This window comes from Gallinula chloropus (assembly GCF_964237585.1).
Source record: "Gallinula chloropus genome assembly, chromosome: 11".
Classification (NCBI taxonomy): domain Eukaryota; kingdom Metazoa; phylum Chordata; class Aves; order Gruiformes; family Rallidae; genus Gallinula; species Gallinula chloropus.
The window spans coordinates 22,485,157-22,627,992 of NC_140096.1; the positions used below are offsets into that span (position 1 = coordinate 22,485,157).

The window sequence follows — 142,836 nt, forward strand, 5'->3', positions numbered from 1 at the left end:
CTCTTGAACCTGCTGCCCACCTTACTCTCAAAGGAGAGAATGTCTAGGGAATATTAAGGTCCTGCAAATTTTGTGAGAACTGGTAATGAGGGTGAGAAAAGAGACAGGTACAGAGTGGATTAATCCCTGGGAAAGCCTTCGTGGGAGCCCGTGCTTTATTACACACCAGGAAATCCACTCTTTAGCTAAGGTTTTTCTCTCATGTGGATTTGCAGGCATTTAATGATTCATGAACTCCTATTAATGCTTTTTCCTGTGGTTAGGACATTTGAGATGTGTGGCTTCTCTGATGTCTTATAAGCTACAGAGTTGTGCTGCAGCCTTGGTGAGCTTGGTCTGTCAGATCCCAGGCACAAACCCTCAGAAAGTTATTTGCTACTTTATTTATTAGCTCTGTGGCACATGGAGCTGCTTCTCAGGTCCAGCACTTTCCTATAAATCCAGACAAAGGACAAGAGGGAAAGTCAGGCTGCCTACAGTGGGGGCATCCCATCCCACCCGACCCCATCCCACCCTGTCCCGTCCCGTCCTGTGCCATCCCACAGCACCCATATGGCATCAGCTTGGGCTCCCTGCACACCGTGACCAGCCCCTTGTCTGTCTCTGGGTGTTCTCATGTACCTCCATGAACCCCCCAGTTTGGGTTAAACTCCTCCTGTTTCCGGTATCTTGACAGGGTTCATTTTAGCCTGTACAAAGAAATGAGCATTGGATAAAAATTCCCTCTCCTGGATGACTTTGAATCCAACGTGTTTCTACGGTGTTGATTTAGTGCTTGTTCCAGCAGCAGCCACAGGGAATTCAAAGAAGCATTTTGGTTCCAAAACATTTGTAAGTCCTTACAGTTTGCATCCACTTCCATTTCTCCTCTCAGGCTCAGCTCTTCGGAGGTCTGTGAGCACCTGGTAACATGTCTAGGTCTTTTATTTCTTTTTTTTTCTTTTTCTTTGGGAGTCTAGATAAAAGCTATGTGCTGGTTTGTCCTTCTCTTCTGATTCACTGACACACTCGGGGAATTTTATATGTTTTGAGAAGGAAGATTTCCCCTTCCAGACTTCCACAAATCTATTAATTCATGCTTAGCCAAATGCCTCCTGTTTATTGTCACTTTTTGTTCCCATTTATTTAGTTAGTATGAAACTAATGCCCACTGGGCTGTAATTTCCAGGACTGCTTAAGCCAATTTTAATATGAAATAGTTTTTTGTTGGCAATGTTATCAGGTTTTGGAGGCTGTGGTGCTGGCTCCTTCCCCCACTGTCTCAGTGTAGCCCCACAGACCCCACCCCAAATCCTTCTTCCAAAAACCAGGTATGCTCCTCTTCCCTGGTGGGGACGGAAACATTGCAGGTTCTCTGTGGTCCACCATTTGTGTAACACCATAAGGCTGAAGCTTTTAGCTTTCTTACTTCTCCAGGGTGGTTGTGTCTGTGGTTAAAATGATCCATGTTGGAGCAGGGAATGGCGCTCCTGCTCAAGGAGCTTCGAGCTTCAAATCCGACCTCTGCACACAGCCAGAAGGCACTCAGACAGACAAAATGCTGACATTGCTGGCCAAAATAAAAAGCTTCCATCTACAGATTGCTTCAAAGCACAGGTTGTGGTTTTGCCCCTTTCTCCCCTGCTCTGAGGGATGACATGCATTGCCCTGCTCTGAAACCCAGACTTTTCCAAACCGGCAGCGCCCAGCTCACTGCAGGCAGCAGCGGCTCAGAGCCCCCCCATCCCCCCTAGATAAATGAGACTCATCCCACGACAGTCCCTGAGCCAAACCAGAGCTTTGCCTGTGCCCTAAACCAAGACCAAGCTTCCAAGCCTAAATTTCAGATCCTGAATTTGCATGAGATTCCTTGGTCAGCTTCTGCTTTTCCCAACCCTTCTTAAACTCGTATAGGAAACCAGAACATGTTGAAGGAATTGTATTGTACTAATTACATCATGTTGCAGTATTTATTTTCTTTTCCCCTTAAAAATATACTGAATTGTAACGTCAGGTGGCGAAGTCAAAGAAAAGGGACCCCTGTTCATGGATCCTGGTTAAATGCACAGCAGTACGAATCAGAGCAGCTTCTTTACCAAACAGGAACTCTTTCACAGGGGAGGTCTTCAGATGTAATACAGAAATATTCTCAAATATGTCCCTATTGACAGCTATACACTACGATGAGTCCAGGGGCAGGGACAGCAGCCAGCTGCTCGCCCCGGGAGCTGCGGGGCTCCTGCCTTTCTGCCCACCAGCACTTCTGCAACTGTAGCAGAACTCCAGTTTGTTTTTTCCTTCCCCTTCTTTCTTTTCCTCTTTCTTTTCTCCCTTCTCTATACAAAGTCAGCAACTTAAAAGTGCAGACCTCACCGGCAGCTTGAGAGGCAGAAGTTGGAGATGGCTGGCGGGGGGAGCAGAGGGCTCCCAGCACCCAGCCCTGCCCCAGCTCGTGGCTCCTCATCCCTGGCTGGAAAGGAGGAATGGTGGAGGAAGCATTGCTTACCCCTCTGTCACAGGAGATCAGAAAACCAGTGTGTGCCTTTCACTGGGCATACACTGGAGTGTCAAACACAGGAATCTCTAAGTATTGTGTCTGCAGGTCACTGGAAAAGAGGTTTCTGAGCCCTAGGGATCATGTCTGGTTTTGCATGGCCTGTGGGCTCCTGAACCAGCCCTGAAGCAAACCTGATTGCAACTCAGGGTCTCTCAATCATCCTGGAGGAAAGGGCTTTATCTGGGATCAATACAGGATGAGCCTAGCAGGGCTCGTGGCATTCCCAGGCCCTGGCACAGCACCCCTGCACAGAGCCGAACCTCCCCCCTGGAGCTGGGGCCGTTCCTGGGTGTGGGAGTGGGCTGGGACGGCACAGATGACCCCTCCAGCCATGCTGAGCTGTTCAACAGAGGCAAATTTTAGCTTTCTGAGCAGTGGCCTGGTTTCTGAAAGCAGAAAACCCCCCTCTTTTATTCCTGCAACTGTACCAGATATTAGACTACACAGAGAAAAATAAGAAAGTGCCGCCAAAGTTGGTTAAATACTTTTACTGCAGCTTTTTTTGTTTCTTGCTTGTTCTTCATAGTGCAGAGTATCACTCATAAAACCTGTTGGAAAGCCACATGGCACGTTTTGCATCTCAAGCACAGAAGACGGGCAGGGGCTGCAGGGGCAGTTTTCCTCCGACCCATTTGATTTCTCACTCTCTGCATTTCAGAAACTTTACTGATGTTGATGAAACATAAAGGTTTCAGTTTCCTGTTCCAGATTCACACAAGAAATAAGCAAGCTCCATTTGAAAGAAGAGATTCTTCAGGCTTTACTCTCCCAGCAAACCTTTCTTGCTGTCCCATCTCTTTCATGGTTCCTCTCTGTACATCACTCCTGTCCTTCCACACAGAATATGAGCTGTGAACTCCTCTCCTCAGCACTTGTCTTCCTTTGCATCTTCACTTCTTTTCCTCCTCTCATTATTTTTACACCATTTTTCCTCTACTTTATTCTCTTAAGGAGCTTCTTATCCAGGCCTGGGATCCTCTCAGATCCTGCACTAAAACCCCAACTCAGACATAACACTGAGTCTGAGTTTCAGCCTGGCAGTCTCCAACGCCAGACTCAGGATCTGATCATTCCATCTTTTGCAGTTATCTAAGATTTAGATGAATTTAGCTGGAGAGAGTCCCAGTTCTGGAGTGATATTTCTTATCCACACTTCACAGTTCAGACAACGCAGAGGAACCAAGATCTTCACAAGAGCCTGGCTGAACATGGTACCGTGAATCCAAGATGCACCACGGTGTGGGGGTTTTTTCTGTCTCGTGTTTCTGCTGAGCTGAGAATTAGTCCTACCTCTGCTCAGGTAGGAATTAGCACCAAAACTCATCCAGTTTTAGGCTCTGTAGATGATGCTCACATCTCCTTCCTCTCCCAAAAACTTTCACAGCCAGTAGCCAATTTCAAGGTTGTCTCACAGCAGTAAAGGTCCCCAGGACACTCTGCTTGGGAAAAAGTGATGGAGAACGGGGAGCTGAGCAGAAAGGGCTCTCCGTGCCCCTGCAAGGAGAAAGGCTGGGGTGGGGGTTCACCTCTTGTTGGGGACTAGAACGCTGGGACAGGAAAACAGCCTTGAGCCCCCGTCGCAGCACCCAGGAAGCCTGGCTCTGCCACAGCCACTCGTGGAGTTGCATTTCCTTCCCGAGCAGGCAGCTGTGGAAGTGAGGTGTTTCTCAGGCACTTCAGAGTCCAAATTCGTGAGAAGCAGCTTTGCTTGCAGCTCAGCCCTCTGGAGATGCCTGAGTGTCAACCAGGAGAAAAAAGCAAATGGCAACAGTTGAATTCTCCTGGGTTTAAACTGGGATAGAACAAGTCTGAATAAATTTAGAGTTTTATCATTTTTAGATAAAAATAACAGTATTTAAAAAAATTAATATATATATACACACACACTTAGCAGTGATTCTTACCTCACCTCTCTCTAGCAAGACAACAGCCACCGGTAAGGTATGTTCTGCAGTATTTTGGATTGAGGGCTGTGGAGCAGATGGTATTTATTGACAAACCTGCTGCTAAACTGTTTGCGTTCCCGGGGCTGTCAGTGCAGCCAGCCTGCTCACTACTCATTACTAAAATACTCATTTCCCTGGAAAACCATCTGTGTCATTCAGTCATGGCAGAAGCCCAGAAACGTCCCTCCACCACCACCTCCCCAGCACTATTTATACATGCCCACACCTGGGATATGTTTCCCGTCTCCTTCTGAAGCCCTCATGACCCACCCTACAGTAAATACAGGGCAGCAAGACAAACGAGACATAAATTGTATGTATCCTGTCCAGTTTCCCACCTTTTCAAATACAAGCTAAAGTCAGATGCAGGAGAGTGGCTCACAGCAAGACTTGCTAACAGAGTGACCTAAACTACACTGTACAATGTGCTGCTTTCACGTGAGAGGGATGAACAGCACGGTTTCTCACCACATGAAGCCAATGCTCATCAAGGCATAGCAGCCTTCCAGTACCTGAAGGCGCCTAGGAGAAAGCTGGGGAGGGACTCTTTAGAAGGGCATGTAGTGACAGGACGAGGGGGAATGGTTTTAAATTGGAAGGAGGTAGATTTAGGTTGGATGTTAGAAAGAAAGTCTTCACTACGAGGGTGGTGAGGCACTGGAACAGGTGGCCAAGGAGGTGGTGGATACTCATTCCCTGAAGGTGCTCAAAATCACATTGGATAGGGCCTTGAGCAGCTGGCCTAGTGAGAGGTGTCTGTCCCTGCCCAAGGCAGGGGTGTTGGAACTTGATGATCTTTAAGGTCTGACCATTCTGTGATTCAATGATTGTATGAAAAGGGCAGGAGCATCACAAAGAGACACCATTGTGGTATCACAGAATCACAGAATTGTAGGGGTTGGAAGGGACCTCGAGAGATCATCGAGTCCAACCCCCAAATGAAGACAAGAACTGCCAGCTACCTGATGTAAAAGGTGCTGCCATTCTGTCCACAGTCTGCCAGCACTGCAGAGGCAGCAACCAGCAGCCATGCTCACAGAGGTCCTGCAGAAACACGCCGAACCTCGGCTTGCTCTGCCATGCTGCCAGGGCGGGGAGAGGCAGCAGCCCCAGCCCTAAACACATTGAACCTCCTTGTCAACTTGGGACAGACTGGGGAGCTCAGGGAAGTGGGCACAGTATCGTTCCATCATTCCCTAGCAGCTATTTACATACCTCTGAATTAAATTTCTATGCAACAGTTTGCATAGCTAATTGAGCATCTTTCATGGTGTGATGGCACAACTCTCTGTAAATACATCTTTAATTTAGGAAGATGGATGCACCTTGCTGCTCCACGCCCGGGGGTGGAAGCTTCTACTTCTTTGTCCTTATCTGGGTCAAAAGGTGCAGAATTTCATCCAGACACACTCTCTTGCTACAAACATGAAGTTCTGTACTGCATCAGAAATGTAGATGTGTCTCTTAAAGTGGGCAGATGGCGGCCCAGCTTTAAGTCCTCTCCATACTGACACCAGTTCCTTTTCCTTCACTAACAGGTTCACAGGACACCAGATGTATCAGTAGTCTCCTATCTGCCTAAGTCTTGAAAAATGTGATCAACACCAAACTGACAATGGATATGAACACAGAGGTTGGGGAATCTCCTTCCTTGGTGCTGTTCTGGATGGGGACCTGAGTGACTGGACCCACAGCTGGGGCTAAGCCCTGCCTTGAGGTCCAGCTGTGGCACATGGCCTCCGGCGGCCCTTCCCAAGAAACATCTTCCTGTGCTTCTGTGACTGTGGCAAATGCACCTACTGTACGCTTTATGATTTGGAATAATTCTTCTGAGCATCCCACCCCAGCATAATTTGTTGTCTGGGACAGGAATTACACAGGCACCCTACTTAACGACTTAAACAGACAGAAGGCACATCTCCAGAGCACTCCACTGAGATGGCCTGAACGCTCAGAAAAACCCGACTTGCATTTCCTACCCGTTGGCTTACAGGTGATACCGACTGTGCTCAGTCTGCTGCCTTAGCCTGGACGGCCCCAGGTGCTGAAGGACACCGTGTGCAGCCATCCCCACCACGTGCAGCCATCCCCACCACGTGCAGCCATCCCCACCGTGTGCAGCCATCCCCACCACGTGCAGCCATCCCCACCATGTGCAGCCATCCCCACCACGTGCAGCCATCCCCACCACGGGCAGGAGGATGGACCCCGGAGCAAGCTGATCGCTGACTGGAGGGGGATGTTGGAACTTGTAGTTGGGCCTGAGTAGTGCACTGAGTAAGGGCGGGGCTGCATCAGTGGGAAACACGCAACTTGGGGACTTTTACGAGAAATTTAGGCTTCCTGAAGCAGAATGAAATAGAGTCCCTGCTGGGGGAAGAGGTAGGAGGGAATGGCTGCTGTGCTTCAGCTCACACCCATACTTATTGCGAAACAGCTTCCCTGTTTAGACAAGCCCTGAGAGATGTAGACACTTATAATGTGTATTTAATCTTTCCATCGCGTCTTTTTTTACTGTTTTGATGTTTCCTCAGGCTTTGAAAATCCAAGATCTATTTTTTTCCTAAAAACTATAAGACCTAAGGCAAAAACAAGGCAGCTAAGAGATTGCCAGCTGCCAGTCCAGGCTGCAGAGTTCGCAACTTTCTCCAGCACAGGAAATGTGCAATATTCTAACAACAGTGACCATGTTTGAATGCATTTATGCCCTTCAGGGTACAGAAATCCATCATTCACAACACTACCCACCTGGATCATAGGTGCCATCATGCTTCTCAATGCTATCAGAAGGTAGATGGCTCCACTTGGGACATGTCCCTGCTCAGATTTGTTGTTGTTTAGACCTGTGTCAGGCAAATTTGGTGGCTACATGATACCCCTAAAGGAACTGAATCAGACGACAGGAGTCATTTCTGAAATAACATGGTAAACTCTGGGGCTAAGAAACACGGCATGGAATGAGTGTATCACATCCCCTACCACCCACAGGCCTCTGGAAAAACTGAGAGAACAGACTGTTAAAGACTACATGGAGAGCACTGGGCAATGGGGCGTGGAAGCACTGGGATACACATTTAGCAGAAGCCACTTGGATGATTAACACTCAGGGATATGCTAACTGTCCTGGTCTGGCCCAGACAAAGTGCCTGTGTACTGCGGGAGGAGATAAGGTCCCCATGGCGTGGATTGCTCCTGCCATGGGAAAAGACAAACCCATTCCTGGGATTATCTTTGCTCAAGGACCTGGTGGGTAATCCAGATGGATGGGGAGACCTGGTGTGTGCCTGAAGGAGATGTAACGTCAGGGGAAAGATAACCTGGGATAAGAGTTGTGTGCTGTGGGAAGTGATGTAGCGGGAACAACCTGAACTGATGGAGTGAGTGTCAGGGTGAACCAGTTGAGTGCAACGGTGACCCAAACCAAACCAGTATTGGTGCCCAACAGTCCAACATGCTGCTTTTCCTGTCCCGAGCGCTCATCTTGACGGGTGTCATGGCTTGTTCTTGTGAACATTTGGAGGAGTGGAAGAAAACCCAAGGCATGGGAGCATAATACCTACCTGTCAAAGGTCGGGATAGTAGTTAATGAGAACGTATAAATCTGTAGCTTGGGTGTAAGTATGGTTTAAGTGTGTAGTATAAGTTGGGTTGGTAAGAAGACGTGTCAGTGGCTTGTGTTCCCTGTGGTCACCTGGTTGCCTGTTAGGAACATGCTGAAGCACTAAACAAATCCCCCCTGTGTTGTGCGGCCGCTGTGAAAAGGCAGGAAATTGTTATGTATTAGGGAAATACGCAGTACTGTGGATGCAAATGTTTCCTGCTGTATTGCTTTAAATCTGTGTAGTGCAGCAACAGACGGCTGGGTGTTTCGCAGTCTAGCACACGTATTTATGGAGCATCTCACTTTAGGGATAATGTGAGCAATAAAGCTTTAATCAGCACCCGGGAGTACGAGTCAGAAGCGGATGGATCTTTGTTTATAACACCCATTTTCAACCATCTCCTTATTACTCTCCTTACTTTTTGTGCTTTTACTTCACATTACAACCTGAAATAACTATTGCTGTGTCCGCAGAACTTTTCTTTCCATGAGCATTCACACTTGCACTGGTGTCCTACAGATGCAGAAGTGAAACAAACACCCTTCTGTGAAATGACATGGGAAAACAGAGCGTCCTGGTTGAGTAGTAGTGATGATGCGTTTCTCCCCTGGCTGTGTGGGGCTGGCAGGGCTGGAGTTCGTGTTCCACACAGCAGCCTCACAGTGCTGTGCTGTGCTGTGCGTGGCAGCCAGCAATGTGATGACAACACACGGGCGTTCTGGCAATTCCTGAGCACAGTGACAAATGCAATTCCTGCCACAGCAGCCCCAGCACTGAGGCAGTCTGCCCAGCATCCCCCTCAGCCCCAAGGGCCAGCAAGGGTGGGCAGGATCTGGGGAGGGGACACAGCCACGACAGCTGACCCCAGCGGGGTCATTCCACACCATACAGCGTCTGCTCAGCTAGAAAACCTGAAGAGGGTGGCGGTGGGACATTTGTTATTGCAATGTTCATCTTCTGGAGGATGTACTGAAGCCCTGCACCCTGGGAAGTGGCTGAACGTCACCTGCTGCTGGGAAGCAGAGAACAAATCTGTGGGTCTCCTTCGCTCCCACATGCAGCCTTTGCTGTTGCTCCATTAAACTGCCTTTATCTCCCCCTATGTGTTTCTCCCACCTTATTTTCTTCCCGCACATCCTCCTGAGGCTGGTGAGAGGCTTTGGTGAGCACCTGCTGTCCAGCCAGGGTCAACCCACCCCGCCTGTGTGGGGCCATTAACGGGTGATTGATGGCTGCTCAAAGCTTTTCCCCAGGAATGGTCCAGCTGCATCAGGCCAGGGTCGGTCCCACAGGAACCACTGTCCCACCTGGCCAAAGCTGCACCCTCCCGTTTGCTCTGGGGAAAACGGCCAACCGGTGATGACACACGCAGGGACGCCCCATCACTGCTGCCCCCCCCCCCAATTTTCAGATGGACCCACCACCCTGCTCCTGTCCAGGCAGCAGAGCAGACACGCAACCTGTGCCCCAGGTGCAGCCCAAGCCGCGTTCAGTGTCCTAAGCAGGAGACACGATGGTCTCAGCCAAGAGGGCCGGGCTCTTCCTCCTCACGGACGCTGCTCCTGCAAACGAAGCCTGCGAGAGAAGGGTCTTCCCGGAGCTCGTAGGGTGGCTCCGAACCCTTCGAGAAGGGGTTTCCCTACAGCGCGCCGCCGGACCGCCAGCGCTGATGTCACCGCCCAGCCGCACTCGTCCCACCACAGACCGCCGATCACAAGCCCTCTGGGGCCATCCCGCCCGCCCCGCCGGCGCTGCTCCTGCCGCGGGGCGCGCAGCGGCGCCCGGCCAGCGCTCGTGCGTTTGAAACCCGCGGCGGGACGCGGGGCTGGGGGCGGTTCGCGCCGTGTGACGGGGAGTGCCCGGCGCGGCCGGGGCTGGAGGGGGTCCCCGCCGCTCCCCACCCGCCACACGCTCGCTGACGTCGCCTGTGACGGAGGAGCCCCCCCGGGGCACGCGGCCGCACACAGCGCGAGCTCCCGCCGCCGGCCGCGCGCCCCCGCTCGGGCGCGTTCGGGGGGGGGGCTGGGGGGCGCGTGGCGGGGGTGACCGCGCGCGTCGCCCGACCCCTCCGGAGCGCGGGGCGGGCGCGGGGGGCGGGCGCGAGGCGCGCGGTCACCTGACGCCGCGGCCGCCGCGGCCGCCGCCATTTTGTCTGGAGGCTCAAATGTGAAAGGGAAAGCCCGAGCGCAGCCCGCGGAGGGAGGCAGAGCGCAGCGCAGCGGGGCCGGGCGCGGCCAGCCGGGCCGGGGGGCGAGGGGGTGGCCGCCGCAGAGCAGCGGAGGGAGCCTTCGTTGTCGCGGCGGCGAGCGAGAGGAGCCGGTGAGGCGGAGCCCGGCCAGGGCTCCCCGCTCGCCTCATCGGAAGGAGCTGCCGGCGCGCTTCCCCCGGGGGGGGCTGCGCCCGCCCGCCCGCCCGCCTCCCTCCCCGGCCGCGGGGGAGCTCCCAGCCCCGGCCTTGTCGCCCGCCGCGGCGGGTCCGCGGGGAGGGGGGGGAGCCGCCGGCAGGGCCGCGCCGACGATGTCGGGGCAGTCGATCACCGACCGCATCGCGGCGGCGCAGCACAGTGTCACCGGCTCGGCCGTCGCCAAAGCCGTCTGCAAGGCGACGACCCACGAGGTGATGGGCCCCAAGAAGAAGCACCTGGACTGTGAGTAGGACTCCGCGGTGGCCGCCTGCGGCCTGCGCCCCGGGGCGGGGGGGTGGCCGGGGCCGGGCCGGGCCGGTCGGGCAGCGGCTCCGAGCCGCGGGGCAGCCGGCGCGGCCTCTTTCCCCGTCTCGCTGCCGGTGGTGGGCGGCGGAGGAGAGGTGAGGACCGAGCGCGGCCGCTCGCACCTGGCGGGGTGGGGGTGTCTCGAAAAGCCGGGTGAACCTGACTGGTTTGCTCTTCCAAACTTATTTTACACACGGAGGGAGAGGGCTTTGTACCGCCCTGTCGCGGCCGGGAAAGGAACGCGTTCCAGCCTCGCGAGCTCTTCCCGGTGAGAGCTGCTTAGCTGGCGTGCCCTGGGCACGGCAGTGCTTGTTAATCCGGCACCTGGGGAAAAGGTGGTTTTAACTGTGGTGAGAAGTCAAATTTTTAAGCCCCCTTCCGTCTCTGCGCCTGGTGGAGCGCAGCCCAAGCCTTTCCCAGCATTTCTTAGCGTTCTGTCTTGCAGCTCTCGAAAGGAGGTAAAAAGATTTGAAGTGAGGTAAAGGGAAGGGTGAAGGTGGACCAGAACATCTCCCTAGAGTGTTGCCACTGTTATATTTAAACTTAATATGCTACAGCTTCTTTCTGTATCCCAACAGCTGCAGAAAGCTACCCTTGATATCCACAGAAGTATTAGTGGTGTTGCTTTGCTTTATGTTTTGGTAACTGGGTAGCAATTGAAGCCACCGTTTGACTGCTCAGAAGTGCACTGAATGCTTCAGACACTATGCACTGTGCAGTGTACCTGTTCACCACTTGTTAAAAGTGAAGTAAGAGTGTGTGTTTCCATGAGGGAATGAAGACGTGAAGCTTTATGCTCGTTTATTCAGAGTCAGTGCTGGTAGTTCTGTGAGACTCAGTCGAGTTGCTGGTGTGAGAGCAGCTGTTTAAGAAGCGTACGCGGTTTGTTTGGGGATAGTTTGGTGCTCCCAGTGCTATGGCACTCCTATGCTAATAGCAGACTTCTTGCGTGAGAGCTTTTGATGTGGATTAAGTAGTTAGAAAACACAAGTATGTGTGTTGTTTGCTATTGATCAGTGAGTGGACTCCAGCTGTAGCAGCGAATGTTGCAGCTGCTGTGTTGAAATTAAAAGCCTTAAAATTGGGTGACTGACACTTGATTATTTTTTACAGATAACGTTTAAAGTTATCTTCTTTTGTCTTGTCTTGTGTTCTGCCTGTGGTAGAACAACTTAATGAAGTAACACTTGATTCCAGAAATGGCAACATAACAGGAAGCCAGAAAGTGGTGACAGCTTGCTCAATAGTTTGAAAGTTTCTGAAGCTTAAAAGATGTAGCGTATTGTTTGAAAACATCCTTAAAATCATGTCATCTACTGTGTTACCCTGACAAAATAAGAAAAGGGAAATCTGGAAAAACTCTTGAGAATAGCATAAAATGCCAAATTCCTTTGAGTATCTTTTGATACAAACCTGTTGAGAGCTGTGTAATCTCCTGAAGGTCCCCTTCTGTATTGGTTTTATTCATGTTCTCGAACTGTGGATGAAGATAGTTTGATGGGGTGGGGAAGAAAAAGATGTGAAATATGGTATCACAAATAACCATACCCCTGTGAACGTTCTCCAGTCTTCGTTGAGTATAGGCAGGTGCTGCTTTTCAAACATCTGTAAGCCTTTGGGTAGTGCTGCTTATTTTTTTCAGTTGTATAGAAAACTTACTTGTATTAAATGCAAGCAGTTAAGGTACTGCTTTGAATACTGTAGTTTCTGGGGACACATGCTCACAAGTCACAATTTGTTTTCCAAGATGCAGTGCAAATGCTTTCCAGTTTAAGTAAATTGTGAACAAAAGCATAGTTTAGATTTAATGCAAGGCACTACGAGTTGCACCTTGGTTACTACGTGCATGTGTCATTCGGAATGCTGAGCCATCTGGTATTACTTGTAATCGCTGCCCAAGAAGCTTCACCAAGAACGTGTTTTTTGAGAGTTGCTGTAGTTGTATCAAGGATCGTGGAGCAGTGTCAGTTTGTGCACTCTTGAGATTAATTCTTAAAATCCCTTTATTGCCAAGTTTCATCAGCAAGAAAAAATAAATATTACAAATGGGTATTTACAGGAAGATGTTACACAGGCAATATGTGGACTAGTATTTATGGGTATTGGGTTTTGTCTGGCTACTGACTGCTGAGTAGTATAGTTGTATTTTTCTTGAAGAGAGGAAAAAACCCCACAAACCCCCCAAATTAAGCAATGTCAATGGGAATACTTGGATTTTTTTCCTTTTAAAGTAGGACATGCTGTCCTAAATAAGTCAGTAGATCTATTTCTGTAGTATTTTGTAATATTTCAGGATAATATAACACATTATACAGAGACTGATCTTTTCTCTTAGTGGAGCACCTGAAGGTCTTATCTATTCTTCCCCAGCGTGGTTTCCCCTCAGCCCCTTCAGTTTGGCTTGCAATAGAGTAGACATAGATTATGCTTTTGGTGACTTAGGTTGTCTTTGCTAACCTGAAAAGCTGTGATTAAACCAAGAATACATTAAAGCTATGGCAAAGCTGGTAAACTGGCAGAGTAGACTTGTGTGTAGACCAAAACTAAGATAACATGCAAACCCTTAAATTAATTGCACCTTCAACTTTCAAATGAATGCAGTAATAAAGGAAAAGCAACTCCTGGTGAACTTCTATAGAGCCCACTTAAGTACTTTCCCCTCTCCTGTGCTGCTTAATGTTACTCATCAAAATGTGAAGCCCCTATACATACACAAGCTTTGGAAATGGTATAAGAAGTGACAGGTACTGTAAGCTTTTATTACGAGACAGAATTAGTCTCTTAAGCCTTTTGCTTTAGGAGCGAGTTCAGGTCTCCACCAAGTCATCACAAACTTTACCAAAAATGCCACATTGTGACTATCACAGTTTGGAGTGTGTTTGTATCTGCCCTTTCGAACTTTGGTCAGCGAGAGCTGGTGACTGTGGGGTGAAAGCTGATGCACTGTGGCTCTTACAGAGGTCTGCAAGTTGTGATACTCTTGAACTCTCCCACAGGCAGTGAGGTGGCTGTCTAATTTGAAGCTCTTTAGAAAGAAAGCTTTTCAATACAGTTATTGAGGAAACTTGAACAAAAAAAAAGTTTTTGTAATTTATAATTGTAGGTCTTAGCTAGAAATTGCATAAAGCTTTTTAAAAAAACTTTACAGGCCTTCATGTATCCTGCTTTAGTGGAGCAGTGGGACAGAATAGCTGGATTGCTTTGCTTCTGATAAAGTAACTCTGAGTTCAGATTTAGCTATTATGTAAGTGAAACTTACAGATTGCTGTCAAATATCTGTCTTAGAGCAGCTTCAGTCCTGTGATAAAATGGAAGAAATACAAGAAAATTAAACTGTTGTGGTTGTCTTATGTAGTAACAGATCTCTTGAGGGAAATATTCCTGAATTGAGAAAATGATGACTTTCTTGTTACTTGAAAGTTGAAGAATGTCAGGTTTTCTCAGTGCCTGGCTAAGGTTTTTCCAAAAGCCAATACATTTTTTTTTATCATCTGGATTTATATGTGCTGCGCTCTGAAGAGCTGTGTGGTTTCATAGATGATGTACCAGTATTTCAGATGAGCTGTGGAAAAGAAATCCACGGTACTCTTCTAGGCAGTAAGATTTCCACAGCTTTTCCAGGCTGCCTGAAAACTCCTCTGGTATTCTTCTGGTTTAAAGCTGTTCGATCTTTTTTATATTCCACAGTGATGTTAACATGTCTCTAAATTCCATTCTAGGAATAGCACCACAGTTTCACTTGAAATTGAAATGATTCCTCTGGGTAATTGGCAAAAAGCTTTGAGTTGTCAAGTGTTATATAAGTAGTGCAATAAGAAAATGAGCATCACTTGCCCTACACATTTTATTCCAGGTTTTGCTGCCAACGTACATAGTACAGTTGCCTATGTGTCAGTCTCTCAGGTGCATGTGTTCCTTTGTATTTCCAGGTGTATGGTGCTAATAGCCTTTTCCTCATTAGCTGCCAGCTGTAACAGATCCATACAGTTGTTCCTGTGTAGCTGTTCCTGATGTAGACTTTGAGTCCATATGCAAGAAATGATGCTAGCGTTTTTATGCATGTATGTGTTTTCAACTGTGATACTAGCTTTATTATTACTAGTAGGAAAATAGTAATTTTAAAATTGCCCTAGATAACCTTGTTAAAGAGTTTTTAAACTTGCATTTTTGCAGTACAGTCTTGGGAAAGTCCAGATTTTTTTCTACTGTTCATTCTTAGTTTAGTATTTTGTAGGTGCTTTGGTTGCCTAAGCACATGTTCTTTGGTATTGGCAACTGTTGGTTATGTATTAGTGCATTCAAGGAGATCTGGAAACCAATGAACAGAGTTGTGCTAACTGCCCTCAGTAAGAACTTGTCTGCAGGAGAGCCAGTATCTGTCATTTTAAGCATGTGTCTGTGCATGGGCCGTAGCGCTCACTCAGGTCTGCTAACCGCAACCACAGCTTGAATTAGAGTCTGAGCAGCCCTACATGTGTGAACCATTTCCTTTTCGTTGTCTTTTAAGATGGTCGGACTCACACCTTAGAGCAGCAAATAGCACACGCTGGAAAACCCTACTAGCACTGACAGAACTGCTGGAACTGCACTTCGCAGTCCCATGGAACTGTGCTTGTGGAGTGGAACACTAACATAGGAACTCCTCAAATTTACCAGAGGTCTGTCAGCTTCCACTCAGTTACTGTCACTTGACAGCAGACAGTGTTCTGTCCCAAAGCAGAATACAGTTGCTCCTTTCTGAAGGTAGGCGTCTAGATGACTCTTTGTGGCACTAAACCTTTATGGTGGCATGAGAAGCCAAAGGTGGGGTTTTTCTGAATGTGTGGCTTAAGGAGAGGTGATCACCTGCAGCATTTGATACAGCTGCTAAGGGTAGGGTGTCTGCCACATTATGCGTGAGCAGCACTGTAAGAACACATTCGATATCAGTCTCAGGCATAAGTAGATGCAAAGGCTCCCCCACATGTTCATAATCATCTCAGGGTCTACTGGAACATCTGTTTCTGGACCTCAGCGTGAGAGAAAGTGACAGGATAGAAATCTCTGTGGAGAATGGTGGCAACATTTGAAGGAAAAGTTTGTCTAATTTGACTTGAGTGCTGCAAGTTTTTTTGTTTTTAACTTGAAAGTTCCCTCCTAGTTTCATCTATTATATAATAAGCACTCTTTAATATTGAAAATATTCAGTGAAAAACCTTTATTTGCTTAGTAGTCATGTGAAGGAAAGTGACTTAGTGCAGAAATAATATTTTTGATAGGCTGTGTGGTCTTTGAGCATATTGGTGAAATTTCTTTAGTTGTTACCTTATTGCTGTGTATAAAGTTTGTGGGGCTTTTGTGGGTTGCTTTGTTTGGGTTTTATAACCTGAGAATAGGACTTGTAACAGTTCTGTAAAACTTCTGTTTACAGACACTTCAGTTAGATTTTGCTTAGTATTTTTTCATGTAACTATGGTGCCTTTATAGTGCTTGCTTACAAACTGGTTGGATTTATGAAGGCTTGTTTGCCTTCATGTGTTTTGAGAGAATTATTTAGAAGTGTCATAGCAAAAATTCTCATTCTATTGTTGAGATGTGGAACTACACATCTCATCAATAGATGTGGAATTAAAAGTAAGGTTTTCACTATGGATAAATTCTGGAATTGGTACTTCATTACGTAGGGCAATAATTGTCCATGGGCTCTTTGGACATAGAGAAATTTGAAAGTACTTAATTTGATACAGCATCTGACAATGATACAGCTGTGAGTGGTGAGCAGTAGCTGTCAAATGATTTGTCTTTTGAGAATCTTCACCTATCTAAATATTGATGTATCTTAATACTATTCAATAATAGTTTTTGATGTGTAGCTTGCTTTGCTTAAAACTTTTCAGAGCTGCTCTTTTTGTGCAGCTATTCCAGTGGTTTTGTGTGTTACTAAAAAGGGTGAAAACTGTCATCCTGGCTTCCATGTTTTGTATATGTTTGGAAGCCTTTGACATCAGAATGAAATTAGTAACTTACTAGAACTTATATTTTGTAGCTTTCTACCTTGGCATCATACTGTCCTAAACTCTGTTAAAATTACGCTTGTTATTAAGTTATTCTAAACAGTGATCCTTAATCAAAAGAATTTATGTTCTTAATAAATAGATCTTTAATTGAGATATATTTGTAACATATTCTGTGCACTAAAACAGATAATTCTAAGTGTAGTATTTCTATTAAGTATTTTGCCCTAACCTATCAATGATAACATAGGCTGTCCTCTACATACTGCTAACAAGACAAATAAGTTGGCCATTTCAGTGATGCCAACACCTCTGTATTTGGTTATTGCCCAACTTCCCAAGCACCTACCCTTCTTCAAGTTTCATGCACAGACAACCACATGAACAGCAATGCTGCTCTCCAGTCAACAGGCTGCTCACAGACTTGGCTGAAGTAAGATGCCACAAAGGAAGCTTTTCAGACTGGATGTTTGTTTTACTGGCCGTGCCCAGTCCTTAAGGTGTACTTTGATCACACCTGAGCCAAAAGCTCAGAGAGAGTAAATGTCTAATGTGCATGTCTTGGGGGTTTAGAATAGTCCTGGATTCAGTTCTTCACTCTCTTCTCAGCAAGTGCCTTCACTAGTCTCAGGCAGGCTTTTCTCCCATATACCTGCTGGATCCTGTTCTGGTTTTATACCAGTACTCAGACAAAGACTTGAAATTCTTTGTCTCTGACTTCCCAAGTTAATGTTCTGTTACTAAGTTTGTAATCAGTCTTGGACACACAAAGCTTCTATTTTTTAAAATATAAATATATCTACACAAAAGCCTGAGACCTGCCATGATCCACCACAAAATACTCAGCAGGTTGGTGATTAGGTTATTTTAGCTAAGTGGAGAGGTGTGGGGATGCAAATTCTTGCTCTTAATTCTTACAGAAAAGAGGCTTATTAGAAGTTTGTAGCGTCTCATTTGCTGTTTTATGTGTTGGAGGTTGCAGCTGCAGTGTACTTGCTGCCTGTTGATGGCATGATATAAAGGTGTCTCAGCTTTTCCTTGCTTCTCCGATTTTCAGTTTTTGCTTCGGTTGAGTCCCTTCAGGCACTGAGGATCTGGACGGTCTACGCTGACTTTGGGGCAGTAATTTGAGTATAGAGTTTTTACTGGAGCAGGTCATTTATTGATGAGATACTGGGACTCCATGAAATTATTTAAATGTCTTTGAAGTTCATACTTTTGAGTCTTTCAGTAAAATGCAATGAATTTGATGAAGGAATGTGAAATAGCTCAATTTATTTCTTAAAAAACTGAAGGTGTGAATTATCGGTGTAAACCCACACAATAACGTGATGATCCTCTTCGAGCACGTAATTAATTCTAATGCTTTGATTTTGTTTTTCTTGAATTTAGATCTAATACAGTGCACAAATGAAATGAATGTGAATATTCCACAGTTGGCAGACACACTCTTTGAGAGAACTGCAAACAGTAGCTGGGTTGTAGTGTTCAAAGCTCTAATTACAACACACCACCTCATGATGTATGGCAACGAGGTAAGACATGGTTAGTTCTGTTAAAGCGTCCTTCACAGTGTTCTAGATATTTGCCTCAATCTGTGAAGCATTAGATGTGTACTTCAGTCTTTCAAAGGTATTTGAAAATATTCCTTCGTTATTTCAATACTAAAATGTATCAGTGATTGACCTGCAGGTATCTGGGTTGGACTGTGAGGGTGTGATGAGTGACTTTTCTAGAACAAGACTTGGGAAACTACTAATGAGCTTTACTCCATTGGGCTAGTGCTTATGCTTATCGGTAAGAGTGCAGCAGAAGTGTCTCATTAGCACTCCATAAATGTGCAGCCAGCCAATTAACAGATAAGAATACTTACTGAAGGGGGGAGGAATATAGTGAGTAGAATATTTGGTCTTGCAAATCGCCATCTAATGGGATAAATCTTAATATGTTGTTGCCATTAACATTCCTCTGAAACAGGTTTCTATTGTATTTAGTTCACTGAAATTATTTCACCACTATTTATGAAAAGCTTGGAATGTAGCCTCTGTTACAGAGTGCTTCCATTAAAAACTGAGCTTTGTCTTGGTCAGGTGACAGTTTAGTCTTGAATTTGTGTGTTGTCGTTCTCTTAGTAAATGACTGTTGACTTGTACAGCAGCAGTAGAGCTATGCAAACCTTGTGAGCTTTGGTAATGTGAATGGTGTTTTTGTTCTGTGTTTTCCAGCTTGTCCGTTCTAAACTATAAAGTTAACCCAACCAACTTCCTCTAGGTTTATTATTATTCACAGGCAGTGATGTCCCTTTATTTAGTTTAAATATATATTTATGCCAAATAGTGTTGGATATGAGAGGCTTTGCTAGTGGGTAGTTTCAAGCTTTCTTTTAAATTTTTCTCTTCTAACTTATGTTGTTAGAGGTCACTAGAAACAGTTAAAGGTAAGTGTAGTTTTCTTGTAATATGCTTAAATGTTTTGACTCCAGCAAGGATGATATTCTCAACTTCTTTTTCTTCACCAACAGCGCTTTATCCAGTATCTTGCATCCCGAAACACCTTGTTCAATTTGAATAACTACCTGGACAAAAGTGCCATGCAGGGTAAGGATCTGTCACTGAAGGAAATTACTGCTTTTTTGCTCTGTCTGTGTCTGCTTTAGGAGATGTTTAAATGAAAGGTTATTGTGATTTATATTGCACGAGGCACCAAACAACTAAACATGTAGACATAAGGTAAGTGAGATTGAGTTTTCCAGATGAGTGCTGGAAACTTAGTTCTAATTCATGTGTCATATGGATACACAGCTGTAAATTTTAATAAGTGAACACTTAACACTGACTAGAATAAACCTGATGAGCATTAGCACAATGATCTATTTTTGCTTTTGTGTTTTTCTCAGGGGTAAATGTTTACTGTTATGGTGTGTGGAATAGTAACTAGGATGTATTATATAAACAGTGAGAACCCTTTCAAATCTCTAAGAAGTCTTTTTACTTACTTGCCAATGGTAGAAGCTATTTTTGTGTCTTGCATGGGTTTTTTTTAAGGTGTTTCAGACAAGTTACCAAAGTCTTCAGCATTTTACTAGGAATTCATTTCATAGTCTTGATTTGAAGAACATCTTAAGAGCTGCTTGGTTCTTGCTTAATATTTTAATGTGATTAGATGTTTATTCTCATAATTACAATGAATACTTTCCTGATCTTAGCAGGTTGGGAAGAAACTGTAACATTACATCTCAAGGTGAAAAATAGTAAATCTCAAGACTCTGGAAAGTGTCTTTGAAGGGCCTTTTATGCAAGTTGATGTAAAATGGGCTAGCAGGAGAACAGTTCTTGAAAAGAACTTGAAAGAAACTGTAGCCCTTCACAATTACTAACTTAAATGCTTAACTTTTAAACTTTTAGGCTATGATATGTCTACCTTCATTAGGAGATATAGCAGATACTTGAATGAAAAAGCACTTTCATATAGACTTGTAGCAGTTGACTTCACCAAAATGAAGAGAGGGTAAGACTGTTACTGCTTCTTTTGTTTGGTCTTTCATATTGGTGGGGTGGAGGAGAAAATACCAGTTGTTCTTGCTGATCATAGATCAGTGTTCCTTTTAGCCCTTTGAAGCAATACAGTGCTGTTGAAACAGCACAGCATGCTGAGATCTCTTGTTAACTTGTAACTGTGCATCTTCTACTGTGTAGGATAGATGGAGTGATGAGAACTATGAATGCTGAAAAGCTTCTGAAAACCCTTCCAATCATACAGAACCAGCTTGATGCACTCCTTGATTTTGATGTAAGTACTTTAAACTTGGTGTTAGGTAATGCTCTTTTACCTTGAAGAGAGAGTTTGATTATTTTATTAAATACTAATTTTCTTTTTTGTTGCTTTCTACACAGGCAAATCCAAATGAACTAACAAATGGTGTTATAAATGCTGCCTTTATGCTTCTCTTTAAAGATTCCATTAGACTTTTTGCAGCATACAATGAAGGGATTATTAATCTTTTAGGTATGTGAGAATTTTTTTTCAAGCTTTTGAACTTGTGTGTAAGATACTGAGAGATCTAAAGAATATAGACAATTTCTGATTATAATTCTCTAATGAATTGTCTCCGATCTTTTCCATTAAATTAAGTCTGACTTAATTTCTGTGTCAAGAAACATCGCAAATCAAGATGAGAGGGTGATGGGTGAGAAAACAAAAGATAACATAAATATTTCGCCTTCGCAGTTGGGCAGGAAAATCATTTCTATAGTCACAGTATGACTACTGGTTTCCCATACTTTCTTCATAGCTTGACTATTCACCTTTACCTGCTACCTGAGTCAGTACGAGTCTAGTAGATGATGTGTAGGGGTTTTTGTGCAAGAGTGATTAGCCTTACAATGACTATTCCAGCAAATTTCAGTATGAAAACATCTGATCGGTTTGTTCTGTTAATCCATTAGTTTTTTCTCAGTGAAATACCTCTAAGTACATAGGGCAAAACCAAAACATCTGAAGGATACGGGGTTGATATTCCTTTTGGTAGGTCAGGTTCCATATATGTACCAGTTCAGTAGCCATTCTGATGTCTTTTGGATATTGAACCCATTTACAAATGTCAAAATATTGATATGGGGTCTGAAAATATAAATATACCAGAGGAATATTTTCAAATGATGATTTGCTTTGTTGCCAGATAAGCTGACTTCTTGAAAATACTCCCTTGAATGCATAATTTAACAATTGCACTGATTCACCTCTATGCTTAATAAAGCTTTGCATTGTATGCTAATGTACTGAATTAAGAAAATAAATGGTTTTTTCTGTTGACTGACTTATTACAAAAAATGTCAGGTATTCATGTAAACTTAAATTTGAATAGGTTTGAGTTGCTTCTGTCCGTTCTCTCCCTGAAGCTTGTCTTGAATTAACTTTTATAATACTACGTCAGATTTTTGCTGGGGAGGCTATTATCTTACAAGAGTTTTATTATCATCCTCAGAAAGATACTTTGATATGAAGAAGAACCAGTGCAAAGAAGGCTTGGATATTTACAAAAAATTTCTAGCCAGAATGACCAAATTGTCAGAATTCCTCAAAGTAGCAGAGGTAAATGAATCTACATTTATAGAAAGGATATAACTTAGCTGTCTCTGCTGTAGCCTGTATTTATAGTAACAACTTCACAGATTGTTTGCTTAACTTTTCTGTACAAGGAAGTGTTCTAGAGATTGGATATTAGCATGACATGAGGTTCTTGGGTATCCTTTTTATTAGCCAGACAACACAGTAAACTTTCTGAAGTGGTGGTGTAAATTTTATGAATTGTCCAAAGTGAATGAACTGAATGTTGCAGCCTATTCACAGTGCTCTATTTTACTCCAGCTGCTCAAAATGGAGAGTTCTTCTAGTAAGCAGTGCAGGTGTTTCTGATGCTCTCCATGAGCTGTTATGCGGGAAAGAGGCTAGATAAAAAGTTTGTTTTGAGGTGCAGTTGAATGTGCTTGTGGTTTCTAAGGTGTGTTCCTGGTGAAACTTGTGCCAGTTCAGAAAGTTACAAATAGCCCTTTTCAATACCTTTGGATGTAACATTCAGACATCACTGTTTTATTTTCATTGCCACTGCATGTAGTAATGTACTTCTTTTCCTTTCTTTTTTTTTTGTTTGTTTGTTTTTGTAAACCCAGCAAGTTGGAATTGATCAGGGTGACATTCCAGATCTTACTCAGGTCAGTCTATATATCATAATGGTTAAGCCAGTTCTTCTGTTCTTTGCATTTTTAAAACTTAGTATGTATTGTAGTAATCACTCATGTCAAGAATGTAGACTGTATTCTCTTACATGTATTTCTATGTGTTTATCTTGGATTAAATGTACTTTGTACTCACACTTTGCAGCTCTTAAGTTGCTTTGTTGTTGTTGTTTAAAGCAGTAAAAACTGACAAAATTTTTCAAGAACTTCTGGATTCACTGGCGTGTAAGCCACAAGCATCTTCCCATGCCTTAAGGAAAACCTTCCAGTTTGCTTTAACTTGCTGTCTTCAAACACACTTAAAGATTGCAGTTCGGTTGAGAGGGGTTTTTTTCTTGAAGTCTGAATAGGCTTGGTATTTCTATATCAGCACTGAGCATTGGCTTTAATGTTACTGAGTAGTGTGAGGGATGATATGCACAGCAGAGGAGGTGTGCTGGACCATTTAGTCTGAAAAATAGAATGCAAGGGAACACCTATTGAGGGAGCAGCAAGGAGGTGAGACGTGGTTTGAGCTGTTGAACAGGAAGCACTAATGATCCACAGAAGTGTACAAGGCTACTTTTTTAAGTTCATTCAGTTCATAGGTATGTGGTGTATCTAACCTAGAGCCCAGCCAATGGGACAGAAGTTTTGGTAGCCCTTTTGGTACAAATCTCTAATACTTGCTCCTAGGAATTAATACTCACCCCTTTAAGAACGTCTAGCCCTTTGTGATAGGAAAGAAATATGTCTGTAACCAGCAGGTAATGAATGAAAACAGCAGTTTGTTTTCAGTTGGTGTTTGATCTTAGCATCATCTTACTCCATCTTTTGGTTAGTACTGCAGTATCCAGCTGGTCTGTCTTAATGCTAATCAAATTCTAGTCAAGCCTGAAGTTATACTTTGCTGGGTTTGTGTGCACTTGTCCAGTTAATTAGGTGATTATAAGCCTAGGTTAATTAGGTGATTAAAGCAAGGTTTCTGTTTTAGTTACTGAGAACAGAGAATTTAACTTCATTTTGCTGCATTATGTATCTGAAACTCTCAAGTGAACAAAACCTTTTTTTATTTACTGTCCTTGTATTTTTTCTAATAGCTCAGCTATTTTTGTCTGAAGTGTACTTAGATGTGAAAGGCAACTCTGAACTGTGTAGATAGCAGCATCCTGTGTATTTTGGCACTGTCAGTGCCACTGTTAAGCATTCCACTCCCATAGTAAATTTCATGGAAGGAGTTGAATAATTTTATATCACTTTAGTGTCACATTAAAAGAATTTGCTAAAACTTCTTAATACTAGGCTTTCCCAGAAATTTAATTTTCGGTGAACTGGTGTTTCTGAAATAAGCTCTGGCAGGGTCATGTCTTTTGTTTCTATTCTGGTCCACCTTATTTATTTATTTTCCAAATACTACATTTACATTTCTGGTTGAGTTTCATCTCTAGAGGTTTTTTTGTTACTGGGGGGTTTTGTCCTTGATGCTGATGTTGAAACTGCTGCCCCTTTTAGCAGTTCCTATGAAGTTCTCTTCAGGTGCCCTGTTTCACAATTATGTTGCTTGCTTTCTGTTTATAGCTGTTACTGTGTTTCATGAATGTAACTGGGTCATTTTCCTCTGTATGGATCTTACCCTGTCAGATGTCTTTAGGTGGGGGAGGGAGTCTGAGTTATAAAATACACCCTTTCTTAAGTTGCTGTGTCTGTATTAGCCCAGGCATCTTTTCTAGCATAAAACTACTAAGATCTGTTCACTCAAAACTTCATCTCTGATGTCTTGTTACATGTCTGTAGTAATGGGAAAGTTCTGAGAAATTGCTGGTTTGTTGGTTTCAGGTTTTTATGGTTGAGAGGATATTCTGAGTTTTAGAAACTAAGTATGGAATATGCTTTCTCCACACAGAGAAATTTTAGAGTGGCTTTGGGGCAAAAAACCAAAAAGGCTAGAAAAAACTCTGGAGTTACAGTATATTCTCCTGTTGTTAAAGTTATCTATCTAGCTGTGTCATGCAGTGCCTTTTGCAAACCTGTTCCTCCTGAAAGGTAGAAGTATGGAGCTTTTTGTTTGGGTGTGGGGTTTTGATGTTGAGGGTTTTCTGATGCTTTCTGTATTTAAAAATTGGAGTTTAGCTGTCTAGTTCGAATGCCATATTGTTTCATGACCAGTTGTTGAGGTAACTGCACTGTCTTAACTTAGCTAGCTCTATTTATAGAAAGAAATATCAACTTGGGCTTTAACTTTAAGCCAGGGAGTTTTATAGGATTATTCTAATTGCTTTTCTTTGCACCTCTTGTAGCTTGAATTGGCATTCATTGAATATGAGTATCTAGAATTGTGCTTAGTATTTCATATGGGAACTTGCCAAAGCCTTGTGTGATTAATATTTTTCCTCTTTCCAGGAAATGCTTTGGTCTAGCTTTTGGTACAGAAGGGCTAGCAAGGGCAAGCTTGTTTTTCTTCCAAACAGTGCCTATCATATCTGTTCTACCTATGGAAAGTTGGCAAGTGGTAAGAGAGGCTTAATGTCTCTGAAACCCTGCTAGATGAGGACGACTGAGCTGGCAAGTAGATTAAAACTTTAGAGGGCTGTTCCCTTCATCTGAATCTGCAGTAGGTTTTATTTCACTTGTTTCATGGAGTATGGGCTATGTAATTAAAAGCCCAGAGAGCAATGTGCCTAGAATAGCAAGGCAGAGACCTCCTCCACAAGTGCCAGCCTAGTCATTTTCCTTGCTGGGGGTTGTTTTTGTAGGGTGATTTAAAGAACCCTTACTTCCTACTTAGACTGTGTAATCACAACTTTATTTTGAGCCATGAAGCCATTTCCTTTGGCATGAAAGTAGTATTTCTGTAGTGGATACAGGTGTATGACAAAAAGAAGGCAGGTTATGATTGACACTTTTTCTTGTTTTCTTTAGGAATCAAAGCAGTTCTGGCATGCCTTTAAACTTGCTCTTTTCTGTTACCTATCAGTTAAAGTCCTTGTCTTGAGTACTGAATAGTCATGGCTATGCTCTCAAATGTCTTGGTAATCAGGATTATTGATCACTTATTCATTTAGTGTCTCAAGTCTTACCTGATATGTCTAGTGCCTGGCTTCCTGCTGGATTTAAGTGGCAAGAAGCCTGGGGTTTTTTGAGTCTTCTTCATTGCTTTAAAAAACAGCTTAATGTTTAAAAATTTCTCATAGGTAACACTTCTCCTGGGGAGGAGGATCCATCAAAATCCAGCTATATTTGAAGTGATGTTGCTAGTTTGTAGTATTTTAGGCTACCAAAGGCTTTGGAGTAATGGAGGGGGAGGGTGTTGTGGTTTGTTTTGGTTTTGTTCCTGCTGAATGTGTTAAACAGCTACTCAGCTAACAATAGCGTTGTTGGGATCAGGTTGAATTTGTGTGCTTGTTTTATCAAACTGTGCTGTGGTTCTGCTGTGGTCAGGTGTTTATGATGCAGGCCTCTGACTGTAAATGTTTGAGGGGAAAATGATTGGCTTTTTTGTTGTTATGGTGGAAAGGGGATCAAAACCGTAAAGGCTTTGTTTTGGTACTTCTGAGAGTGGAAGAGAGTACTACTTTAAGAATCTGCTGTGGTTACTGGATTAATCTTACCATAGCAAATACTGTTGCCAAAACCAAGAATGCAACCTGGGTACACAGAGACAGACTTACTCTAGGGGAATCCTTACCTCCTCTCTCTGGTGCCACTCCTTTTAAAAAACCACAGCTGGGTGGAGAGAATTCAAGTGTGCAGGATGGCAGCAAAACTCAAAGACACGATTATTTACTGGTGGCGTTTGTGTGTGTGATTTGGTTTTAGTGGATGAAAAGTTTAATCTATCTACTAAACAATGTTGTCTTGTCTAGAAGTGTTTTATTACTGTATTTTATAAAACACTTCTATATTTATATACTTCAGGCACCCAGCAGTTTGCTTGAAGCACTGGAACAGCATTTGGCTTCTGTGGAGGGAAAGAAAACAAAAGAAGTGTCTGCTGCCAGCAGGTGAGCGCCCGATGAGCTGCAGTGTTGCATGCACTTAGGATTTCAATTTTCAGGGTTCGGTTATTTGGTGTTCTTGAATTGAATTCACTTCCAAGTATATCTTCCTAGAAGGATACATGAAGCATCTAGTGAGTAGTAGTCTGATAGCTTAGTCACATTTGGAATGTAGGTATATCTCCCTGTGTCTTTGACAGACTTCTTTATTATGTTGCAATAAATCACAGAGCTGAGACCGTGTATGTTATTCTCTGAAGCTTTTACTTAAGTCCTTTGGCTTATAAGAATTCTAAGGTATTTGGGTTTTGAGGCTTTCTTAACCCAAGCTAGGACAGTATTTATATTTATTGTCAATTACGCACCTCTCAGTGAATTTACCTTCACCTACTTATCAAAGTACTTCAGTCCCATCTCAGTACAGGGGACTGAAGTTGGATCCTTTGTGCTGACAGGAATTGTATTCTTTCTGTCAAGTGCAGTATCAATATGTATGAACAGTATTTCTGACTTAAGAGTGAAGAGATCTCTCTTGGCATAGGTGTTCTCCCACAGAAACTGGGTAGATACTGGTAAATGTGTCAGTGGAGGTTACATTCCTGAGTCGCTGTTTTTTCTCAGATTAATTTTTTTTTGCAAGTATCTGAGGAGTCACTATGACAGTGTTCTGCTGAAAAGTATGCTGTATAGGAATAACTTCTGTGTTTACTGTTGCACATATAATATATGCAAACAAGCTTTCTGTGCCTCTGCCACTTGAATGGAATGGATTTCCAATCCAGTCTATATGACCTTAAAGAAAAAAGACAACTGGTGTGTTCTACACTTTCAGGTTCCTGCCCACTGAAACTTGATGTGTACTCGTGTTGCTCTTTCACCCAACTCCCTCGTTATTTTGATGTCTGCTTGTTTTCTGTACTAGAAAGTAAGGGGAAGAAAAGACTGTAGTGGAGGCAGAATGACACTCGACTAGATGATTGAACTCTAAGTGATGTATATCTGACTTTTTTCTTAATAAAACTGCATTTAATAATGTTTTTAGAGCTAGTGCCCTATCCAGTGCTGTTTCCACGCTCGCCAATACAGGAATGTCATTTAGCAGAATGGATGAGAAAGAAAAGCAGCAGGCATTGGAGGAAGAACAAGCTAGACTGCAGGCACTTAAGGTACTATAGTTTTTTACAAGTTTTCTTTCTGAGATTTTTTTTTTTTCTTAAATGGATGCAGATGAAAACCAGGATTGGCTTAAAACAGTGTATGATGGGGGAGCTGTCCTTTTAGGAGAGGCCGAGGCATCATTCTGTAGGATGTTTGTGTGATGGCTGCCAGTATGGGGTGACCCTCCTACAGGGAGTATGATTTGAATAGCACACAGCTGATGTAAGGAAAAACACAAATAATTTATAAGATTGTTGTTTATTTTGAAGAAAATTACTATACAACCATTCTAAGTTACATCTCAGCAGCTGAACATAGTGTGTGGCTGTTTTCAGACTGGTTATTGGTAGGAGGGATGATGATACTGTGATGTATGGAATATAGTTTTAGTGTGATTCTTCAGTACTGTTGCTCATAATTAGAATACATGCTGTAGTTCTACCCATGTTTAATTGCTCTTATTTATAATTCTATAGTTTGAAAAACTTTGCAACCATATGTAGTTATGATTTATGGACTTTGAATAATAATACATTAAAAAAAAAAATCAGTGTATTCTCTCCTGGTTCCTTAATGTGTGTGTGTTTGGTGTGTGGGTTGGTTGTTTGCTTGGGTTTGGTTGTTTTTGTTGTTGGTTTTGTGGGTTTTTTTTCTCAGTGATACTTGTTGAGTATTCTTCTTAGTAACAGTCCTCCCAAGGCCTGAATCCTGGTCCTTCAGGTCCTTTCAAACCCCTTTATACCATTGTTTCTGAGAACATACACAGTATAAAATATCAAACAAGATGAGGTGCTTCTCTTGCTGAAAGCTGAATCTGTAGTTTTGCTGTGTCTCAGGCATGTGCAGGTGGGGTTGTTGAGAATTTTTCATGTGTTGCTTTAGACACACCTAAATGATGAAGCAACTCTGCTCAGGTCATCTGCAGGCCATGTTATGAGATCCTTAGAATTGTTTGCAGTATGAAAGTAAACTTTGATGGTAACAGAGTTGAATTTCATCTCTGGAGCTAGAGAGGTCTGTTGAAGAGTCTCCACTTTACTGACTTGGAGTAAGGTGTATTTTTCAAATCAGTGTGAAGCATGTTTCTGTGATTGGTCTACAGTTTTAGGCCTTGCTGCCTGCTGAACTGCTTGACTTGAATCTCAGAAAACGTTGTCGGGGTGGTGTTTGGTTTCTTGGTTGTGGTTAGGATTTTTGTTCTTTTGTGACCATCTTTCAATAACTGCATTACTTATTGAGACCATAATTTAAAATTTCTTCTTGGAAAAGGCCTTCAGGACTCTGAATGGTTAATAAATTAATGAAACTAAAATGCAAACTGTGTATCTCATCTTTCAGGAGCAGCGATTGCGAGAAATTTCTGTAGTACCAAATTCCACTTCCACATCAGCATCCCCAAGCACCTTATCAGGAAAAAGTGTGAATACCACTCTAGCTGTTGATCTTTTTGCAGTACCAGCACCCACAACAAATAGGTGAGAGATACTTTGCTTCCTGAAGCCAGCAGAAATTTACTGCAATAGCCTGTAACTCCAACTGCAGAGTACTAATCCTAGTTACTTCTCAAGTACTTTTCAAGAATAGCCTTTTGCTGATGCCTGCCTGGTGTATTCACAGGAATTGTGGTTCCAGTCAATAAGAGGTGTTTAATTACTACCTTTGTTTTGTATCATCATTTTTGACTGAGTATTAAAGAACAAGGAAAAGTGAGATTGATGTGAGTCCAGGTATAACACAAGAATACAGTGACTGATATTTCTCTCTCTTTTCTTACTCAGCATGCCCAACCTTTCTAGTGATCTTTTTGATCTTCAGCCTGCATTTGTTCCAACTGTGCAGAGTACTCCAGCTATATCAACGTCAGCAAGCAGTGCTTGGGGAGGTGAGCTGATAAGATGGTTTGACTGTCTAAAGCAGTGAATTCTTAGAATACGTGAATAAACCTTAAGTATAAATCTGTATTTTAAGATGCTGATTCAATTATTTATTTTGCATCCAGACCCTTATATCTTTGACAGAATAAAAATAAGTCTGAAAGCCCTTGCAAACTGTTACAGAAAAGCTACTTGTTTTGTTAACAACTGGTGCTAGTCTTAATGTGCAGTAGATAAATGAAAGAGCTATTTAATAAAGGAGACAGGTAGAAGAAATGTAACTAAAAAGAAAAGTTCTAAAATGCTGGGAAATATAAACTAAGACAATAAAACTGAAAAGATGCTGGCCTAGTATTTCCATCCCATTAAATGATATTTAATATACCTTTCGTTTGAAAGGTGGTGGTGACTTCAAAGTTCTTACTACAAAACTGGGCACAGCGTTTTCCGTACCCTCACCCATCCCTCTAAAGAATAATTGGGATGAATGTCAAAGAAATGTCTTAAGCCAGTGAAATAAGGCAATGTTAACACCGGTATATGTGTTTATATTTTAATAGGGAAAATTGATAGCCTTATGTGCTATTTCAAAGATAGATTCGTGAAGCCAAAAATACAGTATCTGTCATTCTCCTCTTCCTACCCAATGGCAATGCTGGAATTATTTTCCTGAAATGAAGAGAGCTGTTAGGATTTTTATCTGAAACTAAGAATTTGGATCTTTAACGGGCTGATCACTAGGTGGAATGTTTACAGTTTGACTTTGTCTAGAGATTCTCATATTCAGTCACTTCAGTCTGGTTTTCTTTTCCATTATTTGTACTCTGTATTCTTTCCTTCACTTCTGCATCTGAAAGGTCCTTTCTCGTCCTCAAATGGTTGTGTTGGTTCTCCACCTCATCTGGACATCTTTGACATGAAGCCAGTTGAAGAAGCTGTAAAATCTACCACCCCTTTCATCAATTCTACTTTTTCCTCCAAACAAACAGTGGAACTGTTTAGTGGTAAAAACCCAAACAACCCCCTTGTAATTCCTTTACAACTAGAACTTTACAACTTGAACTGGGCCATGTAATCTTATTGTGCTTTGGACCAGTCTTCTCTTGTTAACAAAAAGGGAAAATGATGCATTAATTCCAGATGTTTCCTTAAAGATGTGTTTCCTTAAGATTTTATTTCTACACTTGAAATAACTATTTTATTCAACTAGCCCAGCGGAGGCATCCTAAGGCTTGTGCTGTTGCTGGAATTTTTGCTGATTTCTTTCAAAGTGCAACCTCATTTCTCTTTTATAACGGGGAATGCAGGAGTTAATTGAACTTTTCAAACTTGTAAAATAAAAACATACTTTTTAGTACTAAAAATTCTTAAATTTAAACTGCAGGCTTAATTTTTGGGTCCACTCTTCCGCTTTCTCTCAAACTGATCTTATTTTCTTCTCTCTTTATGTGAAGATGACTTTAGTCGTCATAAACCTACATACGCTTCTGTGTATCATCCTCTGACTGTTGATGGTAATTTGATTTTTGTTGTTTTTACTTTCTGGTTTCACTGTAATTAGTGGCATTGCTCCATGGGTGTATTTGATTACTTTTTTTTTTGTAGGTTTTCCTCTTCATTCAGCTCCTCCAAGTACCACCTCTTCAACAATTAATGTGGACTTTGATGCTGTTTTTGGAGGAAAATCTACAGCACCAGAATACAGGACTACAAGTGGTAAAAATGAGTTTGACTAATTTACACCCTGTAGGCAACAGTTGATTACCAATTTAGCATGATTGCTATTGCAGTTGAAAATGTGTAACTTAATACCCTTGTAAGCTGAAGCTGATAAATCATTTCAGTTGTAGTTACTTCAAAATTAGCTTTGCCTAATCTCATATGTTGTGTAATAATGGTTTCCTCTCTCTTTTTGGGGGGAATGAACTTTGAACGTGGCCCACTGGATATCTCTTAATGGGTAAGCTTATGTTAATCTGTTTTTACTGTTTATGACTTTGGCCATTTTATCTTGATACATGATAATGAGCTCCCCTTAACTTCATTGGGAGGTGTTGTATTTAAACACAACTGCCTTTGTATTTTTTGAATGCGTTGCTGTTTTGTTGTATGTTCCAAGTCCTACGTACATGTAGCAAAGGGACCCTTGGGTGCATTCAGGTTACTAGCAGTATCATGAAATCATGGCTATGTTGTGTTAGAAGAACACTGAAAATACCTTTTAAGAACTTTCTGCTTCAGTTTTAGGGGAGATTATCTTAATTTTAAAATACCATCAGTTCCTGATGAAGTAAAATTAAAGATTTTTCTAGATCAGTAGCTGCAGTGTTCCATTCCATAAAAGAAATAAGAGGTTGAACTGCTTCTAAGCCTTAAACACTTTGAACATATAGGTTTAAAGTCCATATAGATACTCAAGCTACTTAGTGTTCCATAAAGAATACACTTCCCTGGCTTATGGATGTTGCTTATTAAATGCAGTATAATTGTTTAGTTAACAGTTTTTTTGTTGTTCTTTAGCTTTTTGCTTTCTAGATGATGTATTGCAACCCACAGTACCCCCACAAAGTCAAAGAGCCACTTTAGCCAACCAGCAAAGTGGAAAAATTTTGGCTAATGACCTCGATTCTTCACTTGCTAACCTAGTGGGAAGTAAGTGTGAAGCTTTTAAATTCAACTTTCCCATTTGTTACCGAAAATGAGAAAAAGATGGGTTTGTTTCCCCCTCAAATTTAAGAATACTTAAGGATTTTGTCTATTTCTCTTTTCCCCCAGATCTTGGCTTTGGAGGAACTCCATCAAAAAAGTAAGTGTGTGTATGTAGTTATTACATCCCCACATTACTGTTAGTCTCTGGCACTAACATGGCATGAGTCTCAGATCTTGAAAGTAATCCAGAACCAAAAACTGCACTGAAACCATGAGTTTGTGATCAGCCACCCTAACACAGCCAACCTTAACATGCGGGGTAATTCACTTCAGTTTTGCAATTGCTGTATTTTTCTGTAAGTGTTTTTATGAAGCACCATAAAATATCTTGCACTTACATAAAATTCCAGTTAATCATTATGCTGTGCAGTGCAGTAACACTAGTTTGCTTCAGCACAAAACAGAACCCTCAGACTTTATACTTACTGAAGCAGAACTACACAAGTAGTTACTGAGATCCTGAGTGTCCCTTCCACCTGTAGATTTCAGCTGTGCATGTGTATAGAGGCATGCTTTGGTTGTGATGATGGTGATACTCCAGCTGTTGACGTTCAGTGAAAACTAATGCCACAGTTTGCTTTTAGGTCAGATATGCAGTGGACGCAGCCTACAGAGAAAAAACTTACTGGTGGAACAAACTGGCAAGCAAAAACAAGCACATCAACCACATGGAACCCTACTCCCTTACCTGCTATTCCACATATGGTAACTTCTGTACTATTGGTATCATGCTTCATTCTAGCAAACGCTACTTCCTTGCTTGAATTCACTCAGAATAGCAAAGGCTGTCTGGGACAAGACTGGGGACAGGAGGATCACTTGTAGGACACTTCTCAGACAGAATGAGGCAGAGATTTTAAATACTTATTGCCCCTTGCTATAAAACTTGTCCATTAAAGACTTAAATATCAGCCTTTCACTTGAAACATATCTCGGTTTATAAGTTGTTTTTGAATTGACACAAGTGACCCTAAATCAGAAAATTCTGATGTGTGTGTTTGAGATGTTCAAACACAGCTGCCCTCTCTCTCTCTCATGCACAGCCCCAAACCCTCTTTAAGAATCCTAAGAATGTGTTTCAAGGGCAAAACTGCTGTTCCTTCCATTTTTCACTCCTCTTCAAGTTTTATCACATGAAACACTACCGCAGCCCCTGCAAGGTACCTTAATTATCAGGTTCAGGCAGCACTTTGGACTTTTGATAATGCTCAACAGCAGCTTCATTTTTTCAACACAGTGCCCAGTACCGAGTGCAAGTTCTACAGTTATTTAAATGAGGAATTTTCATTTCTTGGAGGAATATTTGTAGGCAACAGATTTTTCCTATGCTTTTAAAAGAGGTGTTTCAGGTATTTTGTATTAATATATATTATACAAATCACTTGTGAAACACGGGGGGAAGGAGAATGTTAATCTTGGTTATATTTACAGCTATGATAACGGCCACGCTTGCTGTGAGTTTTGGGCTGCTGTCTGACTATTTTCCAATAAAAATAGGGGTTTTTTGCCTAAAATGTCCATTTTCCTCATGCTCATTCAAAATTATGAAAGTTGAAGTGAATGTTAAATCCACTATTGGACTTAAAAATGAAACCCAGAAATGCAGATGAGCAGATGCCTCAGTTGTAGAGCACTTCTATGTGAAACTTCTGAGACCACACAGTCTTTTTATCCTCTCTTTGTGCCCTAGAACGTTAGAGTGCTGCTGCATTCTTATTTTTGAAAGATAGAGGGCACCTTAACACACCCTGATCATGCTGGATTTGGTGGGGTGTGTGTTTATTTCATGTATTCCTGTTTAATGCTTTCTTGTCTAAGCATTTGAGTGCACTGTGTTAGGTATGTGTTCACTCATTTGTTTGGAATTCCAACAATTAACAGTGCAAAGAACTAGCTCAGCTAGGAGCATCTTTACAATCAGTATTGGAAAGGTCTAACCCTGGCCTGGTCTGTGGTACTGGGAGTAGTGACCCTCTGATTTATGTATAGTCTGCATACTCTTCCATAGGGAAGCGCTTTGTCTAACACTCTGTTTTTAATATTAGCACTACCTAAAGCATGGCAATACAAAGTGCATGTATCAGTTTGCCTAAAACCTGATGTAAGTTATTACCAGCTTAAGATGTTCTTTTTTTTTTTTTTTAAATATTGTGCTATGTTGCAGATACCAGAAATGAGTGTGTGAACAACAGTTACCTGACCAAACAGCCATTGCTGTTTGTTTAAACTGAACGGCCTTTGGCTGTTTAATGACCTCCTCTCACATAATGGGAGGAAGAAGGAATATTGCATGCTATGGTCTCTAAAAGCTTCTGGCATGAATGTTTATGTAAGCAATAAGCTCAAGTTTGGCTAGTTTCAGTACATTTCTGGTTTTACTCTTAGTCCTTGTAGTGAGAGCTTTCTAGGCAGGGAGGCTGAACAAGTCAACTGGCACAGTTACTGGTGTTACCATCCTTGCACTGTTTTCCTCCCATTTTAACTGTTCTAATGAATGAGTTGAGCTTATAGTACTGGACTAGAATCCATCCCTTGGTTAGAATTTAAGAGGTATTTGAGCTGGAAATAATTTTCTGTCCTTACTCCTTTTGCTGTGCCAGAATGGAGTACACTATCCTGGATATGTAAGTCAATTTCTTGTAAATATGTTGGTTATGGTTACTTTGAGTATTGAAAAATACATATTTTTCAGAGGTTTTTTTATATGAATTACTGGTATGCATGAGCTTGTCTAAAATATGTAAACATTTTCTTGATTGAAGGTACCTGCTCCTATCGCATACCCAGTGACCACACCTCAAGTGCCTGTATATGGAATGGTAAGAACTGTGACTGTCTTGATTCCTGTAAAACTCACTTGTTTCCTCCAGTGGGCTTCACGGCAGGCATTACTATGTGCATGTCATCCTGCAGCTCATAGGTATTGTTTCATAAGGTCAGTAGCATGTAAAGTCTAAAGCTTTTTTCACACTCTGCATTGGGAGAGATTGCTATCAGCTTTACACAGCAAGTAACACACAAGTTTTGACTTGTGTGTCTATATGCTTATTTTCTACTATAGTTACAGGGCAGAAAGGTGTATCTTCTAGAATTTGGTCAAATTCTGTATACCTGTTTTGTGGGGGTTTTTGTTTTCTGAACAGGTACCTCCTCAGATTGGAGCTGCTCCTTTGATGGCACCCCAGTCAATGATGTATACACAGCCTGGTCTAAGGCCGACAAATCCTTTTGCACCAGTTTCTGAAACTCAGGTGAACCGTTTTCTTCCATCTTGAGATCACATTGAAACTTTAGTCTTGGTAAAATCAACCAAATCTTTCATGAAGGGCTACTTAAGTATTTTCACACTTAATAGCGAGGGGTTCCTCAGTCAAGAGCAACAGCTTTGGCTGGTAAGGAAGAAAATTCAGTTAGTGAGGCAGTGTAGATGTAAGAAGCGATGTAAATGTGAAGAAGAGAGATTTAGTGGCTGTTTCCTAATTGTGCCAATATTAAGAAAATGGGAGTGGTGAAGATAGGTAGAATTTAAACATCCTATGAGATGAGCTAGATGCTTGGTTTAGTCTCGCTGACCAGGACAGTGGTGAAAGCTTTCTGGAGGGATCAAGCTGTGTGGAAATAAGGCATGGACACAAGATCATTCAAGTTGAAGAAACGCTGTACTCCTGCACATATTGGTCTTAATGTTCTTTGGGGTTTTTAAAGTGCCAGAATCTATAATCTTAACTTGCAAGTAACAAGGCAATTCACTGGATGCATAGTTCTAAAACTCTGAGAAATCTCTTGTGATTTAAGTGCATTAATATGTAATCTCTACTTCACAGATACAGTTCATGTAGAGCCGCCAAAGCAGCAAGTTGTGAGAACAACCAAATACTGGTAAAAAAAAAAAAAAAAAAGACTGAAATTCAATCTTTCCATGATGGATTCCTCAACAGGGCAACTGTTTTTTCCCTGTATAATATAATATTATTTTGAATTGCAACGCTTTACAGATTCTTGTTTATAACAGTCACTGCGGTGTGAAATCATGTTTCTTCACTGATTTTAAAAACTGTATTTTATTGTGGTTGAATCAGAAGGTGCCAGCTGGATTATCATCTTCAAAACTGAGAAGAGGGGTTACATATGGCTCTGCAACCTTATTCATCAGTGGATTACCTTGGGAAGTTAACTGAAGATGTCAGAGCTATTTATTTTGTCCATTAATTCCGTGGCTGTTGTAACCAAGACACAACACAAATGAAGTTGAGCAATAAAATTCTTATGTGCTCTAATAAATACTCTGATAGAGCAATGCTTGCATTATCATAAGGCCAATATTGAGTGAAATCAGACAGCTTTTTCACATTAGAATAGCTTATAGTAATTTGCAAACTTTATAATGTGAGTTTGAAATGCTGTGAATCAACAAGATATACATATTACATATATATATATATAAAATGAAATTACTCCATTGGTATGTCAGTGTTATGTGGCAAGTTGAAAGAGCCAGGCTCTGATATGGGCTGGAAATTCTGTGATGGAGCAGGGGAAGCAAGTGTGTTATGGAAGAGCATGAGCCCCCAGCAGGTGGGAGTAGCTGCACTTCCGTCGAGTAGCTTCTCTGCAGATAGCATTTTCCATAGCTCAAGGAAGAAAGACTTGCTGTGGGAGCCAGTGAATGTCAGTATCCCCAGTGGCAGCAAATGGGAGCAATTTGAAAATCTCATTTGCTAAAGGCAGATGAGACAAAAGATCCAGTTTTGGTTTGTTTTATTTTTAAGTCCATCAGGTCAAAAGAAGCAACCCATGCAACAGTGCTGACACTTGTCAACTGGCAACTATGTTGAAATTATCCAGCTGTAGAGAATAGCTTATGCTGCTTTTCTGAAATAAGAACCTAGTTGTAAACCATATAAAAGTAATTATTTTTAAATGTGTAAATATGTGCAAACTTTTAGATAATCTTTTCTTTAATGCTGCAGTAATCTTTTCCTTCTGTAGTAATTTCAAGGTAAAAAAGCTGTGTTTAAAAAATCCAGACTCTTTTTAGAGGAGAATCTTTTAAGTCAATTAATTTATGAAGTATGCTATTCATGATGGGTCAGATGTGTACAGACTTCTGGCACATCTTTTGTATTTAACAGTTATCATCCAAAACTGAAATTGGCTATGAAAATGCCTTACTGTGTGTTTTTCAATGCCTGATAAAAAGCGATAGCATTAAAGAGAGTTGTTAGCAGGTAAATGGAATTGGAAGCAATCTTTCTTCCAGCAGTGTTGTGGCAGAATACAATGAAAATCTCTCCTGTAAAATGAATTCTACTAAGGATTAATATTAAAGCAGGGGTTGTTTTTTTTTTTTAAAAAAAGTTCTCTATTGTTAGGATAAATAGCCCTTCAGACTAGCATGTCTCGTGTCTTTGGGGGCATGTATAATTGCAGAAATGTCTCTGACTCACACTAGAACTCCAAATAGGCCTGAAAATCTTGTCATACTGTTGTGTAGAGAACTTCTAAAATGCAGCACTACCCTCACAGTGAGAAGAAGCTTTCTCTTTTTATAAAATGCTTAATTCTGTCCAAAGACTGCAAAAGTAGGCTTTCTTAACTCTGTGGAAACACTTTTGCCAAGTGAAAATACATAAAAGAAACAAAATTACACACACACACACAGAGTCCTTCGAATCTGTAGCCACTAACCTCCTGGGAAATGCAACCTTGCAGAAATTTAAAACTTGGGGGTTCTTAGTATGTACTGATTTTTAAGAATTCGGACTGGTCTATAGGAATTTATTGTTCAAGTTTGAATTACAAAGGGCTTCAAGCTTTAATCCACCTTTTATTGGGTTGAACAATTGTACAGTTTTAAGCCAATGAGTTCTTCAGTGCCTATAGTAACCCTCCATGTGGTGAGGGAATAGATGCCATTTAGAATGGGTCACTGTGGTGAGGGGACTGTTTATTTAAGAAAGTGAATTCCACTGATTTTTTTATTCAGTATTGAAAAGTCTTGAGTTCAGATTAGACCAGTACATGTAGTAATAAATGTCTGGGCATTAATGACCAAGCTGAGAGCGCTACAAGCAGGCAGTTTCTAGCACTGTAAGCTTTTTGGTCTCTTTCTTATACCTGAGTTGTATAAGTAACAATCAGTTATTTTAATAAAATATGCAAATAAATGCCTGGCAAACTGTATAGTTGTTATAACTTTATTACAGAGCATTCTGAATATCTGGAATGTACTTCTCTCAGACATTGATCTAGTACTAGGTATAGTTTGCACTACTTCTAGCTTGCTCTGGATTTTTTAATGGTTCTTTGGTATGCTTTCTTGTAGCAAAGCTGTCTGATACCAATCTGTTTAGTATTAAAAAAGGAGAAACAGCCACAAAGTACACCACCCTAGAATCTTTATAAGCTACCTTTTTTTTAGTGTCATTCAGAATGTTTGATACATTAAAACACAACTCTCAGATTTATTCTTATGACTGTGTTGCTTTGCACACTGTTCTCTGCACAGAAGCGCACAGGGCTGTTTCCTGCCAGCCTCCCCCTTGTGTGCATACAATGGCAGTGTGTTGTGTTTAAGTAACATAGTTTGCGTGTCAGAAGTGAAAAACAAGGACTCTAGGATGCTGGAAGGCTTTTATGGCTCAGAATTTGTTCTCCCTAAAAACCACTTCGAAGACAAAGGTTGCTCATGAGGGTATCCAATAGCCCCCAGGAGTTGCGGACAGTAGTTGTGATGAGTAAAACTCTGAGGAGAGATGTATATAAATGTGACTTGCCCTTTCATTTCCTTCCACGGTGTTTGATCAGAATTCTGTTGTGGATACTTCAGAAAGCAGGTAACTAAGATGTCACCCCACGTTTCTGTGAACAAGGAGGAAGACTCAAAGCGTGCCCTGTGCTTTGCGTTGTACTGCAGTTGGGTCATTGAGCTTGTCGGGACTCTGCGCTGCTCCAGGGAGCCAGTCTTCTGTGGCATGTGCCATAAGATACCTTCTGGAGGAACTTGGAAGGGTTGGTTGTGGTATGCTTGTTGGACTTGGAAGCGTACCTCTTTTTAAATAACTGGGGTTTTCTAATGTTCTTTAGATATAGTTTGATTTTTGCCTCCAAGAAGTTACTGTTTTGGGGTTTTTTTTTTTCCAATTTTGGACACGTACTAGAGAATTCTCAGTTCTGTGCACATAGTGGTGGAATACGTGTAGGGAAAAATAACAAACGGACTTTTGTGTAAAAAACCCCCCACACAAAAACCAACAACAAACAAAATCGTGATGAGGTTGAATACAGGGTCTATCCCCATCTGGGTTTTTTGATGTGTGGCAGGGAGGGTGGGGTTACAATTAGAGTAGTAAGCACTGTGGATCGGTGCTTAATTTGTACATAAAAAGGAAAACTTTGTTTTGGGTAGTTTGTATTGTAAGGACAACATCTAAAGGCGCTGTGTATCAGTCATTTATTTCCATGTAAAAGATTATATTTTTGAGCAATGGAAACTGTACATGGTATCGTTTATACATTGCTGGTAACTGGGAATAGAAAACCTGTCGCTATTGCTCTGATGATGTATCTGATTTGTCCTTGGTATCTACATCACTACGCCGATTCTCATGATCATTTTAAAGAGATTGTAGTAACTGGTACAGTTACAACAGGAATTGTAACATCAGATCTTTTGGTGTATCTCAGACATGTATCCTTGTGATTAAGTTTAATCCTTTACCAAATCTTTGGCTGGAATTTACTCTTGGAGCACTGACACAATAGGTGCTGGAACAGATTTCCCTCCCCCTACCCCCCACGTTGCATTATTTATTTAATAGGTCTTGTTTTGTATGTTCTGTTTCTCCCCGTAACAGGTTTGTGCCTTTTATCGGATATTTATTTAAAAGGAGCTACTGTCCTTTAGGCTGTTCAGGCTTTTCTTTCTTTTCCAGATGTCTTCTTGTACAGCTGTTCCTTCCTTTTATAAGAATAGGGGCTGTGTGGATAATGTACTAGCGGTGGCCTGGAGGAGCGTGGGAGGGTTTCTGCTCCGCGGCCTAATCCTGCCCTGAGCAGCCTGCGCCCCAGCCCGCCCGCGGCGCCCACCCGTGAACTGTGGGGCGCGACCCTCTGCTCGCACGCGAACTGCCTGTTTTATAAGAACTGCTTCTCCCCCTCCTTTGATGAAACGAGTTTTGGAAAAAAAAAAAAAAAAGAAAAGAAATAAACTTTGGCCGAGGCGCGGAGTGTGTGACGCGTGGTCAGCGGGGGCTGCGGGCGCGGCGGGGGCCGGGGGAGGCGGGCTCTGCCCGCCGCTGCGAGCGCTGCGGGGCCTCGCCTCACGCCTGCGCGCCAAACGGGCACCGGCCGGGCGGAGCGCGCGTTGCTCGCGTCCCGGGGACAGGCGCCCGGCCCCGCCTGGGGGCTGTGGGCCCGGCGCGGGAGCTGCCGCCGCTCGGCGGTGTTCCTGGGGGAGCGGCTGCTGCCCGCCCCCTGCCCAGCCCGCCCATGGGCTCGCCCGTAGTCCCGCCTACCGCGCTCGCCTGCGCCCTCGCGTCATGGCGTCACTCAAAGCCCGACAGCCAATAGGTGGTGCGGTGCTCGGCGCTGGCGTGATGACGTATGACTGCGGCGTCCTAGCGGAGGCCCGCGCACGCACCGTCGGTTCCCCAAGATGGCGGCGGCCACCAGCAGCGAGACGGGGTGCGGCGAGGCGGCGACGGGCGAGAAGCGCGGCCCCCTCGGCATCCCCGAGGCGGTCTTCGTGGTGAGCGGCGGCCCCGCCGCCTGCGCCGCTCGCGCCCCGGCGGGGGGCCGGGGAGGGGGGGAGGGGGCTGCGCTCGGGCGGCGGGGCCCGTCCCTCGTGAGGCGGCACCTGCGGCGCGGCCTGGCAGGCGGGCGGTGCCTGAGGGAGCGCGGGCGGCGGGGAGGGTGGCGGGGCCGCTCCCAGGGCCCGCCCCGCGGGGCCGTGGGGCTGAGCGACGGCTCCCGGCCCGGCCGAGGTGGGGCCGCTGCGGCGCCGGGCCCAGTGCCGCGGGTTTGTCCCGCGGGCCCGGCCCGGCCCCGCCCCGCCCGGCCTGCGGTCTGGGCCTGAGACAGCCCCGTGCCGGAGCGCTTCGCTTCCTCCGAACCGGCAGCGCCCCGGGGGTGCGGGGCTCCCTTGGCCTCAGGGCTTTGGCAGAGTTAGTTGTTTATTGGGATGCCGCCCCGGCCTTGTGAAGTGTTCGGAGCGCCCTCGGATCCCCGTGTGGCTTCCCTGGCCAGCTCGCGTGCCGGAGGGGAGCGCGTTGTGAACGAGCCCCCGTGATCCCTGCCGAGCCCTGGTGCTGCACTCCTCACCGCTTCCGTTCCGTCGCTGCTCACGCTGTAGCGCACACCCAGCACCCGTCCTCGCATCCCCCTCTCAGCATCTCGCTCCTGCCTGTAGAGCAGAATCACTGCAGAAGCGACTGTGGTGGCCTGGGAGGTTTCAGGGCTTCTCAAAAACCATCAAACGTGTCTTGTTGTTTATCTGACTTTAGAAAGTGATTTACCAAGCGGTTAGTAATTCTATTGACTGCTTGAAAAGAAGAATTCATCGCCCTAAGTAGTGGCATAACGTCAGGATTAGCTGTTGCTCACTTTCTGCTATCAGTAGCTCTTGGAGTGCTGTCTGGATTGCTGCTTTATTTCGTTCGATCGATAAGTATTGATCTGACTGGCTGTGCCTGCCTGCCTTGGTGTCATATCAGAACACTGGATGTCTTTGTTTATCATGCTGCTTTACTACCCAGATTTTCTTGGGCTTTGAGAATCTCTGTTTCTCAGACCTGTCTCGATATCTTTGCCAGAGCTCTTTGGACTGGCCAGGAATAGATGGTTATCTGTTTATTATAGAAATAAACAGTTTGACTTGCATTTTGGTACTTCTAGCTGTAGTGCTTGGATGTGTCTTGCTAGGGTGCTGAGCAGACGGGTACAGGCGCTTCCTTTCAGTGCATCCAGGTCCCACATTCCCTTCAGTGTTCTTTAACAGTTACAATCTGGTAAATCTTGCTGGGCTGTAAACCTGTTGCTGCCTGCAGCTGACTTCCTTCTATCCCTTTACGAGAGACTAATGCAGCCCCAAGAGAAAGGAAAGGGCCATGACTTCAGCTGCCCAGCAAGATCATCATGACAGGACTTGTGGTCTGTGAGACTCCAGAGAACTGGCAGGGAACAGGAGGTAACCAGCAAACACTTTGAGCCTATCTGTCATGTCCCTTGTTTTCATGCTGGTAGCTGTTGATACAGTTTATGTTTGGTTCCACGTTGCTCCTTTCTGATAGTGGTGTGGGAAGTATTTCAGGGGCTGTACCCTGCCACCTGCGAGAGCTCTGGGCCAATGGCATGAGGTTCAACAAGAGCAAATGCCGAGTCCTGCACTTTGGCCACAACAACCCCAGGCAGCGCTATAGGCTTGGGGTGGAGTGGCTGGAGGACTGTGTGGAGGAAATGGACCTGGGGGTACTGATTGATGCACGGCTGAACATGAGCCGACAGTGTGCGCGGGTGGCCAAGAGGGCCAACGGCATCCTGGCCTGCATCAAAAATAGTGTTACTAGTAGGAACAGGGAGGTGGTTGTCCCCCTGTACTCAGCACTTGTGAGGCCGCATCTCGAGTACTGTGTTCAGTTTTGGGCCCCTCACTACAGGAAAGACATTGAGGCCCTGGAACGCGTTCAGAGGAGGGCTACTAAGCTGGTGAGGGGTCTGGAACACAGGCCTTACGAGGAGCGTCTGAGGGAGCTGGGATTGTTCAGCCTGGAGAAGAGGAGGCTCAGAGGAGACCTTATGGCTCTCTATAGCTTCCTTAAGGGGGGTTGTAGTGAGCTAGGGGTCGGCCTCTTCTCCCGTGTAGACAGCGACAGAACTAGAGGGAATGGTATCAAGCTGCGGCAGGGGAGGTTCAGGCTGAACATTAGGAAGCACTACTGCTCTGAAAGGGTAGTCAGGCACTGGAATGCACTGCCCAGGGAGGTGGTGGAGTCACCGACCCTGGGGGTGTTCAAGGAAAGACTGGACGTTGTATTGAGGGACATGGTTTAGTGGGAGCTAGTAGTAATAGGTGAATGGTTGGACTGGATGATCTTTTAGGTCTTTTCCAACCTTGATAATTCTGTGATTCTGTGATTCTGTGATTCATTCTGTGCTTCAGTTCTTTGTAACATTGTGTCTGGGTCCAAAGCCTGTTGAAGTTTCCTAAATCTGTTTTGGGAGGTGCTCTAATCACATGCAGATGACTGCAGAAGAGATACTCAGCCATGATCTTGGAGGACTTGGATGGAGACATTAAGATAGAATGTAGAATGTCTCTTATTCAAAATAGGCATCTGCTAAGAAGTTTTAAATGGTATTCTGCTCCACACAGTGAAAATACTGGTGTCTCCAGGGTGGATTTTATTACAGTTTTTTTCTTCAGAAAATAAGTTTCTGTTTCAAAAAGAGTGTAGGCTGTCAAGATGATAAAGATTTGCTGATCACTTGCTTGACATTCCACCCACCACATGCTACACGGGCAGTCTGACTGTCTTCAGAGATGGTTCCTTTTAAGTGTCTTGATTCAGTAGAGGCTCTTCAATCAGTTTATGGAGGGTGCCAGTTCTTAGGCATTGCTCACCAGAATCTCCTGCCTTTCCAGATTTCAGGTGACATTAAGCAGTAACTCGAGGACTCGTTGGAGTTTAAAAAGCATCCCAAACAGAACTTTCAACTCTTGTTTTCTTCCGAGCTGTTGTCCAGATGTTTCCAAATAAAATGCCTCCCTTATTCTGCCTCCCTTATTCTGCCTCCCTTATTCTGCCTTCCTTAGCGTGCATGTGGGTGGGAAAACAAGGGATGCAGATCTGGCAACATGCCTCTCTTGTCAGGTTCTCTGTATATGCCCATGGGCAATGATAGCTCTCTGCAGAGAGAATGCCTGCAGCCCTTTATTTGGGCCATCACTCAGAAGATAAACATACAGTGTGCTCTCCCACTCTGTTTCAGGGCTTCTACAGAGTGCTCACATGGCTTGGCTTCCAAGTTTGCAAACACTGTGTTATATGGTATGCAACAATGGTGTTTTTCCAGTGAATTTCCTTCCTCAAAAGCTAGAGATGAGTTTTGGCAGGTCCTTGCAGAACCTGTGAGGTGGTTCTGCAGTTGAGATGCTGCACGACACGCCCTTGAAGCAGGAATTGTGAGAGCATCGACACCCAGCTCTGCTGCAGAGCTGTGCTGTAAAGCTCAAAGGGACTTTGGCTCAGCCTTGCAGTTGGGTGACATGGGCCAAACCACGGGGCTTGGAAGTTGCATCTGGAAAACCTGTGTGGTAAATCTGAGCCCGCCTTGGGCTGGGGCTTTATGCAGTGGGAGGAGATCACCAGTATGTGGGGGCCTGGATTCACTTCTCAGCATCTTTATTTCAGGACTGGGGTTCTGTTTTGTCTGTACAAGCAGACATTAGCTGAGGGCTCTCTGCAGGCTTCATCAGGAGGCAGGAATTAATTGCTTCTTGTTCTGGCACCAGCGAGGTAGCTCAAGGTGTTCCTCACATGCTTCAGGTCTCTCCAGTTCTGTTGCACTGTCTAGATCCTGCTGTCTCCTGAAGTCTGTTGTGGAGTTGGCATTTCTGTTGCAGATTCCCCTGAAGGTGAGGAAGGTGGGTGACCTCTTACCACGTTCAGGAATTTCATGGGAAGTTTCTTTAGCCAAGAGACTTGCAGGAGTCATAACGCACGGAACCAGCTCTGTGTCTGATTTACTTCAGTAGTGTATTAGCCTTTGTCTGCTGTGAAACTACTTGGAAAGGAAACAACCAGATAAAAAGGAGAAGCTGAAGAGGCAGTAGGTTCCATCAAATGTTACAGCTGTGTAGACAAGTAAGGACAGAGTTACTCTGTGGGTGAGCGTGGTCATCTTGAATTGTACGTAGGTAAATGTCAGGGTCAGAAACACGCGGTTGATCTCTGCTGTGAGAGGCTGAGCATGATGCCTGCAGGCACATGAGCCCCTTCCTGGGAGTCTGAAGGAGCCACTTGCACAGGTCAGTATCCTTGCCTGCTCAGGCCTGTCTTCTCTTGCTGCTTCTCCAGTCGATGGTGGGACGGGCTGGAATTGTTCTCTAGAGGTTTCCGTGGCTTCCTGCTCACTACAGAAGGATCTGCTGAAGACAAGCTGTGTAGTACCAGGGAGCCTGCCTGAGTGCATGCTACAGTTTTCCTGCCTTTGCCTCTTTCTCTGCCACAACATGTTCGACCAGGCCATGATTCTTTGCCTTCATCAGTCTTATCCTAAATAGTTCATAATCTCATTACCCATAGAGAAGCTTTATCCCTGCTTTACAGCCATGAAACCAAAGTTTAGCTGTGGTCTGAGGATACCCATCCCTGTTGGGTGTCATTTGACAGGAACTGGGACTAAATGCAGTGCTAATGAGGTACTAGCAGATCTGGGTATGAAATAATCCTTGCACCTATTCTGAAATTCCCCACCAAAAAAAAAATAAGGGGGGAGGGGGGAAGTGAAAAGTTGTCTAAGAAAGGAAACAAACTTATTTTGTACTTCAGAAAAAAGGAAGTATGTTTACATACAGAAACCCCACTAGATTTAGCTTCAATGTGATGATAGCATGACTGTATGTAGGCTTTCTGTGAAACTCTTCTAACACTCAGGGTTTCTTTCTCCCTTAAAGGAAGATGTAGATTCTTTTATGAAACAGCCTGGAAATGAGACAGCAGATGTAGTTCTTAAGAAGTTGGATGAACAGTATCAGAAGTATAAATTTTTGGAACTTAATCTTGCTCAAAAGAAAAGGAGGTAAGTCATAATTTTCAGAATTGAGAAATATTTAGCACAGTTCTATTTTTAAGAAAATAAGCCTATTTTTTTTTAAATATGCCAAGAAGTAAAAAAATTGATGTTAGGAGAGCTAGTATTTGCAGTACTTTGAGGAGAGCCCAGCTTTTTTGCTTTCTTCCTCCTGAGAATTACATTCAAAAGAACTTACACTGTTGCTGAATTGGTCCTTAACCTTTAAAGCCAAAAGGTACTGCTGTAGTCTCTCAATCTTGTCAGCCAACTGTAAATAGGAACAGGTTTTTGTTAAATGACTGCTGTGTCGAGCTTGTTGCTGTAGCTTTAGTGATGTCCTCTCTCTTGAGTAGCCTCAGTCTTGATCTGAAACTAGGCAAGAAGCAAATTTTTTAAGCTAAAGTCAAAGCTTCAAGTAGTATTTTATTTAGATTCAGCTTCTTTGATGGACAGACCCCCCTCAGAACTCCCAGCTGGAGACCTGCTGCCACAGTCACTGCTGTCCGAGCCGCTGGCTGCAGGGGAGGGCGGCATCTCTGCGGGGCCGCTGCGAGCGTGGGGAGCACCTGGAGCTCTAGAGAGAGCTTCCTTTCTGACAGGGCCCTGGAGCTCTAAGCTGTTTGTTGGAATGGTGTGTGGACCTCAGGAGAAACACCCGTTTTTGTTTTACCAACAGTGCTTTTGTTGTGTGTTTCTGCTGAGGTTTCCCTCTCCTCCGAGATGAGAAATACCCCACAGTGTGTAGCAAATAGGCACCTGTTCCTGGTGACGCGTGTTTGTTGCAGTTGGAAAGCTGTATGTACCTCTCAGCTTCAAGAAACTGGGGAGCCTCAGTGTGACAAGAGGCAGGCAAAGCTGCAGCAGTGTCAGTACATGCTGCATCCTTCAATCTGCATTTGTAAGCCTGGGAAGCATTAAGTTACAGGTTTTAAAATAGAGGTTGGGTTGTATAATAAAACGGATCAATTGTTTAGGAAACTTTGTGTGTCTGTGTAAAATAATGAATTTATGACTGTTGTTAATTCACAGGCTAAAAGGTCAGATTCCTGAAATTAAACAGACATTAGAAATTTTAAAACACATGCAGAAGAAAAAGGTAAATTATTTTGAATATCTAATGAGTAAGAGAAAAGCTAACTTCCTTTCCACCCTAACAGAACAGATTGCAAGAAATGTTTTGGAGAGCACACTTAATATGCCTTTATAAATAACAGAATTGTTTTTAAAGGTATGTAGTACTTTTTGAAAGCTAGTTCATAAAAAGTTAATGCTTGTAATGCAAACTTCACTTTTAATAGTGTATAGATTGCAGCTAAGCTTTGATTTGATCTCTGTTCTTTACAGAGATATCTGTTTTGTTTTTAAATGTGTCTTTTAAAAATGCTTTATACTTGGAGCTCTAGCTTTAATGTTGAAGTAAAATTATGTAGAGTTCCACTAAAGTTAATGCTGTATCAGGGGCAAAAAGCAGAAAAGTGTGCTCTTTACTGTAAGTTTTATGCCTTTGACATAAGTTTCCAGTGAAAATAGCAATTTTAAGTTTTATCATTTGTCTTAAGGATTCCACAAATCCAATGGAAACCAGATTTTTATTGGCAGATAATCTCTACTGCAAAGCTTCAGTTCCTCCTACAGATAAAGTTTGTTTGTGGTTGGGGGTAAGTAAAATGGAACTTTCTCTGCAATTGTTTAAGTAACTTACAAAAGGTGTGTGAAAGACACAGTCTCCTCTGTGCTGGTGGTGCCTGTGGGCATAATTCTCTGTGTGTGTGTGTGTGTGTCTGTGTCTGTGTCTGTCTGTGTGTCTGTGTGTCTCTGTGTGTGTGTCTGTCTGTGTGTGTGTGTTTGTGCACAGCAGCGCTGTGTCCTGTGGGCAGGGCAAACCCAACACACAATTTCAACCTCTTAGTGAAGGTTTCATGTTCAGTTCTAATTGGGGCCAGAACAGCAAGGCTGCAGAGGATTTGTGCTGAAGAGCTCAAAACACAGATTCCAAATTTTTTAAGCAGTATCATGTTGGGATATTTCGTATTCAGAGGGTTCCTTCTGCATGGAGATGACCTGCTGATCCTTATTTTGAGACTTCTAAATCCCAGAGGTTCCCAAATCGCTGTGTTGGCTGTCAGACAAGACCCGGTAGGACAGAAACATTGTCACGTGCAGCATCTGGACTGATTGAGCAGTTTACTCCCACCCTCTCCCACTTCTTTTCTGCCATAAAAGGAGAAGCTTTGTCTGATAGCTGTTGCTTTCAGGAGACTATCCTCAGAATTCACACAGACTGACTTCCAGGGAGCATCCCAGGTGTATTTTGTAACAGAATATCAGGAAAAGCACATCCTACTGATGGCTGGTACAGAAAAGCTGTAACGTGATGCCAGAGTGGTTTTACCACACTTGGGAGTTCTTGGCCCTTCTGCCTTTAGCCTCCTGGTTGTCTGCAGGCTGCATGCTGGGCTATATGTGTTGCCAGGGTTGGGGAAACCCTGTCTTCCCAAGGCTTTGAAGGAAGAATGGCTTGTCTCACTCTTGCAGCTTTGGCAGCATTCCCTCGGATCGTGTCTAGTTGGTACTTGGCTCTGCTCAGTGCACAGTTCTTGGGTGGTCAGAGCTCCCTGGTGCATCGTCCCTCTTTCATCTCTTCCTGTGGTAGCTCCTTATAAGTCAAGATTTATAACATACCATGGTACAGGACAGGACTTTGACACCTGCTGTATCTTTAAATACCTGTTCTTGTTAAGGCCCATTAGGCTGTTTCTGCACAGAGAGATCCTAAAGTTAATCATGAATGCAACAGAAGTTGTTTCTAGAGCTGCGTGGCACTTGAAAGGTGCCGCTAAGAAAGGTGGAATCTCTCTTCTCAGATACAGTGAAGAAGAGGGACTGGTACTGAAAAGCTGACTGCAGTTGCAGGGACAGAAATCCCTTGCTGCTTAGCTAGAGGAGATGTTTTAAAGTCACCAGATTATTACTCTGTTGCTGAAATGGAGGTGGCCTCAAGTGGATTCTGGCATTGCTGGACTTGAATCTTCCTTTCTTGCCTTGTCAGGACAACCTTTGGGTAATGGGAGAGGTCAGAAGTAATGGCCTGAAACAAGCCTGCTGTGGGAGTTAACACTTCTATCAATCTTTCTTTTTTTTTAGGCCAATGTGATGCTTGAATATGATATTGATGAAGCTCAGGCTCTGTTAGAGAAGAATTTGTCAACAGCCACAAGAAACCTCGATCTTCTAGAGGAAGACCTGGATTTTCTTAGAGATCAGTTCACCACTACAGAAGTCAGTATCCTTTTTATGTATTTGCAGGACAAGAGGTGCATGTCAAAGCTGATGTACAGGAAATCCTCAGTCTCCTGACACAGGTCTGTCTCAGACTGGCTGCCCTTAAATTTCCGCCACAGTGTTTCCAGCACTGAGGGTTGTGTGTCAGCTGTAACAGAGCTTGTGTTGGTGTTTGGGTCCCTGTGAAACCTCCTGCAGTGGTTGCAAACCTCGATTGGGAGCAGGTTGGGAGCCTAGATCGGTGCTGTGGCCTGATGGTCAGGTGGTCACTTCAAAGCAAAGCGACTCTTCCTTCCTCTTTGGAGCTTGGGAATATTGTTCTGCTGCCACTGTAGTGTTCTCCAAGCATCACGAGCCCTACTGCAGTGAGGCTGGCTTAGGCATTGCTTAGCCTGTCATTTATTTCTCTATGCCATCAGCAACCCCTGCAGGGGTGTGGGGTCATTGGGGCTTTTTTATCCTTTCTACTTAGAAGCTGGTGTAATGGTGAGGGTAGCCATGGACCGAAGCCTGTGGTTTGCTACGTGAGAGCACAGCTACTTGTTATTTTAAGAGGATGGGTGGGATCCCTTAGTGCTGCTGGTGTGAGGGTGCTGGCGGGGGGCAGATGCCGCTGCTATGGCTGGGCTGGCTCAGATGGGAGAGGAGCAGCTGGAAGTGACACTACAAGTGTGTTTCTCTGCGGTGTCTTTTTGGAGATTTCCAAGTGAATGGTGGACCCGCTGCAGTTTCTGAGCTGACAGTGTTCCTGGGCGTCAGGGCTTTGCACTGTCAGCCCTTCCATTGGATGGTTCCTGTGTTGCCTCTTACAACTAAGTGAAATGGGGTCAACTCCAGAAGCTGCTTTGCCCTTTTTTTCCTTTGTTCCTTTTTTCCTTAATCCCACCCCCTCAGATATGGCTAGAGTTTACAATTGGGACGTAAAGAGAAGAAACAAGCAGGACCCTTCCAAAAACAAAGCATAGTTTTGCCAATTTTAAATGTGGTTTCAGTTTCCAAATATTTTTTATTTAAACCCCCCCAAGATCATTCTCAAGGGACTGAGTTACTTTAAGCATTTCGGTAAATGGTAAAATATATAAAAAACTACTGGTGACACCATCTTATTTATTTGTAAACTCTAAATTGGGGTCCGTGCATGCTTCATGAAATGAATTCTTTGAAAAGGCACCACACAGTCCAGCAAAGGACACAGTATTTTGATCAGACCAGTCTGTCACAAATTTCTACCTGAAAGCTTGTCTGGAAGTTCTGGGGCAGGTATGACGCGGGGTCTGGCGCGCCAGGCGGTCGCGGCAGCGACACAGGGCTTTCCTCTCACCTCTGTGCACGGCTGGCGAGGTTCCAGCCGCGCTGGGCTGGGAGGACCTTGTGCAGCTCTCCTGTTCTAGGAGACAGGAGCACACACAGCGAGGGCTGGGGTGTTGTTTCAGTCTGTTACTTGGCAGCACCGACCCGGGGACGTTCCTGGAGAGCCACCTCGGAGGAACTTCTGGTAGCTGCGGGTTAGTTACCTGCCCCTTCCCGAGCCCTCAGCACTCCCGTGACTCGTCCTCAGAGGGAGCGGTGAAGGGAGCCGGGAGCACCAGCCGCGGGTCACCACACCCTGTTCTTTTTCCTACACCTGCAGACTTTGCTGTTGGGTTGGGGTTTTTTTTGCAAACACGTTGAACAAGGACACTGGTGGCCTGTGAAGGAGAAACCCCCATCGCCCACCCCTTAGCCCCTGTCTGGTGAAGATGTCTTAACGCCCTCAGCCTCTGGGGTGGTGAGACCTGGCTGAGATGAGATGAGGATGGTTTGCTGAAGTGTGACTTCTGGTGTTCAATTGGAGTAATTTTTGGTTCTGATGAAGCCTTGCAAGATTGTTGCCTTTTACCTCTGCAGTTTCTTTCTAAAATGAAATGCTCAGTGGTGATGTCAGTGGCTAATACTCACAGTCTGTGACCGAGAATACAGGTTTTGCTGCAGAAATAAATGCAAATGTTAACTGTTTGATCTTCATGTAAGAGACAATATACCTGTAAATTTTTTTGTACTTTTATTTCATGATATTAAAATAGTAAAACTAAACAGCTGTGGCAAACACCTGTTTTTGTGCATCTTTCTTTGTGCAGGACAGCATGGCGTGTGATTGTGTGTGATCTTTTGGAAGGTTTCCCTCCCTTAACTGGGGGCTGGGTGAAAAATGGGTTGAAGCAGCAGCCAGGAGCAGTGTGGCTGCTGAATGGGCAGGGAGTGAGTCAGCACGTCGGAATTTGCAAACAGAAGCAACTGCTGTGGCAGCACCCTGTCTGTGGGAGAGGGGGGGCTGCAGGCTGGGCCTGGAGCAGGCAGATCTTGACCACCCTCAGGGTAAGTACCTGGGGCCTGACGCTGATCACATCCTTCCAACTGGAGCACAGAAATGTTGCCATCTGATGTATTCCAGGGCGAGGTGAGGTGGGATGTGGGGCTGCTCCCAGCCCAGGCTGCTTCACACCTTCTTCCAAAGAGCATCAGCTTTGTTGGGAAAGGCAGCTGGAAACACCTCCCAAGTTCTCAGGCAATTCCTCCTTATTTGGGATTAAGGAGAGCCCAGCAGGTTCAGACACGCTCCCGTGCCTTCCCCTGCCCTCCAGCAGGTCTGAAGACAGCAACCAGCAACCACCTTTCTGCTGTGAAGCATTTCTGCACAAGCAGAACATGGAGTGTGCAACTGCCAGAGACCGGCTGCTGGGGATGGGGGATGGGGGCAGCATCAGAGTTAGAACTGCTCTGTAGGGGGAGCGGTGGGGGGTGGCTGTGGCCACTGTAACTCGTTTTGGGTGTTCAGTGATAAAAGAAATTTAAAAAACAAGTAGAACCGCTAGAGAAGCAGCAGGGCTGCCCCATGGCTGGTCCTGGTTGGGTACTGGTTGGGCAGCTGAGGTACCTGCTGCTGGGAAAGGCCTGGGAGCAGGGAACCACGGCTGATTCTGGCTCCTGCAGTGGGGAGCAGGGAGCAGGGGCTTGGTCTGGGGGGTTTCTTCTGGTTTAGGAGGGCCAGTGTTGCTGTAGCTGTGCTGTTTTCTCTGCACCAAGCAGCAGGCTGGTTCCTTTGAGAAACGCAGCAACACTGCAGCACCGAGTGCCCAGCTGCTGCTGGGCCGGTCACGTCAGACCTTCCCCTGTAGCTGGGGATTAGGAGCGGGACAGGTAGAGGGTGGCTGACTGGTAAAGGGGGGGTGGTGGGGGGAAGAAAAATAAACCACCAAAGTTTCTTTACAAGTTTTGAATTTCACATTATCACGTAGTAACCATTTTGCTAAATACAAGCATAGCTTCAGTCACGTACAGACAGCTAAATACAGCAGTATGTTCACATTTCGTTACAGTGCATAACAGAAAGCAAGGGAAGTGTATAGTATGCTTTTATTCCAGAGGGTCTGAGCAATTTCAATCTAACATGCAGATTGTTTTTAACATGTGGCAGAGACCACAGAAAGTTAGCTTTTGCTTTTTTTTTTCTTTTTTTGTCCTAGAGTAAAAGCTCCTGCCCTGTATCCCATGGAGAAGGTATCACCATCTGGTTTCCCTGCATCCCTCTCGCACCAGAGGTCAAAGCGTTAAAACTGGTTTGTTAGAAAAGAATTCTTAGCGTATCCTATAAGTTCTTCATCTTAGAAAAAACATTCCAAAGTTTGTACAGATGAATCTACACTTCCTATATTTCAGTAAGCTGTCTAGAAAATGCAAGGAATTAGAAAAAGATGTATATAATGGTTTCTCTATCCTTTAATAGAACCGTTCATCACCTCTAAGTAGTCAAGACTTCATACATTTTTTTCTGTACTGTTCCTCTTTAGAATTATGACACCTGTATTTTTGAATTGAAGATTTACTCTGAGGGCTTGAATTTCTGCCTGGGAGCAGTAAAGGTGAATGGCCAAAACCCATTACATAAAATCTTGGCTGTCTCATGAAAAGCAAGCTCCCCCCACCCCCACACTGGCTGGGTTCCTGCATGGAGAAATAGACTCTTACTATTGCTAAAAGCCGTTTGAGCCACCCTCTACCTGCCTTACTGTAGCACTCCAGCTTTGCCCTCAGGGAGCTCCTACCCTGAGCCAGGAAACCTAAGACACCTTGTGAACATCTGGACCCTGAAAGACCAAAGTGGTTGCTTGGTGGACTCTCCAGTCGAAGAGGGATGAGCCAAGCCCTCCTGCACTCGCTTGCCCTGCCTTCAGCAATGCGACTAACAGACCTTGCTACAAGCAAACCTTGCGCTCTCCACTGGCATCAGCCCCTGAGAGCCCCTGGCAGCCAAGCTCCTGTGGTGCTCTGCATCAATCTTCTCCAACCTAGAGTTTGTAAAGGGACGGATGGATTGACTTCTGATTGATTGATTTTTTTTGTTTTACTCTTCAGGGCACTCAACCACAACTGACTCCACCTGCCCTCCACTGGGCTTTAGCACAAGGGTTTGGATAGGTTTATAGCCTGGTGCAAGCAGGGTTAGCAGCCACACAGAGACAGGGAGGTGCTAGATCCCTCCCAGAAGGTGAGACACTGCTGGTCCCCCCCAGAGCCCTGGAACTCACGTAGTTCCCAGAACACTGAAAACCAAATGTTCTTTGGTCTCAGGGGTCTGGGTGTTGGGTTTGGGTTTAACAGGGAAACCACAGGCATTTCATTTCAGGTTTTTTTTTTCCTCAGACCTGCCCCTGTGCTGCAAACACTGAGTACAGCTTCGAGGGGAGAAACAGCGTGAACTCCAGGGCAGTCAGGCAGCCCCACACTTTATAGATGGGGTAGCCTTAAAAAGCTATAACAAGGATTTTTTATTCTTCTCTACTTAGAGGCCGAAAACCACTAGATGCTTCCTGTGGTTTTTACCTAATCCCTCCCTCCTGCGCTACCTGTTTGGTGTATAAAGCCTGCAAACTTGAGAGGTTTTGTTTAAAAAAGTGACTATATAGTTTTGTTTGCTTTTAATAGGCTGAACTTCCCTACCTCAGTGCAGCACAGCTACCCTGCTGCACTCCAAAAGCTTCAGTTCACACTTAGCAGAAGCAAAGCTTCCAGGTGGCGAATGGCTCTGCAGCAGGGCTGCCATCCCACGGTGCCCCACCCCAGACCCATCTGCTTTTGTCAAGTTAAAACATAGAAGAAAACAAATGTTACTCAAGCTTGTCCCGTAGCTTCCCCCTGCTCAGCCCTGGCTGAGGTGTGCTCCTCCTTCCCATCCTAGTGCTCATCTTCCACAGATGCCAAGAAAGAAGGAGACTGTAACAGCAGTGAGCACTGCTGGAAGCCTTTGCTTTCCATGCTTTAAACTAACCGCTTTAAAAGCAAATCTCACCTGTTAGGATGTCTGATGCACCTGAGTTAAGCTTTTCAAGGTATTTTTTTTATTTTTTTATTAATATTTTTTTATTTTGTTGGGTGTTATTTTCCCCATCCTTTCCAGTCCTCCTTGTCACCTGGCTGGTGAGACGCCTCAAAGGTCAGCACAGAAATGGTGGCATCCCACCTGGCTGCAGCATCCCAGCCATAAGATCTGAGATCTGAGGACATGGTTCTCTCTCTATGCTCTTGATCATTAATTCTACTGGGAAGCCCTGACCTCAGGGTGCTTTCACAGTACTCACCTAGGCAGTAAATGTGTAAAAATGCACTGAGTAGTTACTACCAGAGCAGGAGTTACCACTTAGAATCCCAGTTCAGCACAGCAAGAAAAGCACTACTGGAGAGGGGAAATAATTTAAACTGTAATTACCAATCAAATAACTACTGATTTCCTCTTTAAATCCCATGGAATATTCTTGGCTATCAAACTAGGCTCAGGAACATAAGAAAGAAAATTCAGAAGTGTGCACACCATGTCAGTAAAGTTTTCCTGTGGAGTTGGCCTTACAGGGAAACAGTACCTGTGCTGCCTTCACACCTCAAACAGCTGACACAAAGAAGGATGTCCTCTTTCTCCCTGTCTGATTGCCCATCAATCATACTACTAAAGTATCCACACCGTGGTGTTAGTACCCAGCACAGAGCTCTGTATTTACTCAAAAGAGGACATGTACAGTAGCCTGGCACATGCCCACCCGTTCAGCTCCCTGTATGCGCTCTCCTGCCTCGTGCAGCCCCTCAGTTCTGCCTCCTGTCTCCTTACAACATCTACATGCACCCTCACTCACTCTCCTTTAGGTTTGTAGCCCCCCAGTTCTGAAAGGTTATTTGGAACAGAACATTTCTTTCCAGGCTCTGTTCTGGTGTCCAAAACAACGTGGGAGGCTGTCCACAACAGGAGTGTTGCTCTCCCTTCTGTCACACCGAGTTCACTTAGTAAAAGTACGTTTGGTTAGTAGAGTTCATCACCACTTGCCTCACTAGAAGAGCTCAGCACAAGCATCGCCTATCTGATTTCACCACTTCTTCTGAGGAGTGCACTACGTTTGGGACAAACCCGCTCTTTACCCCTTCCCATCCCTCCTGGATTGAAATGTCCCCCCGTTTAACAAGCTCGTATATATCTCTGGTCAGGTCAGTGAAGGCCTTCTCCACGTTAATGGCATCGCGAGCCGAGGTCTCAATGTACTTCATACCGTAGGCAGCGGCCAGTTTCTCGGCCTCGTGCCTGGTGACCTGCCGCTGCGTGTCAAGGTCACACTTGTGACCTACCAAAACGAAGACGATCTGGTAGGGCTGGACGTGCACCTTGGTCTCTTCTAGCCACTCGTGGACGTTCTGGAAGGACCGGCGGTTTGTAATGTCAAAGAGGAGGAGTCCCCCAACTGAGTTCCTGTAGTAGGCTCTGGTGATGGACCTGCAAGGAATGAGCCACAACAAAAGTGTAAGTTACAGGTGTTTGGGAAAGGGGCCAGAGCAAGTTTCAGGGGGTTTTGTCCGTCTGTTCTCTCCACCCCCCACCCCCCCATTAAGCCAACTGTAGCCCTTCTGAACATACATGTTTAAGGAAGCAGCAATACCACTACCCTGTCTACCCTACAGAACACAGGGCAGAGGAGGCCACTCCAGCACTGTCTTACTGCTCAGAGCTTGTGCTCCATGGAGCTTGTCCTTCAGAGACAAATAATCTTTGCTTACAGACATCACCCTCAGGTAACTAACTAACTGCCCCACCAACTTACCACAGCTCTGCACAGAATCCCCTACCACCAATTTCGGACTCTATGTTCTGTGAGGGATTTCTGCCTGCCCATTGCTTTTAGCCTCAAGAGTCCCATCTCCTGCCATGTAACTTCTCTGAATACCCTGTCCAACCCACTGTAACAAGTCACAGGATTTATTTGAAACCAAACTCCCCCTCCCCGATAGACAGGTAAAAGGAGTGTACAGATTTGGGAGGCAGACCATGGGGCTGCAGGTCCCCGCCACACACCCAGGGCCTTGACACAGGGACATCCAGAGACCCCTATGCTTTCTCCCACCACACCACCAGTCAAAACCACGTCATGCACCACTACAGCCAACACACTAACAGGAGCAGCCAGTCTGATCTCACGAGTAACAGTGAAATGACAAAACAGCTCCCTAGTGGAATCCGCACTACTGCTGCCCTTGTTCCTGCCAAACACTGATGACTTTAGGCACTAACCAAACCTGAGTGAGAAATGGAGTGCAGCTTCACAGGTCCTCCAAGCAATAGCAGAGTTGAGCACAGCCAGAAGCAGCAGATGAACACGGCTATCACAGGGCTACGGAGCAAAGCTGCGACCACAAGGCTGAGCAGAGCTATAGGTCAATGACTCCTACGCGTGGAAAAGCCAAGAAGCTGTCAAACTGTGGTGTTTCTGCAAAGTCATGAATTTGTTCTAAATCCAGGAGCAGTGATCGATTTCAGTCCCCAGAGGAATTCCTACTTGGGCCTGAACTTTCCCTGCTGGGAATATATAAGCACTGCTGCATTTTTACCTTGGGACAAGTCCTTTTATGTCCATGCAAGACTGTTCCTCAGAGTTACGGGGTCCTGTGGTGCGTGTATCTAGTGATACTGCCCCAAGAAAGGATCAGCTGGAGGTTTCAAGGATTGCTTTATCAGCAGACATGCATTGATGGATGAAAATCCACAGCCAAATCTGAAGAAAGCCAGAAGAGGGAGCAGGGAAAGATAGCTGGAAGCATTTGGGTAATTTCTCCTCTCCCAGTTATCTGGCAACAGCACACCGGACAACAGTAGCTCTGCATTTGGCACTGAGGGACTCGGATCTGCTTTTTGCTATCTAGCCATCTGCAAAACGATATTGGCGCCTTGAATTCACCCCCCACACTGCCACAGGCCTTTCTGCTTCTCTTCTGTGTTCCACGCATCAGCCCTGGCTCCTCCTGCCAACACCAACGATGCTTCAGGTACTTCTGAAAGACATGACAGGATCTAAGCTGAACGGCGCTTTGAGGTAAAACTAGGTGAAGGTCTCAGTGCCTTTTCTTAAAGCCTGTTCCACAGAAGCTTTTCCTTCCTGACCTGCAAGATGCAAACCATGTCCTCATGCTGCACATTCCTCCCCGATTCCCTTCCCAGACTCCTGCCTTCCCTCCTTCCGACAGGCTGATACACACTCGTGTAGAGCAGTGGGAGGATTCACAATGATTCTGGCCACATTTTAACATGAAAGTCGTGCCTCTGCCTGGGAACTGTTCTGTACCCATGGGGGTGGGGGGGTGATTCTTGTACCAGGGGTCTGTGGCTGTTTGTCTGAATCTTTCCGTCAGCTGCCGGCTGGAAGGAACCAGCTCTTCCGTAGGTGGTGGATCATAGTTCAGGGAGCCAGGGCTGCACGCGTGTGTGCTTTTGCTGGCATTACTCAGTGTCATGTTTCAGACAAGGAAATCTCAGTATCTGAGCAACCAGCGATGGGCAAACCCTGATGGATCCAGGAAGAACTGGACCTTGCTCTTCTACAGCTCCAAAGCAGCCTCAGTGTTGCCCCAAGCAGGGTGTTTTGGGGCTTCAACTGGTGAACTAGAATAGCACATGCTTAACTGCAACCTAAGGCTTGACTGCAAGGAAATTACTTCTAATTTATGAAGAGTGAAAGAGCTCACAACAGGGGTCAGGAAGACCAGCACAGCTGCAGAGCAGAGGATGCCAACAAGGTGTTTTCAAAATGACTACGGTGGCTTCTGCCTTGCGGGGCAGCTGTTAAACTACACAATGCAGACTGGAGATGCTTGAGTTGGAGAAACCTGTGAAAAACCCCAGCTCATTCTTCCAAATTTCCTTAAGGAATTCCCTGTGCTATGACAAAGAAGTTCTGGAGACACCCGCACCGTCATGCCTCTTGTCTATGCCCACAGACCTGAGAGGCTTCGGCTTACTCCGGTAACAGCTGCCTCTTGCCCTTTGCCAGGAAAAACAGCTTGCAGGAGGAGCCCAGGAGCTGCTGGCTTTATGGGGCAGAATCTGTCACAGGGGTAACAGTGATCTGAAAAGGATGAACACAAACCAGACTTCATTACCTGATTTTTCCATACTTCAGAGCGCACCACAACCACACCTGGGTGTGCTCGCTTCCCTCTCGCCTTTCACACTGGAATGTACGTGTGCTCTTTGGCAAGGGCATTTCAAAGTTGCACAGCACTTTTTCTTACGTCCCTGGCTGTTCCTGCCCCTTAGACTCTTCCTGCCTCTGAGTGCTGCTGCCCATCGCAGCAGTGCTGCCTGCCCTTGCGCTGAAGGTCGCCTGCTCATCATGCTTACAACCCAGACGCTGGGCCAGGTCAGGCACCAGCACTAAGGGTAAGCAGCCTCCAGGGCCCCAAACTTCCTAATGGGTTAAAAAAAAAAAAAGGAAATTGAAGCCATCCGACAGCTTTTGTTCTTCGTAGCAAAGGAAGATGCAGGGGACAGCACCCAGGCGTGTCTTCTACAGGCCTCATCCCAAGACACAAAGCTGGAAGCTGATGCAATTGCAAGCTAAAGCACCTCCTCTCCCCGCTGAGTAACCAACGCACCAGCCCCTCACCCTGAAAGGCTGCAAGGTAGCAGAAGAAAAACCTGTCAGTGGGTAAGAATCGACTACTGCACATCCTGGGCCAGATGCCAGCACCACAGACACGAAGAAAGGCGGTGAGAGAGGCAGGGGTAGGTGAGGCTTCATCTATTGAGCGAAACCAAAACATTCCTCAGGCGAGTCATTGCAGCACAGAAGTAGAAGCCATGTGAAGCTGCACAGAGGTGCAGAGCAAGAACAGTGCTCCTGGAGGGAGCAGGGTGGAGGAGCGGATGAGGGTTAAAGATGCACGGAAAATGTAAGTAAACAGGAGGCAGGGAGCTGAGGGTACACTCACACCCCTTCCAAACGAGCAGCGTGCATCCCGTGACAGCACCAGCCCCCGTTTAGCTGGGGACAACCCTGCTCCAACCACAGCTACTGGTTTTCACCATGCAGTGCTGTGGGAACCCCTGGGCACAGTCCCACACGCCGCCTGTATTCGCCCTCATGGAGTCTGTTCCCATCGCCCAACCCGTGCGCCTGTGCAGCGCTCAGCCTGTCGCCGCGCAGAAAGCGCCTGTCATCCCTGCACAGCCGCCACCGAGGGTTTCTCCCGGCCTTCCTCTGTCCCACGGACAGCCCATCGCCGCCGCAGTCAATCCCAAGCGCGTATCCCACCGCGTTCAGCGAGCCGAGACCCAAGTGCCATGAGCCACGAAGCATCCCGGTCAGTGCCGCCCTGCGCCGGCGGGGAGCGGGCGCTGCCCCCGCCGGGCCGCGGCCCCCGGCGCGCACCCCGCACACGGCTGGGGAACAGCCCCGGCCCCAGCGCTGCCCTCGGGCTCCGGCCCCCTCCCCGGTGGCGGCGGGGCCGCTCGCCCGCACGTCCATCACCCCGCACACCCCGCCGCGGCCATTTGCGGGCGTGCGGGCGCCAATCGCGGGTGCACAAAGCCCCGCGCCTCCCGGGGCGCTCGGGGGGCAGCGCTGCAAAAAGAAGGGGGGGGGAACCCCAAAAAAGCGAAGCACATAGCGGGGAGCGAAGGGCGCGACGGGCCCGCGCTTTGTCTCCTGCGCCAAGCGCCTCCCCGGCGGCGCGGGACCCCCCCCCCGCACAACGCCGGAGCCCGGCACACGGAGGATGCCGGCCCCGGCCCCGCTCCATCCCCGCCGCCGCCGGTCTCACCGGAACCGCTCCTGCCCGGCCGTGTCCCAGATCTGCAGCTTGATCCTCTTGCCCGGCTCGATCTCCACCAGCCTGGAGAAGAAATCCACGCCCACCGTGGGGTCGGAGATCTGGGCGAAGCGGCCCTCGGTGAAGCGGCGGATGAGACAGGACTTGCCCACGGTGGAGTCGCCGATGACGATGAGGCGGAACTGGTAGAGCCAGATGGCCTCCATGCTGCCGCCGCCCGCCTCAGCGCCCGCCCGCCGCCGCCGCCGCGCCGCCCATGCCCGGCCCGCGGGCCCGGGGGCGGCCGCCGCCGCCGCCGCTCCGCTCGCCCGCAGGGGGCGCGCCGGCCGGGAGGCGCCGCTAGGCCGGTACCGCGGCGACCCGGGGACCGGCGGCGGCCCGGGCCTGGCTCCCGCAACCGGGGAGCGGGCGGGCCGGCGCCGCTGTCTCCGCCGCGGCCGCGACGCTCAGGCGGGTGCCATGGCGGCCGGCGCGGGCCCCTCGCCCGACACGCCGCTGCCCCGTCACTGCCGGCGCATCCCGCCGACAACCGGCCCCGCCGCCGAAGCGGCCCGGACCGCGGGGCCGGGCGGTCTCCGGCCGCCGCCTCAGCCTTGCCGGCGCGGCTGCGAAGCGGCTGCCCCGGCGCCGAGCAAAGGCCGAGGGTCGCTCCTCGGCCGCCGCGGTGCCCGTTCTCCCCGCAGCGCCGCGGCGCCTGTTCCCTGCGGCTGCAGCGTCCCCGCCCCCCGGCGGTACCGAGCTGAGGCCGGAGCTGGTACCGGTGCCGGGCTGCGGGATGGAGGCGCGGCCGAGCGCGGGGCGCGCCGTGATGCAATGGCGGCCGCGCTCTACCGCACTGCCGGGAGGAGCCGCCACCCCCGAAACGCGGCCGCTGCGGGAGCCGGGCGGGGGCGGGGCGGGGCGGGACCGTGCGGGGCGGCGAGGGGGAGCCCGGGGCTGAGGTGAGTCACGGGGCCGAGGGGGCCACGGGGACGCCCACCGAGCCCAGGGCCGAGGGGGAGCTGGGGGGGACCACGCGGACCCCCCACGCTACCGGGGCGCTGACCTTGCGCAGCCCCGCCTCAAAGCGCGGGGGGTGGAAGCAGAGCGCGCAGCACCTTCCCCTGCTTTAAACCCGAGTCTCCTTGCCGGAGAGATCCGGCTCCTCAGCGCTGTGTCGACATCTAACGGGAAATCTAACGGGGCAGCCCAAGTGCTCCGGGCGCTTCTGAGGAGGGCGGTGGCCTCGGGCAGGGCGTCCCGGCACCGCTCATCCCATCAGCCTGCCCGCCACATCCCTGCTCCGCTGCCCCGTCCCCCTGCGCCGTGCAGCGCTCGTCTGGAGAGGAACCGCGGTAAGAGTACGGCTCGTGCTGCCAGATGCATGAAAACAGCGTCTCCACACGCACACACCTCTGTGTGTGCCCCGTCTCAAAGCCAGATCCCTGCAGACCTCACCAACCCCGCAACTCACGCACCCAAATCTCCCTCCAACCCCTCACTCGGCTGGAGCGGGTTCCTGTCCCCACTGTGTTGGGGAACACGAGTGTCAGCGAACGTCGGTGCAGCAAACGCTCGGGTAGCTGGGAGCGCGGGTCCCGGTTCCGGCTGGCTGTGCCCAACGGGTCGGCGCCGCTGCAGCAGCACCCGGCTGCTCCTGCGTGGCTCCACGGGGTGCAGCCCAGCTCCAGCGCCTGCCTGTTCAGCCCTTGCTGGAGAAGAGTTTTGATCTCTGGAAGGGAAAATGAGCACGTAGCTGTTAAAACCAGTGACTCAGACGTGCGTATTAAGTCAAATATATTAAAAATAAAGAGGACTGTTGACACTTTTTTTCAGAATTTATGAAAGCGTCGGTGCTCTTTCTAAAAATAAAGATGGTTTCACCAAGAGAGCTCCTCCTGCATGACCACTATTGAAATAAACAGTCACACTGGCTATTGTATTAATTAGGGCCTCAAAGAAAGGACGTTTAGATAGCATGAGATAGTTAGCCAGCTTGCAAATTGGACCAGGACACTAGAGAGACCATTTCAAGTCTTGAGGAATGAATGGCAAGGATTTTTTTTCAGTATCCTTTGAAGTGCAACATATTAATTAAAAAATAACAACCCCGAAAGAGACTATTTTAACATACCTCAGGTCAGGAAAGAAAACTGATGAAGCAATCTGCACAGCAACAGAAACGGTGCACAAGAAAAATATTAAACCTATAAATCTGAGTCAGGAGTACATTAAGCAGTGACTCATTGCCAGCGATGCTTTGTGGGGATCTGTTGCATTTCACTGTACGATTTCCAAGTATTCGATGCCCATTAGTTCAAGCCCACAACAAATTGTGGTTGCTCTTAACCGGTTTTTCTCTCCTCCCCGTGCTCTCGCACACACAGCTGCCCCACTGCCTTTCTTTCCTGGGTTTGACTGCACGTGGCACTCGGTAACACGCTCTGCAAGTCAGTGGCATCTCCATGAGGAATCTCCAGGAGGAATCTCAAGGTGCATCCTCAGTGGCATCTCCAGGAGGAATCTCAAGGTGCTGGTGGACACGTCATGGGAGGAGCCTGAGCAAGGAACAGACGAAGCACTCTGACTTACAGAGCTGTGAGGAGCCCAGAGAGCACCAAGGGGTGGGCTGGTGCCCCACAGATGCTGTCGTAGCAAGAGGAATTCCTGGAGCATCAGGGACCTGTTTTCCCTGGCAAATAAACCCACAGGATCCTGTGATGCAGATATTATTTTCATCTCCTCTGAACACATGCATATAGATGAACACATGCTGTGTGACTAGGCAGCCACGATATTAATTAGCAGCCACGGAGAAGGTAGGAGAAAATGAGGTCCTGGGAGAGCCTTTGTTCTGGTACCGTTTTAGAAAATGGAAAATCTGGTGTCTGAAAGAGGGAGACAGAGCCTAACCTAGATTTGATGCAAAAGCAGGTTTGTTGGCTGGGGACAGGATGGGGGGTGCTGGTGAGAAGTGGCAGGAACATGCATGCTGATGGCAGGGCTCAGAGTGCTCTGTGGGGCTAGGGGTGACCCTTCAGCGCTCCTTTCTGTGGGGCCAGAGTCGTCCCCTTCTCCCTGCAGCTGCTAGTTGGGGGGAAGAGCTGCCTGGAAACAACCTCAGCACAAGGAAGGCACAGCTGAACCCATGCTGGTGCACAGGGGCTGAGGTCTTGTGTGTGTGGGCAGCACGGGGTGGAACTCCGTGAGCAGGGTCCAGCCCAGCTGCAGGTGCTGCCTGAAAAGGCCACGGACAGCTCCTGTGCAGGCAGCACTGCCATACAGCCCTGTGCTGCATACAGCCTACGCGGGGTACAGCCCTGTGCTGCATACAGCCTGCGCGGGGTACAGCCCTACCCAAGGGCTGCCTACGCACACCTGTACCTGCAGCTCCTACACAATGTGAAGAACATCCACACAGCAGCCACTGGACTGGCCATTTCTTAGGAAATCTGGTTTAAGGCAGGAAAGCTGGGATAGAAAGGGCAATGGTAGGAAAGTCTCCCTTGTTACCCATGCTGCCTGTAGTCTCTCTCCCAGCAGGACTGTGTTAACTTCCTTTTTGCGTTGGCTGGTGAACCCCCAAGAGAGGCTTCTGGGAGCCCAGTTCCAACCCATTTCAGGCTGGTGGGTGGTGACTACATGTGCTCCAAACAGCACAGGAACCACTGCCATACAGCCCCATTAGGAGCCCAGTACCATCTGTAGCAGCCCCTGCAGTAGGGGTGGGATGGTTTCAAGGCAGGAGCTCTCTGTCATGAGGCCCAGGCTCACTGTGGCAGGGCTGTGAAACAGCAGAGGTACTGAGCCACAGTCAGGGATGGCTGGGAGTCAGACACAGCTCCCGGACATCAGCGCTGAGATCCACAGAGATCCTTCCCTCTGAATAGCTCATCATTCAGTTCCCATTCAGTTTTTCTAGAAAAAAAACCTGCCAGTGGCCTTTACACCCCGCAGCTGGTGGCTGAAGCCATCCCCAAGCCCATGGCAGCACAAGGAGTAGAGCAGCACTGCATGCACCATGCAATTTTAATGTCCTTCCAGTTTCCAAGGATACAAACCCCAATCAATCAGACACGATCGCTCGCTGTGGGGCTGGCTGCAGAAGAGCTGCTTGAGAGGCCCGTGCCTGTGTCCCAGCCTGGGGAGGTGTAGTGATCTCAACACATGAGTGAATCACAGCACCCAAACCCAAAAGGCCAAGTTCCTGGCCCTTGCAGGCTTTATATCCCAGCCCCAGCTGCAGTGGAGCTTCTCATCCCTGCAGAGATAAACTGCACCCGAGTGGAGCCTTGCAAGTGTACACTACCAGGGGCTAAAGACAGTTTCTTCCTGAAAACAGCTACAGGTCACACACTGGGGTGGTGGGAGTGCCGAGGCCGGGGCTGGCTGACCACACATAGCAAACATTTCATGAGCTAACTCCAAAAGACATCCCTGCTAAATTAGGCCTGTCCAGGAGATGTGACACGGAGACAGATTACACTGGTGATGGGGACATGATTGCATCCGCGACCCACTAGCTGAGGCTCCCACTGTAAAACCCAGGAGAGGGAAGGCACTAAACAAATTAATGTTTATTTTTCATATGAAGCCCACAGTTAGTCAAGGTGGTGCAGACAAGCGTAAAGCCAAGGGCACCACACAGTGCTCAGGAACTGACAGCACAGCTGACAGCAGGCACTGGGAGCATAATGCAGGACGTTGTGATGAGGTGACAGCCTTGGAGCCTCCGACAGCAGGAGCAGGAGGGAAGCACAGGCAAGGCTGAATGCCAGGAGGCTCATGGTGAAGCTTCTGTCCCACCTTGGCTTTTGGCTGGGCTTTTGTAGTGGTGGATTTCTGTGGCAGACTGGCAGCCTCTGTCCCCAGGTCTAACTTCCCTCCCCAAACACCAACCTGTCAGCAAAATGGCTCTCATGAGCAATGGAGTATTGCACACCATAGCAGCTCCGAGCATCCTGGTTGGGGTTCCAGGGGAGGCATCCTGCAGAGGTACCGCCAGTCCCTCACAGTGTCACACTGGGATCAAATCAAAAGCAGTAGGGCAGGCACAGGCTTGATAAATGACCTAGATGTCTCTCCTACATTAGGTGTCCAGGATCCTCCTATAGCCCACAGAGGCAGGAACATCTGGAGAGCTATTTATCCCATTCAGCTTGATGGGTTGAACTATCCTCCACTACTGCTGCTCTCTCTCCCTTGGCTGCGGAGGAACAAGGACCTCAGCACAGAGCAGCCACCTGGCCTCAGACAGCTTGAACTGCCACATCCCTGAGCAGGAGGCTCTGCCTCCTCCCAAGGAGCTTAGTAACACCACAGAAATGGGGTCACAAAGCCAGCTGGGATCCATGCCGATGGGAGAGCGTGGGTGACACAAATGCAGAGAAACTTCAGAAATAACCAGAGAAGCCTCCTGAGTCAACAGCAGTGCTCCAGGGCAGCGTTAGTATTTGCTTTGCAACCCGAATGGACAGGGAAGACTATAATCCCATTCAGGGTTATCCACATGTGTGTGTGTGTGCACAGAGGAAAAGCTTGTTCCTGCAGCCCTGCAAGTGGCAAAGCCACCCTTGGGTGCCACACAGCACCTGCATGATGTAGCCTCCAGCCCCAGTGGCTTGCCCACGTGAGCAAGTCATCTGGGGTTTCGAAGAGATGTCAAACAGTTGCAAAACGTTTCCCTGTGACTGGAAATTAAAACGTCAGCTCATTACCATGGGATGGCTTACTCCAGATGCAGGTCCCCGTGTCTTCTTTCAGATTATGATCACATTAAAACAGTGTGGGATGGCTGGCTGAAAAAGGGGGGCTCCCATCAAGAGATCATTGTAAGTGCCTGAGTCGCCTGAATCCAGGAACAGATCCTCCTCTGGGAATATTATGTCCTTGTAGCTGTTCATGTCTTCCCAGGAAGGGAACAGGATCTGCTTAGAGCAAATAGAAGCCATTACAATCAGGATAAATTAGTAATGGTGAGTGGGAGAGAGGAGAGGAAAAGAGGTTATTGAGATTTTTCTTCCTACAGAGCGGGTGTCTGAGCTGCTTACGCTGCCAGAAAACAGCTCCCTGGCTTCCCCCTCCAACCCAGAGCTCAGACTGCTTGCTTACAGCTCAAGAGCTACTTTGGATTGTTAATAACTAGCAGGATGGCATTACGGGTTGTTAGAAGCATGAAATCTGATTTCTGTTCCTACTGGTAGCGTCTCAAGTCGAGCAGCAGCACAGGCAGGTCTGCAGCATGAGAACAGGCGAAACGTACTCCCGTTTGCCTTACTCAACACCACCAGACACGTGTTTTTATCAGAAGCTGTAATGCCTGCTGAAAAGCAATTATAGGGGTCCTGGAGGTGCTGCAGGGGGTAGGACCCTGGCTCTGCAGGGGTGTGTATTTTCCATTTCGTGAATTAGAGGATGTCAAACATTTGCTAACCCCTGGCTGCAGTCCTGGACAAAGAAAGGAAAACTGACCAGCAGCAATGCCTTCATACTCAGGACTCCTTCCTTTCCCCCAAAAGAATCCATTAAAGCAGGGCTGTGTTAGCTAGTTTGGGCCTACAACAGAGGCTGAATTGCCACAGCCCAGAGAGCAGCCCAGCCATAGTATGATCTTACAGCATTTTAGGCAGTATCTGCCTGCTTAAGTGAGCTCCTATTTCTAGTCACTTGCAGGGAAGCACCAGCCCCTCCAGCAGGAGTGATGGCTGGAGCCCTCTGGCATGAACCCTGTGTGACCAGCAAACCTGGCAAGCTCAGGCCCTGCTCCCATTTGTGTTTTTCCACTCCTAGCATGCTGCTGCCTACTGACATCTTCACCCAACTCCATTCAGGTTTTACTATCTGGCACAAGGCATTTCAGCTGAGCGAATAGGAAATTAATGCAAAACCAAAGGGAGCTTGGTCTGGGGCTGCTGAACTCCTGTATGGCCCCTGGAGGAGACACTTCCAGCTTTCCACTGTGCCCATCTCTCTCTGGAGAAAGAGATCTCATACAAGCCATCAACAGTAATTTGTGGGCCTCCTGGAGGCTGATGCTCAGTTTTTGTTGCTGTGAGCTGACCCAGCACCCTCCAACCAACCATCTTCAGAAGGGTGGGAGATGCTAGCAAACACCCCGAAAGTGGGAACAGCCACCCCAGAGTTGCCTGTTCTTGCTCAAACCTCATTGCTATGCACCAGCCATCTCCTGCTCGTGACAGATCAAGAGCTGGTACTGCAGTACCAAAGCACACTTCTCTGGTCCTACAAACTTCACCCCGACCTTCACTGGGAGAGCTGTTTCTCCTGGCAGAGCCGCCAGGAACCTCCCAAAGTGCATAGCTCCTGGGAAAACAGGGGCTGCTTCTGGCTAGCCCCATGGGAAGGGGTTTCTGTTTCAGGAGCTGTCCACAGGTCAGTAGGATGTTGTGCAGTAGTGACGCTGCTGGGCGCAGCTCCAGTACCACGTACCTCACAGCGTCTGTGCAAACATGCTTCTGCTTTACAGCGAGCTTCCTGATGCCTGCCTGTGTGACAGGGATGTCTCCTCCTGGGCATCCATTTTAACAGTAACAACAGACGACCAGGACACCTGAGGGGTGGAAAGTAGGCAGGTGGAAAAGAAAAAGGATTAAGCCATGAAAGATTAAAGTACAAAACAGCCAGCTAAACCAAACATCCAAACCCAGGGCTGAATACGGCCACGCTTACTTATCAAGAACTGAAGTGTGTCTGTTTATTCAGTTATTGATACATCAGTCTAATCAATACATTTTTTTTAATTTCATTTAACAAGCCTGCAAAAATACAGCATTTCTTATTTCAGTCCATGGGTTTATTTAACCAGCATAACCCTCTCCCTCAATCCCCATAGTACTTCTTTTTCTTTTTTTCTTTTTCCTGCCACAGTAAAGGATAAAGCTGAGCAAATATTTAGGAATGGATAATTAATTCAACCACTTCTTTTCCATCTCCTCTGAGACACTTGTTGCTCAAGATTCAACCATTTGTTCCTTCTCTTTTCTTTTAGTTACCTTCTAAATGATTTTCAATAGTTCCCGAAACCTGCAATAGGAGTGGTTTTGAATGGACACAGGGCACAGATTATATTTGCCTGATGGGGCAGAAATACTTTATAGACTCTTGCTTTCTGTCATTTCCTCCTGCCCCTTGTTATTACATAGCCCTGCTCAGTCCCTGGGGCCACTTCTGTACCCAGCAAGAGCTCAGTGACCACAGTCAGCTCCCGCTGCGTCCCAGTACCTGTGCACTCCTATTTAGGGAAACGAGAGACATCAGCCACGTCTGCTATATACACGATGTCTTAGGACAACTCAGGGAGTTCCTTACAGAACTTTGCTTAACCCAGTCTACAACAAATTTGCAAATACAGCCAGAAAACTTTCCATCTGTTTTTTTCCCTTTTTTCCCTTAAGTTACTCCCCAACTCATGTCATCAACTCACGTCATCATTGCCAGGTGCCAATGGCCCCAGGTCTCTTTTACATGTAGCATTCACAGACGAGATATATCAGCATCGTGTCACCTACAACCAGGCTGTTAGCCTTCTACTCACTGGCTCCTCCACCTCTCCCTGTGACACTGACAGTGAAAGTGTTGTTTCCGATGGAGCGCTTGCTGCGCAGGAAGTGAGCGCATTTTGCTGCCTCAGACACAGCTGTGTGACAAATGTGTGTGTGGTTTGGCAGTGTAATCTTTTACTCTGATTAACTATTAAATGCTGAGGAAAGCTTCTTAAGTTAATCAGGACTTAATTTAAATAAATGAGCCACTAAAAGATTAAGAGAAATCCTCAATGGCATCTGAATGCAAAAATACGCTGTACACAAAGTCCTGGCCCAAGTTCATACAAGTAACTGCGCTGGGATGACTCTGGCCCAGCGACCCCCTTTCTCTGCCCTTGTTGGCACCATGAAAAAGATGTTAATTTTCTGTAACACCAACATGAATGTTTCCAGCTCCACTGACGCAAACAGCGGTTTCAGCAACATCGTCACAACTGTGTGTGCTAATACTGCACGTGAGGAGGAGAAAGAGGAGGAGGTGGCAGGATGGCTCCATTTTTGCAGTGGGGAGAACTCAGCTGAGCCCTCCAGGAAGAGACCCAGAGCTGCCTGAGCTGGAGCCTGCAGTGTTACTAATGGCATTCGTAGCCACAGCAGAACCCCCTGCCCGAGGCAGCACCCTGTGGGATAAGGAAGCAATTGGGGTGAGGGCAGCGGTCCTGTGGGTAACCTCCCTGCAAAAAGCCATTGCTCCCATGAGCAGGGCTGCTTGTAGCAGATTATACATGTGCATAAACATTCACATGTTCAGCACCTAAACAGGTAAAGATAATAATTTTAAAACTCTCAGCGTAGGCACAATATTGCTATTTTGTCTCACAAATGACCAAATCTTGGTGAACAAACCACACCAGGCTGGAGCCCATACAAAGTCTCTTTGGGCTGATGTGCTGTATGAATCAGGTCCTTCATTAGATAGCCACTATTTAATCCTGCTGCTCTAGAGACTTTCTCAGTGCTTTCAGTACTATGACTGGACATTTCCAATTATTATCTTATCCCAATTGCAAAACCATCTTCTTTATTTTTCCCATGAAAGCTTCTGATTACTTCTCAAATCCCTTCATTTAATGAAAAAGTCTTGTAATTTTCAGCGTACATTTTCCCATTTGTTTATTTACAACCATTGTTGCTAAGCTGAAAGTTTATGATGAGTTTGAGTTAAATAATATAAATACATTAAAGGAGAATATTAAAATATTCACAGAGCCAAAACCTAGGGCAGGGAAGCTTCAAAAAGTACTTCAACATGACATTTCACTTGCCCTTGGGCAGAATCGGTTCATTTTGACGCGACAAAATTTAACACCTCTTGGACTTGCTGCCTCGTTACTCAATGCGTGCTAAAAATAGGTACAAGGAGACCAGTTGATGACTAAAGAAAAACATTCTATTTAATCACAATATGTACATCCAAAATAGAAATTACAAAGCTGCATTTCAAAATGCATTCACAATGCCACTCTGCCACGGACAGTGTGCCAGACGCAACGTCCTTGCAAAAAGGAGATTCCAGCCCCGGACAACTCGCTGACAGGCACCAGGAGACAGCAGGACTGGAAGGGCAGCGGGCTGTGCAGAGGCAGGAGACCACCCCAGGCAACCGCAGCTCTGCTGCTACCCTTTGCATTCATTCATTCATTCATTCCTGCCCTACTTACCTCTCCCACCTGTTCCCGTCATCTCCCGTGTTCCAGTGTGGGTTTTGCTCCTGCTTTGGCTCTTGCTTTCCTGACCTGTTGTGCCAGGTTAACGTGAGACTGTTTCCTACCTCAGTATTTCATATTGAAACATTCTGCACACAAAGCATTTCACAGGTGCAGTTAAGGCCATTAGCAATGGAACCGTGTTTTACACTTCAGCAAGCACTTCAGTTTATACTGCACTGAAACTGTCCTTTCACAGAGAATCTTACGTGAGGTCACTGAGGAAGCCTGTGGCAACGCTAGGAAAACAGCCCCTGGGTGCAAAACCCCACCCGCTGCAGGACCATCACTTCTCTCTTTCATATGAAAGCAGAACAAAATTAATACATTGAATTCCTCATTGCTATCCTCCTCAGGTTGCTTCATTTTCTGCTTCAAACAGTCCTTTCTTTCTTTAGATTCACCTTGGATCTCAATTTTCCTCACGTTAGAGATGTGGTATTGCCAGCAGCAAATGCAAAGCTCCCGTTCTCAGGCTGTGCTGCTGGTGGCTTGGAGCAATTCTACATCAAGTACAAAGTGTTCCACTGGCACGAGAATATGAAAAATACCATGCTGCTGCTTTAGTACAAATACATCTCTGCACAGAAAACAACCAAACCCAGGCACAAGAAACAATAAAGAATGTATCTAAATCTCCTTTTCCTTCTGCCAGTGTGCCCAGAGCTTAATGGAATTCAAAGATACTGAATATAAATGATTAAATAAAAAGGCAAATTAAGTTTTTTCTTGGTCAAAATCAAGTATATCATCGGTTTGGCATCTTCCATCTCCTCTGTCAGGGAACTGGTACTTAACATTTACTATCTCCAAAGTGCTGTCCATCCATTGCCTTATTAACCTGGCACTTGCCAGCCCCATGGATGGTCTCTATCACCTCAGTGTAGGAAGTTTCCTAATCCTGTGGAACACATTCAGCCTTTCCATGGCATGGACTGTAGGCTATTTCAGTTTCTTCCTCCCTGCCAGCGAGCGCAGTGGCAGCAGCCCCTCAATCCATTCATTGGTAGCTGACATCATCTCCTGCCAAAAGGCCACCTCCTCTTGCGTGGAGTCCATCCAGTCCACAGAGATGCCATAGCTCAAACCTGAAAAGAGCAAGAAAACTACAACATTGGGAGCTACACAAAGAGCTTCTACTCCATGTAAAAATACCCAGTGGGATGTAGCTGTTGCAGGCAGCATCTTCACGTAAAAGGTGCTGACTTCCCCTCAGCAAGTTGCACCTAAACACCTCCTGTTCTTCTGCTAATGACTTCCATTTTACAGCAGAGTTCAGAATAAAGTCAATGTGAAAGCCACAAAACCCTTAAACATAACCTGAGGAGGAAAATAATATGGGGGTCAAGTCCTTTCTGCATCCTTCAGCAGATGCTGTCTAAAAGGCTTGGACTTTCCCCTGTAGGCGTGTGGTATTTGTCAAAATCTTCTTATTCTATACTTCATTTGTAGAGGAATCAAAGATGTGATAGCAGAAAAGTGTGTACATTAATTAAAAGTCAATTTTTCAACAAAATTTTCACCTGGCAACTACTTGTCAATGAGATAAAGGTCTACATTTGTATCAGAGCTGATCTTGGGATTGGTATTTTATATCTTGCTTCTGAGCTTACTGTTGTTGCCCCTTCCCACTGGATAGTTGACAACCCTCCTGGTGACACAGTGGAGACTGAAAACAAAGAAGACACAAATACCTCTCTGCACAACTGCACCTGTAAGACAGACCTTCAGGCCATCATAAGGCTGGAAGGAATCTGGAACATTCTGGAATTTTCTGAGTGCCTTTCACATCTCAAAGAACCTTCTTGCTTAACAATAAACAGCTCAGAAAACCTTAGATACCCTCTTACAAAAAAGCAAAGATTAACATGCTACCTGTTAAAGCCCAGCTATGGGCTACTCTGAGAGCTAGGATAGGACGTTGGGAGAGGGGCACACCTCCGTGATGGACAGCTGGACAACAGAAGATGGTGCCATCCTGCTCGTTACCACCATGGCTTAAAAATAGTGGACTTTCCCTAGTTTCAAGGATAAGTAACCCAAATGAAGTAAAACCTTTCCAGCTAGGCACAGGTCTAAGTCCTTCTCTGAACTGGAATCTCATGCCATCAACTCCCAGAGCCAGTGCCTGTCTCCCAGCAGAACAAACATCACCTCTCCTACAGTGTCTAAATAGAAACAAAGCAACACCCAACTGTGACACCTCAGCCTACACCCCGATGACTAGTGATTTATTTCCACCTGATGTACCCTCAGTACTGGCTACCTACCAGATCAACTAGTGCAGCTCACCCTGTCTTTCAGATACTAGTTACTCCCTTTTCATGTCCCACATAGCATCCAAGTTCATCTCTGAGTGGTCTTCCCTGGGAGAAGCAGCAATATCATGCTGATCTGTAATGCAGCCTTATTTCCTCTAACAGCAGGAAAATTCTCTGACAGACTCCAGGAGATTCTTGAGTTCTGCTAGACCTCAGAGCTAATGTTGGCCAAAAATGTGGGAACAGAGGGTTGCTACTGTGGTCCCAGTGCCCCCTCCATCCAAGATACAATGTAAGTACTGAGGTTCTACCAGTTACCAAGACTCCCCATCTCTGGCTTCTCCCCAACAGGAAAATGCTGCCATTATATCCTGTGGCTCAGCAATAGGATGGTAGAAGTTGGAAGACACCTCTGGAGGTCATATGGTAAATGTATTCATTTAATGTAAAGGAAATGTCTCACCTGTCCCAAGGCCCAGCCTGATTCCTCCAAGGAAATGGTTGGTAAGCTTTTCATGATCCCACACAGTCAGTTCAACACAAGCATCCTTTAGATCCTCGGTATGAAAGCCATCATACACAATAGTGTGATTAAAAACAGGGTTTGTGTCCCTTTTTATGACTCTGGTCTTTTGGTAACTCTTCTTACTGGTGTCTGGAAGCACATAGCTTTGAGAGAAGAGAAAATAGAGCATGCAGTATTGAGTATCACCTGAGATTTGAATTGTTCCTATAAAGTTCCGTGGTCTAAACAAGGTTCAGTTCTGAAGAAAAGAGGAATTGGATTTCAACAGAAGAAATCTCTTTAGATTTAATGGGAAATGCTCATAATTTCTAGATGAAACTTTTTATTGGCAAATCAAATCCATTTTAAATGCAATCATTTTGAGAAAGGAGGGTACTTGCTTCAATTTTCCCACTTTCGGCAATTTTTTATTGGAAACTGATGCTTTACATTAAAAAAAATTGATATCATGTTCACACGTTTCTATTTTCAAAATGGTCAGCTATACATCTGTAGCAGCAAACCTTTCTGCAGGAGAACTCAGTAAGGATTTAAAATACACAAAAAACTATGGGGAACGACTTCAAAGTGTCAAAAACCCTCTTAAAATTCCCTTAGAAGACTTTTCAATTTTCTGAAATACCTGCAGCATCTTCTCAGGCCAAACTGATGGTGCAGGCTGCAGAAGACATGCACATTCTAAATTTTGGAGAAGACCAAAGCAGAATCCAACTGTCCATACATCAGTTCTGGTGAGTCCCTAACAAATTCCTAAGCCTGCAAGCTTTGGGCCTGCAAGCCCATTACCAAGGCAAAATTCACAACTTCACTGAACACACCGGGCCAAGGGGCAGGACCCACATATTCCTCTCCCTCAGGTATTATTGAGGAAAATCCCTGAGTGAGCCACAGCGATTGACCAAGAGCTTTATCACAGCAAGGATTTCCCTAGTTTGGCTACAAGTGAATAAGAAGGCAATTCTCTCCTACAAAGCCCAGTGCAAGACAAAGGCTTTACAGTATGGAGGCACAGCCAGGTGAGCATTAGAAAACAGAACAAAGAAAGCTTATCACTTTGTGGAGGCACAGGCCCAGCATCAAACCATTACTGTACCAGAGCACCTACCATTTCACAAAGGAGTCAACTCCAGAAGGACGCAACTGCAGCAGGTCCTTGACGTCTTTGACCCAAATGTGAACTTCACCAGAGGGAGGATTCCTGGGACCTGCCATTTAGGAGAGAAGATGTGCCAGTCCTTACAACAGCTAGCAAAATGAGAGGCTTCCTCTCCGGGGACCTGGGGGAGCAGCAACAGGACTTCTCTGTGTAGTCACTCCCCTGCGAGCTCTGCACCCCTCTGTCTGGGGGTGACAGCACTAGTACCAGCCCCATCACCCTTGGAGCTGCAGAGGACTCCTGACACAACGTGCTGGTGCTGCTGTGAAACAGGAAAAGAGCTGCTGGGCAAACCCAACTTTGTGCCTGTCCCACAGCAAGAGGGGCTGTGTGCTGCTGCTACCACATCACAGCACGTTACGGTGCCCACAGTGCTCCTGACAGCTGCTGAGTTTGAGGTTGCTGAGCCCTTGTTCTCTCCCCAACACTTTTCGAGTAAATCCAGATGTGCAAATTGGATGTAGGCTGCAGACAGCACTATCCAGCACTGCTGGCTGTGCCTCTGTGCTGATCTCTAAGATCTCCCTCTAGTGAGATTAGCCTTTAACCAGCCCTTAAAGGGCTGAGGCACTGCAAGCTGCATGGGTACATATGGGCAGTACTGCTTAATGCACGAAACACGCTTTACCTAGGCTTCCTGGAGGGACATACTTAATGGACAAGTTCATCACTCCTCGATGATCCACACCATTAACAGCAGAAAGGCTCTGAAACAGAAAGAGGTGTGATTGACTAGATGAGGGACTGTATACACACAGCCAGGCAAACAGCTTCCGAGCTCAATGTAGGGGCACAAACAGACAAACTGATTATGCATGGCTGGGGCAGCCTGTTCTCAGGGCAGCTCCCTGTGGCTTTGTTCTCAAACTCAGTCCCTCATAACCATAAGCCCTGGGATTATGGCTGCCCTTCCAGACATGTCCAATTGGACATAACTAAGCATCTTAGTCCTGGAAAGCAAATGTTCTTTCTTTTCTGAAAGGGGATCTCAGATCAGACCTCTGAGCCTGGAAGCATGCAGGAAGCTGTAGAGGCTTTACAGAACCTGGCACCTCGATACTTACCTCTGAAGGCACACTGCATCACCTAGTACTCTGCTGTCTGTTTTTAAGGGATGGTCTTTACATGAGTAGAGAGAGAGGCAAAGTCATGTCAGAATTTCTGTTGATTAGTGTCAGATCACATTTATGAAGGTGTCCCTACAGATGAGTCACCAAACAAGACCTGGGAAGGCCTGTGTTCAGAGCACCCAATACTGCACTAACGTGTCCATAGCTTGTGCGTGTTTTACTGTGCTTCTCTAGGTACCATTCTGGTTGTTCTGGTCCACCACCCTGCTCAAACATCTCAGAGGAGTCAGGAAGCACTTCTGCCATCTGTAAAAGCCCTAAAGGGTCAGGCTAGGATGTGGGATTGCAGCTGAGACGCACTTACTCGGGGCTTCAGTGGGTACCAGTTGAGTTTCCTGTTGCTCCAGTCCCAACTGGCCAAGTCTACTTCAATCTCTCCCAAGAAACTGTTACGTCCCAGTGGATCATTGTGCCAAACAGAGAGGTTTAATTTTTGGATCAGCAATACCATTTTCTCTATTTTATACTAGAGGAAGAAAGAGAAGCCAGTTGTTCAGTTTTTGTTTCTGTTTCTTTCACAACCAGAAATAAATTACTCCGAGCTTATTCAAGCTTTTGAGATGCTCAAACCCACCCCACACATGCACTAACAGACTGGACCCACCCTGAACATCTCCTTTTTTTATCCTGCAACAATACTACTACCCTGACAAAGCTTTTCTGCTGAGCACAGGGAAACTTAGCACTCTATTGTCACAGGGCAAAACCAGTATTCCTTCAAGAATTATTAACACAGGCCCAGGCACTGTTAAATAAACACTAGGCTTTGATGATAAGATCACATAACAAAGACCTTTCTTACTAGCCTCGTGACTGCGTGCCAGGGAAGGGAAGAACACCCCTCTCTCTGGCTGAAGACAGCACTGGCTGCAGGCCCCCATCTCTTCCAAAGATCACTGTGTGGTCTGGACAAAGAAATCTTGGGTGCCACAAAGATGAGTGCAGAGAAACCTTCACAAACCCAAGGGAAGAGTAGTGCAGTGTCTTTCCTGACCTGACCTGGTACAAATGCCTGCTACAACACAGGTGTTCAGAGACTGTATTTGTTCTTACCCGCAACACCTCATTGTAAATGGGATTCACTGTCCTCTTCTTCACTGAAGTTTTCCTCTTACCCATTCTAGCTTTGTCTGGGAGCAAGTAAGTTTTAACATACCTATAAAAGAAAACAAACTCTGGCTGGATATTGTTCTGCATCACTAAGGTCTAGTAAGAGGGCAACACTTGTGAACATCACATGGAAACCAAAGGCCTGGAGTTGACTCTTTGAAGGCAAAACTAATTAAGAGACCTGCTAGGATATTAACTTGGTTTGCATGTGAAGTTATAAATCTCACTGGAAATGGGTGGATACTACCAACATTCAGAATAGGCAACTGTCTAGGCAATGTGGGAAGCCAGCAATGCCATATATCCTTCTTCTGAAACACACGTAACTATAGTGTCGCTGCATGCAAATCCAGGGTGAATTTAAGAGAGGAGGAAAGAGCTGGAATGCCTTTAAGTCTCTGTCTTAGGGTTCAAATCCAAGATCCTTTTCATCATCTTTCAAACCAGAGATCACTAACCTCCATACAACTACCACTGTGCCCCTCACAGCGCTTCTTTACAGGTGTTTCATATAGGTACATGTCTGCATCACCAGAGCTATTAACAAAGCGTATTCACCATGGGGAGGTAAAGGTTCAGACGGATGCAGAGAGAACATATTCCAGTGATAACAGGAACTGCCTTTGTAACGACCAGAGCTTTCTCAATCTGTTCAAATTTAAGTCTGTGGCAACGTATTTACTGATGCCAATGGCTCCACAACCATCAGCTACAAAAGTCCCTGCAGTAGCTGATGCACCAGAAGTCAGAAGGAAGGAAGAAACCATGACATTTAAAAAGAGAAAACATAAGGAAAAAGTCCTCCAGACCAAGCAAGATAAAATTCATAAGGCATCACCAAAGCATCACTCACGGGTCAGATCTGCCTTTTTTCTCATCCACGACAGCCAGGTCCTTGCACTGGGACACATGAACCTGGAACTCCCGGTTCTTCTCGTCATAGTCTAGAGCAAACTCCACGGTACCCTGGGCATCCACGCTCCCAAAATCACCACTGTAGACACTGAGCACACTGCCACTCACCTGCCAGGTAGAAGAGCAAGGTTAGTGCTGATGAAACAGGGACCCTCCTGAGCTGGTTTCTGGACAAAGACGATAGTCTGAAAAGGGCTTTCCCAGAGAAATAGCCTGACACCTCTGTCCTTACACACACTGTGTCCTTGACACAGAAATGATACACACAGCTGAGCTCAAACAAGCAAGGGCTGGGGAACCTGAATGAGGGTCTCACAAGGACATGCTATCCTAGACCAGGACTTAGAAGCACTATTCTCCTGAATGCTCAATAAATGTGGAAGATTCTTCACCCCTAAGTCCCGAAACTTTGGGAAATTGAGTCAAATATTACTTGGGTGGAGGGCACACAAGTCTATTCTATTCCCTTTCCCTACGCTTACAGTACAAACAGCTGCTGTCCTGACCAGTCTCATGACTAAGGAAGATATTGAGAGAACTTGAACTACCTGTATACAAACTTACTAGTTATAGTCACATAATTGGCAATTGATACTTAAAATAGGCTAGTAAGAACCATTTCAGACTAGAAACACAGGACAAACTGTTATATTTTGTTGCTTGCTCACAATGTGCATGGAGCTGTACAAAAAAGAAAGAAATATAACCCCTGTCCTGAAGAACCACTGTCCTGACAGTGACAGCCTGAGCCCGTGTGCATCTACTTGCCACAAAGGCACAATCAAATGATGTTTCTACAGGTATAGATCGGGAGCTGGGCACCCAAGAGTCACTTCCTTTCCCTGAGCAAACGGCATTTGCCCACAGTGCTTGGTGGTCCTTTACCAAGGCTTTGCCTCTGACTGTTAGGAAGTGATGGAGCAGAAACAAAACAAAAAAACACAGTTCCAGAAAGAGGAGATAATTTTCTATTGTGCCACTCACTCATGATTCCTGACAGGATAACATAAAAGCTAATGCTGGTTACAGAGCAAATGATTAACCCTCTTGGCACTTTTCTGTGGAACAGTCATGGACATTTATCAAAACTTCCCTAGTAATTAACCCAATTCTTCTCTGTCTTACCCTACTTCCCTTGGCTCTGAATGTCACTCAGTTATAACCTACAAAACCCTACCAAACATCTCCTCTCAGTCCTTGGAAGTGCATTTACCATCCCACCAGGATACCCCAGCAGAGAATCCTGAGAGAGGTTTTCAAGAACACTGGCATGACTTGGACACAAAAGGCTCATTTATGGCTCCCAGTCTGGGAGAAAGACTCGTGTGCCCCAAAGCTCAAGGGTTTTTAAACATATTTATCTATATTTATGAGCTATCCCTATCAGCTTTGCTTCACATATATTCTTTAAATCTCCCATATATACTTTGGAGATACCTATAACAGTAATACAGCAAATTAAAGCACTTTTAAGCAGCCCTTCCCTCCCAAACAGTATCTAAGGAATCTTATAAAATCAGGCTTTTGCTGCCCAACTCCGAGTTCCCTTGCTGATAAAGTGAAGGATGAGCTTGCAGAGGGCACCTGTCTGCAGTCCCAACTCTGATGTAGCTGGACAACAAGCATGTCACCTAGTAGCTACGTGTCTCATCTCCCCACCTAGAAAAAGGCCCCTGCCTCTCTCTTGCAGGCTGCCAGGTTTCAGAGCACGCACACTTCATGGCAGGGGCTGCCCCTTACTGGCAGTTTGTCTAACAGTGACCCAGAGGGTCTCTAATTTGAAACAGTACCTGGAGACACACCTTGAACGCAAGTCAGTTGTTAACCACCACTGCTCTTCCAGGAAGGTACCAGGCAGAATCACAGAATCACAGAATCACAGAATCTTAGGGGTTGGAAGGGATCTCAAGAGATCATCGGGTCCAACCCCCCTGCCAAAGCAGGCTCCCTATCTCACATTACACAGCTAGGCATCCAGACGAGACTTTAATATCTCCAGAGAAGGAGACTCCACCACCTCCCTGGGCAGCCTATTCCACTGCTCCGTCACCCTCACTGTGAAAAAGTTCTTCCGCATGTTGGTGCGGAACTTCCTATGCTCCAGCTTACAGCCATTGCCCCTAGTCCTGTCCCCACAGACCACTGAAAACGGGCTGGCCAATTCCCCCTGCATCCCAAGTCTAAGATATTTATAAACACTAATTAGGTCCCCCTTAAGCCTTCTTTTCTCCAGGCTGAACAGACCCAGCTCACCCAGCCTTTCCTCATAGGGGAGATGCTCCAGGCCCCTAATCAAGAAACCAATCAAGAAACCAAGAGGACACTCTGGGGACCACCCCAGCACCAGCCTAACTGCAGTGTCACCGCACCCTGCTGAGAAGCCCTGCCCAGCGAGACCCGCGGTGAATACCTACCGAGGAGACAGAGGCCATGTCAGACGAGTGGCTGCCAATGCTGGGCGTCTTCTTGTGCCTGCTGAACTGGAAGCTGATTTCCGAAGCCGTGTCTGATTCAGTCTGCTCAGAAAACAACAAGCATCGTTCAGCTCTGCCCTGCGAGCTCTTTGCAACACTACAGAGAGAAACCAATAGCTCAGCAGAGTCCCATTAAGCAGCGATCAGGTTAGGAGAGAGCGGAGGAGAGCGCAGGGAGTCTCCCCAGAGGCATTCCCTCCGACCGGCAGCGAACGTCATCATTAACTGCCTCCAAACAGAGCTGCATGCAACTGCCTGGGTTCTTGGGGAGGGCACAGAGTACTGTGGTTCGAGACAGAGGGAAACACTAAAACTTCTCCAGGACAGAAGGGTTGCTTTATGTTATCAGAGGCTTTTTTCTTAAGGCTTTTCTCATTTATTTATGACATAGCAGAGGCATGCTCTAAAGCAAGTGCTGTCAGTGTGCCGGAGAATCCTTCTCATGAAGCCAGCTGCTGTTCAGGGGATGCTGTGAACGTTATTCCAGACATTTCTGGCATCTAGCCTACCTCAGACAACAGGAGAGGAGAGGATCTGCTGAGCTCTTTGACTCTTTCAGGTTCAAGAAACTGATGGGGAATCAGATGAGGTTTATTGTATGCTGTAGGTGCAAACAAACAAACAAAGAAAGGCATCAAGGTATCTTGTCGGTCAGGAAAATGTAACAAGGTCATATTTTTGTTCAAGGGCACAAGGAAGGAGGAAAAGCTCGTGGGAGGCACTGGGGTACCACCCATCTGCCTCCACCTTTGTCATCTAATGCTGAAGCTGGCCCTCCCCAGGACAAAACCTGCTAGCTAACATCGGAAAGCTATTTTCGATAGGGTTTTGTTCAATGTCTGGGAGTGTGCAAACTCCCTCTAGTGGCTAATTTTAATTTAATTATCAGCCTAAGGATGTGTATCTTGCTTGCACCGCTCTGAGCAGACTTAATTTAGGCTAAAACCATATAGATCTGCCTCATCAAAGAAACCAAACACACTCATGCTTTCATCTCACCACATATTGCCCTGTGCAAAAGAGCCATAAAATATTTATACCTTCTCTTTCACAATTGCATACACCTCTCAAATACTCTGTTAGACAAAGAGGTAAAAACCAGCCTGATATCTAAAAGACAAAATGCCAGAAAACTTCATATCAATTTAGAAAGATGGCTAATGGACTGCTTAAATGTCTAAATAAAACCTACTTGCTCTATTTTACCTTTTCTCAATTACTTCCTTGAAGATGACCGTCTTCATCCCAAAGGAACTTGGTTTTAGGAGAGAAATGTGCCTAAACAAGCATGCACATCCTACACATTTGTTTAGCATCCATAAGGAGACAGTCTTCAGTGCTCAAAATGCCCAAGACTTTCTCTGGCATTTTCCTTTTCTGTGATTTACCTTTCAGGTGACTTACCATTCATTTGATAGTTATGATTTTTATTTCCAAACATGAGCCAAGCATTAAATCGAGCCCTCTCCACAGGCAAACAAGTGTAACTCTGCAAAGAAGGGTTTCTGAGGATGAAATTTGTGGCTGTAAATAAACTTTAGTAAGGAGAAGCTAAAATCTTGCCTGTCTGTGGGAAGACAATGTCACTGAACAGCAACGCATGTGGAACCTGAAGGTTCAAGCCACTGTGCTGTGTGACACTCACTGCTGCACCCTATGCCAGGACATGCACAGGCTGCTGGATGGGGCAGGCATGGTCACAAGGTGATGCAGCTCATCCCACCCACAGGCTGCCTTCAACACAGCCCCAACAGGGACTCCCCTCCCTCCCATAACCAGGGGTCAGCCTGCCTTAAACCAGCTCTAAGTGGCTTTACCCTTCCTCGGGCAGTATGTTCTCCGCCATCCCACCTCAGTCTTGGCAGCCTTGGCCTTAATGCTTTGCTTTTAGGCAAACTCTTAGCTGCCAGTTTTCACCTTTGGGTGACTTTTAGTGACTTTCTTGGCCACAGGGGCTGCTGCTGCCTTCCTTCAGCAGCTTCTTTGGCTGCTGCTTTCATGGGCTTCTTGGTGGCACTTGGACAGGCTTCTCGGATGTGGGATTCTTCAGGTTTGCTGCTGCATTCTTAGTTGCCTTCTCCTTGGATTCTTTTGGTTTCTCTGGGAGAAACTGTCACCACAAAGGATGTCTTGGCCAGTAGCTGGGGGGATCAGTCCAGTGAACGGGGTCTGCTCTGGGTGAGGTGAGAGACCCAGGCTGAGCAGTGCAAGCCCAGGGAGCATGTGACAGGAGCCTGTGACACAACTCACATGCTGGACACAGGGACCTCAGATTAATCCACTGTGCAGGCTGCCACAGAGCTCCTAACAGCACTCGGTGGGGGAAGAGGAGGGATGGGGACAAGCTTCTTGCCAACCCTTTGAAGCTCTTGTGTCTTTTGCTGAAGAAACTGAGTAACATACCATCAATCAAGCTGCAATTTCCTGGCTCTGAATTAAATTTTAGGCACTGTATGCTCTCTAATTTGATGATGAAACAATATGTCATTTTCCTTTCCTGGTACATGCACAGAAAAGCACCAGGGATGCAGAATTTGGGCATAATATATTACCTTCAGGGAATGAAAGCCAAAAAGGAGAAAGAAAGATGTTACTCACTCTCTGTGGTGGTGTAAATGTTCACCATGCTCTTTGCAAGATTAAGGCTATTTGCTCGGGCCAACGCCTGAGCGGCAGGAGAACGATCCCCATCTTCCTCTGGAACACACAAAAAGCCAAATCAACATGGTAAATAAAGAGACATGAATGGGCAGTGTGTCAACAAGCATGCAGGTGTGTGACCCTCTTGTTCACTCTGCCTACAGCACAGTTACATTACACGGGGCTGCTTTCAAATCAACCAGGTGCTTTAATGCCTCTTCCTGAGAAAAACCCTTTGCACTGTGATGGCAAATGTAAGCTCTGGATTAACTTGCTCCTTAAAATGCACCAGCGCTTCCAAAGAGCTTCCAGTGCAACACAGCCATCTGCCACAAGCATCTTGAAAGGAATGCAATAATAAGGCAAAAAAAGCGCTGAGAAATAAAAGAATGATCTGGTACATAAAGGAAATGTTGGCGTTTACCTGAAGGGAAACTCAGGATTTTCACAGAAATGTTACACAGGATAGGAAATAAGCCAAGAAGTGACAGTTAAAAATCAAAATGAGGTGAGTCTATGGAAAATCCTCTCAGCCAGGCCCTACAGGTACATGAGGACAGGAAATCTGGAAAAAGGAGATAAGAAGCTCGTGTTTTCTAGGTCTTTGCTTGGCAGAGAGCAGAGCTGTGAGCAATGAGAGCCCACGTGTAAAATGAATTGCAGTTAACAACAACTTCTGCTCAGAGTAACAGTCACTACAAGAGCCCATCAAACCTGGAGCAGGAAGCCGATGAAGTGGTGAAACTATTGACACCATCATGGTTGACAACATTCTATCTGAGCCCAGAAAGATCAGACTCCTTGTTCAGCCGAATTTGGTTGCAGCTGAGCATGCAAATTCACTTGTGGATTCCCAAAAGACCCCAAATGTCATTTAAACATTGGCAGAGAGCTGCTCTGTCAAAGTAGCCTGACAGCCCATGTATTTATTAAGTGTTTTACTTCATGTTTTACTACTTCTGTTTGTGTCAGACTTATCTCTACCACCTGAATTGCTTCAGGCCCACATTAGAAGAAAGTAGTCTTTCCAGTGAGCGACAGAAAAGAAGTTCCTGTGACCCGTTGGAGGTGGCACTAAAGAACTGAGGGCTGTCCCAAGCTGAGGTGCTTGCAGGTAAGGCATGAGGAAGACAAGGGAACAGGGCACTGCACCTTTTACACTCACCCTGCACTACACAAGACTTGTTGCCAGAGCTGTTTGCTGAACACATTCCATGCAGGCAACTCTGCACAAATTGTGAGATAGGATAAATGGACAAAAATGGGCAAAATGCAGAAGGGCTATGGAAGAAACCAGGCTTAGGGATGAATCCCTGTCAGGATTTCACAGTTACAGCCCTCAGTACCTGAGTAAACAGCCGAGTCCGTTCCCTGAACGGCTTCTCCCTCGCCCGCCGGCTCACCGGGTGTTGGCTTGTCCGATGACTCACACGCCCTTTCCTCAGGTACTTCTCCATTTATTTCCATGTTGTCACGAGTGCCCGAATCAGATCGTTCCTCCTTCTCACCATCGTTTTCATCATCTGTAAGCACAGGCTCAATCAGTATCTGCACCCTGCTTGCCAGGGAATTCGCCGTGTGCTTGCGCTCTGCTGCCACGACAAGCTCCTCCGTAGGCGTCTCTGGCTCCGACGTGCTGCCAGACACTTCTTTGGTGGGCGACTGGGTTTTGATGGAAGGCGCTCGCACGGGCAATCTGGATTTCTTGGAGCAGTGCTGTGCCGCCTTCTCTTCCTCTGGCACAGGCAGCTTCCCATTGCTTTCACTCAGCAAGTTATTTCTTGTAACCAGGCCACCTTTGCTCTTGGCGTATGTGGATCTAGGAACAGTGGAAAATGAGCCCTTCCTGGCAGGGGCTACATAGCTTGGTTCTTCCTCACTAGAAGACAAGGTTATTGTCCTCTTGTAGGGGCTTCTTGTTTTGGTGAAGGCGCCAGGTTTTTCTTCACTGTTCTGGCCCTGCCCAGACTGTACAGAGAGAGAGCGGCACAGCTTGAACTGCCTACCGTCTGCCTCCACCCAGTTTGGGTCCTCTGGCACCTTTCCTACTGTCACAGAGTCTGCTCCCTTCTCCCAGAAGTTCTTCAAGTTCTTGAAGTGCTCACGATCGAGGACAATATCCTCCTCTTTGCTACTCATTGATGAGATTGTATAGTTCACACCTTGCTTCACAGCTTGGCTGCTTTCCCCCTCTGTGGTCAGCGGTTTGGGGCTTGCCAGCAGCTTTCTATTTGTGAGGTTGTTCTCTGCTGGCCCCACGTGATTGACAAACTGCTCTGATCTGGGGAAAGTTTTGCTTGGTTTCCTCTTAACTGGTATCTTACTGGGACTGTAAGTTTCTTCAGGTGGAGTTTTTGGCCCCGCTGTGGTGCCAGTGGCTCCATCAACAGCTTCTCCTCTGGCTGCACTGCTGGGTGGAGGCACAGCATCCTCTGAAAGCTTGGTGGGCAATGGAGGTGCTCCATGACCTACAATGACAACAAATGCTTACAGCCTGTCCCCCCACATCACATCTGGAAGACCTGAGCTGCAGCTTCTCAAGGGGAAGCCAGAGGGAGTTTCCAGAAACCACCAGTATGTTCCTAATTCTTCCCCATTTTGAGACTCTAATAAGCCTCCTTCCATCTGAAGACCCCAGCCCTTTTCTCTGCAACTGGGCATGCAAAAAACCCCACTGATTGTTGTTGTGAGTTGAAGATTCATTTGCAGCTTTCCTTTCAGTTTGACAGCCTTCCTACTGGCTACTTGCTACGTACCAAAAATATACTATACATACAACACAAGAAAGAGAAGGTAACTTGAATCTGTGCATTAAGGAGTTGTGAGCCAAGCACTCAGTTTAAAATGTACTGAGAACCAGGAGAAATTTTAGTCATTGGATTTTTTTTTCTTGGTCTCTGCTGCCTTGGGCATAACTCATACAAACCTTGGCAGCCCATTGTTACACACTGAGGTAAGAAATACTCTTTGTTATTCATTTGTACACACAGAGAAAACCATCTTGTCTCTTGGTGTTTGATGTTGAGCAGCAGAAACACCAACAGCTCACTGAACAAAACCCTTACCTTTTCTAGAGAAATGCAAGCCGTTCGTTGAAGCCACAAGTGGGCTTGTTCCAGTGTCACTCTCTGAGGAGGAGACATCATGTATACTGGATCTCTGAATGGAAAACAATGGAAACCTATCATCAGTGCATACAAACTGGCAAGACTGGAAAAAAACATGTTTTATTTGAGCACAGACATCAGGTCAGGCACTCTGTGGACCCCCTGCCAGTAGGTACAGGCTGTGCAAAGGGCCAAGGAATAACAACAAAGTGCAGAGGCTGTGCCTGTACTACCTTGTGCGATGCAGACAGTGGGACAAGATGTCTCGGCTTTGGTTTTGGCAAGATTTTATGCTCCTCTGCAGTATCAAGAGCAGGTGTGCTGGATCTGTGGGAGAGCAGAAACATCTGAGCAAGGAGATCAGCAGCATGCCTGGTAGGGTGATCAGGCAGTCCAGTATCACCTCAGTTCTGCTCGGTGACCTTGCCACTTTTATCTACTGACCAAGCCCAATGTAAATCTGCTCACAGTCGCTGCCTTCATTTATTTTCTCTGTTACCACGTGGAATTGACTGAGGAACACGTTAAATGGTCTGAACATGGAGTAAGGAGGAGTGTCCCACTGCAGTGAGTACAGAGCTTGCTTCTAGGTTTACTCAGACTTTCCCCTTCTGGGAGAAAACTGTAGGGAGAAACCTAGGCAGTGGCAGTGCCAGAAGAGCCCAAGAGCCATGCAGGAAGGAGATGCCTTTCCATGCTACATCCCAGGAAGGAAAAGGCCATACCTCCCACCTCACGCCAAAGGCATCACCAGGTTGAGAGGGAATTTAGAAACTACACAAATTATTATGATGACAGAGCAAAACTAGCACAGGATATGCATCTTTATATCTGGAACATAAATTAACTACTGCCTGGTAAATAACTAGAAGAAAAACATTACTTGACTGATTCTACCCTCTTCGGGAATTTCTAGTGGTGGCTGCTCTCCAGATGGAGCACAGCAGTCAAGGTGGTAAGATTCCAGATGGGAATGCTTTATGCTTAGGGTTGAATGAGAAAAGCAAAGCAAACTTTTCAGGATTTCATAACCCCCTCCCCCCCAAAGAATCATTAGAACCACTGCTGTTTTACTCCAGTAAAACAGGAGTATCTTGGACTTGTTGACTCTGGATCCTTCAGTAAGTAACACCCAACAATGACTTGCAAAAGGTTTGGAAGTGTTCTCAAGGCCCACATTCAATATTTAACTGGAGCAGTCACCACCTGTAAAGAATGATTCCTCATTCTGCTGACAAAAGAGTGCAAATGAGATAGGAGCAACAACGAATGAGTATGTGAATATTTCAACGGCTTCTCCATAGGCCCTGAATATTGAGTGAGGTCACCGATTTGCTCATTGGAGTGCTTTCAGTGGGTGTTTCTGCTCAGTCAGCACAATGTGAAATCTTACCAAGCCTTGATGGAGTCTGCTGAGGACTGGACACAGAGGTTGGTACCAGCAGGAAATGAGCAGTTTCCTCAAATAGTTCATTTTGTTAGCGTTGCTCCATGGCAAAAATTAAACAAATAAAGCCATAATTACTTTGAAAAAGTAACCAGAATATCCTGACATCAGAGACAGCTTCCATTTTACTGACCCCTTATCAAATCAGGCAGGAAAAGGCCTTTCTGGGATAAGCACATTAGCACTTAGTTATTAGGGAGGATTGATATTCCGACAATCCCTGGAAAAAGGATTGTTAAAATATCCTATATAACCTATTACTTACACAGCCCTGGAAACTCAGTTAAAGACCAGGATCTAATGGGCAGCATTCACTTTTCATTAGAAGAAAGAGCAGCAGTCAAGGCACTGCACGAGCAGCAGCAGTTACCTCTCCTCTCCTGTGCCAGCACCATGCTCAGGGAAGGCAGGACTTGGGGCAGCTTTGCTTTCCAGGCCAGTCCAGCTGTGCTCGTGGGCCTCACCTGTAATGCAACAGAGACAACTGAGGAATGGCATTTATTTAATCTGGTAATGGTCGCTGTGTTCTTACTTGTGGGAAGCAAAGGCTTGTTAAACCAGCACAAACCCTGGGATTTAACAGGAGATGCCTGACAGGGGAGCTCTGCCTGCTCTCCCCACAGATGCGGGAAGCCCTGGGTCAGCATTGCCCACGCTCCCTGTGTAGCAAAGGCCCCTCCAGAGCCATGGTTCCAGGAGGCCAAAGCGAGCTGCCTGAAGCCTGCCTCGTGCCAGGAGCTGTCCCACCACTGGAAACCTTTGCAGGTTGTCAATAAGGTTAATCCGTTCCAGGATTTAAATTCAGCCATTTCCTGTTTTGACTCAAAGTCATCCGATCTTGGCAAACAAAGGAGGCCAATGCAGTTAATGAGGAGATCCCTGCTATTTTCACTGGCACAGGGCTCAGCTATGTCTTCTAAGCTCTCAAAGACCCTGAAGAAGAAACAATAGAAGACGGTAACCTTTAATGCAGCCTGCCAGGGTATAAAGTTGCATTAGATGTTTTTCTGGCAAACAGGCTTTCTTTGCTACTGCAAAACCAGAAGGATTAAACTGTCAAACAGCAATGAAAAAACTAGTCTGGTGAACAAGATCTGCACATATTTATTCACATGCAGCTAGGTCTATTTTAAAGAGTAAATCTGCCTGTTAGAAAAACTGCCAGATCTCTTTAGGATGTATTTCATTACACAACAGAACAGATCCAGAGGCTCAAAGGATTCAGATGTGATGTTAAATAATACACCCTTGCTTGTTATCTGGTCAGAAAATTGCACAAAGCCCAAGAGCAGACCAGTCCTACAGATGGGCTGTGATACCAATGTCATGCTGGTGCTGCGTGTGTGATGCCGCCCAGCATCAGCACAGTCAGCTGCAGGCAATGGGGATGCCCCAAGATGGAGCTTCATTCCTTCTTGCCTGTGTATCCCCATGGAGAAAAATGCTGCAGTCCCTACTTTCCCTCCCTGCTCAGTGCAAGGGACCACAGCAGGTGTTGCTCGGGGCTGTCTGTGAGGGCCACGTGTCCGACACATGTGTGGGATGGCAGCTGGGCAGGCCCCAAGTTTTCCGTAGCAGTGGGAAGGTGAGGAGTCGCTCATGCTGGAACACAGGAACCTGGTTGTGTAAGAATGAGCCAGTTTTAGAGAGCACATTTCTGAGACAGGGCCTGTGTCTTGTCCATGTAAACACTGATGTGCAAAAATCACTGAACATCGTTTTGTGGGAGATAGGCTGTGGCATAGCTGGTGGCATGTGCAGGTCACATCACATGCAGGCATGGGAAGGCAAGCTGAAGGGTGTTTTGTTTATACAGTAAGCCACGTCCTCCTCTTCTGCCACAGGCTCAAGAGAGGGAGATGCCAACAGGTAGGTGCTCTGGAAGTAGAGGAACCAAATGCAGAGCTCCCAAGTTTTCCCTCTGCTTGTCATGGTTTAAAAGACCTTGACAACCAAGGACTGCATTCATTTCTCACCTCACTTCCACTTCCAAAGGCATTGCAGCATATTTGCTTTTCACTGACACTTCCCCCTCAGACAGAACTCCCTCCTCCTGGCTAGCAGAGGCAGCGGGAGGTGTTTGCTTCCTCCCATCCACATCACTGCCCTTCAAAATGGCTCAGCCACTGACACAGCTATTCCTGGCACCAATAACCACAAACAAATACGTTATTAGTACTTTATAACCCATCAAGACAAGCAAAATGCTTTCGCCAACTTTAGGATGAGACAGAACAAACAGCAAATTCCAACACAAATTAGCAGTGGCCTGACCAGTTTAACTTGTCTAAAGATAGATTTATATGTATACAGCCACTCCTGTGCTAAAACTTTGGCTGCTTTATTCATTTCCTATCACTGTACATGAAGACACTCAAAGCTGTGCCATCGGGGCTGACTTGCCTCAGCAGGTGGATAAAATGGTCTCTCTGCTGAACGGTTTTCAGTTCTCATCCATTGCACACAAGCTCAGGGAGAAGTTATCATCAAATTCATCCATCTGTGATGCTCTGCAGGCTGTACTTTAAATACAGGGTATCTATGCATTTTATAGATTTATATTACTGCCAATTACTAGTGTTCTCTATTATAATCAATAGCAACTGTGAAGACCCCTAGGGATGCATGCTAACCTCCCTTCTGAACATTAAATACCTCTTCCAGAAAAGGTCACTGGGCATTTCCCTGTGTAGACATGAATTTCTAGCACTCCTCAGCCCGTTTACCATGCCAACAACTAGCGGGGTTTTTCCATGAAGGAATTTTCTCATTTCACTCCCTAATACAGTCACCAAAGACTTAAATCAGGATTAAGAGCCCTGGAGTCATGAGCATGTTACACTGATTTGGCTAAATGAACACACACCCCTTCATCACCTTGAAAGCTGACAGAAGGTGAATGGCTCTGATCTTTCCAGGAGAAGGAAAAAAAAGGTGTCAAGATGGCAAGCAAAGGCCCTTATCTCATCTACTGCAGACTGAACGTGAGCTGCATGGCCAAACTGTTTGCAAAGGGGCCTCATCCTTGTTCCCTGATGAGCCAAGCGATGCTCTCACCAGTGCAATACTCTCGCTGACAAGTCAGTAAGGGAAGTGTTGGCCCTCACGTGTGAAGGGAGGCAATAAATGCTGGAGCACAGGATGCAACAGGCAACAGCAAGGTGAAAATATTAGCTGCAGAATCCTGACCCTCAGCCAGTGCTGTGACGTGGCAGTTAGGAGGAAGGAATGAAGTCACACTTCCCCTGTGTTTTACCAAAATAGGTGTGAGAACAGAAAAAGAGAAAGGAAAGGAAGAAAATAAAAATTGTAAAAGAAATAACAAGGGCTTAATCTAAACAGAAGTACAATAGTGATCTAGTAACATTTGCTTCTTCCTTCTTAAATCAGCGTTGGTCGAGTAATGCACATGCAAAGCCATAATTTGTGTATTATTGCTATGTTAATAAGAACATTATTACAGATGATAACCTCAGACCACATCTCATACGTGCACATCAGCAGTGAAAGTCAAATCTAAAACCAACAGTACTTTAAATTTTGCTTTAGCTGAAATGGGCTGCTAGCTAAGGGTGCTGTGATGCCTCTGGCAAGGTGACAGGCACTCAAATCCAACCTGCTGCTGGCTACTAGCCTGGCTGCAGGTGTTGGAGCATTTGTCTGACCTGGGTCCCAGCAGAGAGGCTGCTGAATGTCTGTTCATACAAAGAGGGTGCAAGTACAAATGCACATCCTCATAAAGCAGAGAGCATGCTTTGCAGAAATGGCCAGGCAACTTTGTCAAGCTGGAACAGGCAATAAAATAGTAACTTTGATGACATCATGAATCTTTAATACCATGGATAAAAGCAACTTCATATGAAATATGCTGGGCCAGTTCTGCATCAGAGGCTCCAATGAATCTGTGCTAAGTTACAAGAGCTGTCAGGTATAAGCAAAAGGCAAAAAGAAAATGGGGCGCTCAGTGAAGTCCCCAGCAAGTGTTTAGTTCTGAGAATGGGTCTTCAAGTAACATGGGGCTTGGAGTACATTAAACCCAGGAAATTAATGTCACAGAGGTATCTTGTGGCCAATGAGGCCCACCAAAGAAAGGAGTGATCTGTCTTGCTCCTACCCCACAGCAGCAATGGGCAACTAGGCCCAGGAAAGGGGGCTGAACTGTATTGGTGGAGACGACATTTCAGTGTTGGACAGATGGAAGATAATCCCTTATCTATGAGTGTCTTTACTGCAAAAGAACAGAGCCCAGTTACAGCATTCTTTTATTATGGACCATGGTAGACTTGTCTATTGGGACCCTGGCTTCCCCAGAGCAGCAGCAGCCAGTAACTCACCAGCCAGGTCTGAGTATCTGTGGTTACCCACCCTGACAAATAATCAAGGAGGTCGTGTGAGACTGGGCTGTGGTCCCACAGTCCTGCTGTGGAGTCAGTTGGCCTGTCTTCACGTTAAGGACTGGATGTGAATCATCCCCAGTTGAGCTTTGCACAAATGCTCAGCACAAAGAGCCAGCTCCAGGTTGGTTAGGTTTGGACTCAAAACACGGCCCTGCTCGTCTCACACGGGGCCCATCCCTTCTCTGACCTGAGCAGACAACTCTCATTTGATCTGTTTTACCTACCACTATGAGAGTTCACCTGCATGTCAAACAACACATAATACATCTTCAGATTTGTACATGGTCCCAGATATACCCTTGCTACGGCACCGCAGTCTGGGTACCAATCAGACTTGGCACCAAAGCCCTTTCTATTTTAAAACCCACACTGTGCCTTGGAATTATTCCCATGTCAAGAGTTAGGTATGGACCCCCTCAGGTGGTATTTGCCAGGAGAATCATAGAAGAGAGGCACCCCCTCCCCCTGCCAAGATGTGACTGTCCCCCACAGGAGCAGCTGGCTGGCTGTTTTGTCAGACTACTCTGGGACCTGGGGGTGTGTTTGACTTTCACATATCAGTTTGATGCTAGAAATTGCCCTATATCACCCCCTTCCCTTTTCACTTTCATGATGAAAAATTATACCCATGACCTCTGACAGATATTCTGGAAGAAATAAGCTTAAGCGGGGAAAAGGCATTTACTGCACGTAGCTGGCAAACAGCCTTTGTCTTTGTCCCCTGCCACACTGTAATTTTTTCTTTAGGCCCTGGTTTTGATAACCAGGTATTTTCTCCTAGCACTGAAAGCATAGCTGAGAATTCACTCATTCCCACACAAAGGCTGGTATCCAACAGGCTCCCACTACTGGAAGATCCCCATACTTGACCACTGTTTTCTGGTCTATCAATTTGTCTTCTTAATACACACATACTTACTTTCCAGTTTGCCCTTCTTCCTTCTAATCGATGCCCGAAGTAAATCTGGCCCTTCTAAGTCTTCCTGAAACCGTTTTGCCTTCACCTCTGAAAACCATTCACCTGTCACAAACTTCTTCTTCTTTTCATCCTTGATGGAGCCTTGTATTCGCCTGAAAGTCAATGAGAACATCACACACCAAAAAGACCTCCCCCATTACCTTTGTAACTGCTCTCTGGATGGTTCACCTGTCTGATACTATGAAGGATCCAGAGATTATCCCCTGCAGTCACAAGGGCCAAACCAGCATTAAAGCAAAAGCTGATTTACTCTTTATCAGAAATGGGAACAGCACCCTGTAAACACAGGCTTTCACCTCTTCCAAATTTTACAAATGCAAATCAGAGTCACCTGGCAAGGAGATCTGTCTGTTTGTGTTGCAGCCCTGAGGGTATGGAAGGGGATGGGGCTGTTTGCAGGTCTTGTGCTTCTCCCTTTTATTTGTCTATTAATCTCTTTCTGAGCAGCAAAGCCTTTTGGATCAAATCTGATCCAAAACATGGAAATAAATCATGTTATTTAGGAGAGCATGCTGTCCCTGCAGCTTCCTCCCCAGACATAGCTCCTCCTGCCATGCCAATTTTGGCACTCAAACAGTTAGCTCTCCTTCCTGAGCACAGCTTCTCCTACTGGAGCTCGATCTGGCACACCCAGGGCTGGTTTTTGGCACCTAAACCTGTCAGTGCTCTGTTTGCTAGCCTGTACTTTTAACCCTCCTCCAGTTATTTTTTACACCGCAGCTTGATGAATTAGCTGCCTTTCAGCTGGCACTGCCTCCCACAGCTCACCACTACTCTGGGTACCTGTGAGACCTGAGAGGCCAGAGGAAACTCTCACCTCAGTCCAATTCTCAGCAGGAAGATACCCCAGATACCCATGGAGCCTTGAAGGGTCACATTCGGCTGCCTCAGGGCCAGAAGGGAGCAGTTATGGGATAAGTGGGCTGACGTCTCTGCAGGCAGTGCTGGGGGCCAGCAGGACTGACACCCAGGGAGGTGCACAGCTCCCATCTAGACCAGGGTTGCATCTGTCCCTGGGAGCATCTCAAGGTGCCGGCCCAGAGGAGATATAGGAGATATTTTTATCTTGTTGACACCAGACCAGTGCAATGTCACTGGCTTCACTTCACCCTGCAGGCAGGTTGTGTGGGAGCCAAACATGCCCACACTTGCACCAAAGGCTGCACTGCATCCAGCCAGGCTGCCAGCAAGTGGCACCCAGCACCACCCTGGCCAGGAGCTAACTCACTTTGCTCCCAAGTGAAAGCCTTCTGTGCAACAGCTTCCAAAGGGCAGCAAAACAAAACTGAAATAATCCAAACACTCTTTTCTCCCAGGCTCTACTGCAGAGCAGAAATTTACTGCATTTCAGAAGAAGAAAATAGAAGGGTGGGGGGGGAATAAAAGATAAAACCTTTTTGAAACCTTGTTTCAAATCAGGAGCGATGCAAGAGCATGCAGACACACATACATCTGAAGCCCAATCTGTCTGTGTGCCACCAAGTTTCCTGAGCTCTCACCCCTGAGCAGAGGCCAGGGCATGTAGGCTCCCCATTGCCTACTGCAAAGCTAACCACTCTCCCTTCAAGCCTTGAGCATCCCTCCTACATAGGGCTTACTGGGTTTTTGGCTCAAAAGCAAGTCGAAGACTCACATCCTTAAGGGGTAAACTGGCACAGTGCCATCCACACTCACAGAACTACTCATTTCTTGCCATGGAGAGCCTGGTGCCAGCTTCCTGAGCCTGGTGCATACTGTCAACCCAGATGGTCTAATGGCTGGCATTTAAAAAGTGACAGTAGCAACAAGCAATCCCAATCAACCAGACCTGAGCTCCAGGATGGCCAGTGGCAAGTGTGCTGAACTGAGAGCGATTCCTGGCTCTGAAACGGCTCCTCACAAGGCTTTGGCAGATCCTGCAGCCTCTTGCTGCCCCTCTCTGCCTACATGATGGATGCTGCACACACACCCATCTCAAAGAATGCCAGTGAGACAAAGAGACAGGGATTTAAAGTCTCCTTTTAAAAGACTCTGTGGAATTTCTGTGCTAGTGAGTGAGAAAAACAGGAGAGCAGCTACTCCCCTGCTCAGACCTCTGAAACCAAGAAATCAGCATCTTCCTCCCCAAAGCAGGAAAGGGATGATTTCCCTTGGTGTCTCTGGGGGTTGCTGATTAACTCTAGAGTCCAGCCCTACAACTGTGCAGAGAGCAGAGCAGCGACAGCAGGGTGGCTGAGAAAGTGAGAGGTGGAAAGAAAAGATCTGTCAGGATCTGAGCAAGAAGGGACAGCACTGCTACAGCCCGTATCTCTCCTTGTGCACACACATACACCCCCCCCTTTCTAAAAGTAAAAAAATCCCCCCAAAGGAAGCTCACAACCTGCCATTATTGCAGCTCTCTCACCTGATGCGATCCCCATCCTTCTTCTTCAGCTCTGCATCTCTCTGCAGAACCTTCATCAGCTTCTCATATTCCTCCTCGGTCAGAAAGCTCAAGTCCAACATCTTCCCTGCAATCCACTTCAGTTCTTCAGAGCCGAAGCAACGACACACCAGGAACTAATCCAGCCTGGAGTGCAGCAATGCCATGGGCAGCCCCTGTGCAGCCCGCCCTGGTGCGCTCAGCAAGACGTGGCTGGAGGAAAAGGACTTCACAACAGCATGGCTTGGGTGGAAGTTGCGTTAGCACCTGGACTCACACTTCCAGGCTCTTCCTTGGCACATTTCTCTGCACTGAATGCCTTCCCCTGCCAGGAAAATTCTCTCAGCAAAATTATGCTCCTTCGTTTTTCCTCAGGCACAGTCACAGCGATTGGGAAGCCAACGTCAATCAAACAGGCAAGCACGGGAAGGAGCGAGCTCACCGCCTGCCTTAGCTGCCTCAGCAGGCAGGAAAGCTTGTCTCACCACCAGCAACCCCAGCACCTCTGGCATGCGCTTTCTTCACCAGGGAAGTCTGCCTCTGTGAAGTTCAAGCATCCCTGCAAAGAAATAACACCACAATGCCTTTTACGATAAGTGCGACATATGGTAGCCCAATGTGTACATTGGGGGTTTGTATTTGTTCAGCACAAGTTCCAAAACAAGCTGCCCTACTTTCCTCCCCATACTACAGCTTCTCACACAGCACTAACCTAACCAGGGCAATGTTTTATTCTAGCTGCTTTCCCACTAACAGGTAAATAGTTGGCTTGGCATGCAAAATACACATATAAATCACCAAATTGCTTATTTGCTTTTTTACCTCCATTCTTCTTTTCCTCACTTCTTCCTGCCTGAAATGAGACAGAGGAGAAGCAGCCAACCTTTGTAAAGCAACTGGAAAGGACAGGACAGCAACCTGCAGGTGTTATTGCTGCAGGTTACACTACAAGATACCAAAGGCTGCTCATTTTCCAGTGAGCGTGTGCTTTGTTTTATGCTGCGCTGATATTTGCTATTCAAACAGTACGGGTGCAGATCACTTAAGTAAGTGTTTCAACAGACACTGAAAATGGCCAGAGGCTGCAGGGCGTGGAGGAAGAGCAAATCATGTGTTGCTTTGCTGCTTTATTCCTTTTCCTCCCTCCTGGCCAACTTGAGGGCAGTAAAGCACATCGCCGAGGGAGCAGAAGTTCTGCCCCTGTCCATGCTGGCAGTTTCTAGCTCACCACATGGGATTTTTCCACTGTTTCCAAGCCTGTCAGGTGACTGTGGGTTTCATCATGCTTGGCTTTTTGTCTCAAAGCCACAGCCTTGGGAGTCAGGTCATTAAAAATTAATAAATCCCATCTCTGATGGCAAACTTGATCCAAAGGTCATCAGTCCCATTCCCTAACCTCAAGGCCTGGATCACCCCTAGTCTCTGTCTGCCTAATCCAGCCCTTACATGGCAGCTGCAGCCCTCCCAGGCCATGTACTTCAGTGCTCAGCTAACTGGCAGTAAGCAACTTCTTCCTACTGCCTAGCCCAGACCTTCCTGACAGACATCAGCCCATCCAATCCACCATGGGGAGATGATCCCTCTGTGGCCATCCTCAGAGGATTTTACATTTCAACCTCCATGTTAAGCAAGCCCAGCTCCTCCAGGTCCCCCACGGCTGGCATCATCATCATCATCATCATCATCATCATCATCATTTCTTTCACTCCTCTCAATTGTCTCCACGCAGCACACCTCTTCCTTCAGCTGGCATATCCAAAGGTGAGCACAAGTATTTCGGCTGAACTGTGCTCATTTGACATCATTTCCCAGATTTATGTTACCTGTAGATGATACATTCCCAAAAGCTGGTTGCCTTCATAACAGTGTAACAACACATCAGAAGAAAGAATAGATGCCTTTAATACTTTAACACTTACAAAGAACTACCACAGAACACCATGTAAAAAGGGTTGTAAGAGGAATGGGCATTGTCATAAAAACTCTGTAATTATTTGAAAAGGAAACTTAACATTTTATATTTCTTTGAGGCAAGTATGGTTGTGCTTGTCACACTACAATTATAGCCTTTAACATCTGAGAAACTACTGATACCATGCTAAACAGTTAAAACTGAAACAGTAATAATAAAATAATAAAAAAGCCCTGAAAAATCTACTGTTTAAACCCATGCCTCATCCAGCTTGGCACGGCTCATCCACGCTTCATTCCAACCATCTACCCTCTCTGGGTCTCAGGCACAATCCTGCTCCTACAAAGACATTTACAGAAATTTCCGGGACAGATTTTATTTTTAAGAAAGCATCTAGGGACACAGTTTTCACAGTATTTTCTTCTCTAGAACTTTTATTTATTTTTAACAAACCCATGACATGTGGGCTGAAAGTACTTCAGAAAACGTTTTCAGCAAAGACTCATATTTATTCATCAGTTTGGTAGTCAATTAGAAAAAGAATAAAGGCTACTTCTTTATAAATAGCCTTTCCCTTTTTTCCCAAGAATATTTTATCTTACTGGAGCAGTTACATTAGATGGAAAAGGTTAACAGAAACCAAACAGCCAACTCCTCCTTTTGTGTGAAATAGTTAAAAATCAAACCACTTAATGCACTGGCTGTGGGAAAGGGAGCTGGCCCAGAAGACCGCTCCACCTGGAGACTTTCCTGGCAGTCCCAGGAGCTGCAAACCTGCTGCTCCTGGCCTCCAGGAATTAAAAAAGTCTGGGAAATGATGTCCACGTGTGCCACAGCGAGGTCCCTGCTGTGAGACTTGAGCTTTTGCAGCCTCTAATGGGTTCACTGTGCTGCCATATCTTGGACACACCAGGAGAACCCCTCCATTAACCACTGGGGCACAGTGCCAGAAGGGAGAGCATGTTATTTGTTTACTTGGCTCAGGAAGCACAATAGATGAAGGATAAAAATCAAGTGACATGTACAGTATGTTATCAGGCAGGCACACTGCACTGTACCCAACCATCGCCCGCTCCCCCAGGTTGCACAATCCTAGAGCTCACCCTTACACTCCTTATGCAGCACCCCACAGCTTCGCTTTGCTTTGTGCAATTGCACATGATCCTCTCCCCTCTCAAAGCCTTGCTTAATAAACAGTTCAGAGCCCACAGGGGTGATGCAGTACAAACACCTAGATTGCCAGGTGTGCAAGAAAGCCAGGAGCCCTGTGGGTGTCACACAGACAGGGACACTTCTGCATGTCCTGCCCAGCCCTCGCCTCGCCAGCTCTGCAAAGGGTAGGGAAGGCAAACACAGCAAAAGCCTTGCAAGTTTGTAGGGCAAGAATGCAAGTCGCCAGGCAGTGCTGGGGCAGATTCTGCACTAGACTGAGACCTCTCACGTGCAAGAACCTTTATTAACCCACTCACTGATGTAAATTGATACTGGGCCAACTGGGACAAGTGAAAATGAAGTTGTGCTCTCTGTAACCCCTGCCAGAGAGAGATCCCTCCTAGGTCCGACTGGCAACAGGAGCAAAATGAAGAGTCATGAAAGAGCCAGCCGTTTGGGTCCAGATTCACAGCATCTGCTTGAAGACTGATGCACTTCATGCAGAGCAAGCTTGGGCTGTTGTCAGGTGCTGCAGCACCCCATGCCCCAGTGCAGTGGGAGCTGCGCTGCCAGGCCCTGCAACTTCTCACAACAAAGCAGGTGGGCAAAAGGGGCTATCATGGATCCAGGAAAGACATCACAGAGATCGACGTGCACACCCAGCTATGTTGACAAATGCTGGGTGTGGAGGGGTGCGGAGACAAGCAGAAGCATGAGCTGTCATGTGGCATAACTGGCTGCATCTCCTAGTGTGTTACACCGCTGCACTGCTTGTCAAGCCCAGAGCCCAAGCACAGGCAGAGAAGTGATGCCTGTTCTGTTAGAAGAGCGTACTGGGATCTGTTCATCTTGTCTCCCAACAGATTTTCTTTCAGGGTCCAGTTTAAAAATACAGGCCAGACCATACATGGCTACAGTGAAAGTCCCTGCAATGCACTAGTTTATCTCCACCAAGGGCTAAGAGCACAGGGCTAGAGAGCGTAGAGTGAGCTGTCCTGTGTCCCAGCTTCCTGCAACGTACAGGGCAGGGACTCCCTGAAGCATGAGCAATGTCTCTGCATTTTACAGATTTTTCTAATTACTTTGGGAACTCACATTAATTTCAAGCATTTGCAATATCCTCAAATCCCCACGGTCCCACAGCCTCACCACACTTTAAATGAGAGAGTATCTGCCATTGTTTTGTCTTGACCTGCCACTTGCATGCTTCATTTAATAGCCTCAAGCATTTTATTAGAAAACCCAGTAAGGATTGCTCTGCAGTCTCCTGCTCCATGTTGCTCATTTTGCAGACCTGTGTCAGAGCTGGTTTCTCTTCCAGAGGAAGGAAGCTTGTTATTTGCTCATTCCAGGTGTTACTCAGGAAACTTTGATCATTCCTCACACCCTTCTCTGCACCCCATCTCGCTGAGCTGCTAAATATTGTTTATGTGCCAAAAGGCTTTTATGAACAGCTGCAAAGCCTGGTACCTTCTTCACCTGTGAGACTGGTTTTGCAGTGCCAGGAGAGGCAGTGTAAGCTCTACCTGGAGCCAGGAGGGAGACAGGCAATGCCAGCCTTCACACAGCTCTGCCAACCCCTTGGCAAGAGGAGGAAAGCTAAGAGGGATACTACTAACAGGAATAAACCTTCCCTTTGTCAGCTGCTTGGATGGTGCACAAGCAAAAAGCAGTGCCACTCGGGGAGAGCAGCAGTCCTGCAGGTTTTGGAGCTGGCAGCCAGAGAAAGGCCAGGTGCTGAGCATGGTCTGACTCTCATTTACACCAGCCAAGGCACCGAAATTTGTCACCTGTCCAGAACCATCCATTTCCCTTCAGCAAAGCACCAAGTGACAGTGTGACACCCCCTAGTACCAACCCAATACCCAACCCCTAAAAGTGAAGGAGCAAACAAACACCAACCTTTCTGCAGCAGAGCACAACATCCTCTTGCAGGAAGCACACCTGCATTGGGGCACACTGACTGAAAGCACCTTCAGACAGACATCAGCCTGGACAATGCTCGTTTCCTTGTTCCTTGGTGCTTTTGCAGTGTGTTCCCACACAAATGATCAGAACCAACTGAATTACCTGTGCTGACGGTCCTGCCTCCTCTCCCCGGGAGCCTGCTGGCCACACAGGTCACGCAGCTGCACCCTCAAGAAGCAGCTCAGGAAGGTGTAGTTCTGGAGCGCTTTCCAAAATAAATAGCTTGACTAACCCCATGTAGAGTTCCTGCAGCAGCAAGCACTGTTTATGAAGGAGTATGTCACAGACCTCTCTCCTGAATTCATGTATTCTCTCTTCAATTTTTCTTTTATTACAGTGGAGAAGGGTGTTGTTCAGGGAGTTGTCTGTTGTTGTTTAAGTAACTCTCCTTCAAATAGTTTTATCAGGTGAAAATGATTTAAAAAAATGTTCCTTAGCCTGCAGGCATGAAACATAGCCCCTTTTGGAAAGGCAGATGCTGAAGGGGCTGCTGCCTTCTCATTTTATTTCTGGGAGGTTTAACTCAGCTCCAGCTCAAAACAGAACAATGTTAATGCTCCTCATCACTAACCCGAGCACAAACTGCTCCGTGCTCTTGCTGTCATCCGCCTACAGACAAGAATTATCCACAGACCATCTGCGGGGCACTCCAGTCTCACTTCTGATTTCTCAGCGTGCACCTCTCCTTCCCAATGCCACACACCTTCCTCAGCACCAGGATGTGTGCAGATTAATAATATACACCACGGGCCAAGCAGATTGAATTGGCTACACACTGCTTTGCATGCAGAGGGAGAGGATGAATTCAGGAACTTTAACCTGCCAATTCAGTAGTCAGGTCTGACGAACGATGACAGCATTTAATACCCCAGTTTCATCACACACATCAGTGTAGGACCATCCAGACTCATCTCACCCTTTGAGACCTGGAGCTGCACATAGGTCCACGTAATAAAGATATGAAAACATCTCTGCCCAAAACATAACAAAACCCGGAACAGATAATACTGATCTCACCAGGCTATTCATAGCCAGATGAAAATAGCAGTGAGCTGGAAAGGCTGCTTGACTCTGTCCATACCTCTTTATCACATATCCTGCCACAATGTAAGGAAATAACCTCTTTTTGCTTTACAATGTGCGGACACTTCCCAACACCCTTATTAGTCAAGACAGCTCTTGTAGGGCAGGTCAAAACCAAGAGTAGCATTGTATTAAGAATGATGGATGTGGTCCTGGCAGCCACAGGCACACTGCAGTTCCGATACATGCTGTAGTTAACAGGACGAGAAAGACTTAGTGCCAAGACTGCCATACCCACGCACAGCCCGTGATCAGCCCTGTGTCTCTCAAGCTGGAGGGTCCAGCCCCACTCTTCCTCCCATCTGATCTTCTGCTGGCAGTATCATGAAATACACAGAGGCATTGCCATCACTATTTTACCAGCAAAACACTGACAGTGATTATAATGCTCATATACATAATATTATTATAACATTTGGTTGACCTCCTTTACCAACAGCGAAGAAATAAAAAGCAAACTGTATCATGGTCTTTCTCTTTGGAAGGGAGGGGTTGAAAATCACCATAAAAACTCCTGTAGGGGCTGGACTGTGTCTCCTTGCTCCGAGACCAGTGCTTACTTAGGCCCCAGCCACAGAGGGAGCGGTGCCATCCCAGTTTCAACCCAGTGCAGGAGCTTGCCTTTGGTTGCAGCCTGAACCAGCCACAGTCATTGAGAGAAATGGCACAGGGGTCAAGAGCAGACATCCCCACCCAGGTATATTCTGCCTGTGGCCATAGTCACACCACTAGCCCTTTTTTCTCCCTCTCTGTTTCACATCACCCCTTTCATCATAACAAAATTAGCCTATAAAATACCTGCCTTTGGGTTAGCCATTGCGAAGCGAAGCTCCACAGCATCATGAGAGCTCTTCCAAGGTGCACCACTTTCTCCTTATTTGCAACACGCCACTTGTAGCTATGAACTGTCTTGTCCTTTCCAGACCACGAGCAGCTGGGAGCTAGGAGAACAGAGAATATATTTAACATAACTGTCTTCTGAAAACCTCTTCCACAACAAATGCTGCGGGCTGTGCTTTCTGCAATATGTATCTGACTTGTCCAGAGAGAAGAAAGGTCTACTGTTCCTACCCAAAAAACTCCTAAGCAACCAAGTCACACAGAAATGGCCTTCGGCTGAGAGAGAACCGACAAGCTACAGAATAACTTCAAACAAAGTGGGTCTTGCCACAGTCCATGTATAAACAAATAAATCTGTTACCATCACACAGGGAATGTCAAAGCTGAATTCTGGCAATACCAGGCTGGTTTAGTCTCACCCATCTCCAAATGCTACAATTACTTGAGCCTAATTAATCACAGACTTTACACAGGTTTTTCTCTATGCAGCAAGGGCTGTACATGACACCATGAGCAATTCCCTACGGATAACCACCACTGAGCACAGCTTTGGCAGGAGCCAAGGGGCTGGCTGAGAGACAGCAGTTTTGACCCTAGCAATGGCTTTTCACTCCCACATGCATCCCAGAACAAAAAGTACTGCTCAGTTCATTGTGAGCCATGCCTTGGGTGGTTTCTCTCAGTTTCAGTCATTGTCTCACGTTACACTTTCCAATAATGTCCATCAGGATGGAGAATCTCAGCTGTTTTATTAAAGTCTTTTTCCTCCTCCTCCCCCTGGGCAGCTTTCATGAAGGACATCCATTGATCAAGAATGGCCCCGAGATGCTCTTAGGCACTTAGGAATTGCAGGAATTTATCAGAGCACTAAGGTCTCCAGCCCAGCCCCTTGTGAGCAGCCAGTAGAAGATATTTTAGAACAATACAACGCTTAGCAAGAAGAAAAAAAAAGAGTAAACTCCCCCATTCAGAGCATGTCGGGAATGCATAATTGAGGAAATGCTCCACTGACCACATTAGAAGCAGGTGAACTTGGCTTATTTGCACTCAGCCTCCGAAATACCGCAGCTTCCAAACAAGGTACGAGACCCACAACATTACAGGCAGTTTTGTTAAAGGGTATTTTTCCATTAAGCATTTCTACCCAACACAACACAACTGTCACAAGAGTAATTATGCTGAACTCTCCCCATCTCCTAGTAAGGAACTGCAAGGGTGGAATTTGCATTACATACAATTTACTTCCTTTTATCCATTTTCAATTACAGTTACCACCTAAGGTAAACAAAAGACTGAGCTTCACAGTCCCAACCTTATTTCCTACAGCCTGCATGGCCAAAAAAATCCCAACAAAACCCCTCAGAGGAGGAGTGACTCAGAGTTCTGAAGGTTGATAAGGCCTTTTGCTGGTAATAAACTGATAATCCAACGCTTTAAATATTTGAGATTTCTGTTTATTTCATAGGTGGGGACTATTTGCACATCTTGCAGGATGTAGTTCATTGCAATTCTGAAGACTGCCAGAACATAAATAAACAAGCACAGCTGCCTGGGACACCCAGAGATCCTCTAATATCCCATGGAACAAGGATGGCCGTGTCCTAGCTGCAAGAGAGGATGCCAGTATTTCAGAGCTTGCTATGTCTGTCACCCAGCCAGACCCTCTCTGCCTCCATCCAGCCACAGTGCAGGCAGGGAGTTGTGGGTGGAGGTGAAATATCCTGGTGTCCAGGCTTCCCTCTCAGCCAAGGGAGAAAAGTCACATTTTATCAGCTTTGAAGAACCCCATCTGTTCTGCCAGCAGCCTTTTTAACTTCCATGCATGTGAAGGTTACTCATAAAAGCATCTTCTCAGCTCTTATACTTAGAAAGGCCACAAATAAATACGTGGCAGCTAAAAGTGAGAAATCAGTGCCATAAAGCCAGACCACTGTGGGTAGAGGGTTATACTGTTTGGCTAATCATCTCCCTGTCCCCATTTGTCTCTCTCATCCTCAGAACCTGGATATTTTCAATATGAAAAAGGGAGATGGGAGATAAGGTCTGGCCCAGGTCAACCTACGGGACTGTCAGATGAAGAACAAAGCAACCACCCATGAGAACTTCTGGCTTTTATTTTTGATCTTGAAAAATACTTGCTGACCTCAACTTTGCTTCCTTCCAAATGTAGCTTCTCCATGTTTGCCTCCAGTGGTGACATGTTACAAATTGCTTTTCTGACCCTGCTTGTCATGCCCCAGTAATACCGAGCTTGCAACACCTGCCTGGCTGCGGGATAGGAGCCCTTGGAATCAGAAGCTGTTTCTCTGAGAATAAACAAACAAAAACCAAACCCAAATCCCCTGTTTTTGTATCACAGTGGGAGCTCAGAAGTCAAAAATATGTGGGGCCCAATTCCTTTGCAATCCTTTGCCTGCTGAGCTCAATGGCATGAGGCAGAGCACAGTGCTGAAGCCCACGGGAACCCAGCCCTATTTAGGAAACTTTGCACACTGAGGGATCCTTCCTTCTGGGTCAAGAATTATTATTAAGCCTCAGTCACACCTGGATGGTTCTCAAAAATGGAATGAAGGTAACTGCAAAGCAGCGGGGTGCACTGCATCACTGCTTAAAGCGAGGTGTGTCTGGAAGGTAGAATTCCCTCAAGCATCAGGAAAAAGCCAGGTTTTGGAAACAACATTCTAAGAAGTTATCTTCTGACCTGCAATTTCCAGTTTGTGATGCCAAACACAGAGAGGCTGTGTCCACAGTCTGGAGTCCCATTATGAAAGGAGAGAAGAACAAAGTCCATGCCTGGTTTGGGATTCCTACCTTCTTCTCTTCTAATTTCCAAGCACACACTGAGGTCTGGACTGCATCTGGTTTGAGTGCAGAAACGCACCATGCCACAACTTCACATCTGTTTTACTTTGTCACCCTGGGGTACAGTGAAAGGGAACTCCAGGGAAAGTGTTCCCACTACCAAAGCTGCAACTTCACCTCCTGTCACTGTTCCATGAGAAAACAAATTCACACCTAGGAATATTTTTTAATCAACTGCCCACTTTTCTTCCAGGAATAACACAACTTTCCAATGCAAACAGAGACTTGGTCACACTTATTGGGGCCATGTATGAGCTTTAGGAGCTGGATAACTCACGTGGGACAGGAGGTATCTCTGGCAGTATTTGGTTCCTGCAATAAGACACCTGCCTCTACTCTATTCTCTGCAATGCCCAGTCAGGTGACAGACCTTGCATTTAAGTCTTCCCAGCAAAGGGTGATGTACAACACCCAGAGACATGAGGAGGCTAATACTACCAGAGATGGACAGTCTGAATTCACAAGAAAATTAATTCCTTAATTAAATAAATCAGATGCCACACTAATTTCATGACAAAGGTGCAGCTTTCAGGTTTCTCTATAGGAGAAAGTTACAGCAGGTTAATTAACTAGAAGTATGGCTATAAATAGATGTGCTTAAACTAGCACAAATCTGCATGTGGACTGGGACTGTCATTTAGTTTAGCTCAAGATAAAAGTTTAGGTAAACTCGAATGAGACATCCAAACACAGATTGTACCATTTTAATTAAATCACTAAAAATAAAATCAGTTTCAGATGATCATCTGGTACCATCTTCTTGCCCAGACAAGGTGTTTCTTCCATCTGTGCAGCTCCAGGAATACTTAGCAAATCTTGCAGGGTGGTGGGGAAGACAGACGTTTTGGGTAAGAGTAACAAGACCTGATGAACTATGTCATGTCATTTCTAGGTGCTCAAGCTGAGGAAGATTTGGAGCTTTTGTAGGAGCAGTGACAACTACAGCTCTGCCCAGCCACAACTGATGGTACTGCCGAGTCAAGTACAGCTTACACTGCACAGGGTTAAGATGCCAGCCCAGTGATGCTCACACCACTGACTGCTCTGGAGCGCTACGTTCAGCCCAGCGAGCTGCATGTCTGCGAGAGAGCAACAGTTTGGGCTGAACACACTGAAGTGAAGCAAGCTTATTCCAGCAGACACCCCGAGCAGCAGCCAGCAGCATACAGCATCCTCCCTGGGTGAGCTTTGCCCAACTGCTGTCCCGATCCCGCCTCTTCTTGCTCCTCCAAGATGAACTCTATCATTAGGTTTAACTTGCAAAAAAAGTAGCTTGATTTTGATTCGAGTCACTGACGGGCACCTAGACCTCAATGCAGCTTTGCTGCCCGCTGAGCCCCCCAAGACAGCTACATACTCCTTTAAACTTTGCTACAAACATTTATTACTGTTCTTTCTGCCCCCCTACATCTCTGAAGTGTAGATAACAACCCTGAGTTAAGGGCAATCAAAGCGAGCCTGCCACACAATGAACACTTTGTCCACATCATGCCATACAGTGGCAAGGGCTGCCTCTTTCCCAGCGATGGAGGCCCATTAAAGGGACATGATTTATAAGCTCAGGACGAAAAAATTAGTTTGAGCTTCAATTACAGCATTGTGCAGGAGAGCAGAAACTTGGGTCTCCACATGAAGCTTCTCAGATATTCTGCCAAAGGAGGAACAGGGAGGGAAAGTGGTACAGGGGGGTAAAGAAGATGGGTTCAGCCCTTATAACCAACTGGTCCTCACCTGCTGACACCCTCATGGAAGTTTCATGGTGGCAGGACAGTATATCTCTATCATCCTAACCACACCCTGTGGTCAGTCCTGGGGCAGATATGCAGGGCGTACAGAATGGTCTATAACTTTGCTGGGGAGAATCTCCATTGCAAACTTATTTTCAAGTTACTCACTGCCAAAGAAAGCCAAGACATAATAAACCAAAAAGCAGTGGCCACAGGTTACCATAGCTTATACCACAGCATCAATCACACCAGAGAGCTGGCAATAAAGGGAGCAGAAATTAATAAATGCTGTTCTTGTTGCCATGCCAACTATTTACAACAATGAAGCATGAATAAGGAAGTAAATAAAGTCAGGATGGAAGGAGGGGCTATGGAAATACTGCCAAAACAGCAGGAGAAATCATCGGGAAGTGACACTTCACATTCCAGACATGAGTACCTTACAATACAAAGCAGGGAAACAATAAAAAATGAGTATGATATAAAGCATTGCCCCTTATTTTGTAGGATTTTCCCTCTTTTTCTTCCAAAGTTTATCAAGCCAGATTTTCTCTACAACATGGCTGGTCTGATACCTCTCCTCTGAAAACCAGCAGCCGCCTCACACTTACTCTTTCAAGAGAGCCCACAAAACCACCCTGACCAATTGCAAAAGGTCTCAATAACACAACTCACCAACACAAGGTAAGAGATGCTTTTATTTAGGCAGCAGCCCAACCCCCTGAGCAGGCTCACAAGCACAGTGTGCCAAACCCCGAGTCCCCAGCCCGGCACAGCACGTGGCCACTGAGCGGGTCCCAAGCCCCAACCCAAAGGGCAGCCAGAAGCAGGGACACCTCCTGCTTGCTGCAGCACTGATAGCCCTGCCTGGCATCACATGGTCGCTGTGCAAGATGCTTTCCTCCCACGGGGAGCTGCAACATGCCTAAACCTGCATCGACCTTCCCTACCAGCACTTCCATGCCCTGCAACAAGCATCGAGGCAGCGAGGCCGGCCCCACGTGCCATGCCCAGCGCCTGCATGTGGCAACCACGTCAGATCCAGCGCTCTCAGCAAGCCACCGACCACAGGCCTCTGCCTTCCACCTGGAAGGGAAGCCCCGGACCGGTCCAGGGTACCGTGGGCACTGCTGGCACCAGCCCTGCGGCTCCCCACGCCGCCAGAGCGCGCTCGCCGTGGCGGGAGGCACCCGGGGCAGCGGGAGGCACCCGGGGCAGCAGGAGGCACCCGGGATCTCCTCGCCTGCCGCTGCGGACGCTCTGCTCTCCCCGCCCGGACCGGCCGGCGCCGCCGGCAGGCACCGCTACCCGGGGCCGTCCCGCCGGGAGGTGCCGGGGCGCCCCGTCCCGTGGCTGAGCCCGGGACGCTCGTACCCGCCCGCCTCTGCCAGTCCCTGCCGGGGGCTGCACACCCGCCCCCCAAGGACACCGGGAAGAGGCCCGGGACCGACTGATCCCCCGGGGTCCCTTACCTGCCCTCGGCGGCGTGGGGCAGCCGGGCGGGGCGGGACCACGCTCTGGGGGCGGGGCTATCCCCTCGGGGGCGGCGCCGGGGCCTGCCGCGGGCGGCAGCAGCAGCGCGGAAAACGCGGTCCGGAGCTGGCGGCAGCGAGAGCAGGAGCTGGGGTGGGTGGGATCCGGGGGCAGTGTGGGAGGCCCTTTCGATTTGTGTCGGGAGAGCGGGTGCAGGCCGCCCGCCTCAGCCCCAGCGCTCTGCGTGAGGCAGCCTCGGGGGGCGGAGCGGCGGCTGGCAGGGCCCTCGGAGCAGCGCCTCGGGAGCCGCCGGCCTGCTCACGGCGTCTGCCGTCCCCTCTCGGGATGGCAGCGCTGCCAGCATCGGAAAGAAACCCCGTTCCGCTCCCCTTGCCGTGCCTGAGAGGTAACGGAGGGATGCAGGGGCCAAGGGGTACTCCAGTCTTCACTCGGGCGGGTAAAAAATAGTGACACCACCCCCCCCCCCCCCAAGCCCCTGTCCAAACTGATCCAGCAAAAATGAAGCCCTGAGTTAAGAGTTGAAGGTACATTCCCAGCAATTCCCATTTATTTGGATTCCTACATCCCTGCAATACCTCTTCGGTGTAATCTAGACCCACAAGGCTGCCCTCCATCCCCCCCAGCCTTCCACTGTGCAATGGGCTAGGGTAAGTGTTTCTTAGGAGAGGGTTATTAAGAGTTCAGGTCATGGGAGTATTTGTGTTGGAGTATTTGCTTTCCCAATGTGAATGCTGTTTTCCAGCTGCAGTAAGCCAGAATCACTTGGATGGTCTCAGTTAGCTGTGGTAAGTTCACTGGCAGTTGTGCATTTCCTCCAGCTCGGATAAACAGCTCTGCCCATGGCCATCAGCAACTTGGTTTATCTTTTCAATGGCGCCTTTAGGCTGTGAAAAGGAGTGCTGGGTTTGAAGGCAAACAGCCAGCATCTTGCTCCTACCATTAACTTCAGTAAAGCCGTAGAAATGACTCTTCTGTCTCTCAGCTCCAGTCAATGGCAACAGCACTAGAGCCTGCTGAGATCAGTAAGAGGACTGTGTTATTACCGTGACTTGGCCTGGATGCTCAGAATCAGCTTTAGGGTTTCAGCATTACATTAATCAGTGCCAACTGGATTCTGCAACTGCAGGAAGAATTTTGATATGAGGGTTCAAGAGATACAGCATTGCTTGGATTTACAGCCTGTGCTTTCATTTTTTTATCCAGGTACCTTAACCCAGGCCGTTACAGCCTCTGTGTAATGACGGGTGTAGCATAGCAACCCTACAGCATGCAGTAAACTTCAGATGTGACATGCAAAGTCTCCAAACGTCACCGTGAGTCTGAATTTCTGGGTGCTGCACAGTCAATGATTCTGCATCAAATGGAAGGAGGAACAACAGCTTAGGACAGGTTTTATTTCTGTCCAGTCCCATTCAGTGACAGAGAAAAATATAATGTGGAGGTGAGTAAATACAGTCACATGGGGACAACTTTACAGCAGCCTGTAAAACCAGTGAAGAAATGCATTTTATTACTGCAGCCAGCTACTCCTATGCTTTTCTCAACTTTCAGTCATGTAATGTCTGTACGAGAACACCTGCCAGAAGCCACATAAAACACTAAAATAGTAGGCAGAGGTGGGGAAAAAAATGGATTTACTTGCTGGTCTCTATTTAAGCTTTTATGGTCTGTATCCTAAACCAAACCGATGATTCAAATCTAAGGCTTGGGCTATTAAGCTTAAAATACTGGGAGGTGTTCTGGGTCTGGGAGCTGCTGATTGCTGCCTGCCCTTACAAGTCACTGAGCACCTCTTGTGACCAGCTGACGCTTTGCTTATGGCCCATGTGCAGCCTCGATGATCTGTATGAAGGATTATAGTGCCCAAGTGCATAAATCTTCATGCCTGGGAACGGAGATGGGACTTCCTTGAGCTGGAGCAGTGTCTCTGGCTCTGTGGGTCAGTTCAAGGATTCCCCATTGCCCTGCAGCACCCAGCATAGACAGGAAAGCAGGGAGAAGAGGGAACTTGGGGCTGATTAAGCCCTCAGTAGGTTTTAAAACAGCCCCAAGGTTTTAAAACTGGCCCCAAGCCACTATTGCTTCTGTATTAATCCTTAGGTATTACAGCTCTGCCAGGGACCTGTCTCTAGGGGTGCTTCTTCCCCTTGTGCCATGGTTGAAGTGATAAAGGTTTGTCTGTTCATATTCCAGTAAGGGAGAAAAGCCCCTCACAACCCCCAGACCTGTTCAGAATACAATGGATGGCTCCTCTTTAGATCAGGTGCACCTTTAGCTCAGATGAGGATGGGACCTCAGAAAGCCCAGCCATAGCACAGCTCACTGTTCTTAGTCTTTTTCTTTCCATGCTATCCTTTTCCTTAACTCAAACCCCATTAAGCCAAGAGTGTTTTCAGTATTTTTAGCTGTGACTTTGAAAGGCTGCCAAAAGATAGCTGAAAAGTATATAGCAGCCTGATTAATGCTCTGGGCATTTCTCCATGGTTCAGCTCAGTGTTACAGAAACCTAAACGTGGAAGCACACAAAGTCACCAGCTATTTTGTTGGGGGTTTGCATTCAAACTTTTGCTGTCCCACTGGGTCTCTAACTTTGCTCCCCAGCCACATAAAGACAGTAAAATTTCTGGGAGAACCAAGGGAAAAACACAGTGCTCATAGATACCATTTACTTCGCTCTGTCTTGTCACAAAAATACTGAGAACAAGCTGCCTCTCAATTTTGTTTACTGGGTGTTAAAATTTTCATGCCGGAATAAAGAAACAGTTAAAATCACCTGTCCATGAGTGCAAATGCTCCACAACAAAAGCCATAAAAGCAGCCTCCAAATGAGGAAAACAACCCCAGCAAACCTGTGTATGAGGAGGATCCTACTTGCACCTGCAGGAACTGTGATTCTAGGACTGAACAGCTGCAGAATAGCAATGTGTCACTTCAGCCACATCTCTCACTAAGCCTGCTGTATGTCTGTCTTGCTTAGAGAGGAAAGTCATGTAACAGCCAAAATTCAGCAAGTAAAATTTAGTGCAGGTCAACTGAAGCTACATGGAGCTCGTCCAGTTTCAACCAGCTAAGGACCCGGCCTGATTTTATTTGACACTGTGGACCTCGATTTTTAGTGATGAAAAGCTGAGATGTTTTAATCAAAAACTGAGGCCCTGTGTCCTTTCCACTGCAAGGTATAAATCTGTATTGACAGGCAGAGTAATGAGAGGTTTTTGATACTATCTTGCTCAGCACTGCTAGCATTGTAAGATATTTTTTAAAAATTTAATTTAATAATAGTTTTAAAAGGTAATTTTGCTGTGCTTCAAGATCTTTGAGAAGCCCAAGTCATAGGAAAGATGTTACTAATTGCTTACAGCAATGGAAAATCCTTCTGGAAAACAGACCTGTATGCCTGAGACCTCCAACCATATGTCAAGACTGGTATCGATCAGCAGAGGAAATGGGTGAGAGTTTCCACGTTGTCGGTAGATAGGGCCTGGCGGTCGGAAGATTTCGGGCTGTACGGAAAGGTAGGACCCCCCCCTCTCTTTAGGTAACCAATAGTAGGTAGCCGGTGAGGTAAGCGGACGGAAGTGACATCCGATCCCTGGGGTATAAAGCCCTGTGCCCCTCTCTAATAAACGCCATTTGCCGTCCACCACATTGGTGTCTGCGAGCTGAATGGACCGTGCGGCCAGAGTGTGGCGCCGTTGCCGTTCCTGAACCAGGTCGCCACGCCGTGAACGGCGACATCTGGTGCCGAAACCCGGGAGACTCGCCTGCGTCAGGTGAACGGCGGCCGGGCGGCAGGACCAGTCCGGCGGAGGGGACGCCCTCGGACCCGCAAGGAGGATGGAAGCCCTTGTGAAGGTCGTATTGGAATTGCATAAGCAGTGGGGTATTGAGTGTAAGGTTAAAGATTTTACTCTCGCCGTTGCGAGGCTTTTGAAAATCGGGGTCATCGACCAGCCGGTTGATATTCTCCATCCTAAGGTGTGGGATAAATGTACTAAAGTTTTAGCCGAGGAAACTATGTCCTCCGGCAGTGGGAAAACTCTGAAATCGTGGGGGAGAGTCGTGCAGGCACTCCGAAAAGCGATACAAGAGCAGGACACTTGGAGGGCGGCGAAAGAATGTTTGTTGGTCACCCCAAAATTGGGCATCGGGGCGGCCACACAAACTTTGCAGCCCCCAGACGGTGATAAGCCTGCCGAGCCCAAAGATCGAGAGGGCTATATGCCGCCTCCATACCCGAACCCTGATCCGCTCACGGAGAGTCAGGAACAAGCTAAAACTTTTACGGGTGGGCAGGAGCGAGCTAAAATTTTTGCGGAGAGGCAGGAGCGAGATAAATCTTTCGCGGAGAGGCAGGAGCGAGATAAAACTTTTGTGGAGGAGCAGGAGCGAACAAAAATCTTTACAGAGGGGCAGGAGCGAGCGAAATCTTTCTGGGGCGGGCTAACTGAGGAGGCTAGGGCAGCCGCTAAGATATCAGAATCTCAGGAATGGCCGCCGCCATGTGCTCCCAAAGATGGCGCCGGCGAAGAAGGGTGGGGACCGCGCGCGAAAACGGAGAAAATTCTAGAGCTTCTTGGATCACAGGAAAAGGAAGGGGGGGAGAAGAGCGGTAGAGATAGAGAAGGAAGGGACAAGAACAAGAGCGACAGGCGGAGAGCCAATCGGAACCCGCTCAAGAAAAGGGGCGGGTCGAGGGGGAGGGAACGAGGATCCACCCACAAAGGCGGTGGGCGGGGTCGGAGCCCTACAAAAAGAAGGGTAACACCGGAAATGGCCGGTCAGTCGAGCTCCGGCTCTGACTCGGACTCTAGTCAGGACGAGCAGCTCACAACCGATTCCGACTCAGAGGAGGAAATGAGAATAGACAAAATCATACGCCAAAATATTCGCATCCAAAATACAAAAGAATCATTAGAGGAAGATATTCCTCTTACTGATTGGAAAAAAATACAAATTGCGTGTGCCGATTGGGCACCATCAGCCGCGTTAGCGTTCCCGGTCCGGGTGATGCCCAGGGGGCGGAGGGCTCACTCGCCAATAAACCCTAAGGATATACAAGCCATCGTTAAAGCAATTGCGGATAAAGGGCTTAATTCGGCCATGGTCTCCACTCTCATAGATGGGGTTTTTGGAGGAGATGACTTACTTCCCTTTGATATAAAACAAACTTGTAGATTAATTTTTGACGGGGCAGGAATGATCGTTTTTAAACAAGAATGGGAGGATAACTGTGTGAGGCTACTGGCTCAAGCAGCTGGGAACGGTCATCCTCTGAGTGGCTCTAGCCTGCAGCGGCTAATGGGTACAGATCCAGCAATGCTTACCCCTCAGGCACAAGCACAGGGCTTACGAGCCTCTGAGGTCGCGGCAACTACTCGTGCAGCCAGAGAAGCTATTAATGCAGTCTCTAGAACTATTGCTAAGCCATCACCATGGGCCACAATAAAACAGAGTGAAAGCGAAAGCTTCACGCAATTTGTGGACCGCCTCCAATCAGCAGTAGATTCGTCAGCGCTGCCTCCGGAAGCTAAAGGCCCGGTCGTAGCAGAATGCTTACGTCAGCAGTGTAACTCGGCAACTAAAGAAATTCTCCGATCACTGCCAGCAGGGTCAAATATTGCAGACATGATCAAGCATGTTGCGAGGGAAGAACATTTAGCTTTAATCCAGGCAGACCTCAGTGCTACTCCCCTAGTCAGTACCATTGTCCTCTTTGGGGATGCGAGACCATAGCCTCTGACTGGACACCAGATGCAGGACCAGACAGGTACCTCCAAATGCAACTCGGACCTCACAATTGCGTTAGGTACAAGAAACGGGTAGTGGGGAGATCTTGGAGGGCTCCGGGTGTGAGAAGACCCAAGGAGGGAGAGTTATGTAAATACTTTATACTCAATGTAACAAATGAGAATGACTGGGGATGGACTAATGGCAAAACTTGGGGCTTTAGGTACTGGGAAGGTGGCGTTAATAGGGGAGGACTATTCTTCATTAAAAGAAAGGAGCTGAGAACTACCCCAGCGATCGTTCCCAATGTCAAGATCGAAAGCAGTAACCAACAGAGAAAAGAAAACTTGACAGTTCCTACTTCAGCCCCAACCAGTCCCCTACCAGCCGAACAAAAGGTTCCCTTAGACAATTCGATCCCAGACTTTCACCCTTCGGCTGGCAAATCGTTCTTAGATGTGTTAGATGCTACTTTCCTATCACTGAATCGATCCAACCCCAATCTTACTAAGGCATGTTGGCTGTGTTATGATGCTTATCCCCCTTACTATGAGGGTATTGCCCTCAACACTCCTTTTAGCTACTCATCAAAAGATAACCCGACTCAGTGCAAGTGGGATACACCTCGGAGAGGAATCACTTTGGACCAGGTTAAAGGCCAAGGCATATGTTTTGGTAATGCTACCTTAGCGAGCTGGAACAGCGCAGTCTGTGCAAAAACGGTTCCGATCGATAGAACCCATAAATGGGCAGTTCCATCCGCATCAGGGATGTGGATCTGTCATCAGACAGGTCTAACCCCCTGTGTGTCCACTAAGCGTTTTAACTCATCAACTGACTTTTGTGTACAAGTTTTGATTATTCCCAGGGTCCTATATCATACGGATGAAGAAATGAGCTATTACTGGGGAGAAACAGACAACAGGATCCAAAAGAGAGAAATACTGACAGCACTGACAATAGCAACACTGCTCGGCCTGGGAATAGCTGGCACAGCTACAGGAGCGACCGCTATGCTGAACCATCACCAAGACCTGGCTCGACTACAAACTGCCATCGACGAGGATCTGCAAAGACTCGAGGAATCTATGACCCATCTAGAAAAATCTGTCTCTTCACTCTCAGAGGTTGTCTTGCAGAACAGACGAGGATTAGACCTCCTGTTCATGCAACAAGGAGGCCTTTGTGCCGCCTTGAAAGAGGAATGCTGCTTTTATGCTGACCACACAGGATTAGTCAGGGATTCGATGGCTCAACTGAGAGAAAGGTTAGCTCAGAGAAAAAAGGAAAGAGAGGCCCAACAAGGATGGTTGGGATCATGGTTTAGTTACTCGCCATGGCTAACCACCTTAATATCTACCTTGTTGGGACCAGTTGTAATGATCATAATAGCACTGATTTTCGGACCCTGCGTACTGAACAAGCTCACAGCATTCGTCAAGAGTCGTCTAGAGAGGGTTAACATTCTCTTTGTAGAAAACAGACAGATGCTTTGAGAAAGCAACCACTGAGCATTACCCCTACTGTTCTGTAGTTGTCCCTAGTATACCCTACTGTCTAAGCTACCTCTGACTATCATTCACTTAATGTGCCTTATGCTACTAACATTATAAGCTATCAATATTATAACTTACCACTATTATATTATTACTAACAATATATTATCACTATTATGTATTATCACTATTATATATTGTCACTACTGTAGTCCAACACTGTTATAAGCTATCACCTTTTTATATATCAGTATTGTATGTCACTTTTGCACTTTGCACTATAAGTAGTTTTAGTGAGCACAGGGAGGGGGGAAATGTCGGTAGATAGGGCCTGGCGGTCGGAAGATTTCGGGCTGTACGGAAAGGTAGGACCCCCCCCTCTCTTTAGGTAACCAATAGTAGGTAGCCGGTGAGGTAAGCGGACGGAAGTGACATCCGATCCCTGGGGTATAAAGCCCTGTGCCCCTCTCTAATAAACGCCATTTGCCGTCCACCACATTGGTGTCTGCGAGCTGAATGGACCGTGCGGCCAGAGTGTGGCGCCGTTGCCGTTCCTGAACCAGGTCGCCACGCCGTGAACGGCGACACCACGTGCATGAGATAAACCAGCATTGACTGTATACTGATACATATGGGTTGCAATACATGTATTTTTGGCCATATGTGTTTAGGTCAAGGGCAGTGCTACAACAGAGCGAAACCATGGCAGAAAAGGAACTGTTAGCCAGCTGTTCTTACCGCTACTGTTGCTCCCGGTTTGCTGTGATGAACTAAGGGTTTGGGCTAAACATACAGTGCCTATGGCAAAAGGCATCTCTAGCTTACTGAGACATGCAGTAACACAGCTGAAGGTGACTTCTGAAAGAGACAGTTAGCAAAGGTTTACGATTTTCAGAGAGAAATGTGCTGTTGATGGTAAAGTGACACTGCCCAGCATCCCTTCCAGACTGTCTTATCCCAGCCCTCTGGATGCTCTGTGTGCTCCCTTCACACCAGCAGGAAGCCATCAGAAATACCTGTTTGCTGCTAGCTGGCTTTTAAAATGCACCATGCTGTAAAAGGAAATAATACAGTCACTCCTGTTTGGAACACATCCTGACGTGCCTTTAAAAACAAGCAAACAATAAATCTTCTTTCATACAGAGGTTTCTCTGAAATACTAGAGAGTTTGCTGCCCTCTTGCAGTACAAATCACGTTTTAAAACTAGTTTTCTCTTTGGTTCTGACTGGGTGTCCTAAGTAAAGGCTCCACTGCTGTGTGGTACTGCACAAGGAAAGATAACACAGTGGCAAAGTCGTTCGCATGATATGAAGAAAAAGTAGTGACTGTTTCTCTGCTTAATGAGAATATTCACAGTTAGGTTAGCCTGCAAGTGAACAAACTCCAGTGCAGAAAAGCGCAGGACTGAGTTACCCACAGCGTCACACCCTTCCCCACAGATGCTGTTTCACCACCAGCGCTGCACTGCCTGTTGCATCTCTCTGCGGGAAAGCTCGGCTGGGGCAGGGTACCAGCGCCCCAGAGAGGACCTTTCTGACCCATCCTCCTGCCTGTGAGATAAGCAGAGGCTGCATTTGTTCATGGCTCTCATGTAAAATAGGAAAACTAAGCAGAAGTGCTGCTTAGCAATACGAAACTGCGCTCTGCTCCAGCCTAAGACTCAGCTACAAACATTTCAGGTCCACAAAACTTGTCACAATCAGCACGTGATCAGCTCTGGAATTTCCTTTTTTTGCCCCCTACAATGTGTATTGTATCGTATTTCAAAATGAATATACAGCAGGCAGAGTTCCAATTTCAGCTATGTCTGTGCATCATCCCCAGTACGAACTCATACAACACCCTAAGGATTAACTTCTCCAGGAACAGGCATGGATTTTGTATGTTGTGAAAGCTGATACTTTCAAGATGGGTTCTTTGCCAGTACACATGCTGTCATCCACTCTCTTACCTCTGCCGTTTATATAGACCAGACTGGGCTTTGCATCAGACCCTTAATGGCATACAAATTTTGACCTGAAACGGGCATTTTCCCCATAAATTTTAAGCACTAAGAATAAATGCCTGTCTTGGGACAAGTCCCACTGAACTGCCAGACATCAGAGTGAGAACTCCTACTCAAAACAAATGGGTTTCAAAACCGCTTACGGCCACAGCTGTAAAGGACAACATGCAGTCGGTATTTAGTCCATTGATAAGCAGTCAGAGCAGAACAGAGAATTCTTAAGAAGAATTCTTTAAAAAGCAAAAAGGAATGTTAGTGTGAAGATGATTGCTTACTATGAACACTCAGGAGAGCTTTTTCCTGTCCTCTTACAACAGAAGAGGCATCTGTCCCTCCCTTGTTCCCTCCACCAAACACAGCAAGGCTGAACCACTCACCTGCCAGTATTCCCAAGCCACTAATTCACACAAAGCTTTTGTAATGCAAAAAACCACTTTGCAATACAGAAGGCTCTGCAATACAAAAATGCAAATATCAAAATAGGTTGTTTACTTAACATTTGTAGAAAAAAAAATCCCCGGGACACTGCCAGAACTTTGTATTATTGAAATATATTAAAAAATGCCTAAATGCATTATGCTGATATTTGCTTATAGGAAGTATTGCTTTTGCTGTATTTGCCTTGAGGGACTACTGCACAAAATAAGATCACAAAAATAGCATTTTCTAAGGGAACAGGAAATATTTGCTGCAGGTTCTTTTGAAGTGCAAATCAGGCTGCTACAACAAGGGATAACACATTTAAGGCATATAAAAAAAATGGCACATGGATTTGTACTCAAAGACAATTAAACAAGTCCTTTATAATCATCAAAAGCCAGCCCTTGTGATGAACTCCCACACTATTTATGTTTATTCCTTTGTTCAGTTTGTGTTCTAAAAAAAGGGAACATTTGCAAAAATGCAAGCAGCCTATGAATGGCATTTGAACTGCAACATTATTCAAATAAATTTCTTTCCAGAATTTATCAACTATATTATTACTACTGTTTAAAAAAAAAAGAAGTATGTAATTGTTTTGCCTTCTGGTGATTGCTCCTTTAAGGTGTATTTGGAACCATTTTCACATTTTTTCCATGCAACCAAAAGGGTAGAAACAGCCCTTCCTTAAAGAAAGGGCAAATATAAACTGATCTTCCATGTCAGTTTTCACCACCACCACTCAGAGGTAGGGATTTTTGGGAAATCATTTATTATGGCATGGTCCATGATAAATTCCATGCTCCTGGTGCACCTTACATCAATGTCTCCTCTATTCAACATATTATCAGGAGGATAACCAGCAGCTTTCTATCGCAGGCGTGCTGGGTGGTCTCCTCTCCTCTGGAGCTCAGCCCCGCTGCCACAGCCGCTGGCACGTGGCTGACTTCAGTCTCACTGATGCCACAGGAATAAAATCAAGGCTGTGAAGGACCATTTGCAAGGTCAGGGTCTTGCTGTCCCAAAAAGGAGTTTTAATTACGTGTAATTACTATTAGCAATGTACAACCTTTCTACAGGTCAGATGTCAACTTGGGTGTGACTTGACTCTCAACATCACACTGAACTGGAAACAGCTTTTTCTAGAGATGCAAAGACAGTGACCATGATGGATGCTGAGGGGAACAGTCCTGGCTCAATAGATACCATTAACTTGCAGAACAAAAAGCTAATGCTAATTCACAATCACTCACACCAGTAGTGCCAATAAGTAAGTCCCTGAGCTGGATTGTAACCCATTATTTCTTTCTTGGGACTGTCTGATTACAGAATTGGAAGCTTTTCAGCATCTTGTGCAGAAAAACGTATCACTTTACTTATTGAACGTTATTGAAAAGGCCACCCAGGAGTTTTACATCATCTCTGGCACAGCTGGAATACTGTGTTTGGGGAGGAAAAGAGGAAAAAGAGCTCAACTTCACTTTTGATAACTTTACAAAGCGATTTGATTCTTTGGGGCCTCCCATACAAGCCTGCATCTTTTTGCTTTTTCCTTGTGAGAGTTGGGGAACTTACAGGATAATTTCTAAATCCAGATGGTTGTTGAATGCTCTGAAGCTGTGCAAGCGAGGAGGAGCCCAGCTGAAAGAGCATGTTGATTGCCCAAGAGAGCTGGACTTCAGGGGCAAGGGGCACTGTACAGTGTGCCACAGCCACTGGCCACGGATCAGTGGTTTCTCCCCCAACAGACTGCAAAACCCTGCTGCCACGAGTGAAGGCATGACAGGGATGTAGCTCTGCCAGGCCAGGCTGACCCACATTAGCTCATTTGAATCAAAATGCTGTGTACAACTGGATTAGACAGTTGTTCTTCAAAAGGTTACACCCTACAGACTATTAAGATTCATGTGTTTTTCACATTAAGTCACCTGAGCAGTTGCTTTCCCAGCTGCTCCCGTGATGAACGGGGCTGCTGACAGTTTCATTTTCCATTACTTCCCGTCAGTTTGCAAACTCACTGCCGACTTGATCACTGAAGGATAACGACTGCTTCCAAGGAGTCTGAGCTGCTGATACATGGTGCATAACAAACCTGCCAGAGGCTACAGGATCTGAGTCCCCATCAGCTGATGGGTAACTTTAGTTGCCTGCAACAAGGCATGACAACACAAAGTGCTTTGATTTATCTCTGCCACTCTTCCACACTGGTTTTTATTCACCACAGTTGATCCTCTGCTTGACAATTACATTACACCATTACATGTCATACTAAGTGTAAGGAAAACAAGAATTAAAATCAATTTAAAAAACCAAGTGTAAGTAAAACAAGAATTAAAATCAATTAAAATCAATTCCTAAGAATTAATCCCAACTACACAAGTAATGATCTCCCAGTACAAAGCCCCTGGGAATCAAAAGGAAAAGTCTCATTAAAACCAGTTCACCTCATCTTAACATCCTGCAGCATTTCCAAAGCTCTGCCCAGCTTCAGAGAGTCTGGAGTCTCCCAAGGAAAACACCCCATCACATCCCACATGAAGGAGCTGGTGCTGGAGCAGTAGTGGGATGCCGAATGCTGACAGGCTGAACTATACTGTTGCAGAATGGCTTGAGAAGGAAGGCCATGAGCCTATGGAGCAGTTGTCCAAGCAGTCGCCTGTGTAGCTTAGTGACACCAGGCCCCACGCCGTCTTGGTGAGAACAGAAGGGTCAACAATCGGTCAGTGTATTTTTGTGTATCGTGCAGCATGGTCACAAGATGTGGGAGCAGGAGGTGTGATAAGGACTCAGCGCTCCTGGGACCGAGAAAGAGACATGATTCCCAGGCTGCAAGATGGGTGGAGTATGTAAGTGTAACTTTTAGTTAAGAGCCAATCAGAATACAAGTATAACACGTGGTAGGAATAGTATAAAAGGAAGTGTGTGCTTGCAATAAAGTTGAAGTGCTTTATCAATCACATTGATTGGCAGCATTCTTCCCTCTCGTCGCAGCACTATACAACTACTAATTAATAATTAATGGCATATGCAACTATTATTCTGCTTCCCCAATAAAAATGTCCCCCAGTCTCACTGAATGTGGGCTTCTTCTGAGGGTGACTCACAGAAGAGCTTCCCACAGAGACTGGAGTTCCCTAGGGGATCAGTTATCTGAAGGAAAAGGGTAGCACTCAGAGAAAACTTGGGCAGGCAAAGCACTGCTCAGACACCAGAGGCTGCTTTAGCCTCTTTCCTAAACTGGAGCACATCAAAAGCAATGAGATTTAAGTAACTCCTCCCTACTTGGAGCAGGGAGCAGCTGAGGTCAGTGCTGAGGTCACTGTGTCCAAGCATTGCTTTGAAACAGTGACAATTCCTCTACAGTCTTCTCTGTATTGCATTAATGATATGCCAGGTTTTCATTTGTCATAGTAACTCTACAATTACATTGTCATACCTGTAATGGCAAGCAGGCACCCCATAAACCACACAGTTCACAGAAATCACAGAAATCACAGAATCATCAAGGTTGGAAAAGACCTAAAAGATCATCCAGTCCAACCATTCACCTATTACTACTAGCTCCCACTAAACCATGTCCCTCAATACAACGTCCAGTCTTTCCTTGAACACCCCCAGGGTCGGTGACTCCACCACCTCCCTGGGCAGTGCATTCCAGTGCCTGACTACCCTTTCAGAGAAGTAGTGCTTCCTAATGTTCAGCCTGAACCTCCCCTGCCGCAGCTTGATACCATTCCCTCTAGTTCTGTTGCTGTCTACACGGGAGAAGAGGCCGACCCCTAGCTCACTACAACCCCCCTTAAGGAAGCTATAGAGAGCCATAAGGTCTCCTCTGAGCCTCCTCTTCTCCAGGCTGAACAATCCCAGCTCCCTCAGCCGCTCCTCGTAAGGCCTGTGTTCCAGACCCCTCACCAGCTTAGTAGCCCTCCTCTGAACGCGTTCCAGGGCCTCAATGTCTTTCCTGTAGTGAGAGGCCCAAAACTGAACACAGTACTCGAGATGCGGCCTCACAAGTGCTGAGTACAGGGGGACAACCACCTCCCTGTTCCTACTAGTAACACTATTTTTGATGCAAGCCAGGATGCCATTGGCCCTCTTGGCCACCCGCGCACACTGTCGGCTCATGTTCAGCCGTGCATCAATCAGTACCCCCAGGTCCATTTCCTCCACACAGTCCTCCAGCCACTCCACCCCAAGCCTATAGCGCTGCCTGGGGTTGTTGTGGCCAAAGTGCAGGACTCGGCATTTGCTCTTGTTGAACCTCATGCCATTGGCTTCAGCCCAGCTCTCCAGCCTGTCCAGATCCCTCTGTAGGGCCTCGCTACCCCCAGGCAGATCCACACTCCCAGCCAATTTAGTGTCATCTGCAAACTTACTGAGGGTGCACTCAATGCCCTCATCTAGGTCATCAATAAAGATATTGAAGAGGACAGGCCCCAGCGCCGACCCCTGGGGAACACCACTCGTGACCGGTCGCCAGCTGGATTTAACTCCATTTACTACCACTCTCTGAGCCCGGCCCTCCAGCCAGCTCCTTACCCAGCCGAGGGTGTACCCATCCAAGCCACGGGCTGCCAGCTTCTGCAGGAGAATACCGTGGGAGACAGTGTCAAAGGCTTTGCTGAAGTCTAGGTAGACCACATCAACAGCCTTTCCCTCATCCAGCAGATGGGTCACTAGATCATAGAAGGAGATCAGGTTGGTCAAACAGGACCTGCCCTTCATGAACCCATGCTGGCTAGGCCTAATCCCCCGGCCATCCCGCAGATGCCGCATGATCTCCCTCAAGACTATCTGTTCCATAACCTTCCCTGGAACCGAGGTCAGGCTAACAGGCCTGTAGTTCCCCAGATCCTCCTTACAACCTTTCTTGTAAATGGGAGTCACATTGGCGAGCCTCCAGTCTTCTGGGACCTCACCAGTCAACAAGGAGAGCTGATAGATAATGGAAAGCGGCTCGGCTACCACCTCTGCCAGTTCCCTCAGCACTCTCGGGTGGATCTCATCAGGCCCCATGGACTTGTGGCAGTCCAGTTGGAGTAGGAAGTCTCTGACCGTTTCTTCCAGAATCACAGGGGAGTTAGCATGCTCCCCAGCCGAGACTACCAGGTCAGAGAGAGGAGTACCCTGAGCATAACTGGTCTGACCTTTAAAGACAGACGTAAAGAAGGCATTCAGAACCTCCGCCTTTTCCTTATCCTCAGTGATCATATTCCCAGCCTCATCCAGTAAAGAGTGGATATTCTCCTTTGTCCTCCTCTTACTGTTAATGTACTTATAAAAGAGTTTGTTATTCCTTTTCACCCCAGCGGCCAGGTTAAATTCAAGCTGGGCTTTTGCCTTTCTGATTTCACCTCTACACATCCTGACAACTTCCTTGAATTCATTCTCAGTTGCCCGTCCCTCCTTCCACAGGCGGTAGATTCTCTTTTTCTCCCGGAGCCTCAAGAATAACTCCCTATTCATCCACGCCGGTCTTCTTCCCCGCCGGCTCATTTTGCGGTTCAGGGGGACCGCCTGCTCCTGCGCCCTTAAGACTTCCTTCTTGAAGAGCAACCAGCTCTCTTGTACCCCTTTGTTCGCTAGGACTAAATGCCAAGGGACTCCCCCTACCAGTCTCTTGAACAAATCAAAGTCCGCCCTCCGGAAGTCCAAGGTAGCAGTTTTACTATTCCCCCTCCAAGCTCCACCATGAATTGAGAAATGTATCATTTCATGGTCACTCTGTCCAAGGCAGTCCCCAACCTTCACATCTCCTACCAGACCTTCCCTGTTCATGAACAGCAGGTCTAGCGGGGCAGTTCCTCTTGTGGGCTCTCTGACCAGCTGCATCAGGAAGGCATCCTCTATGCACTCCAAAAACCTCCTAGACTGCTTCTTCTGTGCTGTGCTGTACTCCCAGCATATGTCAGGGAAGTTGAAGTCCCCCATGAGGACAAGGGCTGATGACCGTGCAGCTCGTGCCAGCTGCTTGTAGAACACCTCATCTGTCTCTTCATCCTGGTTTGGCGGTCTATAACAGACGCCCACCAGGATGTCTGCCTTGTCAGCCCTTCCTCTGATCTTTACCCATAGGGATTCAATGTTATCATCCCCAGTCACAATCTCAGTAGCAGAAAAGGATTCCCTAACGTATAGAGCCACACCACCACCCCTCCTTCCTTGCCTGTCTCTCCTGAAGAGTTTGTAGCCATCCATTGCAGCACTCCAGTCATGGGAGCAATCCCACCATGTTTCTGTTATGGCAACCAGGTCATAGTTTGCCTGCCGCACTATGGCTTCCAACTCTTCTTGCTTGTTGCCCATGCTACGTGCGTTAGTGTAGACGCACCTCAGCTGAGCCCCTTGCCTCTCTCCTAATCCCAATACCACTTCCCCAGGCCGATCTCTATCAGACCTGGCTTTATCCCCTTCCCCCTTCCTATCTAGTTTAAAGCCCAGTTACCCGCACTCCTAAGTTGGAAGCATCCTTCAGTTTAGACAAGCACAACAAATGTTGCCAAACTCAAGGACCAATATCACTTAAAAGCTTCAGAAACTGTTAGCCTCTGTGAATGCAGGCGTGATTAGAAAAAAGACCTTTCCCTCTGGTGAGGATGATAGCTTAATCCCCAGATCCCCACTGTGATTTTTCCATTTTGTTTTGCTTTATTAACTTCAATTTTGAAACTATGGGAAAAAAGAACAAGGGGGAAGGGGAGAGATGTAATGAGCTAATCATGCGCAGTGAAAATGTTACGCTACCAATGCAAATTCCAGGGAACAGCAATTCTACAAAGACAGAACCATTTTACTGTGACTTATCAGGCAGTAGAGTCCTTGCTTTGGTTTTGGCACCTGAGCCACAGCACATACAGGGATTATTTGATGGTGGTGCTTTTTGTTAGAAAGTCATTCTTCGGCTTGCACCAGCCAGGGTACCCAGCAAATGAGAGGGTTAAACTTACATTTATAGGAACACCCCAACTGATGCAAAACCATCACTCTGCTTCTGTAACAAAACTCTCTCCAGCACTTCCATCATCCCAGTCCAACATAATCCAAGGCAACCCAATCCCGAGTAATGTGGATGCTGCACCAGCATCCCCAGGAGGTCTGGGGCAGCATCACAGGCAGCTGCTGCTCTGCTTTTTTATGCTTTTCTCAGGGCTGAAGGCAGGGAGGACAAGGCGAGGGGCTACCCACTCGGACAGCCTGAAGCAAATACAGAGGCCTACCCGGGTGCTTACGTACACACCGAGTGCACGTGACTAAATAACCACCACTGTGGGTACAGGTGTTACAGTTCTACTGCAGTATGTTGCACACAAACAAATACCTCCAAGCACAGCAGGCATCAGCTTCCTACAGCCCATGCTGGGTAAGAAAACTTCCTACAACTTCCATGTCTGTCAAACAGGCTGGATCAGATAGCAGAGGTCTAGCATTTTTCCCACTTTAACAAAATCCCACTGAATTAACCGCCTGTCGTGTTTCTGAGCAATCTAAAATGCCCAACCTACCCCAGCTGGAATAGTCCAGAGATGTGGAGTATGTTAGAATGACAGTCCAGGCTACTGCCAGCCCCGAGGTGGGGGTGGGGGGGTGTATATTTAAACCGTGCATTAACAGCTGGCCCAGAGTCACCCTCTGCACCAGATCTGCTGTCCTCCTCCTGCTAGCAGCATCCCAGGCACAGCCTCCATGGGTGGGTGCAAAAGTTCTTTGCTCTCCCACATCCTGCTTCTGTCAGGTGTGATTTTCCACGCAGCACCAGAAATACTGTGGGCAGACTGGCACAGTGAGTCACCCTCTTGGGACAATGTTGGGGTGATAAAGCTCATTCAGATGCCTAAAGGCACATTAGGGTGTGTGGCAGGGACTGCACTGCTGTGGCTGTGCAGTATTTATCCTCTGCAGCTTTTACAGGGTCACACAATTCTCCTGGATTCCACAGTTATCACTAGGATGGGGATATTTTCTTGGCTTTCCCCAGGCAACCTTCCCCTTCGTACCACTAATCCCCAGCATACTGGAAGCCTGTTTATTTCTATTTCCAAGCTTTTCTTCTGATTGGAAACCACAGTGGTTTCCTTTTATTTTGTTCCCTTTTGAAGAAGAGCTGTCTGCACAGGGGAAGTTCTGTGTCTGCCAACGCTGCTGTTTCCCTTTGATGGAAAAAACAGGTTTGATTTGGGTTTGTGTCTGTCTTGGCTACCTGCCTGTTCACAAAACACACTGGAAGTTTGAGCCTCCTGCCTTTCCTTGGTTGGGAAGAGGAGAAAGCCATGGTGCTCTCCTCAGAAGAGTTTTTATTATTGGTACCTTTACAGACTTTCAGTCTCTGAGAGCCTGTAAATAACAATGAACTCATGAATTAAGTTTTAGGCAGCAAACACTTCAGTAAAGCGTATAAATATTTTTTAGATAACAAATGAGGCTGTGCAATAAGCAAGCAAACTGTAAAGTGCATTTGAAAGTCAATTATGGATTCAGAGGCTTAAAACACCTCTTTTACTGTACTTCTTTGAATCTTTAATTACACTCTTCACCCCTAGCAGTGACGTGATACTGAACTGAGAGCTTTGTAAATCACGTTATGCTGGGTTTGGTGTGTTTGAACAATCACATATTTAGCAAATTTCAGGAAGACAGTGAGGCTGAAGTGCTGCTGACCTTTGTCAAGTTAAACCTGGAATTCTACACAAAGCTTTTTAATTTGCTTTCAGGCCAGCAGAGGCAAACCCTAAATACCAAGGCAGTGCTTGGTTGGGTGATGCTGCCTTACTCTGAGTGCGCCTCTGGGCTTCATATTTTTTATAACTGACACTTCTATCTATAGAGTGACTACAAAGGAACATTTCTGAATACATTTCAGTGTACACAGATTTGAGTCAGAAAGCCCATTAACACACAGTTCCTGGTACTGGCCCCTTCCATTTTATCTTGAGATAAGTCTTTGCTCCACCTATGGCAAAGTGACTGCGGCCGTTGCTGGGCTGTTCTCTCTTTAACCATCATCAAACCAGAACAGATTTTGTTTTCTGTGTTCAATTCTTTTCCTAAGGTGACATTTGCTCTAGTAACAGTGAACTAGAAGCAAAACCAACAGCTGACAGGTACCATCAATCACCTTTGCAGGAACATAAGCCTGGATGGCATGGAAGATCAGCATTAGGGTACATGCTTTGTACCCTAATGCTTGGCAGTGTGAAATGAGCCCCAGGCTGGTAATAGTCCAAAGTTAATGTTACCAGTGGTCAGTATCCTTTGTAAAACAGGACTGATGGTTGTAATCATTCGCTATGAGATACACCTGCTCCTAACTGGTAATTTCAGCCCTGTTTCCCAAGCAGGCACATATCAGTGCAGAAATTATGTTACTGCCTCCTGTTCTCTGGTCAAACTGAGAATTTCACCCTCCGGGAATGTAGTTCTGTCATCTGTCAGAGAGTTAATTCACAAAAGTGAATAGAGCAAGGAGAAAATATATATTAACTGAGGGTGCCTTAAGTGTCAGAGAAAGGACTGTGGTGTGGATAAATGAGAGGGAATTAGAGGACATGCTGCTATTGTGATAAAGACACAGGATCATGCAGGTGTGTGCTGACTGCAGCATGGGGTATAATGCTTTTTGTATCTTCCTGAAAATTGCTGTCTTTTGCAAAGGATCATGAGCACTGGTCAGACCCTTGGGTATTATGGAGCTGCCAGAGGTGATTGCTGAAGTGGGTATGTAGATTGTGGTCCTGTTCAGATCACTTGTGGTCACCCGTAACTAAATGGCTGGGAAACAGAGGCAGCTCACATTTTAGGCTGACCTGGGGAAAACCAGTGAGAACTTCTATGTGTATTTGGGATCCCTCCACGCTTCTTTAGAGAAAGTGAGTCTAAACACTTTCCATGTTTGGAAAGAAACCTGAATTTGAATTTCAATCTTTTGAAGTACACATTCCTTCTTGGAATCTGGGTCACCTATGCATCCCTGGACAAAGCATTTAACTGTTCCAAATCTTGTCCTCCCCAACACTAAAAGGCAAGCACTGTCCTCCCTGTGGGAATGCTGTGCGAAGTGCCAAGAGTCAGAACTAATGAAGTGTTTTATAAAACTTTTGGAGATGATTCGTATAAGAATATAATCAGACCCAAACAGATTTATTCAGACATCTGGCCTGCACAGAAATATCTGGTAGAATAAAACTCCCCAAAGTCCATAAACCTGATCCCAATAGTAACTGATGTAAATGGTAACTCAACACTGGAGAATCTACCACCACATCACATTAGAGATGAGGTTGAGCCTGGGAATCCCTCTCCCCTCCAATCACACATGTCCAGATGCTGAGCTCCACCTGCCAAATGGGCTTCCTAGGCTGCAGCACACCCCCTGCCATGGAAAGGGTGGCCACCCCAGCTTGTCACTAAGGAACAGGGCATTATCAGGCATGAACTTGACCCATGTTTTCAAGAAGCATGGAAAAAAAGACACTGACAACTTCATAGCCTTGTCCTAGGTACATGTACATATCTGAAAGGCAATGCTGCCCTCTGGTACATATTCATCTAGGCACTCACAAGTGGCTGTGGACACTGAACTAGTTACTCCCATCACAGCTCATGGCTTGGAATTAGCCTCAGTCAAACAACATGAAATAAAGCAAGCAAAGATGACTCCTGCACAAAGCTGAGCCTGTTTCAAGGCAAACGAAAGGGCTCAGAGCCAGGATGCCAGGGGCTGCTTGTGGGCTGCCTAGGGAGGTTTCAGGCCAGCTATGTCTTTCAGTCCTGGCTCCTTTGGTTTGGGAGCTATTGCTGGATGTTCGGCATTTTTTGAAGGGACTGTTTAAGCAGCCGTGGAAAGCACCTAAGGAGATAGTTCGAAGGATTCCAGGCAATTGAAAGCCCCCTTAGTCACAGTGCTAGGGTCTGCCTGTGGGCCGCCTGTGGATCCTTTGGTTTGGGAGCTATTGCTGGACGTTTGGCATGTTGGCCGGGGCGCGCTTCTCGGGCTGCGAACTGCAACTATGGAGATAGCTCCAAGGTTCCAAGGTTCCATGGCAAACGAAAGCCCTCAGAGCCACAATGCTAGGGGCTGCTTGTGGGCCACCTGGGGAGCTTTCGGGCCAGCTATGTCTTTCAGTCCTGGCTCCTGTGATAAGTAGACTAACTAGAAATTGTTCTCAAACCTTCTATGACTGTAAATAGGTAACTAGGGCAAAGGGGAACCATTGTTTCATCACTAGCAACAACCTGAAAGAACTTCAGGCCTTGCTGAGTTGGTGCCTGTGGCAGACTATGGCCGTGAATGGGTAACCAGGGCAAAGGGGAACCACTGTTTTATCACTAGCAACATCCTAATAGGATTAAATGAGAAAACCAAATAAGACACTGAACACAACATAGAAGAGGACTACGAGGGACCAGGATGACCCCCACTGCCAGCTTACACGGCCACAGAAAAACACCAGGATATGCCACGTGTGCCCGGAACTGCGGGACTATAAAAAGGAGACTCCAGAGGGGTGAGGCGAGTGCCGTTTGCAGGAGCAAGGGTCTCCTCCGGAAGCCCAGCGCCGTTTTGCCTGCTCGAATCTTCCTGAAATAAATTGTGTTTGGAAATTTACAATTTTCTCACTGCCGTTTATAACAAATTTGGTGCCGTGACTCGGATACAGGTTAATTTGGTCGGGGACCCGAGCTTGTGGGAGGCTCCCCATCTTCGGATGGCCCTCCAGTGACTGGTATTTTGCCCAAACCCTGTACTTCCGAACCCTAAATTCGGGCAAGCAGGCAAAAGAATCCGCGGCACCCCATAATTCTCGTGCATGAAGACCCGAACGAAGACTCAGGATTGAGTAAGTATTGCGTTGTTCCGTTCGGTTGGGGTGGGTTTCCTGGGGTGCGCTTGATTGAGACGTCCACTGGACTTAGCAGTCCACGGGTGAGGTGAGTGTGGATCTCCATGTAGTGTGGTTCCCATTGCACCCCAGAAGATGGGACAGAAGAAGACCAAGCTGTCTGATCCCATGGGTAGCCCAAGGGTAGTGCTACACTGTAAGCCACCAGACAGTCCTTTGGGGTTAATGATTGCCCACTGGGGGGACTAGCCATCTAGGTGAGGAAAGAGTAAAGAGTGTATGATGTTGGTAACGTAAACTGTGTAACTACAATGTGACCTCCTGAGAGTGAATAAGGGAAATTTGGATACTATGGTGTGGCCCTCTCAGGATGTATTGCCCCTGTGAAGTCTCTACGTAATTCTAGGATGGCTGCCCCCAAGGCAGTCAATATCTCTAATGATGTGTCTTCTCTGGCCCAAGGGATAGATAAGTAATACAATCTTGAGATGCACTGATCTTGTCCCTTACCCCAGGGACAGGATTGGGTGAAAAACTGCTGGCTCCATTAAATTATCTGGGCTGGCTGAATCAGCGCAAAAAGGCTGTGTGTCTTCAAGCATGTATGAGCCATGGAGGCAGGGCATTCCCCTTGCCGCTCTGGTATATCCAGTCCACCTTAAAACACTGATTAGGGGTCTCCCTGAAGCCTTGAAAATCTATGTGCAAAGCCTAAAGGAAAAGATTCTGCGAGCAATTGGTCACAATACTCGCTACCCCAACTAGCAGAAACAGCCTGTTTTAACATGGGAGATTTAGGAAACCTAATTGTAGATGGTATAAAGGAGGCTGCTCCTAAGTCTCAAAACTTTACTAAAGCCTTTGAGATTGAGAAGGAAAAAGATGAGACACCCTCAGCATTTTTACAGCGACTGAGAGATCAAATGAGAAAATATTCGGATGTGAATCCTGAAGATCCTGTAGCACAAGGTCTTCTGAAAGTTTATTTTGTGACTGAAGCATGGCCTGATATTAGGTGAAAAGTACAGAAGATAGATGGAGTGAAAGATCTTTGGAAGATTTACTAAGAGAGGCTCAGAAAATGTGTGAGAAAAAAATGAATGAAGGAGGAATTGACCGAGGTAGGGGAAGACTTTGGCAATCACCATGGGTCGGTTTTCTCTCAGTGGGATGTTACGGGTGTAGCAAACAGGGACAGCTTAAGTGAGAATGTCCTGAGCTAAGGAAGAAAGAGAGGATAATTCCCTTAATGTCCTTTGAACATGAACAGGGAAGTCAGGGGTTTATTAATTTAAGGTCCTAACAAGAACCCTTGACAAAATTGAAGGTGGGACCCCAGGAGGAGGACGTGGTCTTCCTGGTTGACGCTGGAGCTTCTAGGACTTCCTTAAATTTTATACCTCAAGGACTGAAGCTATCAGACCAAAGTATAACCGTATCAGGGGTAAAAGGGGAAGGATTCCCAGTCCTCATGTTTGAAAATACCACTTCAAGATTAGGTGATGAGAAAATTCGTGGGCAACTTTTATATATTCCTGATGCCAGAACTGATTTATTGGGAAGAGATTTGATAATGCAATTAGGATTGGAATTGAAAACCCAGGATGACCAAATTGTGGTATCCATGGCTTTACTAACAGAGGAAGATGAAAATCAAATTGATCCAATAGTGTGGGTGCAAGAGGGTAATCGAGGTGGATTAAACATTACCACTTTAAAGATTAAACTTAAAAGGGACAATGAAATTATTTGCCAAAACCAGTATTCTATTTCATTGGAGGGCCGTAAAAATCTCCAACCAGTTATAGAGAGTTTAATTAAGAATAAGCTTCTGGAACCATGTATTTCTCCTTTTAGTACCCCGATCTTATCAGTAAAAAACCCCTGATGGGTCATATCATTTGGTACAGGATTTAAGAAAGTTAAACCAAATAGTTCAAGTGCGTCACCCAGTGGTTCCTAATCCTTACACTCTATTGAGTAAAATACCACATGAACACAGATGGTTTAGTGTGATTGATTTAAAGGATGCTTTCTGAACATGTCCATTGGACCCTGATAGTAGACACATGTTTGCTTTTGAATGGGAAGATCCTTTCACAGGACAAAAGCAACAATTTATTTAGATGAACAGTTTTACCTCAGGGATTCACTGAATCACCAAATTTGGACAAGCATTGGAACAAGTATTAGAAAAGTTTAAAGTCCCAACTGAAGTCACCCTTCTACAATATGTAGATGATCTTTTAATCTCAGAGAAAAATAAGAGAATTGAAAAGGAAACAGCAAATGCTTTGTTAAATTTCCTAGGGAAACAGGGACTAAGAGTATCAAAAACCAAACTGCAGTACATGGAAAAGAAAGTTAAATATTTAGGACATCTAATCAGTGAAGGGAGACAGAAAATAAACCTGGAGAAGATAGGAGTAGTTGAGTTACCTCTCCCGAAAACTAAGACAGAGCTGTGAAAATTTTTGGGATTGGCAGACTATTGTCGCCTATGGATTGAATCATATGTACTAAAAACAAAGGGATTATATTTTAAATTGTTAGAAGAGCCTAATGACTTGGTATGGAGTAATGAAGAAAAAGAATTAATAGAAGGATTGAAACAAAACTTGATCACTACTCCTGTTTTGGCACTGCCCTCCCTTGACAAACCATTCCACTTGTTTGCTACCATAGATAAGGAAACAGCCCCGGGGGGGGGGGGAGGGGGCGGTGTTTAACTCAAAAGTGGGGAAGCAAGTGACAGCCAATTGCCTATTTATCTAAACTGTTGGACCCAGTATCCCGAGGGTGGCCTGAATGCATTCAGGCAATAGCAGCCACAGCCCTCTTGGTGGTAGAAAGCAGAAAACTAACTTTTGGAGGAGCACTTACAGTAAACACTCCACATCAAGTAAGGACAATTCTGACTCAGAAGGCAGGAAGATGGCTCACTGATTCTAGGATTTTGAAGTATGAGGCAATTCTAATGGAAAAAGATGGTTTAGTTCTAACTGCTGAATCATGCCTCAATCCTATCACCTTTTTATCAAAAGGGGAGACTAATAACCAAGAACTTGAGCATAATTGCTTAAGATATAATAGAATATCATACTAAATTGCAACCTGATTTGAGGGGCATACCCTTGCCAACAGGTCTCCGTTTAATTACCCACTGGGTAGTACAGGCACTAGTGGACCACTTTGGAACCAAGTATATGTGTATTGGAATTTAAAAAATCGCCAAAAGGATGGTGGGAAAATGCCTGACATGCCAGAAGGTCAATAAACAACAACTCAGAAAAAAAAGATACCGGGGGGGGAGGGACCCTTTCTTGTGTTGCTTACCACAGATACTGCGGTTTGAACGACCGAAAGAGGTTGGACGCACACGAGCAGAATAAAAGGACCGGTTCGAGAATCTCGGTGGGAAACTACAAACAATCCTGACAACTTAAACACCACCTTTCGAAGAACCAGCGAGTAAAACTGTCTATGAATGACAATATATTTTGTTCAAATGTTGGATGTATATGTTATCCTTTCTTTTGTTTTGAGTGTCGAGTGTGTAAAGACAATCGGTGGGTACATTATAGAGAAGGAGAATATACCCCAGACATTTGTGAGAAATGTTATTGGGCGGAAAGAAAACTAACCGAATTAACCCTTAAATTAGCAGTAAAAATCAGAGAGTTTATCCAGGGGTCTGAAGAGTGGTGGAGGATATATACAAAAGGGATAAATCCCGAATTAGGTTGTACATATCCTAAGGAATATAAACAAGGTAGCCCAAAAATAATTCGGGTAGTGTGCTGGTCCCAGGTGAAACATCTGGATTGTTCAGCCCCGGAAGTGAAACATAAAATTGGGAAGCCTATAACACCTGTAAGCGGAGGACAGGAAGAACCCTTGAAGACTACGACTGCTGCTGAGAAGATGGAACACCTTGCTGCTCCAAGCAACGGAGCAGGCAAAGGAGGCAGAGGTGTAAGGAAATAGTGGGGTATTAAGCCCTCCAGTCCTATCATGAGGTGGCTCCATACACCAAGGCTGAAAAAGGCATCAGATACTCAAAAACCAGAAAATACCAAACAAAAACCAAGCGTCACCACTCTAGAATAGTTATTATGAACCCACCAATTGCCTTAAAGAAAGGGGGGCTAATAATTGTATTTTTATAGATTTATTTTAATTTTGTATTTTGTTATTTGGGGACTGGGACCGCATTAGATCCAAGGCAAAACATATGGGTTACATCAGCTCAAGCTTTGAATGCTACTACTTTTTGTGCTAGTCTTGCCACAGCAAGTACTCCATTTATCACGTGTTTGGTAGGAGTGCCACTCAATAGTTCCACCTGGAAAGTTTTTGAGGTTGAAATGAGTAAAATAGCAAGATGTCCTTATATTTATAATGACAGTGAGGGCATCACAAGGAATGATTCTTGGGATGATAGACTCCCAAATGGTCCAGAACCACAGGAACTGGAATTAATGGATTCTTTGAATACCAGCTATTGTATATACATAGATGCTGCCAAGTACCCATGGAATGAAGGTAATCACGTTAATGTTTCTTGAATGACACTGATTTAGAAAAAGAAGAGGCATCAATGCTATTAGCTCAAAAGGCTGTTAGTCGGTTTGAGGAACAAATTGGTCAAAATTGAAAGGGGTGATTGTGACAAGTAGACTAACTAGGAATTGTTCTCAAACCTTCTATGACTGTAAATAGGTAACTAGGGCAAAGGGGAACCATTGTTTCATCACTAGCAACAACCTGAAAGAACTTCAGGCCTTGCTGAGTTGGTGCCTGTGGCAGACTATGGCTGTGAATGGGTAACCAGGGCAAAGGGGAACCACTGTTTTATCATTAGCAACATCCTGATAGGATTAAATGAGAAAACCAAATAAGACACTGAACACAACATAGAAGAGGACTACGAGGGACCAGGATGACCCCCACTGCCAGCTTACACGGCCACAGAAAAACACCAGGATATGCCACGTGTGCCCGGAACTGCGGGACTATAAAAAGGGGACTCCAGAGGGGTGAGGCGAGTGCCGTTTGCAGGAGCAAGGGTCTCCTCTGGAAGCCCAGCGCTGTTTTGCCTGCTCGAATCTTCCTGAAATAAACTGTGTTTGGAAATTTACAAATTTCTCACTGCCATTTTTAAGTTCCTTTGTTTTGGGAGCTATTGCTGGACGTTCAGCATGCTTTCACGGGAGTGCTTCTGCGGTCGTGAACAGCACCTGTGGAGATAGCTCGAACGTTTCCTGGCAAACAAAAGCCCTCAGAGCAACAATGCTAGGGGCTGCTTATGGGCTGGCTGGGGAGGTTTCAGGCCAGCTATGTCTTTCAGTCCTGGCTCCTTTGGTTTGGGAGTTATTGCTTGACGTTCTGCATTTTTTCAATGGAGCGCGTCTGCAGCTGTAAACAGCAAATATGTAGCACTTCTGCGGCCGTGAACAGCACAAAAGGAGATAGCTCGAAGTTTTCCTGACAAACCAAAGCCCTCAGAGCCACAATGATAGAGACTGGTTGTGGGCTGCCTAGGGATGTTTCAGGCCAGCTATGTCTTTCAGTCATGGCTCCTTTGGTTTGAGAAGTATTGGTGGACGTTCGGCATGTTTTCAAGAGAGTGCTTCTGAGGCCATGAAGAGCAACTATGGAGCATTTATGTGGCTGTGAACAGCACCTATGCGGAAAGCTCTAAGGTTTCCTGGCAAACGAAAGCCCTCAGAGCCACAATGCTAGGGGCTGCTTGTGGGCTGCCTGGGGAGCTTTCAGGCCAGCTATGTCTTTCAGTCCTGGCTCCTTTGGTTTGGGATCTATTCCTGGACTTTCGGCATGTTTTCAAGGGAGCACTTCTGCGGCCGTGAACAGCACCTATGGAGCTAGTTCAAAGGCTTCCTGCTAAATTAAAGCCCTCAGAGCCACAATGATTGGAGTTGCCTGTGGGTCGCCTGGGGAGGTTTCAAGCCAGCTATGTCTTTTGGTCCTGGCTCCTTTGGTTTGGGAGCTATTGCTGGACGTTTGGCATGTTTTCAAGGGATACCTTCTGTGGTTGTGAACAGCACCTATGGGAAGAGTTCGAAGATTTCCTGGCAAATGAAAGCCCTCAGAGCCACAATGCTAGGGGCTGCTTGTGGGCTGCCTGGGGAGCTTTCAGGCCAGCTATGTCTTTCAGTCCTGGCACATCTGGTCTGGGAGATATTACTGGACATTCAGCATGTTTTGAATGGAGCGCTCCTGCGGCCGTGAACAGCACCTCTGGAGATTGCTCAAAGGATTCCTAGCAAATGAAAGCCCTCAGAGCCACAATGCTGGGGGTTGCTTGTGGGCCGCCTGGGGAGCTTTCAGGCCAGCTATGTCTCAGTCCTGGCTTCTTTGGTTTGGGAGCTATTGCTGGACGTTTGACATGTTTTCAAGGGATAGCTTCTGAGGCCTTGAACAGCAACTATGTATCACTTCTGCTGCTGTGAACAGCACCTATGGAGATAGCTCCAAGGTTTCCTGGCAAATGAAAGCCCTCTGAGCTTTTATGCTAGGGGCTGCTTTTGGGCCACTGGGGGACTTTTGAGGCCAGCTATGTCTTTTGGTCCTGGCTCCTTTGGTTTGGGAGTTATTGCTGGACGTTCAGCATGTTTTCAATGGAGCGATTCTGCGGCCGTGAAAAGCACCTATGGAGATACTTTGAAGGATTCCTGGGAAATGAAAGATCTCAGAGCCAGAATTCTAGGGGCTGCTTGTGGGCCTCCTGGGGAGGTTTCAGGCCAGCTATGTCTTTCAGTCCTGGCTCATTTGCTTTTGGAGCTATTGCTGGACGTTCGGCATGTTTTCAAGGAAACTCTCTAACTAAATCTCCAAGTGCTTCTCTCGGCCGCAGGACCACTCACTTGAAAACATTTTTTGTGGTTTACAGTATAGAAATAGTATTTTGTAGGACAAAAAGCATTTTATATCTAGAAATCAAAAGGTGGTTTTCTAGGGAAAAAAGAGCAGTTTTTAGTGTAAATTGATGTTTTATAGAGAAGAAGCATGGTGGTTTTACAGAATAAAGCTGCGGTTGTGTACGATATAAACTTTGTTGTATAGAATATGTGTGGTGGTTAAGGGGATTTTTAATTTTTTTTTTTCCTCCCCATCATAAAATAGAGTTTTCCAGGCTGAAATGGCCTCACATTCCTCCAAGGACCGAGTTCATGCTCTTCCCAAGCTTTTCCACTTGCCCAGGCCTTCTTGTAGAAGCATGGCAATACGCGTGGCATCACTAGATGCAAAGTATAACTGTCTAAAACTTTGGCTTTTTTGGTACCTAGCTAAAGCACATAGTCTCTAACAATAGTATTTTTACAGTGCATATGTAGCCATTTTCCTACCAAGCTTCACTTGATATTTACCTTTTTTATCTACATGCTAGAAAACTTAAAACTATTTACATACTAGTACAAGAGATGCAGCCACAGTAAGAATCAGCATCATTGTTTTTGGTGAAAGTCACTTTCTCCATTCAGCACCTTGCATCCCACAAAGCTAACTCCAGTCAGAAAACCACTCCAGTTCCTTCAGTGCCTTCATATCTTCTGCAGTCACTGATAAATAACTCAGATGACAAGACCAGCACCTGCTTCTCCAGCTGCTTTTAATCCTTCTGCAGCCAGGACTCTCCCCTTTCCCAGGGGACTGGTGGAAGGGCAGAGGGTGGGACCAGGGGTATATAAACCACTGGTCTTCCACTAGGCAGCTCATTCTCTTGTTGAATTTCTCCAGTGTCAATGCTCTGGCTTTCCTTCAACAAATGGAGTTTAGTAGTCAGCTTGGCTTTTTAGGAAGATGCATCTGAGGTAAGAGCTTAAGGAGTACTCAATGTTAAGCAGCACATATGTGGTAGAGAGTGTACTCATAGATGGGTTTGAGGTTTGGTTTTTTAATGGATTTTGTATTGTATTTTTAGGGGTTTGTAAGATAACCCTACACAGCTATCTATTGGTTTTTGGTTCTAAGTATGCTGTATTTTACTGATATTCCTGACTGTACTGAAGATAGAACCCCACCTTTTATTAACCACTTTTTCTCTATAATGTGCAAATTGTGAGTATTGCTTCTCCTAACAGGCCGAATTTTAAATTATCTAGCTGGGGTCAGGCAGGCCATGACTTCTGTCTGCCTATAGAGCTTTAGCCTTTCCCAGAAAAGTAACAGGGATCAAAGAGGTCACCTTTTCCCAGTTCTGGGAGAAGTCATGGCTTTCTCAGAAGTTTCCAGAGCACTGTGTGTTTTTTTCTAGCTTGTTTGGAAGTCACAGCAGGCTCCTTATAGACTATAAGCATTAGCCCTTTATTTCACGGGCCTGTAGCAGAGCCCAGAGTTCAGTAGAAGACCAAACATAGCACTTATCTGCAAAACACAAGGTATGCCTCACAAGTGCAGTTTCTGGGGAACTGTGCCAACTGGGGAGGGGGGAGCAAGGGAGATAAATAATGAATAGACTTGAGCCTGGGAGGAAGGGAGGCTTCCTGCAGAGACCTTAGGAATCGGTAAACTGTTGGTCTGCATCCAGGTGACTTGCTCAATGCTCTTTGCAGATGCAGAGGGATGAGCAGAGTGCCATAAGAAAGCAGGTCAGCATATGTTACACAAGGTAAGATGTGACCTGTGGCTGTATGACTAGCTTATCCATTTCAGTCTGTAATTTTTTTGTCTGAAGTCTCAAAGTGCCAAGCAAAGCCAGATGTCAGCACCGGCGATGACCTTGGCCTGGTGAGTTGAGACTAGCAGGCTAAAGCAGCAATCACTTTTTCAGGGGTGACTGTCTGTGAAGTTCTAACCATGTCTTTTGCTTTACAGGAGATACCTGAGGCTTGACACAGCAAAGCATCCCAGTAAGCAGACATCCAGTAGACATTTTACCCTGTCAAGAAAGGATTCTGCATCTCCAGACTCCTCAAAGCTATGTAGAAGGAGCCAGAGAAGGACCAAGAATGGGAGGGGTGTGGGGGAGGCTGGGTAAGGCTGCACGTGGAGGAGCGGGTCACTTGTCAGCACAATGCCAGGGTGTGCCGGGCAGGGCAGCTCCAGCCCATGTCTGTCTGTACGCTTGTTGTTTGGTGTGTCTTCTCTGTCTTAGTCCTTCTCTGGGTGTCAGCATCCTCTTTTGTGCTCAGAGGGGCACAGCGTGCCCCTTGGGCATAGTCTCTAGGGTCTCGAATGCCCATGCTCGCTCATCAGCATAGCGACCACGGGGCTCTTGATTTGCCTGGCAAGGTCACAGCACGGTTTGTCCTTGCGTCTTGAAAGTTTCCAGTTGGTCCTCTCTTGCGGCGTCATTACCGGCTCTGCCGGGAGCTCTGCTCTCCAGTCATCTGTTTTCACATCCTGAGGCTTTTTCCTTGCATCTTTCCATCATTAGGTCTTGAAGGCGGTCTTCTTTCGCATCCGTTGTCGCAATTTTGACAGTAAGTCCTTCCAACAAGCTGTTCCAGTCCCCTCTCTTCTGGGGTTGCCATAGAGCTTCCTCCAGTCCGCTCTCGGTGGAGTAGTTTGACATTGTTGCCTGTCCAAGAACCCTTCTGGTTGAACAGTTTTTGGCCATCTTGGAGTCACATGGTTCACAGGGTTCGGCATTGTGTCGTTCTGTGTGCATCTTTGGCATGGAGCTACTCTGCCAGGCGCTATGGAGTCGGGTAGATGTAAAATAGCAGTAAGAGTCCAGAGAGCTATCTCTGGAGGCTTGGCATGTTCGCCAGGGAAAGCTTCTGTGGCCATGATAAGCACCTACGGAGATAGCTCCAAGGTTCCCTGGCAAACAAAAGCTGTCAGACCCACAATGCTAGGGGCTGCTTGTGGCCTGCCTGGGCGGTTTTCAGGCCAGCTATGTCTTTCAGTCCTGGCTCCTTTGGTTTGGGAGCTGTTGCTTTGTGTTTGGAAGTTCGGCAGGGAACGCTTCTCGGGCCGCGAACTGCAACTACAGAGATAACTCCAAGGTCCCCTGGCAAATGAAAGCCCTCAGAGCCACAATGCTAGTGGCTGCTTGTGGGCTGCTTGGGGAGCTTTCAGGCCAGCTATGTCTTTTGGTCCTCGCTCTTTTGGTTTGGGAGCTATTGCTGGACATTCGATATGTTGGACAGGGAGCGCTTCTTGGCCGGCGAACTGCACCTGTGGAGATCATTGAATCATGGAATCATAGAATGGTCTGGGTTGGAAGGGACCCCAAGGATCATAGAGCTCCAACCCCCCTTCCACAGGCAGGGACACCAACCTCCAGGCCTGGATCTACACAAGGCTGCCCAGGGCCCCATCCAACCTGGCCTTGAACACCTCCAGGGACGGGGAATCTATTACTTCTCTGGGCAGCCAGTTCCAGCACCTCACCACTCTTTCTGTAAAAAACTTCCCCCTAATATCTAATCTAAACCTTCCCTCCTTTAGCTTTAGTTCATTCCCCCTTGTCCTGCCGTTATCTGCTCTTTTAAAAAGTTGAATCCCCTCCTGCTTATAAGCTCCCTTCAGGTACTGGAAGGCTGCAATGGGGTCCCCCCGCAGCTTTCTCTTCTCCAGGCTGAACAAGCCCAGTTCCCTCAGCCTCTCTTTGTAGGGCAGGTGCTCCAGCCCTCTAATCATTCTTGAGGCCCTCCTCTGAACCCTCTCCAACAGTTCCACATCCTTCTTGTATTGGGGGCCCCAGATCTGGACACAGGACTCCAGATGGGGTCTCATGAGGGCAGAGTAGAGAGGGACAATCACCTCCCTGTCCCTGCTGGCCACTTCTCTCCTGATGGAGCCCAGGATACCATTGGCCCTACGAGCTGCAAGAGCACACTGCTGGCTCATGTCAAGCTTCTCATCCACCACAATCCCCAAGTCCTCCTCAGCAGGGCTACTCTCAATAAGCTCTTCTCCCAGTCTGTATCTGTGTCTGGGATTCTTCTGTCCCAAGTGCAACACCTGACACTTGGCAGTGTTGAACCTCATTAGGTTCCCCTGGGCCCGTCTTTCCAGCCTGTCAAGATCCCTCTGGATGGCTTCCTTTCCTTCTGGGGTGTCGACCACACCACTCAGCTTGGTGTCACCAGCAAACTTGCTGAGGGTGCACTCAATTCCATCATCGATGTCATTGATAAAGATGTTAAAGAGCACGGGTCCCAAGACAGACCCCTGGGGGACCCCGCTTGTCACCGGCCTCCACCTGGACATAGACCCATTGACCCTTTGGCTACGGTCTGTTAACCAGTTTCTTATCCACTGGATGGTCCACCCATCAAATCCACTTCTCTCCAATTTAGAGATAAGGATGTGGTGGGGGACTGTGTCAAAGGCCTTGCACAAATCCAAGTAGATGACATCGGTCGCCTTCCCTTTATCTACCGATGCTGTCACTCCATCATAGAAAGTCACCAGATTGGTAAGGCACGACCTTCCCTTGGTGAAGCCGTGCTGGCTGTCCCAGATCACATGCTCTTCCCTCATGTGCTCCAACATGTCGTCCAGGAGGATCTGTTCCATGATCTTCCCAGGCACAGAGGTGAGGTTCACCGGCCTGTAATTCCCTGGGTCTTCCTTGTTCCCTTTTTTATAAATGGGAGTCACATGACCTTTTTTCCAGTCCCCGGGGACCTCTCCTGACAGCCACGACTTTTCAAATATGATGGAGAGCGGCTCGGCAACCACATCAGCAGCTCCTTCAGGACCCTGGGATGCATGTCATCCGCCCCATAGACTTGTAGACGTTCAGTCTCATGAGGTGGTCTTGGACTTGCTCTGCTCTTACAGTGGTGGTGGGGGGATTTACTCCCCTATTTCCCACCTTGAGTTCTAGGGATGCAAGGTTCTGGGATTTGAGAATTATGAGAATCCTGTCTGCCAGAGAAGACCGAGGCAAAGAACTCATTCAGTACTTCAGCCTTCTCCTCATCAGTCACAGCCAATTCTCCTTTCTCATTTACCAAGGGGGGTACGTTCTCTTTGGCCTGTCTCTTCTGGCCAATGTACCTGTAAAATCCTTTCTTGTTGTTTTTAACATCCCTTGCCAAGTTCAGTTCCATCTGCGCCTTGGCTTTCCTGATCCCATCTCTGTAAGTCCGAACAGCATCCCTGTATTCTCTCCAGGCTACACACCCTTGCTTCCAGAGCTTGTATTTGCCTTTCTTTTCCCTCAGTTTGACCAGTAGGTCCTTGCTTAGCTATGCTGGCCTCCTGCCCCTCTTGCCCGCTTTCTTATTCAGGGGGATAGAGAGTCTTTGAGCTCTCAGAAAGGCATCCTTAAAGAGTAGCCAGCTGTCCTCAACATTTCTGTCTCTAAGGACCACCTCCCAGGAGATCTTGGCCAACAAGTCCTTAAACAGCCTGAAGTTTGCTCTCTTAAAGTTCAGTGTCCTGGTCCCACTTTTCGCCAGGCCTACATTCCTCGAGATTACAAACTCAACTAGGGCATGGTCACTGCAGCCCAGGCTGTCTCCAACCTTAAGACCTTTAATGATCTCCCCCACATTAGTGAGCACCAGGTCCAGCAGTGCATCGCCTCTGGTCAGTCTGTCCACTATTTGAACCAGAAAGTTATCATCTACAGACTCCAGGAGTCTCCTGGACCTCTTGCAGCTCGCCATGTGATTTTCCCAGCAGATATCCGGGTGGTTAAAGTCCCCCATCAGATTGAGTGCCTGTGACCATGATGCCTCCTGCAGCTGAAGGAAGAAAGCCTCATCAGTAGTCTCTCCTTGATCAGGTGGCCTGTAGTAGACCCCTATCACCAACTGCTCTTTATTAGCCCCATCCTTAATCCTGACCCACAGGCTTTCAACCTGCTCCTGGCCACCTTCCAGAGAGAGCTCCTCACAGTCTGTCCACTTTTTAACATAGAGGGCAACCCCACCACCCTTCCTTCCTAGCCTATCCCTTCTAAAAAGGCGATACCCTTCTACGGGGTATTCCAACTGTGGGAATCATCCCACCATGTTTCCCTGATTGCAACTAGATCACGATTTTCCAGTGACATCAGGGTTTCCAATTCCTCCTGCTTATTACCCACGCTGTGCGCGTTCGTGTAAAGACACTTCAGCTGGGCTTTCTGACTCGATACCTTTTCTGAGGAGCCCTCCCCCA

The 142,836-nt window shown here is 46.5% G+C and overlaps 4 protein-coding genes across 5 annotated transcripts; 2 read left to right on the top strand and 2 right to left on the bottom strand.

Moving 5' to 3' along the window:
• The first annotated feature begins 10,317 nt into the window (after positions 1 to 10,317).
• LOC311195923 (phosphatidylinositol-binding clathrin assembly protein-like) lies at positions 10,318 to 40,460 on the top strand. Of its 2 annotated transcripts, XM_084269372.1 has the most exons (21): positions 10,318 to 10,731; positions 18,180 to 18,322; positions 19,309 to 19,384; positions 20,192 to 20,294; positions 20,483 to 20,576; positions 20,681 to 20,792; positions 21,772 to 21,878; positions 22,457 to 22,498; positions 26,417 to 26,502; positions 27,539 to 27,662; positions 28,993 to 29,129; positions 29,433 to 29,536; positions 30,386 to 30,532; positions 30,983 to 31,042; positions 31,134 to 31,244; positions 32,064 to 32,180; positions 32,304 to 32,334; positions 32,822 to 32,942; positions 35,000 to 35,056; positions 35,381 to 35,488; positions 36,062 to 40,460. In XM_084269372.1, the coding sequence occupies exons 1-21, from the start codon at positions 10,602 to 10,604 to the stop codon at positions 36,074 to 36,076; spliced, it is 2,025 nt and encodes a 674-aa protein (XP_084125498.1). In that variant the 5' UTR covers positions 10,318 to 10,601; the 3' UTR covers positions 36,077 to 40,460. The 2 variants fall into 2 exon arrangements, with proteins under 2 accessions (XP_084125498.1, XP_084125499.1); XM_084269373.1 differs by lacking the exons at positions 35,000 to 35,056; positions 35,381 to 35,488; positions 36,062 to 40,460 and having other exon boundaries at positions 32,304 to 32,340; positions 32,827 to 32,893.
• Positions 40,461 to 40,884: 424 nt separating this feature from the next.
• VBP1 (VHL binding protein 1) lies at positions 40,885 to 51,393 on the top strand. Its single transcript, XM_084269090.1, has 6 exons — positions 40,885 to 40,986; positions 45,913 to 46,037; positions 47,061 to 47,127; positions 47,591 to 47,689; positions 49,176 to 49,314; positions 50,208 to 51,393. The coding sequence occupies exons 1-6, from the start codon at positions 40,894 to 40,896 to the stop codon at positions 50,276 to 50,278; spliced, it is 594 nt and encodes a 197-aa protein (XP_084125216.1). The 5' UTR covers positions 40,885 to 40,893; the 3' UTR covers positions 50,279 to 51,393.
• Positions 51,394 to 55,676: 4,283 nt separating this feature from the next.
• Positions 55,677 to 60,643, bottom strand: RAB39B (RAB39B, member RAS oncogene family; the record flags this gene model as incomplete). The annotated part of the gene is made up of 2 exons (XM_084269085.1): positions 60,420 to 60,643; positions 55,677 to 56,103 (listed from the first exon to the last, which is right to left on the bottom strand). The coding sequence occupies exons 1-2, from the start codon at positions 60,632 to 60,634 to the stop codon at positions 55,677 to 55,679; spliced, it is 642 nt and encodes a 213-aa protein (XP_084125211.1). The 5' UTR covers positions 60,635 to 60,643.
• A 10,976-nt stretch (positions 60,644 to 71,619) lies between these two features.
• LOC311195557 (synaptotagmin-like protein 2) lies at positions 71,620 to 95,303 on the bottom strand (the record flags this gene model as incomplete). Its single annotated transcript, XM_084268962.1, has 16 exons — positions 71,620 to 71,765; positions 73,402 to 73,607; positions 74,570 to 74,669; positions 75,249 to 75,327; positions 76,055 to 76,216; positions 76,804 to 76,906; positions 77,714 to 77,883; positions 80,190 to 80,291; positions 80,759 to 80,850; positions 82,848 to 82,946; positions 84,236 to 85,357; positions 85,955 to 86,048; positions 86,230 to 86,323; positions 87,814 to 87,907; positions 92,760 to 92,911; positions 95,203 to 95,303. The coding sequence occupies 16 exons, from the start codon at positions 95,301 to 95,303 to the stop codon at positions 71,620 to 71,622; spliced, it is 2,916 nt and encodes a 971-aa protein (XP_084125088.1).
• Between the last annotated feature and the right edge of the window lie 47,533 nt (positions 95,304 to 142,836).

Coding starts and splice junctions, on each gene's coding strand:
- VBP1 (XM_084269090.1), top strand. CDS start 40,894: ATGGCGGCGGCCACCAGCAGCGAGACGGGGTGCGGCGAGGCGGCGACG. Junction 47,128..47,590: donor AACACATGCAGAAGAAAAAG/GTAAATTATTTT, acceptor ATTTGTCTTAAG/GATTCCACAAATCCAATGGA. Junction 47,690..49,175: donor AAGTTTGTTTGTGGTTGGGG/GTAAGTAAAATG, acceptor CTTTTTTTTTAG/GCCAATGTGATGCTTGAATA.
- LOC311195923 (XM_084269372.1), top strand. CDS start 10,602: ATGTCGGGGCAGTCGATCACCGACCGCATCGCGGCGGCGCAGCACAGT. Junction 20,295..20,482: donor TTCACCAAAATGAAGAGAGG/GTAAGACTGTTA, acceptor TCTACTGTGTAG/GATAGATGGAGTGATGAGAA. Junction 35,057..35,380: donor AAGTGCCTGTATATGGAATG/GTAAGAACTGTG, acceptor TTTTCTGAACAG/GTACCTCCTCAGATTGGAGC.